General features: G+C 37.0%; 10 protein-coding genes across 16 annotated transcripts; 2 read left to right on the top strand and 8 right to left on the bottom strand.

Moving 5' to 3' along the window:
* The first annotated feature begins 22,101 nt into the window (after window positions 1-22,101).
* Window positions 22,102-23,657, top strand: LOC145745036 (uncharacterized). Its single transcript, XM_082563021.1, has 3 exons — window positions 22,102-22,223; window positions 23,095-23,222; window positions 23,426-23,657. Exons 1-3 carry the CDS (start codon window positions 22,125-22,127, stop codon window positions 23,550-23,552), a joined length of 354 nt encoding a protein of 117 aa, XP_082419147.1. The 5' UTR covers window positions 22,102-22,124; the 3' UTR covers window positions 23,553-23,657.
* LOC145745035 (sorcin-like) lies at window positions 23,436-26,046 on the bottom strand. The gene is made up of 6 exons (XM_082563020.1): window positions 25,973-26,046; window positions 24,994-25,164; window positions 24,511-24,638; window positions 24,256-24,405; window positions 23,969-24,137; window positions 23,436-23,907 (listed from the first exon to the last, which is right to left on the bottom strand). Exons 1-6 carry the CDS (start codon window positions 25,991-25,993, stop codon window positions 23,866-23,868), a joined length of 681 nt encoding a protein of 226 aa, XP_082419146.1. The 5' UTR covers window positions 25,994-26,046; the 3' UTR covers window positions 23,436-23,865.
* Window positions 26,047-26,181: 135 nt separating this feature from the next.
* LOC145745705 (FUN14 domain-containing protein 1-like) lies at window positions 26,182-27,581 on the bottom strand. The gene is made up of 2 exons (XM_082563849.1): window positions 27,373-27,581; window positions 26,182-26,763 (listed from the first exon to the last, which is right to left on the bottom strand). Exons 1-2 carry the CDS (start codon window positions 27,534-27,536, stop codon window positions 26,493-26,495), a joined length of 435 nt encoding a protein of 144 aa, XP_082419975.1. The 5' UTR covers window positions 27,537-27,581; the 3' UTR covers window positions 26,182-26,492.
* A 301-nt stretch (window positions 27,582-27,882) lies between these two features.
* On the bottom strand, window positions 27,883-38,401 carry LOC145745407 (uncharacterized). Of its 3 annotated transcripts, none has more exons than XM_082563473.1 (24): window positions 38,341-38,401; window positions 37,941-38,077; window positions 37,561-37,880; window positions 37,317-37,425; window positions 36,546-36,662; window positions 36,389-36,488; window positions 36,178-36,319; window positions 35,889-36,051; window positions 35,520-35,829; window positions 35,242-35,440; window positions 34,793-34,958; window positions 34,564-34,641; window positions 33,381-33,584; window positions 33,192-33,323; window positions 33,026-33,132; window positions 32,688-32,877; window positions 32,511-32,627; window positions 30,995-32,436; window positions 29,909-30,926; window positions 29,707-29,850; window positions 29,515-29,647; window positions 29,284-29,454; window positions 28,456-29,225; window positions 27,883-28,347 (listed from the first exon to the last, which is right to left on the bottom strand). In XM_082563473.1, exons 2-24 carry the CDS (start codon window positions 38,067-38,069, stop codon window positions 28,141-28,143), a joined length of 6,468 nt encoding a protein of 2,155 aa, XP_082419599.1. In that variant the 5' UTR covers window positions 38,070-38,077; window positions 38,341-38,401; the 3' UTR covers window positions 27,883-28,140. The 3 variants fall into 3 exon arrangements, with proteins under 3 accessions (XP_082419599.1, XP_082419598.1, XP_082419600.1); XM_082563472.1 differs by lacking the exon at window positions 38,341-38,401 and adding an exon at window positions 38,134-38,231; XM_082563474.1 differs by lacking the exon at window positions 38,341-38,401 and adding an exon at window positions 38,134-38,231 and having other exon boundaries at window positions 28,173-28,347; window positions 28,482-29,225.
* Window positions 38,402-39,050: 649 nt separating this feature from the next.
* On the top strand, window positions 39,051-44,202 carry LOC145745841 (uncharacterized). 2 transcript variants are annotated; one of them, XM_082564011.1, is made up of 18 exons: window positions 39,051-39,395; window positions 39,507-39,569; window positions 39,727-39,782; window positions 39,845-39,901; window positions 40,136-40,224; window positions 40,443-40,636; window positions 40,728-40,893; window positions 41,657-41,731; window positions 41,796-41,866; window positions 41,931-42,049; window positions 42,116-42,156; window positions 42,279-42,518; window positions 42,727-42,853; window positions 42,926-42,981; window positions 43,121-43,273; window positions 43,440-43,516; window positions 43,579-43,710; window positions 43,806-44,202. In XM_082564011.1, the coding sequence occupies exons 1-18, from the start codon at window positions 39,336-39,338 to the stop codon at window positions 43,914-43,916; spliced, it is 1,887 nt and encodes a 628-aa protein (XP_082420137.1). In that variant the 5' UTR covers window positions 39,051-39,335; the 3' UTR covers window positions 43,917-44,202. The 2 variants fall into 2 exon arrangements, with proteins under 2 accessions (XP_082420137.1, XP_082420138.1); XM_082564012.1 differs by lacking the exon at window positions 43,121-43,273.
* Window positions 43,908-53,975, bottom strand: LOC145745843 (polypyrimidine tract-binding protein 3-like). The gene is made up of 16 exons (XM_082564013.1): window positions 52,777-53,975; window positions 52,657-52,716; window positions 52,353-52,490; window positions 52,008-52,166; window positions 51,786-51,951; window positions 51,651-51,709; window positions 51,384-51,555; window positions 51,226-51,327; window positions 51,039-51,163; window positions 50,769-50,802; window positions 50,557-50,649; window positions 50,379-50,494; window positions 50,219-50,319; window positions 50,066-50,140; window positions 44,837-44,900; window positions 43,908-44,770 (listed from the first exon to the last, which is right to left on the bottom strand). Exons 1-16 carry the CDS (start codon window positions 52,942-52,944, stop codon window positions 44,702-44,704), a joined length of 1,701 nt encoding a protein of 566 aa, XP_082420139.1. The 5' UTR covers window positions 52,945-53,975; the 3' UTR covers window positions 43,908-44,701.
* Window positions 53,976-61,245: 7,270 nt separating this feature from the next.
* On the bottom strand, window positions 61,246-110,394 carry LOC145745090 (uncharacterized). Of its 4 annotated transcripts, none has more exons than XM_082563082.1 (165): window positions 110,300-110,394; window positions 110,122-110,175; window positions 109,891-110,010; window positions 109,569-109,629; window positions 107,064-107,200; window positions 106,870-106,981; window positions 106,701-106,789; window positions 106,443-106,611; window positions 105,851-106,336; window positions 105,621-105,746; window positions 105,366-105,488; window positions 105,170-105,280; window positions 104,854-104,867; window positions 104,703-104,761; window positions 104,544-104,641; window positions 104,443-104,475; window positions 104,234-104,367; window positions 104,048-104,148; window positions 103,838-103,990; window positions 102,349-102,485; window positions 102,107-102,276; window positions 101,848-102,014; window positions 101,514-101,721; window positions 101,143-101,410; window positions 100,837-101,066; window positions 100,574-100,767; window positions 100,319-100,499; window positions 100,038-100,236; window positions 99,804-99,958; window positions 99,500-99,715; window positions 99,260-99,422; window positions 99,015-99,163; window positions 98,715-98,942; window positions 98,546-98,639; window positions 98,376-98,408; window positions 97,754-97,884; window positions 97,458-97,610; window positions 97,283-97,381; window positions 97,013-97,187; window positions 96,796-96,932; window positions 96,535-96,693; window positions 95,905-96,060; window positions 95,683-95,835; window positions 95,276-95,431; window positions 95,064-95,216; window positions 94,778-94,966; window positions 94,502-94,657; window positions 94,283-94,435; window positions 93,949-94,104; window positions 93,712-93,867; window positions 93,478-93,633; window positions 93,187-93,339; window positions 92,948-93,109; window positions 92,699-92,854; window positions 91,648-91,803; window positions 91,409-91,564; window positions 91,154-91,309; window positions 90,416-90,571; window positions 90,135-90,290; window positions 89,796-89,951; window positions 89,569-89,724; window positions 89,332-89,487; window positions 89,080-89,235; window positions 88,696-88,854; window positions 88,469-88,624; window positions 88,236-88,391; window positions 87,895-88,050; window positions 87,667-87,813; window positions 87,380-87,538; window positions 87,147-87,302; window positions 86,912-87,067; window positions 86,637-86,795; window positions 86,399-86,545; window positions 86,131-86,283; window positions 85,897-86,049; window positions 85,667-85,822; window positions 85,424-85,579; window positions 85,200-85,355; window positions 84,836-84,991; window positions 84,617-84,772; window positions 84,403-84,552; window positions 84,177-84,326; window positions 83,945-84,100; window positions 83,700-83,849; window positions 83,461-83,616; window positions 83,240-83,386; window positions 82,971-83,126; window positions 82,753-82,905; window positions 82,453-82,608; window positions 82,231-82,386; window positions 81,847-82,158; window positions 81,537-81,680; window positions 81,260-81,415; window positions 81,007-81,162; window positions 80,773-80,913; window positions 80,515-80,670; window positions 80,298-80,438; window positions 80,038-80,193; window positions 79,799-79,945; window positions 79,570-79,725; window positions 79,325-79,480; window positions 79,100-79,258; window positions 78,868-79,023; window positions 78,535-78,690; window positions 78,307-78,462; window positions 77,935-78,090; window positions 77,397-77,552; window positions 77,124-77,279; window positions 76,901-77,056; window positions 76,678-76,833; window positions 76,420-76,575; window positions 76,188-76,343; window positions 75,960-76,115; window positions 75,735-75,890; window positions 75,493-75,648; window positions 75,213-75,368; window positions 74,989-75,144; window positions 74,751-74,894; window positions 74,482-74,634; window positions 74,232-74,387; window positions 73,995-74,150; window positions 73,738-73,896; window positions 73,394-73,549; window positions 73,155-73,310; window positions 72,923-73,078; window positions 72,707-72,862; window positions 72,458-72,613; window positions 72,163-72,306; window positions 71,540-71,695; window positions 71,091-71,246; window positions 70,863-71,018; window positions 70,633-70,788; window positions 70,408-70,563; window positions 70,175-70,330; window positions 69,948-70,103; window positions 69,678-69,833; window positions 69,408-69,554; window positions 69,178-69,333; window positions 68,777-69,082; window positions 68,189-68,344; window positions 67,910-68,065; window positions 67,684-67,845; window positions 67,362-67,517; window positions 67,121-67,276; window positions 66,903-67,058; window positions 66,675-66,833; window positions 66,439-66,585; window positions 66,211-66,366; window positions 65,990-66,145; window positions 65,760-65,915; window positions 65,519-65,674; window positions 65,241-65,396; window positions 64,968-65,123; window positions 64,714-64,872; window positions 64,488-64,643; window positions 64,222-64,377; window positions 63,862-64,027; window positions 63,535-63,729; window positions 63,219-63,355; window positions 62,921-63,137; window positions 62,333-62,541; window positions 62,105-62,263; window positions 61,908-61,989; window positions 61,681-61,815; window positions 61,246-61,574 (listed from the first exon to the last, which is right to left on the bottom strand). In XM_082563082.1, the coding sequence occupies exons 5-165, from the start codon at window positions 107,184-107,186 to the stop codon at window positions 61,342-61,344; spliced, it is 25,260 nt and encodes an 8,419-aa protein (XP_082419208.1). In that variant the 5' UTR covers window positions 107,187-107,200; window positions 109,569-109,629; window positions 109,891-110,010; window positions 110,122-110,175; window positions 110,300-110,394; the 3' UTR covers window positions 61,246-61,341. The 4 variants fall into 4 exon arrangements, with proteins under 4 accessions (XP_082419208.1, XP_082419207.1, XP_082419210.1 ...); XM_082563081.1 differs by having other exon boundaries at window positions 109,891-110,007; XM_082563084.1 differs by lacking the exon at window positions 98,376-98,408 and having other exon boundaries at window positions 109,891-110,007.
* A 1,251-nt stretch (window positions 110,395-111,645) lies between these two features.
* Window positions 111,646-116,106, bottom strand: LOC145745094 (protein KRI1 homolog). Its single transcript, XM_082563088.1, has 14 exons — window positions 115,939-116,106; window positions 115,700-115,875; window positions 115,524-115,594; window positions 115,294-115,423; window positions 115,054-115,184; window positions 114,571-114,703; window positions 114,334-114,480; window positions 114,098-114,214; window positions 113,780-113,891; window positions 113,336-113,394; window positions 113,152-113,269; window positions 112,939-113,069; window positions 112,264-112,427; window positions 111,646-112,174 (listed from the first exon to the last, which is right to left on the bottom strand). The coding sequence occupies exons 1-14, from the start codon at window positions 116,012-116,014 to the stop codon at window positions 111,928-111,930; spliced, it is 1,812 nt and encodes a 603-aa protein (XP_082419214.1). The 5' UTR covers window positions 116,015-116,106; the 3' UTR covers window positions 111,646-111,927.
* LOC145745092 (elongator complex protein 1-like) lies at window positions 116,033-120,144 on the bottom strand. The gene is made up of 2 exons (XM_082563086.1): window positions 116,851-120,144; window positions 116,033-116,706 (listed from the first exon to the last, which is right to left on the bottom strand). Exons 1-2 carry the CDS (start codon window positions 120,142-120,144, stop codon window positions 116,170-116,172), a joined length of 3,831 nt encoding a protein of 1,276 aa, XP_082419212.1. The 3' UTR covers window positions 116,033-116,169.
* A 159-nt stretch (window positions 120,145-120,303) lies between these two features.
* Window positions 120,304-120,972, bottom strand: LOC145745097 (tubulin-specific chaperone A-like). The gene has a single exon (XM_082563092.1). It carries the CDS (start codon window positions 120,937-120,939, stop codon window positions 120,616-120,618), a length of 324 nt encoding a protein of 107 aa, XP_082419218.1. The 5' UTR covers window positions 120,940-120,972; the 3' UTR covers window positions 120,304-120,615.
* Between the last annotated feature and the right edge of the window lie 833 nt (window positions 120,973-121,805).

The following is a 121,805-nucleotide window of genomic DNA, read 5'->3' as shown; positions in this document are numbered from 1 at the left end:
CTAACCCTAACCCTAACCCTAACCCTAACCCTAACCCTAACCCTAACCTAACCCTAACCCTAACCCTAACCCTAACCCTAACCCTAACCCTAACCCTAACCTAACCCTAACCCTAACCCTAACCCTAACCCTAACCCTAACCCTAACCCTAACCCTAACCCTAACCCTAACCCTAACCCTAACCCTAACCCTAACCCTAACCCTAACCCTAACCCTAACCCTAACCCTAACCCTAACCTAACCCTAACCTACCCTAACCCTAACCCTAACCCTAACCCTAACCCTAACCCTAACCCTAACCCTAACCCTAACCCTAACCCTAACCCTAACCCTAACCCTAACCCTAACCCTAACCCTAACCCTAACCCTAACCCTAACCCTAACCCTAACCCTAACCCTAACCCTAACCCTAACCCTAACCCTAACCCTAACCCTAACCCTAACCCTAACCTAACCCTAACCCTAACCCTAACCCTAACCCTAACCCTAACCCTAACCCTAACCCTAACCCTAACCCTAACCCTAACCCTAACCCTAACCCTAACCCTAACCCTAACCCTAACCCTAACCCTAACCCTAACCCTAACCCTAACCCTAACCCTAACCCTAACCCTAACCCTAACCCTAACCCTAACCCTAACCCTAACCCTAACCCTAACCCTAACCCTAACCCTAACCCTAACCCTAACCCTAACCCTAACCCTAACCCTAACCCTAACCCTAACCCTAACCCTAACCCTAACCCTAACCCTAACCCTAACCCTAACCCTAACCCTAACCCTAACCCTAACCCTAACCCTAACCCTAACCCTAACCCTAACCCTAACCCTAACCCTAACCCTAACCCTAACCCTAACCCTAACCCTAACCCTAACCCTAACCCTAACCCTAACCCTAACCCTAACCCTAACCCTAACCCTAACCCTAACCCTAACCCTAACCCTAACCCTAACCCTAACCCTAACCCTAACCCTAACCCTAACCCTAACCCTAACCCTAACCCTAACCCTAACCCTAACCCTAACCCTAACCCTAACCCTAACCCTAACCCTAACCCTAACCCTAACCCTAACCCTAACCCTAACCCTAACCCTAACCCTAACCCTAACCCTAACCCTAACCCTAACCCTAACCCTAACCCTAACCCTAACCCTAACCCTAACCCTAACCCTAACCCTAACCCTAACCCTAACCCTAACCCTAACCCTAACCCTAACCCTAACCCTAACCCTAACCCTAACCCTAACCCTAACCCTAACCCTAACCCTAACCCTAACCCTAACCCTAACCCTAACCCTAACCCTAACCCTAACCCTAACCCTAACCCTAACCCTAACCCTAACCCTAACCCTAACCCTAACCCTAACCCTAACCCTAACCCTAACCCTAACCCTAACCCTAACCCTAACCCTAACCCTAACCCTAACCCTAACCCTAACCCTAACCCTAACCCTAACCCTAACCCTAACCCTAACCCTAACCCTAACCCTAACCCTAACCCTAACCCTAACCCTAACCCTAACCCTAACCCTAACCCTAACCCTAACCCTAACCCTAACCCTAACCCTAACCCTAACCCTAACCCTAACCCTAACCCTAACCCTAACCCTAACCCTAACCCTAACCCTAACCCTAACCCTAACCCTAACCCTAACCCTAACCCTAACCCTAACCCTAACCCTAACCCTAACCCTAACCCTAACCCTAACCCTAACCCTAACCCTAACCCTAACCCTAACCCTAACCCTAACCCTAACCCTAACCCTAACCCTAACCCTAACCCTAACCCTAACCCTAACCCTAACCCTAACCCTAACCCTAACCCTAACCCTAACCCTAACCCTAACCCTAACCCTAACCCTAACCCTAACCCTAACCCTAACCCTAACCCTAACCCTAACCCTAACCCTAACCCTAACCCTAACCCTAACCCTAACCCTAACCCTAACCCTAACCCTAACCCTAACCCTAACCCTAACCCTAACCCTAACCCTAACCCTAACCCTAACCCTAACCCTAACCCTAACCCTAACCCTAACCCTAACCCTAACCCTAACCCTAACCCTAACCCTAACCCTAACCCTAACCCTAACCCTAACCCTAACCCTAACCCTAACCCTAACCCTAACCCTAACCCTAACCCTAACCCTAACCCTAACCCTAACCCTAACCCTAACCCTAACCCTAACCCTAACCCTAACCCTAACCCTAACCCTAACCCTAACCCTAACCCTAACCCTAACCCTAACCCTAACCCTAACCCTAACCCTAACCCTAACCCTAACCCTAACCCTAACCCTAACCCTAACCCTAACCCTAACCCTAACCCTAACCCTAACCCTAACCCTAACCCTAACCCTAACCCTAACCCTAACCCTAACCCTAACCCTAACCCTAACCCTAACCCTAACCCTAACCCTAACCCTAACCCTAACCCTAACCCTAACCCTAACCCTAACCCTAACCCTAACCCTAACCCTAACCCTAACCCTAACCCTAACCCTAACCCTAACCCTAACCCTAACCCTAACCCTAACCCTAACCCTAACCCTAACCCTAACCCTAACCCTAACCCTAACCCTAACCCTAACCCTAACCCTAACCCTAACCCTAACCCTAACCCTAACCCTAACCCTAACCCTAACCCTAACCCTAACCCTAACCCTAACCCTAACCCTAACCCTAACCCTAACCCTAACCCTAACCCTAACCCTAACCCTAACCCTAACCCTAACCCTAACCCTAACCCTAACCCTAACCCTAACCCTAACCCTAACCCTAACCCTAACCCTAACCCTAACCCTAACCCTAACCCTAACCCTAACCCTAACCCTAACCCTAACCCTAACCCTAACCCTAACCCTAACCCTAACCCTAACCCTAACCCTAACCCTAACCCTAACCCTAACCCTAACCCTAACCCTAACCCTAACCCTAACCCTAACCCTAACCCTAACCCTAACCCTAACCCTAACCCTAACCCTAACCCTAACCCTAACCCTAACCCTAACCCTAACCCTAACCCTAACCCTAACCCTAACCCTAACCCTAACCCTAACCCTAACCCTAACCCTAACCCTAACCCTAACCCTAACCCTAACCCTAACCCTAACCCTAACCCTAACCCTAACCCTAACCCTAACCCTAACCCTAACCCTAACCCTAACCCTAACCCTAACCCTAACCCTAACCCTAACCCTAACCCTAACCCTAACCCTAACCCTAACCCTAACCCTAACCCTAACCCTAACCCTAACCCTAACCCTAACCCTAACCCTAACCCTAACCCTAACCCTAACCCTAACCCTAACCCTAACCCTAACCCTAACCCTAACCCTAACCCTAACCCTAACCCTAACCCTAACCCTAACCCTAACCCTAACCCTAACCCTAACCCTAACCCTAACCCTAACCCTAACCCTAACCCTAACCCTAACCCTAACCCTAACCCTAACCCTAACCCTAACCCTAACCCTAACCCTAACCCTAACCCTAACCCTAACCCTAACCCTAACCCTAACCCTAACCCTAACCCTAACCCTAACCCTAACCCTAACCCTAACCCTAACCCTAACCCTAACCCTAACCCTAACCCTAACCCTAACCCTAACCCTAACCCTAACCCTAACCCTAACCCTAACCCTAACCCTAACCCTAACCCTAACCCTAACCCTAACCCTAACCCTAACCCTAACCCTAACCCTAACCCTAACCCTAACCCTAACCCTAACCCTAACCCTAACCCTAACCCTAACCCTAACCCTAACCCTAACCCTAACCCTAACCCTAACCCTAACCCTAACCCTAACCCTAACCCTAACCCTAACCCTAACCCTAACCCTAACCCTAACCCTAACCCTAACCCTAACCCTAACCCTAACCCTAACCCTAACCCTAACCCTAACCCTAACCCTAACCCTAACCCTAACCCTAACCCTAACCCTAACCCTAACCCTAACCCTAACCCTAACCCTAACCCTAACCCTAACCCTAACCCTAACCCTAACCCTAACCCTAACCCTAACCCTAACCCTAACCCTAACCCTAACCCTAACCCTAACCCTAACCCTAACCCTAACCCTAACCCTAACCCTAACCCTAACCCTAACCCTAACCCTAACCCTAACCCTAACCCTAACCCTAACCCTAACCCTAACCCTAACCCTAACCCTAACCCTAACCCTAACCCTAACCCTAACCCTAACCCTAACCCTAACCCTAACCCTAACCCTAACCCTAACCCTAACCCTAACCCTAACCCTAACCCTAACCCTAACCCTAACCCTAACCCTAACCCTAACCCTAACCCTAACCCTAACCCTAACCCTAACCCTAACCCTAACCCTAACCCTAACCGCTTTCTCCCCTAACCCTAACCCTAACCCTAACCCTAACCCTAACCCTAACCCTAACCCTAACCCTAACCCTAACATTGCCACGCCATTTTGAACGCAAGTTACCCACTCTAACCCTAGATTTACTAACCCTAACCCTGACATTGCCACGCCATTTTGAACACAAGTTACCCACTCTAACGCTAGATTTACTAACCCTAACCCTGACATTGCCACGCCATTTTGAACACAAGTTACCCACTCTAACCCTAGATTTACTAACCCTAACATTGCCACGCCATTTTGAATACAAGTTACCCACTCTAACCCTAGATTGACAGCTTAAAGACACTTTCCTTTAAGACCAAGTTAACTACTTTTACACGACTTAAGGCCACCTTACTTTAAAGGAAAGTTTTCTAGACGCCCTTTTAAAGAACGACAAGTTACCCAGTGAATGACGGCTTAAGGCCAGGTCAAATTGAAGAAAACTAACCCGTTAATTGATGGCTTAAAGCCAGACCATTTTGAATGCAAGTTACCTACTGATTAACGGCTTAAGGCCAGGCCACTTTAAAGACAAATAACTCATTAATTGACGGATTAAGGCCGCGCCATATTAGAGGCAAGTTACTCACTAATTTAAGCTTAAGGCCAGGCCACTTTAAAGACAAGTTACCTAGTGATTGACGGCTTAAAGCCAGGCCAATTCGAAGAAAACTAACCCGTTAATTGGCTTACAGCCAGTCCACTTTAAATACAACTAACCCATTAACTGACGGCTTAAGACCACGCCATTTTGAATACAAGTTACCCACTCATTGACGGCTTAAGGCCAGGCCACTTTGAAGACAACTAACCCATTAATTGACGGCTTAAGGCCACGCCCCTTTAAAGGCAAGTTACCCCCTGATTGACGGCTTAAGGCCAGGCCAGGCCAGGCCAGGCCAGGCCACTTTGAAGACAACTAACCCGTTTATTGACGGCATAAGGCCAGGCCACTTTGGGGACAAATACCAATGGCCCCGTTGAGTTTGATTCACTTAACACGCAATGGCGGGTAGTCCACCTACCCACCGATAACAATGTTATATTATATGCGACACAACACAAAAAAATACATCAATAACAAGTATAAATTTGCTTCGCGGTATTCCGCATTTTTTGCGCCTGCACGTGGGCGCAACGACACCAGTCGCACATAGACAAAACACGCAAGCCAAGCGCCGGCGGCGAAACGACCGACTCCGGTTTCGCAGGAAACTACTCCCGCTTTGGTTAGGCGGAAATGACTCAATTCGTCCAATTTTTCTTACTTCACCCGTTCTCGACCATCACCCGCGCCAAAAATACGCCAACGTCTCAATCGTAGTATTCATCCGCAAATCACTGCTTCCGTTTACCTCTTTCCCAACAGATAAACACCTCGTAAACATAAAAAAGGCGTAAGAATATTAAATTTTTTTTTTGACACTTTTAACATCAACTGTCGAGCCATAAATCCAAAAATACAAATGTAACAACTACGAATCAATATAGCTATCTATTTTTATAATTTTTGAGCCATTTTATTTACACAAACTGTTACCATGAACAGTATAAACTTTAATAGAATAAATATTAATCAAATTTAACGTACCTTGATATTTTTACGGCTTTCCGCAATTTCTTTCACAAAATTTCCTCATAAACTCTTAATAAAAACAACACTAATTAATTGGCTGAAGCTAACATTTAATTAAGCATTAGTTTTAAGTTAAAAATCAATAAATTTAACAAAATAACGTTTGAAAACTAATAAACAAACACTAAACTATATTTAAACATTTAATATACTAAAACACTTTAGTTAACCACTACATTTATTTAACACTGCGATCACTGCTTAAAATTAGCATAAGTTTACTAAATATAAGTTCAAATAACTTGAAATAACGCCAAAAAATCAACTTATCTTAAAAAAGTTGCTTTCTTGTCGGACTTGTCCAAAAAATGATCAAAACCGCCATTGAACAGCTCACGTGAGCTTTCTGCCGAATTTAATTGGATAAAAGCCTCCTACTAACCCTAACCCTAACATTGCCACGCCATTTTGAACGCAAGTTACCCACTCTAACCCTAGATTTACTAACCCTAACCCTGACATTGCCACGCCATTTTGAACACAAGTTACCCACTCTAACGCTAGATTTACTAACCCTAACCCTGACATTGCCACGCCATTTTGAACACAAGTTACCCACTCTAACCCTAGATTTACTAACCCTAACATTGCCACGCCATTTTGAATACAAGTTACCCACTCTAACCCTAGATTGACAGCTTAAAGACACTTTCCTTTAAGACCAAGTTAACTACTTTTACACGACTTAAGGCCACCTTACTTTAAAGGAAAGTTTTCTAGACGCCCTTTTAAAGAACGACAAGTTACCCAGTGAATGACGGCTTAAGGCCAGGTCAAATTGAAGAAAACTAACCCGTTAATTGATGGCTTAAAGCCAGACCATTTTGAATGCAAGTTACCTACTGATTAACGGCTTAAGGCCAGGCCACTTTAAAGACAAATAACTCATTAATTGACGGATTAAGGCCGCGCCATATTAGAGGCAAGTTACTCACTAATTTAAGCTTAAGGCCAGGCCACTTTAAAGACAAGTTACCTAGTGATTGACGGCTTAAAGCCAGGCCAATTCGAAGAAAACTAACCCGTTAATTGGCTTACAGCCAGTCCACTTTAAATACAACTAACCCATTAACTGACGGCTTAAGACCACGCCATTTTGAATACAAGTTACCCACTCATTGACGGCTTAAGGCCAGGCCACTTTGAAGACAACTAACCCATTAATTGACGGCTTAAGGCCACGCCCCTTTAAAGGCAAGTTACCCCCTGATTGACGGCTTAAGGCCAGGCCAGGCCAGGCCAGGCCACTTTGAAGACAACTAACCCGTTTATTGACGGCATAAGGCCAGGCCACTTTGGGGACAAATACCAATGGCCCCGTTGAGTTTGATTCACTTAACACGCAATGGCGAGTAGTCCACCTACCCACCGATAACAATGTTATATTATATGCGACACAACACAAAAAAATACATCAATAACAAGTATAAATTTGCTTCGCGGTATTCCGCATTTTTTGCGCCTGCACGTGGGCGCAACGACACCAGTCGCACATAGACAAAACACGCAAGCCAAGCGCCGGCGGCGAAACGACCGACTCCGGTTTCGCAGGAAACTACTCCCGCTTTGGTTAGGCGGAAATGACTCAATTCGTCCAATTTTTCTTACTTCACCCGTTCTCGACCATCACCCGCGCCAAAAATACGCCAACGTCTCAATCGTAGTATTCATCCGCAAATCACTGCTTCCGTTTACCTCTTTCCCAACAGATAAACACCTCGTAAACATAAAAAAGGCGTAAGAATATTAAATTTTTTTTTTGACACTTTTAACATCAACTGTCGAGCCATAAATCCAAAAATACAAATGTAACAACTACGAATCAATATAGCTATCTATTTTTATAATTTTTGAGCCATTTTATTTACACAAACTGTTACCATGAACAGTATAAACTTTAATAGAATAAATATTAATCAAATTTAACGTACCTTGATATTTTTACGGCTTTCCGCAATTTCTTTCACAAAATTTCCTCATAAACTCTTAATAAAAACAACACTAATTAATTGGCTGAAGCTAACATTTAATTAAGCATTAGTTTTAAGTTAAAAATCAATAAATTTAACAAAATAACGTTTGAAAACTAATAAACAAACACTAAACTATATTTAAACATTTAATATACTAAAACACTTTAGTTAACCACTACATTTATTTAACACTGCGATCACTGCTTAAAATTAGCATAAGTTTACTAAATATAAGTTCAAATAACTTGAAATAACGCCAAAAAATCAACTTATCTTAAAAAAGTTGCTTTCTTGTCGGACTTGTCCAAAAAATGATCAAAACCGCCATTGAACAGCTCACGTGAGCTTTCTGCCGAATTTAATTGGATAAAAGCCTCCTACAGTTCGTGCCGTAAAAGAGAATAAAAGAAACACAAAGCGAGCGATCACGCCACCTCACTCCCGCCTATAACGCCTGCGAAAAGAGAAAGAAAGAGAGAATCGATTACAAGGTCAATTTAAATCGTCCGCATATTATGAGAGATGTATAAAACGAGAGAGCGAAAACAACTTGTGCGGAACGAAGGCAAATCCAAAACGGCGCTTCTCCATTATATAGACTTAAATCAAATAAATTCGCAGTTTTAAGCAATAATTAACCCGAATTTTTATTCAAATTAGCACAAACACAAACCAAAATATGATAATGTCATAAATCCATTGCTTGTTTATAAGTTGTATTGATTTAATCAATAAATTGCGACGTACACTTGACTGAAACATAAATTCTTCTTTATTTTTGACCACTATATAGAAGGGAAGTTTAACTTGGCCATACAAAAAAGGGAAATGCAAATGGCCGTTTTTAATTATAACTAACAAGAACTGCCCGATTGTAAATCAATTTAATTCGCACTTTCAGGCAAAAAGTAATCCAAACTTTGATTGAAATTAGCACAAACACAAACCAAAAAATAATAATGTCATAAAACCATTGCTTATTTATAAGTTGTATTAATTTAATCATTAAATTATTTAAATTAGGACAAAAACTAACTAAAGAACAATAATGTCTTGAAATTATTACTTGCAGTTATCCAAATCGCTTATTAAAGCGTGGTTATGAAATTAAAATGTGGACGCTCATTGAATTAAGTGATTTTAACCCTTATTTGAGTTATGAAAAGCAGACAAAAACTATAACAAATCTAATGAATAATGCGCCATGAAATACCGCGAACTTGGTATTTATTTGTTATTCTACGTCGCAAATTTTAATAACCAAAACTTTTACCGTTTGCCTGATTAACGTAAACGTATTTATTTACCAAACTGTGATGACTCAGCAAATACGACATGGCCATACTTTTGTAATGCATTTAATGAATTTTAAGCCAATTAAATTCGCACTTTATTGCAAATATTAATCCAAATTAGTAAACTGTAACTAGCCAGCAAAAAAAATAACTACTGAATAACAAAAGTTAAAATGGCAACGACTAAAGCATTTATAGTATTAGTTTTTAGAATAACTATATAATTTAAAAGACTACAGAAAAATAAAACATGTGAAATATTATTTCTTAAAATAATGACAAAAGATGTATTTTGAACAAACTAGTAATCTAGTTTCTGTTACCTTTAATATTGCCCAGATGAAATAAAGTAATAGGGTGTAGTTGTGTCTTTTGTAGTATGTAAGAAGCTTGGATCACTTCTACATAATACTCTGTGCATCATCACATTCAGGATAACTGCTACATCAGCACATTAAGCAATAAAAAGTATTTTTTAAACCTAAATTAATAAACAATATTAGTAATTAAACCGCCAGCATGGTACAGAGGTCAGAACACATGCTAAACTACATGAGGTTCAGGGTCGTTCTCAGGCCCCCAATGCTGTAGTGCCCTTGAGTAGGGCGTAATAAACTTCTGCTGAGCCAATACTTAATCAGCATAATAATTATGGGGCAAATATAATATCTCAAAATGCCCAAGGCACCTCGATACCGGATAGGGCTAACAGTTGTTACTCTATGTTTACGTAATGTCATCGACTTTTCCACGCCGAGGATAAAGATAAAAAACACAAGACCTTTGGTAATAGATTAAATTGAAAAGTGTTCCATGTGACAAACAAACAATTTGACTGAATTATTATATTCAACATAATGTGAAACCCAAAATCCATTGTTTTTGTAAAGATTTTAATTTTTCAGGGTTCTTCTGCAAATAGTTCTACAAAATATAAATATTACATTAAAAAACAGCTCTTAGCTTAATCAATGTGTTTACACTAATATGACATCAACATTTTTTATATTTATTTATGATGGCATTTATGCAAATTAATCACGTTTTAAATTTAAATAAATTTAAAATTAGACAAAATATTGAACAGATGGCTAGTTGAAATACTACACACCACTACAATAAAATTAACAGACACCAAAACATGAAAAAATTGCAAAACTTTAAAAAAATTACCCAAAATATTAAAAATAGTTGGTTGGTAGACCTACCCCTTGTCATAGTTGACATTAGGCTAAGTCGTCGCCTCATCTTGACATCACAGATCATCGTTTGGCCTTAACTTACAACCAGGGTTGTTAAGCCATACCGCAATAATAGACTCTGTATTTTGGAATGGTCAAATTCATCAGGGATCTGTAACAACAAGATTAAACAATTACAACACTTTAGCCACAAAATAACACAAAACCAAGGTTAAAGTAGAACAAAAATAAGATCCACTTAGATTAAAATGCCAAAGTTAAGTACAAACTAAAACATAAACAACAAATTGTCCTGGAAAAATACAAATCAAATGTTATTTAATGACAAAAAAATTTTTGTAAATTTGACAACAAAATTTCTAATATAAAATAAAAGTTAAACATGTTTTAATAATAATAACAAGCTCAGTATTCAAAAAAGTTTACACTAAATAATTTACCTCAATGTAAAAAACAACATAAAAACCAACAGACAAGAATACCAAAACAAAAATATATTTTAATCAAATATTGAATGAAAGAAATTTTGGTTAGACAATAATTTAAGGGGATTCACCTTGGGGATTTCCCTTAAAGTGTTAATTATATTGTCAAGTAATAATTCTGTATTAAACAACCACAAATTATACTAACATACACCTAGGGGGGCCAATATACCCCCAGTGGGCACCTATAACTTCTTAAAGTGGGTACAAAAAGCATAATAAAAACCAAAGTTGTTTATATAGCAATTCCTGTTTAAAACTAAAACTATTATAAACAGGTTTCTAAAGTGATATTAAAAGTAAAACTTACTTATATCTAGTGAATAAATCCTGTCTTTAACTTTGTTCTTTACTTAATCTAAAGACCACTGACCCATGCAGGCAACTTGTTTCAGTCCTTCTAAATCAAAGCCATGACTCTTGTCAATCTCATACCCTGACCCAATGTCCGAAGATTGTCCATTCAACATGACGTACTAAAAGAAAAAATCAGACACAAAAATTAGTACCCTACATGATTAAGAGGTTTTATTAAATGACCTTAACATGAATTAAAACGATTTAACTAAAATTAGAAATGTTTAACACAGATTAATAGCTTGTAGGTTTAAGACAATAAGTTCTAAATGCTTTCAACAAATTAATTTGGTTTTACCATTTCTTTTTACTTTAGGGCGACAATTTTAATCCTATTTTATAAACTTTACTTACTTCGGTTAAAATAAGCCATGTTACACCATGGCCCCATGTTAATATTGTCTCAGATTCCACAATGCATAAGGTGCATGTTTTGCAGCCAATAATCGAGCATATTGGGATGATTAGAACCACATACTTGGCAGGTTTGCCTTGTAATTGTATATCAAAGATTATCTACAAAAAAGAAAATTGTTGTTTAAGTGGAATATAAATATCTTTTAAAGAATTAGAAATAAAAACTTAGCTTAGTAACAATTAATTTTATTAGTTTTTTTTTTTTTTCTGGCCAGACAAAAGGCTGAGGTAAAGATCGGCAGCTTTACCTTAGTCTTAGGAAAAATAAACCATGTAAAATATTATTTCCTAAAATAATGTCAAAAGATGTATTTTAAAAAAAATAGTAATCTAGTTTTTGTTACCTTTAATATTGCCCAGATGAAATAAAGTAATAAAGTGTAGTTGTGTCTTTTGTGGTATGTAAGAAGCTAGGATCACTTATACATAATACTTCGTGCATCATTACATTCAGGATAACTGCTACATCAGCACATTAAGCATTAAAAAGTATTTTTCGAATCTAAATTAATAAACAATATTAGTAATTAAACCGCCAGCATGGTGCAGGGGTCAAAACACATGTTAAACTACATGAGGTCCTGGGTTGTCCTCATGCCCCAATGGTGTAGTGCCCTTGAGTAGGGCGTAATAAACTTCTGCTGAGTCAACACTTAATCGGCATCATTATTATGGGGCAAATATAATATCTCGAAATGCCCAGGGCACCTCAAGACCGGATAGGGCTAACAGTTGTTAATCTATGTTTATATAGTGGCTCCGACTTTTCCACGCCAAGGATAAGGATAAAAAACACAAGTCCTTTGGTAATAGATTAAATTGAAAATTGTTCCATGTGACAAACAAACAATTTGACTAAATTATTATATTCAACATGATGTGAAACCCAAAATCCATTGTTCTTGTAATGATTTAAATTTTTTTTACAAAAAAATGACAAAATTAATAAATAATGGCATTATTAAAAATATTACCCAAGATTATTAATTTCCACACTTTTCCTTGATCCTTAAAAACCCACACTCTGACCAAATGGAGTAGGAAGATTAACAATCATTAGATTCCCTTAATGTAGGGAAACCCGATAAAGTCACAAGTTTATTGTTTAACATGATGGCCATGTCACTGGGTTGCTTAGCAACAGATTCAACAAAATGGGATTGGGTCATTTCACCTGATGTCACAATTTTTCTTGATCCACCGCTGCTTCTGGTGTTAGACAATGAGCTATGCTTATTGGTTCTGTTCTTGTTTCTTTGTCGTGCAAGGAAAACATTTGTCACCGAAGAAAAATGAATAAGGCGACTCTAAACATAAATTAGAATGATTTTAACTGAAGTAAGGAATGTTTAACACAAGTGGGTAAATTAATTACTCTGTAAAACGAACTGGGTTTTAGAGACTATAGTAAAAATGTCAACACAGGCCAGACATAAGGCTGAACCAAAGAAGCCCAGTTTTAAGGTCTTATTACATCACACAAGTGATGATGATCAATGGTGGACCTTTCCCACAACTATTCTAATTTTTTCCTTAAAGCCTGTGTTTAATTATCATGCCATTTGTAGTGCCTAATACATTTAACGGGCTAGTTTAACAATTGGTTAAGATACCTAGCAAAAAGTAATTTAGAAACTTGGTTTATTAGGACTTATTTTAATAAAATTTCTCAAGAGATGTGAGATAGTGCTGTACAGTTATTTTTTTGATTATGCAATAAGGTTGTGATCTGATTAAGAAAAAAAGATCACAACCGATTTCAATCATAAAAACAATAACAGTCACATCAATGAAACATACATCATGATAACTGTATATACCAAAGTTTGAAATTGAAAAATATTTGAAAAATTACCTGAGATAATCAATTTCCATAATTTTCTCTAAATCAAAGCCATGACCCTGTCAATCCCGCACTCTGACTCAGTAAGGGAAGATTGACAATCACTAGACTCACTTAATTTACAAAAACTTGATGGAGTCACAAGTTTATTGTTTAACATGATTGCCATGTCAATGGGTTGCTTAGCACCAAATTCGACCAAATGGCATGGGGTCATTTCAGCTGATGATGTCACAATCTTACTTGACCCACTGCTGCTTCTGGTGTTGGACAATGTGCTATTCTTTTTGTTCTTGTTTCTTTGTGGTGCAATGGAAACATTCACCGAAGAAAAATGAATAAGGCGACTCTAAACATAAATTAAAATGATTTTAACTGAAGTAAGGAATGTTTAACACAAGTCAGTAAACTAATTACTCTGTAAAACGGACTGGATTTTAGAGACCATAGTAATAAAGTCAACACAGGCCAGACATAAGGCTGAGGCAAAGAAGCCCAGTTTTAAGGTCACATAACATCACACAAATTATGATGATCAATGGTGGACCTTCCCCACAACTATTCCAATTTTTTCCTTAAAGCCTGTGTATAATTATCATTCCATTTGTGGTGCCTTAATACATTTCAAGGGCTAGTTAAAATTGTTGCAAAAACCTAACAAAAAATAACTTAATTACCTAGTCTTGTTTAGCTTTTCAGTGTCAGACACCAAGCGTGTTTTCGAGTTCTATTCCTGGTTCTTCAAAGAGCATACATTCGTTACCGAAGATAATTGGAAACTGTTTTTAAAATGGAAAGCTTTTATATAACAAATATAAACAAGAATTAAGTAGAATTTTAAACCAGTGTGTAGATTTAAAACACCTTTCATTAATTTAAGTTTAATTATAAACTAACTTACGAATAAAAATATATTTTTACAAACTTACCAATATCACCCTTAAAACTCCAAATGTCACAAGGCTCACCATATCTTTTGACTACAACTTCAGTGTTTCCATAAAAATATGTTGACTTGACAACTTCGGGTTCACTCAAGCAAATCAAAAATTAATGAATTTTAAACAAAGTCACGACTCGTCTAGTTTGGTGAGTCAGCGGTACTAGGTGACGAGCTGAATTGTTGCTGTTGTTGATATCATCCACAAAAACTATATTCTGAAAACATAAAGTAGTGATGTTTAACACGCAAGAATAGCTTGTTTAAGCTGGTTGTCATTATTGGGTTCTTAAGATGATATATAATAGTTTTAAGATAAAGTAAAAATGTTTAACATAAATAAGTAGATTGTATATTAAGGGAGTTGTCTCTATTGGGTTCTTAACCCCAAATAAAATAGTTTAAGATAAGGAAAAAATGCCTAACATGCATTAGTAGCTAGTTTAAGGAATTGTAGTTACTGGGTTCTTTAAGGAATTGTCATTATTGGTAAAATGGTTTTAACATAACGTAGAAATGCCTAACATGCATTAGTAGCTTGTACATTTAAGAGGTTGTCATTATTGGCCCTTAAACATGAAAAAAATTGGTTTAAGAAAAACACAACTCACCGGGTAGTAAGGATGGAAGACTATTGTTTGAACCTTATACAATGCCGCCACTTTTCTTTAAGAATTACAAGACAAATATTTTCCTAGGCATCAACATTGGTGTGAGAACATGGGGTTAAAAACTTGACTGTAATCGCCTCATAGGGGTAAGTGTCTGAAAACTCCAAAGTTAAAAGATGTTCTAAGCAATGACAAACCTGTAATAAGAAAAAGAAAACAAGATGATGATCATGTTACCTCAACATACAAAATTGTGTAAGCTACTTGTCCCACACAGTGCTGAAGTACATTTATAGTTGTTTGAGCATTATTCCTTACTATATACAATAATTATCCCAAAAATTTACAGATAACTTTTTACAATTGTTATTTCAAATAATTACACTATATAACTTTCAGTTTTTTTATCGATAGTTCTCCAAAATATAAATATTACATGAAAAAACAGCTCTTAGCTTAATCAATGTGGGTTACACTAATATGACATCAACATTTTTTATATTTACTTATGATGGCATTTATGCAAATTAATCACGTTTTAATTTTGAATAAATTTAAAATTGGACAAAATATTGAACAGATGGCTAGTTGAAGTACTACACACCACTACAATGAAATTAAAAGACACCAAAACATAAAAAAATTGCAAAATATTAAAAATATTACCCGAGATTATTAATTTCCACACCTTTCTCTAAATCAAAGCCATGACCCTTTCAATCCCACACTCTGACTCAATGGAGTAGGAAGATTAACAATCATTAGACTCCCTTAATGTAGGAAATCCAATTGAGTCACAAGTTTATTGTTTAACATGATGGCCATGTGACTGGGTTGCTTAGCAACATATTCGACGAAATGGGATTGGGTCATTTCACCTGATGTCACAATTTTACTTGACCCACTGCTGCTTCTGGTGTTGGACAATGTGCTATTCTTTTTGTTCTTGTTTCTTTGTGGTGCGATGGAAACATTCACCGAAGAAAAATGAATAAGGCGACTCTAAACATAAATTAAAATGATTTTAACTGAAATAAGGAATATTTAACACAAGTCAGTAAATTAAGTTCTCTGTAAAACAGACTGGATTTTAGAGACTATAGTTATAAAGTCAACAGAGGCCAGACATAAGGCTGAGGCAAAGAAGCCCAGTTTGAAGGTCACATAACATCACACAAGTTATGATGATCAATGGTGGACCTTCCCCACAACTATTCCAATTTTTTCCTTACAGGCTGTGTATAATTATCATGTCATTTGTGGTGCCTAATACATTTTAAGGGCTAGTTAAAATTGTTGCAAAAACCTAACAAAAAATAACTTAATTACCTAGTCTTGATTAGCTTTTTAGTGTCAGAAAGCACGTTTTTGAGTTCTATTCCTGCTTCTACAAGGTGCATACATTCGTCACTAAAAATAATTGGAAACTGTTTAAAATGGAATGCTATTAACAAATACAAACAAGAATTAAGTAGAATTTTAAACCAGTGTGTAGATTTTTTTTTCTTGTTTAAGCTGGTTGTCATTATTGGGTTCTAAAGATGATATATAATAGTTTTAAGATAAAGTAAAAATGTTTAACATAAATAAATAAATTCTATATTAGGGGTTGTCACTATTGGGTTCTTAACCCCAAATAAAAAGGTTTTAAGATAAAGTAGAAATGCTTAACATGCATTAGTAGCTTGTACGTTTAAAAGGTTGTCATTATTGGGCCTTAAACATAAATAAAAATGGTTTAAGAAAAACACAACTCACCGGGTAGAACGGATGGATTGTAAAGACTATTGTTTAAACCTTGTACAATGCCGCCACTTTTCTTTAAGAATTACAAGACAAATATTTTCCTAGGCATCAACATTGGTGTGAGAACATGGGGTTGAAAACTTGACTGTTATCGCCTCATAGGGGTAAGTGTCTGAAAACTCCAAAGTTAAACGATGTTCTAAGCAATGGTAAACCTGTAATAAGAAAAAGATAACAAGATGACGATCAAGTTACCTCAACATACAAAATTGTGTAAGCTACTTGTCCCACACAGTGCTGAAGTACATTTATAGTTGTTTGTGCATTATTCCTTACTATATACAATAATTATCCCAAAGATTTACAGATAACTTTATACAATTATATTTTCAAATAATTACAGTATATAACTTTCAATCTTTTTATCGTTCCAATTTTTATAAAACAAATTATTACTGCCTGAAAATGCCGATTTCCCCTCCTCTGGGTTTATCTGATCTAATTTTTGAGATTTTGGTAAAAACAAGTTTTCATTATAATTAAATCTTAACATTAACTTCATTAATTCTTGCTAAAGTACGTTAAAATAAAAAAACAACTGAAAAATCGAAGTTTTAATTGAATTTAAATAAGTCGATAAATTTACCTTTTATTTAAATTGTTCGTTAATACAGGAAAACTTTTTCTGCAGTGATTAAAATATGAAAACCTTAGTGTTTAAAAAATAATCCTCGGCCGAAACAAATGACAGCTTTTCTAATAATACCATCTGACAAAATATTTTTGTTTCTAAAGGAAATAACAAACAAAATAAGACAAATAGTTTAAGCCGCTGTCAACTAACTGTCGGTTAAACACAAAAAAGCACAATCTGCTAATTAATAGGCATAGCCAGCTAACTAAAATTTTACAATCGTTAATTTAAGAATGTAATCCTGGGAGCTCTATTAGCGTCAGTCGCCAAGTTTATAAAATGCGGAATAGGCAAAATTTTTATAATCTCACCTTAATCTTCTTTTGCACATTTCGCCCTTTTTACTTTCGTCTAGTACTACTCGTTAAACAGGCGGACGACGCTAATAAAGCTCCAAAATTTCAATTTAACTGTTTGAATACCAACCACAAACGAACAATGTCAATAAATATAACGAAGTCTAACAAAAACCTTCTTTTCATTGCTCAAGTTTGATTATTTCTTACAATAAATGCTTCTTTAGACAATCAAAAAAAAGTCAATCAATTCTAAAACTCCGGTGCTACATGAAATAGGTAAAAAATGGGATTAAACGTTTTTTTAAAGTTTTTTGGTAAAAAAAACATGGCCTCTTAATCAAAACAATTCAAATTACGAACCAGATGCAGTAAACACTTTTTCTATTCCAACACAGAAAAAGGGTTCACCTTCAAACTATTTTCGAATTTACGATCTGTTTTAGTTTATCCTCAGTTAATAAATTATTAAAAATATAGCACTAATTCAAACTACTTTACCTGATCTATAAATAAATATTTTACCCATGTTAAAACAAACAATATAACCATAATAAAGAGCTTTAATAATGTTACTACTAGCAGTAAACACTTTTTCTATTCCAACACAGAAAAAGTGTTCACCTTCAAACTATTTTCGAATTTACGATCTGTTTTAGTTTATCCTCAGTTAATATATATTTAGAAATATAGCATTAATTTAAACTACTTTACCTGATCTATGAATAAATACTTTACCCATGTTAAAATAAACAATATAACCATATTAAGAAGCTTTAATAATGTTACTACTAGCAGTAAACACTTTTTTCTATTTCAACACCGAAAAAGTGTTCACCTTCAAACTATTTTCAAATTTACGGTCTGTTTTAGTTTATCCTCAGTTAATATATATTTAGAAATATAGCATTAATTTAAACTACTTTACCTGATCTATGAATAAATACTTTACTCATTTTAAAAAAAAACAATATAACCAAAATAAAGAGCTTTAATAATGTTACTACTAGCAGTAAACACCTTTTTCTATTTCAACACCGAAAAAGTGTTCACCTTAAACTATTTTCGAATTTACGATCTGTTTTAGTTTATCCTCAGATAATATATATTTAGAAATATAGCATTAATTTAAACTATTTTACCTGATCTACGAATAAATATTTTACTCATGTTAAAACAAGCAATATAGCCATAATAAAGAGCTTTAATAATGTTAAATAAAAGCTCCGCCTATTTCTGACTTATCAACGCTACGCGAATTTTAATTGGCTAATTATTTGCTCCTATTTTAGCCAAGATCACAGTTGAAAACAGGCTATGAAGAATAAGGGCAGCGCATTTAAATCAATATTAATTTATCCTCGATTGTTTTAGCAGTTTATAAGCACTAAAGGCCCCTGTCACCACCATACGCCCATTAATAATGCTATGGCCCTTGATAAATAACTTCGGCCTACACACTTCATGGTTTTCTTAAACACCCAGTTTTTTTTAAAAAGCAGGGGTTACTAATTATTTTTATGGAAACCATACACCTAGTACAAACATAGCATACTTACTTTAAACAACCCAGTCACTCATAAACACCCAAGGCTTATATACACATAATGAACAGCTTTAATAAGACCAAATCTCTTTTAAATAACCCGGACCTTTTGAAGCACCCCTGGTCTTTTATTTCTAAGCCAACCAACTTGCTGGAGTCTTATGCTTGGAACAAACCTTTTGCAACTACACCGACTGTATTTCAGTAAAACCTTACACTAAGTCACCAAATGCAAGTAGATAAATTTAGAAAATCTGTATTGAAAAATCAAAAAAAATAATAAAAATTGTAACAATAAATATAAGCAAAGATTTCAATAGATTCAACCACATAAAATATAAATAAATACGACACTGACAAACAAAATTACATTATTGGATGCTTTAAATTATCGTCATTATACAAAACATAATAAAAAAGTTTAATTTAACTAATTTGTTCATTTTACGAGAGCATTTAGACCCCACTTTTGCTTACCAAACCCAGTACAAATAATCTTCACTTACATTAATATGCTTTCTGGAATATTTTGACCATATAACATTAAAACCAGGGTAAAAATTAGGTTTTTCTTTTAGCAGAGTAAACAGTAAGTGCCAACCGCTATGCAGTGCCTACCGCTCTGCAGTGCCAACCGCTCTGCAGTGCCAACCGCTCTGCAGTGCCAACCGCTCTGCAGTGCCAACCGCTCTGCAGTGCCAACCGCTACATATTCCTTAAAACAAATTAAACACAATTTTAAAAAAAACCAGACAAAAAATTTGATTAATAATCAGTAAAGTGATATCAAAGAACAAATATTTAACCGTATTGATCTTTCTATAGTTGGTAAATTACTACAAATTATGGAGCTTGGTAGATGATACAAATATAGGCTTATATATTTGTGTATTTAAGTCTATTTATAGGTTTGTTAAGTTAATAAAACTACTGCTTGTGGTAAGCAGGTAAAATGGTATTGGAAAATACGACTATTGACTATTTACTACAGACTCTTTATACAACCTTACATACTTAACTTGTCATAAAATCTATTATTTAATTTAATTAATTGCTTACCAGGTAAGGATGAAAAACACATCAAAGTTATAACCCCAAATTCTTAAATTTTCTAAAAAAGTCACCTGTGTGATTTTTTTATAATTTAAACTTTTCTACCACTATATCCAACAATTGGTTGCATCTTTAAAGCTGACATGATCACATGAGAGTTGTCGTCTAACTCATGAATGTTGCCTAACTTGAACCTTCCAACAAGTCCAACCATAGGTTTTCTATACTGAAAAATAAAAACCGCATCACTTTTTAATCATATTAAATAGTAGATAAGCTTGTAAAGTCTTGTGTTTGAGTCCCACAATTCCCCATATTAAGTCAAAACATTTTACCTTTAATCCTATTCTTTATGTGCTAAAAAAATGCATTAAACCTGAAAAGTTGGGTAGAGATATCCAGAATGGAGTGTAGACCTTGTTTCGGGGTACGATGACTCCTCCGGTGTGAGAGGAAGTCACCTATTAAGTGGTGGTTCTGAAGATAGCTCCAAAAGTGGAGGAAAGTTCGTTCAACTATCCACTGATCAACCACATTATATTTCGTAATCTCTCAAAATTACTTTGGTTAAATGATTGGTAACAGCATTTTTCTAATAGAGTGGTCTAAAAGGTTTAATCTATGAAGTTAGTATCGACCATAGACTGATAGAGTATACCTAGCAGAGACATTTTTGTTCACCGTCCCATTCTCAATTAATTGTAAATTTATTTTGCTAGCTTAAGACTACTCACAAAAATTTCAATTTTGTTTAATTTAACTCAAACCCCAAACAGAATTGGACAACTTTTCGCCAGCTTGTACAGTCTGACAGTCAGACTGTAGACTTCAGACTGACAGTTATCTGGTTATAAAGAATTAAAGTGAAAGTCATTTCTGTAGTTTATTCTTTCTAGCCGCAATCTTAACTAATATAATAACTTTTTGTATCGTCCAAATGGTAAAAAAAACATAATGTCTACACAAACAATATAATATCTACAAAAAAAGTTTTCAATTTAAAAATTTTTACAAAATCAATAAAACAAAAAAAACACAGATGTTATTTTAAAACGCGGAAAAATTAGCGAAAAAAAGCGGATCGTTCCGGCGAAAAAGAGTAGATTTTTTTTCTTCACCTTTTAATTTTTAGTAAAACGGTTTGTTATATTGCTAAGCAAAGCATTTGAGTACGGCACTATAAACGGTATAAACTCCTGCTAAGCCAGCACTTAATCAGCGGCTTAATTATCGGGCAATTATAATCCATATTATCCCAAACTGCTGAAGGCAACTCGAGACTGGGTCGGAATAACAGTTGTTACTCTATGTTTAAGCGTAAGCGCGTTTGACTTTCCCACATCAAGGATAAGGATATAAACAAAAAACATCTAGCACAAAATTCTGTAAATATATTCTGTAAATAACTCAAGCATAATAAGGTAAATAGACCTATGATTAAAAGTGACGCAATTAAAATAACTAACCACCACTTTAAAACAAACTATTTAAAACTAAAGAATTTGTAAAAACGCAAAACAAGTTACAACTTTAGTAAGTTGTTAACTTATAAAAGAAAACCCCTAAGTTTTTTAATTCTCCACCGGTAAAGGCGCACCTGAGAACGATTTATAAAGCAACAAATTACTGTTTAGTCATTACATCAAATATGGCGTCTAGTTGTGGAGCTTACCATGAAGAAAGTTTACGAAGACAGCGAATTATTGACAAAAAAAGAGCGGCTAAAGAGCGATTAAAAGAAGCAGAGGTTAGTGTTTTAAACATATAATGAAATTACAAGTTTTGGTGCGCATAAGGCTTTAAGTTATAAAACTGCGCATAAAATACCCTTAAGTACATTTTGTTTATTTATTATTCCCGAACTAACTAACAATTAACCATTCAAAGGTGGGCACAGTTAACCAAAAAAGTAACTTTGTTAAACAGTGGTTCGTTACTCAAAACATTAACTTCGTTTACTTTAATTAATGAAATCAAATGCAATGTAACGGAAGTTATCGATAACCGCTAACGCTAAAACTTTGTTATCTCAGTTGATATTTTTACTACACGAACGTAAGCTTAAAAGAAGTTTTCAAAGCTGGCAAAATACCCAAATAGTAGCGGCCAAATAGTAGTTTCATACATCGTTCAAAAATGCGACGTTTAAACCAATTGAAGGACCCCAGTAAACAAACATAGTCCCTATATTACCATGGATTTACTTGTAAAACCAGAATTAACAGACTTAATTTAACGAAAGTACAATTTAACGACCTTTAACAGATCCGATTATAATTTTTAAAATTAAAAGTTAAATCACAAAAACATTAACTAAGTTAATTAACGTTTAACGTATTAACGGTTTTGTGCCAACCTTTGCAATTAACGTGACGTAAAAAATTGGGGTTTTCTGTTTAAATTTGTGAAGGGGGAACGCGAGAGTATAAAAGGGGTACGCAGGAATGCCTAGGTTTAAACCATATTAAAAACACCCAAAGATTAGAGAGGGCGCTTCAAGGACGACTCGAGTTACTTAATTGACATCGTTTTACTGTGGTCTGTAACCGAACACTTTCGTCACAATAACCCCTTGTCACTATTTTGACCTAATAATAACCCTTTGTGTTGTAATAAAGGAGGAACAAGCACGAAGATTGGTCGAAAAAGCGAAACAAGACGAACAAAATTTAATCGACAGACAAAATAGAAAGATGCAAGAGCTACAAAACCACCTCAATGACGTCAAGGGTGACGTCACAAACAGGTATTTTTTTTTTTAAAATGGCCAACAATAATTAGTTAAATTGCTTTTGAGTATTACCATGAAACTTGTTTTTAATTTGTTGTAAATTACCTCTTTTAAATTTCAAAAAAAAGAATAAAAAACAAGAAATTAAATTGAAGAAAATTTAAATACATTATGTTACCTGAAAATTTAAATAAACATTTTGGGTCATTTATTTTCAGCCAATCACTGCATTCCATTAAAGGCGTTCCAACAAATATTTACAATCAAATTCAAAGAAAAGGAAAAGTTCTTCGTGACCACAATCTTATTATAGGCCATCCCAATGCATTGTGGGAGGCACGTTAAATATTCATTTAAATAATTGCCTGACTTTGTTTTTAGTGAAAAATTGATTACTCTTTATTTTTATTATCGTAAATAAAATAACTTTATAAACAATGCAGATTAAAATTGCAACTTGATGTAATTAAACAAGTAAAAAGTACAAAGGAACGACAAATAAATTTTTAATAAAATTACGTTTAACATAATAGTGATAAAGTAAAATTCATAAAACACTAAATGCATAAAATATTAATTAAACATTATTTGGACAATTTAAAATTAAAGAACTACTTCAAAACAGAAAAGAATTTAAATTAAACAGAATAAAATCTACTTACACAATATTCAATGTGTTGTCCAACACCATGTCCAAAAACTAAAAAATACAAATGGATATAAAACTTTTAATTAACAAAAAATTAAACAGTTTAACTGACTTGTTCATAGGAAAGGTGTACAATTCCGCTTCCACTGCTATCTTTTTCCCGAAACTTGTCTGTCAAAATATGCAAGGTCACACAAACTTGAATGAAATCATCAAAATCAATCGAATTTATTGAAGTTTTGTCAAAAACTCGGACAACTAAACGACAGAAATCCAAAGATCTAGATAAATATACATGATTAAGGCAAAAAATACACCATTTAATTTACTAACAATGAAGCAATAAAATATGCTGGCAGCCTCACGAAAAGCACAAAATATTAAGTTTTGGTCACTCACAATCTGTATCCAAAAGTGTTAAAAGCTCTGTGCAGTTCCCCACAGTCTATATTTCCAGAATGATCTGTGTCAAATGAGTCAAAACACTGCCTCCACTGCTGAATATAATTCCATAATGACCCGAATTCTTGTAAGTTTATTGAACCATCCCTTTATTAAATAAATAAGAATTTGTTTTTTATGCAAAAACAGTTTTCAATGAATTTTTTTTTATATGTAAAGTAACTTAATATTAAATCAGAAAAGTTAACTTACTTATCTTTGTCAAACATTCCTATCATGAGTCTGCAGGTTTCATGGTTAAATTGTTTCATTTTATTGTTCATTAAAGCCTTTCGCAATTCTGCTGAACTAATTTTTCCTGACCCATCCTGATCCACTGACTAAAAATATTTTCCATTTTACAATTTATAGTCTGACACTAAGTGCCTTTAATTTGCCCTATTTTTTAGAAAGACAAAAACAGGGTGACAAAGGTTGACAGAAAAACAAAACGAAACACTTTTAAATTAAACTCACCCCAATATTTGATTAATAACCCATTTGAGGTCCTGGGTCGACCCCCACTGCTCTCATGTTGGAACACCGTTGAATAAGGCGTTACAAAAAGTATACGAAAACTGGCTTACTTTTCAGATCCGATATTTGGCCAGTTTACCAACTTTGCACACAACAGTTGCTTAAGTTTACAAGGTGTGTAAAACATGTTTATATAAAGCAATAAATATTAGAAAAAACCTGAAACCAGAAGAAAACTGTGGGATCCATTCCAGGTGGACACTGCTGGTTGTTTTGTTGACTATAGGGTTGACCATATGGTTGGTTATGTTGTTGACCATACTGTTGGTTATATGGTTGGCCATATTGGTTCACTGGTTGGCCATAAGGTTGTTGGTTACCATACGAACTCTATTAAAAAGGCATTTTAGTACTCATATCAAGTATATATGTTAAATATTTTTTTCTAAATGCAATGACACCCACAGAAATATTAATACACACACCAAAGTTAAAGTTGTTACACAATTGTACACTAAGAATGTCGCAAACCAATTTGGGTTAGTGCTAAAATACAGGATGCGGGAAAATGCGAAAAAAGACGGAATTTTTATACCCTTCCCTAATCTTCCCTTCCACTTTATAGTCGATTTTGCATCATCCCTTGACCTTTAAAGTCAATCCCGCATTATCCTTTGGTACTTTAAGAAAATACAGCATTTATCCCGCAGATAAGTACAAAAATGCCGTTTTATCCCGCACTTTGCAAATTTATGTTAACGTTTACAAATGGTAAAGCACTATTACGCATCCCATATTTTAGTATTGCCTCCAATTTGCCATACATGCCAGAGCTGTCGACCTATATGGTTTGCAAGATCATATAACAAGCTTTTTGATGGAAAGATAAAAGTTTTTGATTAAGATAAGATTTAGATAAATAAAAAAAAAAACAGAAGTATTTTTATTTTAGTTTTCTTAAAATCATCTTAAAATATGAAATTTGACTTGGCAACTATAGTATGTATGGAAATCGGTCCTTATATTGCAACATAAACTTAATGCGGGGCCACCACATAATAGTATCTCAATAATGACGCCAACCTGCCCCTGCCCTATTTTCCAGCCTGGAACCTGCCAACCTATAAATAACATTCAAAAAAACAATAAAATAAACAAACAGCAAAAGCCGTGAATTCAAGAAAAATTTAAAACTTACGTTTTGGTTTTGCCACGACATTTTACTTTTAACAAATTTTTCGCGATTCTTAAAATTGCAACACAATGACGTCACTGTGTTTACCGAAGTCACGGTCGAGTAACCTTGCACTATAGTGTTTCCAAAAAAATTTTGGTCTAAACAGAGAACAAATTTGAGATTCATAAATCTTTCAAACAACTTTTCTTTTCTTAGTTTTTTTAATTTTTATTACAATACTTAGAGTGTCAACCATATACGAGTATAAGATTGTATTCTCATCAATATATTTAAACAAAAAACATTTGCAACAATCCACTTAAGACTTTATGACCCCTACAATTACGATAAAGACTTCTTAATTAAGCAGAAATTTTATTTCAGCTCCTACTAAAATTACATCTTTAATAAGATCACAACAAACTATGTCCAAGGAATTTAAAATTGTTAGAGTATAATTTAAATACATGACAAAACAAAACTTAAAAAAAAATAATACAAAAGCTAATGCAAACCAAATTAAAAAATATTAGAAACCATTTTAAGTTGCCATGCCAACTAAAAAGCCTCCGATAAATCCAACTGAGACTGGGACATTGTTTTTGCAAAGTTCTTTTATCTTAGACAAATAAGATTGAACTTCAGGGTGATTTTTTTGAATATTATTAGCCATTTTTTCAGTGTCTTTGTTTACTTTTCTCCAGTTAACTTTAATGTAACCCGATTGATTTGCAACTTGAACAATAAGCAAACCTCCTCCCACAGCTGAAGCCATAACACGGCCAAATTTGCGAAATAGAAAACCAACAACCCTGAAAAACAAAAAACTACAATAATACCCGAGTTGTATTAATAAATTCAATTCAAATGTAACAATTAAGATCAAAAGTGGGTACAATAACACTTTTTTCACATTTATTTATCTGCGATGTGGGGAAGGTCGAATGCGCGACCTAAACATAAAGTAACTTCAATTACCTCAACCCAGTCTCGAGTTGTTTTTGGTAATTTGGGATATTATAGATTATAATTGCCTGATAATTAATTGGCTAAATAAAAGTTGACTTTAGCAGAAGTTTATATCGTTTATAGCACCTTACTCAATAGTGCTAAAGGATGAGAGCAGTGGGGATCAAACCCAGGACCTCATTTATTGAAGACAAGTGTTCTGGCCACTACACAATGCTGCCGGTTAAACCTTGGTTGTTTTAAAAAATTTAAAGTAGATATAACATCTAAAGTTAAAAGTGCATATTAAATCAATCGTAAAAGGATATTTAACTATACATTAATAAGATTTACTAAGTTAATGCATTGTCTGATTGTGTAAAGGATTACTTCCTAATAAATTTACATTTTTACTGTCCCACCTATGTTTAATATGGCAACATTTTTCAAACGTTAAATTACTTAATATTTACCATCCACTTGCACCACCAATAACAACTTGTTGAGTTGGATTGCCAAGGTCCATTATTCCGGTTAATCTTTCCAACAAAGCTCGATTGTTCACGTCCGAAACATCTAGAACCTCAAAGCTTTCGCCGTCTTGATCAGATACGGGCGGTATTGCATCACTATTCATAACTTAGTTGCTAAGTAAAAAGTAACTCTAACGATACCAGTACACACAAATATTATTATCTCTGTATAAACAAATGACAATGTCTAAAATAGCGAAAATAAGTGTTGCCAAAATACTTAAAACAGCAAAAAATACCAAAGTCGAATTCCAGGAAAATATTGGCAGTTAGAAAGCTATGCCCGATAATGACCCTAAAAAATAATATTTGTTTACAAATTGTATACCTGTCAATGGTAGAAATATGCCCAGATTTAGAAAACAAATCTAAGTAAATAAAAATGTTGCATTTCAAAACTTTCGAACCTTTTTGATTTCCATATAAATAACTTCGGTTTAACCTTATAAACTATGAGGATATTTTTATTAACAAATGACATTGATATAAATAAACATGCTTTAACATAAAACTAGACAAAATGAAATATATATTCAAAGGTAAAATGCTTTTAAATAATAAGTACCAAAGTCCTTAAAGCACCAGCAAGTTACACACCAAAAAAATTAATAAGTTTTACAGAAATACTTTAAATTTGCTTTTATAGCTTTATTAATATCTATAAATCTTTTGCAACTGAAATAAATCTTTTACACAATGTGTGCAATATTACACTGTGGTTTGCTTAGTTGATTCTGTATCTGAAGGCTCCATTTTTTTCTTTGGTTTGTAATTAAATGGTGCCACTTGTTGAACCACACGGTGGTGGGTTTGAGCACCCCGGATTACTCGGTGGGTTGTTTGAGCACTTATGGCCACTCGATGTGGCTCTGGACTTATAACTTCAACCACATTTTGTCGCTTGAAGTTTTCTTTCTGTTATAAAGTCAACACAAGTTAAATTAAGTTTTGTTACCTAATAAAAACAACATTTACAAAACAACAAAATTCATTATGACATCATAATGAGAACACAACATATACCTCGCTTAACGACCGTGCATTCTGACCTGATGTACGCTTGGATTCTGAGCAGATTGATCCTCTAGGTGGCGTTCTTCTCCACGTCCCAACCGACGAGCGGACAGACGGACTCGACCGGTCGCTTCCGTTACTACTCGAGAGTGAAAGGCTTGATACTGGGCTGCTACTGAGTCGTGACGTGGTATGTAATTTTGTGGCATGTCTTGATGGCATGGCATGAGGTTTGGTGGTCACTTTTGGTGTTGACTTTTTCGCTTTTGGTTGGTCATGCACGACCACATTTACTTGTTTTGTTTTCTTTGGCATTTTCTTTCTTCCAGAAGAAGGCGTCAAAGTTTTCCCTGGTGATGAGGTTAAAGTTTTATTATCCTCACTGGGGGAAAGTAACTTCTTGAATCCCTTCCAAGAAATTTTTCCCTTTTTCTTTCCTGATGAATGGACCGGATTTTGAAGCAAAGTGAGGCTCGGCTGGTCTTGAATAAAAGTCCGTTCTTTGATCCGACCCTCTGTGAAAATATGATCTCCACGTTCAGCCATTTGCACAACTCCATTAAAAATAATCGAGTTTATCCTCTTTAGGGGAGGATATATTTGTGTGACACTTGACCCTGAATGAGCACTTTGTGATCGAATTGGTTTGCGGGCTTCCATATTTTGTTTGTTTCTCTTTTCTGCAAGTTTTCCCATAGAGGATGATAAGGGAAGTCGGGAATTACATTTACTGCACGGACTTTTGCTTGAACCACTTTTGTTGCGCATTTGCTTCGTGCCTGCAACAACATCTCGCTTTAACAACCAATCTCACAGGTTAAACAAAACAACTTTTACCTGAAGAAGCAGTTGAACAACTTTCCTTGCCCCGGTATACCTCTTTAACTTTAACTTTTCTTCCTCCTTTGATCGGCTCTTTTAATATCTTCGGTTTGTTCTGCTGCTTCATAATTGTTTTCGCATCACCTCCAAGCACCATCGAACCCATATCGGAACTCATTGAGCCACCTATAAACACAATTTAGTCACAAAAAATATCCAACTACAAATATTAAAATAAAGTGCCACCTAGTGAATGAGAGAGATCAGGAATTCTTGAAATGGCAACTTCAGCTTGTTCACCCATTTTGACCCAGTCAATAATTCCTTCTGGGGTCACATGGTTAGGGGTAATCAGGTCAGAATTTTCCACAAGTTGAATCTGCAAAATCAATCAATAAAGTAACGCAATTAATAACAAGAGAATAAAGATAAACGTACGGGAGGAATTGGTGCGGTTTGATCCCTTCTTGCAACAGGCATCGCTGAGGAGATGCAGTCCTTCAACAAGTCGTCATCACCATCAGAATCAATGTCTAGAGAGCTGAGAGAATCTCCACTGAGGAAACCTGGAGTGTCTTCCACCTAAAGTGTCAAGTATTAACGTAACTGTACTTAAATATTGGGCCTGTTTAAAACTTACCAAATTGAAACTAATTTGGTGGTCCTTTATTGGATTTTTAAAATCTTCACCGTAATGTCGAGTTTGGGTTTCTGAATCATCTTTTATCGGCTCCTCTTGGACTACAACTTCATCTAAAAACTTTTGCTGTACAGGGTATGGAACATTATTGGATAAACATTGTTCGTTGTTCAGTGAATATTGTGGATTATTTTTACTAGAAAATTGGTTGATAGATCGTGGATTATTTGATAACAAAGATGTTAAATTATCTTCAGGTTTTTTGATCATTTGGTGAGTTTTAGGAAAACACGGCGCTATTCTAGTTTTGCTGTCAATTGTTAAGGCACTAAAAGTTGTTTGCCCGCAAATGGAGCCTTCATTATTGAATTTCCTTATTTCATCACAATCGGGCATTGATGTCACATATCCAATCTTTAGAGCAAGGTCACTCGCCGTATTCAATGTCAGATTTTGTAGTTGTTCTTCGATGTTGTTTAAGATTTTTTTACTGTCCTCGGTTCCACTTTGTTGCGTCACATCACAATCACCAGCCTTGTTTGTAAACAACAAGTTACTCGGCAACTTTCTATCTCCAATTCTTTTGTGCAAAGCAGAGAAGTCAAAGTCGGACCCAGAATCCATTGTTATGTTGCTAAGTGACGTGGACCGCGACATTTCAATCGGGGTTCCTTCGGTGTTAAATGTGGCGGGACGACTCAGCAAAAAAGCTTGGACTTTAACTGCAGAAGTTGAAGTGACTTGCAAATGTTGATCGGATTGACTTCGTTTCACCAAATTCATTTGTTTTTTGACGCTGTAACTTTCAGTTAATGTTTCCACTTCATTAATAACTTGTCTACAAGCCTGAGTGCGATTACTTTTCACCATTGAGGTATCTGTGGTTGTTTCCGATTCCAAACCTTTGAACTTTTCTTCAACCTTGGGATTATATTTAAGAAGTGAAGCCTCATTCTTATTAGAACTGTTTTTATCTTTCAATAGTTTACGGGATTTTGATGAACTTTTGCTTGAAGATCTAAAATTATAAACAATATTAAATAAGGCAGTTAATTAAGATAAATAATTAAGAAATCATAAACTTACTTCTTTTCTCCGAGTTTAACGGCAAATTCAATACATTCTGCAAGAAGGTCGTCGTCGTCACTCGATGAGCTTGAATCGCTAAGTGAATCAGCTTTTTGAACACTAGGTGTCACTTCCTTTTTAGTGAGCCTTTTTGATGCAGGAATAGATTCACCAGTCGCGGAAGACCGACTTGCATAAGAATTGGAGTTGTGACATCGCCGTGGCACATTTGTGTCACCATACTGGCAATCACCCTCCTTGATCAAACTGATTCCACTAAGGGGAGACATTGGGGAGAAAGTTCCTTCATCAACATAATGGTTAATTTCATCATTAGTGGGGAGTGAAGTAATGTAACCTGCCTGTACGATCGCTCTTTCACTGACTTCTACTTTCGTGCTCACACCAGGTTCAGTGGCAACATCTCTGTAAGGTTTGGGTTTGGTCACATCCCGGCGCACACAATTGTCAATAAAACTTGGCTTTCTATTCTTGGGGGAACAACCCCGACTTGTAGGCATCGACTGCCCCGGACTTTCAGGGAGATCCCCATCGCTTATAACCCCACTCTGCAACCTTGAACCTTGGCTACTGACATCACTACAAACCGATGAACAATCGTCGGTGTTGACTGAAGACACGGGCGAATGTCGGCTGAAAACCATCGGAGTTTCTCCATAGTACGGTGTCTTGGGTGTTGCTATACCGCTTGGCCTGTTGGACTTGCAGTATTCATAATCTGGAAAGTTTAGGGGGAATTTGTCGCCCTGTTCCGACTTATTTTCATCATTTTCTTTCACTTGGTTGTCACATGGATCACTTAACGATGAATTTCCACTAAAACATATCGGTGTATTCTCCACATCGTATTTCTTGTATACATCTACATCATTAGGTTGCACCACTTTAGAGTAGGGTTGAATAGTAGGCTGGACCACTTCATTATAAGGTTGCATCCCCAATGATGTTGAGGTAACAACCCCAGATATTTCCTCCTCATGATAAATTGCTCCAAAATTTGTTGGCATTTCAACAGCATTGAAATCAACATTATCGGCGTGTTGCTTGCGTTGTTCAGCCGTCGAATCAACAGGCACTGCCTCACTGGGGGTTTGAAGTCGAACTTTTAGTCCAGATTTGTTTGGTTTTTGTTCGTTGAATATTTTTACCCCACTCTGCCCTCCAGCGGTATCATCTTGATATTGGAGACAGTAGTTAACAGGGACTTCGTCATTATCTGCGTAATCCTCGATTTGCTCAAGTTTTCTGGCGATATCTGTTGCTTTATTAGACTCACGTACCCAAGGACTAAAAGTCATTTTTCCCCCTTTATCCACAAACTTTAACCCAGTAGTTTTGGGTAAGGTTGTTGAGGGGGTTAGTTGGGGATCTACCCAGGCTTGTGAAGTAATATTTCTTAAACTTCCTGAATACCCAGCTGGTTGGTAGTTTTTGTGATTCTACAAAAATATAAATAAATTGTTAAAATCAATTAAAGTTTATTTAAAAAAATATTTAAATAAAATTTTTTTGCCTGTGAACTTTGTCGCTGATCGATGATCACTGAAGCGTGTTGGTGTGGTGAAAAATCCTCGTTGGCTTGTGATGTCACAAACTTTATTGAAGATTCCAATTGTTTTTGTTTTCGAACCTGGTACAAAATATTAATTTACTTTTTATTTTAGTGGGAGTCTAAGTTTCGTCCACAAACCTGGAGAGTTGGCAGGCCACTGTTAGATGGATTGGAAATAATATCATTTATTTTATTTGGTCTGTTGCCCATTAAATGTTTAAGGGTTGCACTGCTTCCTTTACTTATAACCTCATGTTTAGAGTTGATCAACTTTCGCAACTTTCCAACAGCGCCAAGTTCCCACAACATTTGCTGATCCTCTGCATTCCTTAAACAAAAAGATTATGAATTAGCGGCAAATTCCATATTGAAAATAAAATAGCTTTTCATACACACATCAATACTCTGCGATTAATTATTTAAAATGTTGATTGTCCTTTTATAAATAATTTATTAGAGTAGTTCACATAATTTACCCATTGGAAAGATTCCATAACGTTCCACAGGCATTACTAACTATAGTTAAACTTGCCGATGTCAAATGTTGGATTAATATCTCGAGACAGTCGTGTTTTCGCAGAATCTAAAACATAAATAAAAGTTTACAAACACATATTTCATAAAATAACAACTTTTTGGCACCTTTCGATACTCTTGATTTTTTGCGATAATATTTGAAAGATTTCTGAGAATTCCTCCCCCACTTTCAACAACATGACTTGACTTCGATTGTGATTTGTAGGATAATGTGCACACTAGAAATGCTAGAGAGCCCTGCAAGAGAACATAAAGTTAAAGATTATGTGGCTATGATGGTCTTAAACAACTTACCTCCACATTGCAGATTGTTTCTCTGTTTTCAACGCAATGGCCCGATAAATTCCACAGAGCACTTAACATGCTCTTTAAAGTCCCCTCTTTCTTGACCTTTAATAAACTCAAGGTCAATATTCTTACAACTCCGGTTTGTTTTAGAAGTTCACGACCTTTGTTGTCAGCTTGCCATGAAAGGTTACGTAATATGCTCGCCATTGCCTGAAACAATAAAAAGGGTTTAATAAAGCTCGAAAAATTTCACATTTCATTAAATTTTAAAAATTAATAAAAATAAGGAGAAAGATTGCAGACAATTTGTAAGCTGAGGATTATCTGGCACTGATTTGTTTAAATTAATAACAATCTGGTTTCTTAACAAAGCTCAACGCAAAACCAAATTAATCTGCACCACAAAAATTTTAACCTAATCTCAAAACATCAAAAATTTGAAGATTTTCTCGCTGCAGATTTTATCTCTTAGATTAGTAAATAAAGCAGTTCTGTCGGTTTAAGTTTACACAGGAAACCACATTTAAGATTTAATTTTAATGGGGAAACTTTTAACCACTAATTAAAGTTGTTTAAATAATAATTATTACTTTAAAGTGCTATCTTACAAAGTTTTGGAATTTTGTAAGTGATGTATATAGCACGTTAGTATGGTTGACACTGAATCATAAAATAGCTTTAAAACCTTTAAAAAATGTCTGTGGTACTTACAATTTAATTTTCAAAAATACTGGAAAATAATTAACTTAAAAGACCAGGTTACCATATTTTTTCGTGTGACGTAGAAAGTACTAAGTTAACATATAGAGTGTATACAAGCTAGTACTTTCTACATCATCACAAACATGGGTTTTCTTTTCTTTTTTTAATTAAACTTTTTTTAGTTGTAACCATTAAAAAATAGGTGAAATTATTTAAAATCATTTTTGTGTTCAGTGACACCAACTTTATAAATTTTTAGGTAAAAAATTTTGCCAATATGGGACTTTAAAATTTCTAGATTTATTTTAAACATACTAAAAATGACAATTCGCCCTTTCTCCAAATTTGTTAAAAATCAATAAAATCCCCTTTAAAACTCATTAAAAATTGAGCAGAACTAATCAGTTGGTAATAACATGCAGAGACAGATGGCCAGCGTTTAATAATTTATTTGAAGCTCTGTCTGCTTAAAATCAATAATTTTTACTTGTTTGACTTCTTCTGATACACTGTTAAGGTAACTTTTAACTGCGTCCAGTAGTCCTTCTAGGTGGATCAACAATGTCTAAACAATTAAAAGTGGACCAAAATAAACAAACTTTATTTAAAAAACTAATTTTTAGTAAATTACTAAAACATTGATTTTAAACTTACACAGCTCTTTAATTAGGTTTTTTAATAAGTGCAAAAATAAATTATAATGAAGACTAAATTACCTTATTAATGGAGTCGGCGAACGTTAAATTGGTGAGGGTCAGGCCCGCGAATTTTCTTAACAGAATCAACGAATTATCTTCTTCTACATGAAATTCTCTGGCACAGTAAGCATCCAATATTAAAAACTCGGCAACACAAAACAAACCGCCAAGTTCATTAATAGCTCTAAAATAAGAAATAAAGTTAAAATTACAATAATTTTACATTTAAACTAACTAAAACTTTAACTTTTGTTATCAAGATTGACTACAAAACATTTTATAATATTATTGTAATATTATAATTCTTTAAAGTTAAAATCGCCTTTTTAACTTGGTATTTTTAAACTAGAATGAAAGAATACTCAAGCTACATAAATGAAATTTTGGATGAAAAGCTTTCTAGCATAACATTATGATTTTAAAAGTATTAAAGTTAAACTGATGGCCTCTTATTAAAAGTAACTTACTCTCTCTCGTTAGGGTAGTACGACAAATGCATGATTTCATTCAAACATTGGATCAAGTTTTCGTTGGATTTCACTTCACCGTATCCTTTCCCACTCTTGTTTAAACAAGCATAGAGCAACGAACAGTGGCCCCGAATCACTTCAAGGAGAGATAAAACTCTTAACTCTACTCCTTCAGGATTGGGATGAATGTGTGTAACTGAAACAAATATAACTTATTACCTGCTTTAATGAGCATGTGTGTAAATAGTTTTAACACAACTAATACAACAACTAACCAATATTTCTTAGAGATTTAGAGGCTCTTTCTTTTATTCCATTTTTGCTTTGTATTTGATCCTTCTCCCGGGCGACTTCTTTGCTCGACAATTTAGATTGGTTGATTTGATGGCTTGATTGTGATTGGCTGGGTTTAAGATGAGGAGGAAGAATGTTCCCATCATGAAGAAGTTGCAGGAGGAGAGGGAGGAACCCTCCTTGTTTGAGGGCAAGTGAAGATTCATAGGATAAAGATAAATTAAGAAAGATGTGGCTCATGTCATCACGATCGTTGGACCCTAACATCGAGCGAAGTTCATGCACGTCACACTAAAAGTTAAATAATTGCAACTTAACTTGTTACTAAAACTGTGGAGCTAGAAAGTTACCTTGCTGGAGTGAGTTAGGATCTTGGTGGGAAGAGAAGAAAAACTTGTCGATGACCCGCACATCTCCTTGTTGCTAAGGACATCTGATGAATGGTTGCTATGGATCTCAGAGTTATTCTTATTTGAAACTTGTGCCATGGACGTGAAATTTGTTTGACTAGTTCTGTTAAAAGTAGGTTTTAATTTATCTCTACAGCCTTATTTAATAATAATTCATTATTTTTTATATACCAACCCAAACTTGTAAAATGTTTTACTAATCTTAATTTTAATGTTAAAACCTAGTTACCTTGAGCAAGTTAAACCAGAGTGAATATCAATTGAAATTTTTATGTTGTTTGTTTCCGTTAGACTTGAGGTTGAGTTCTGAGTTTGAGTTGAAGTATTCATAAAATATATGCCCTCCTTTAAAAATGGGTGCTCAACATTCTCTGTCAATACAAAGTTATTTTACAAAATAATTTCTGTGTCAATATCATTCAAAATTATAAAGTACTCACCTATATTGTTAAACTTAAATGTTGGTTGCTCAAGTAAAATGAGGTGGTGAGTAAACTTCTTTATCTGGAAGTCAATCACTTGAATTTGGTGCAGCCATTCCTTTAAATAAAACTGGGCATAAAACCTCAACTCTGTTAATATCTAAAAATAACTCACCTGAACCCGGCTTTCCATTATTTCCGGTGTTCCAAGATCTTTTTCCATTGCTTCTGTGATGTCATAAATATGTTGCTCCACCTGGTGGCGGCTCATGTCCGATGTTGGCGAGAATTGCTGAAAAATTTAATATTTCAAAAAAAAATATTTAAAGTTATGAATACCGACAAATATTATTCACAACAACTATTAATAAACTGATTTAAATTTAATTTGGTAATAGTTTAAAGTCACACCTTTTTTTGCTAATCTGATCACTTAAGTTTTTTGCATCTTTTTTTAACTGCATCTTTTCTTAACTGCACATGTGCCACAACTTCAATACCTCCCTGTTCAATTAGCCTTTAAAACTCTGCCAAACCTAGTGTCGAAACACTGAAACAATATCATTTTTAATAAATTATCTGTAATTACTACCTTAATTAAGAACTTATTACTGCCAAGAAATTTTGTTTTTTCAGAATAGGCCCTTAGACCAATACTGCAAGGCAACACCGACCTTATCACATTCCTTCAACCATTCCAAACAAATAATTTGGGCCATCCAAAGCTACTCAACTATAACTATTTATCCAGCTACTTTAACACTCTGCGACACAAACTTTACTTACCTATGCAATCTATGTTTAAACTAGCAATGCAATACATTCACAACAACTATTAATAAACCAATTTAAATGTTTAATTTGGTAATAGTTTATATTTAAAAAATCACACCTAAAAAAAAAACTGTTACTTAAACCAAACATCAAATAAAGACAACGGACTTACCTTATCCTTGCCTATAAAGTCATCGAGTCTACTTTGAAGGTCTTTAAGCTGCCGCATAAATTTATCTTTTCTCACTTCATCCTGTTTCAACGACTTCATTATTGATGATCTACAAAGTTGTTTAGATGTTACTTAAAGTTGCCATCTTTACAAAGTAATTTTTAATTAAAGTTGCCATCTTTAAAAAGTAATTTTTAATTAAAGTTGCCATCTTTAAAAAGTAATTAAATGTGTTACAACAAACCTTTTAAATTTTAGAGTGTTAATTTGCTTGATAATTTCCAACGAGATTGTTGTTGAAGGCGATGGAATAAAATTTAAAAAAGTTTGCGGATAATTATTGGAAAAACCATTTTGCTTAAGGTTTCCATTAACCGGGCGATTATTTTGGTTGTTCGAAAGATGTAAATTATTGTTAGGGTGTTGTGGTTGGTTGCTGGAATAATGAGGTTGGTTGTTTGAGTTGTTAAATTGTTGAAATACTGGACTAAATGAGGAACTGTTGCCAGTAAAATCCATATTTCCATAAGGGTTGATACTGTTGCCCAGCTTCATGACCATTTTCTATTAAAAAGATTGATTACGAAATATTTTACCATCAGTTTAAACAAAAAATTCTTAAACCTTTAAACTGAGTGCCTCCGATTCCAGTTTGCTGATTTGCGTTGAGTTGTTGCATAATTCCTTCTTCAAAGATGAGTTTTCGAGCTTTAAGCTTTCGACTTGTTCAATCAGTCGATCATATTGAGACATCTCTTCACCTGTTTTCATCAAATTATTAAAAATTTTTAAAAACCCGTCTTTAACAATTTCCAACCTGAATCCTTCTTAGTGGTGGAATTAGTTTTTGTTGGCATGGCAAATTTACCTTTTTTACATTGTAATTAATAATAAACTAAAAAAAACAAATTTTCTGTAAAATACAGACAATAAAAGGTTAAACGAATAAGTTAAACATCACAGCAGAACCTGCAACAATATTAAAACAAAATAGACCGACATTCCACATGTTATGTCGCATAACCTTTTAAATTCTAAGCAGTAGAAACATGTAAGCACGATTACAGCAACTCTCTTTGTAAAACGAATCCATCATTTTTACAAAATTAACTTGGCAACGACACTCAGATCACAGTCTCTTATTGAAACGCTAAGCGTAAACATAAAAAAACACTTAACAAATCCATTAATAAAATGTCAGCGCGTGCAAAACGAACTGAAAGTAAAACAAAATATCGAGATTAAATAAAAGAATAATTCTCAATACTGCAATCGGTAGTGGGCGCTATATCCACATAAACTAATTTTGCGTTCTTTATTTGTTTATCCTCGCAAACATATGAAACTATAAAAACAAATTATGTAAATACTGACTTCCGCCAAGTTAATTTTTTTTTGTATTTGTAATCGCCTGGCAAAAATGATTTTAAATTTTTAAGTCAAATTTAACCCAAATTAAATCTTATCAGTAGTTCACTTTTTCAGTAATCAAAAAAGCGTTTATACAGGTAAGGTTATTTCCCCATTACGTCACTAATGTAAACAAGCTAATTAAAAAGACAACAATCAACCTTTTGTTTTGGTAATATTAAAATCTATACCAGTATACAACACACACACACACGAGTCGTTAACCAATTAATCATATTCTCGATTACGTAGGGTGTAGTATGTCATTTTTTCGGTTGTTCCACGCACCGGCTTTACTGCATGCTCGGTGAATATATCTTTAAATTAAACACAACATATTATACAGCTTTCACGGAAAACAATCTCTTAATTATTCACTTGCCAAAAAGTTAATGTTTAAATAACAACAAATCACAGCTTGGCAAACAAAGTGCTATCTCCGGGTAATAATTAGCTAAAAAGCGACGCTTTCCACACGGCAATGTACAAACCTACGAAAGGCGACAGTTTTTGTTGCTGTTTTGTCAAATTTTATACAAATTAACATTTGTAGCTTTTTTAATACACAGCATTGCTTTAAAGTAGATTTTTAGGATGCAAATGTGAAAGATGAATCAAAATCAGATTAGGAAATGGTCAGTAGATAAAACTGCAGAATGGTTAGAACAAGTAAGACATTGTAGTCGTCACAATTTCATTTTTGTTAACAAACAAACTTTAACAATTTTATGTCCGCTATTTCATTATAACTGTTAACTTAAAGTTAATGATTAATTTTAGGCTGGCTATGGGCATTTCACAGCCAAATTTATAACCAATGAAATAAATGGGGAAAAATTACTGGTGAGTGATTCATAATTTTACTAGGAAACTAATAATAATTTTTAACCGAAAATCGATAACCCCTGTACCGAAACTTGAATAATTACTTAATAAAGGCTCATATCACTTCCTGTACCAAAAGTAAGATGACTAACAATGAGTCAAATCATTATTACAGGAATTAGAAGAACTTAGACTGGGTGGGATTTTAAACTGCAAGCCTTATGAAAGAAAGTTGGTATTTACGTTTATAAATTAAGTTGTTTAAGTTTATAATTTTGTTTGATTTAAACCAGTAAAGTGTGGAAGCTTATAACAGAACTCAAATCTAACAACAACAACAACAGCAACAAGTTAGTTCTTATTTAAGTGGCTTAAAATTTTTAAATAAAGTTAATATAAACAAAGGGTGTATTATTAAACTGCATTATTCATTTTTTATCATAATTCAGTAAAATAAAACCTTTAATATTTATGTGGGTATAAATAATGTTCAATGTTGTCATATTGTTTGTGATGTCATAGTTATTGTGCAGTGTGTGTCATAAATGATAATTGTTATATTGATCGTTAAACAATATTTTAAGCAACACCATGTTTAACAAGGGAATGCCCCGAACCAACTACAATCAAAGACCCAATATGGATAGAAGGACATCCAACAATATGGAAAGGGGTAAGCTTGCAGTAAAACAAAATCTAAACCTGGCGATAATAATTTACAGAGTTTGGCGACCATACCATAACATACATAAAATCTTTATATAAATAATAATACTTATGCATGTTTTAAATCTTTTAATTGATTTTGTCATTTTTTTCCGTCGCATTCTTTGTAATATTAACTGGTGCAAGAAAACATCAAAATAAAAAAAAAAATTTATTTTATTTTAGGACCCCCACCCTTACCTACAGGTAGTTATCCCCAACATGGTACTTTCCCACAAGGTGGTTACCCACAGGGTGGTTACCAACAAGGTGGTTACCCTCAAAGTGGGCACCCCCAAGCAGGTTACCCCCAAGATTATGATGACTTTGACGATTGGTCAGATGATTCTGATACAGAAGCACCACCTCCCGTTGGCAAAGTTAGTTACAATTTAATGGTTATCTGGTCATAATCTGGTTATCAACCATAAGATGGTTGAGGTTTTATTTTAACCCAATATTAATTTGCAGAGATCTCATTCAAACTTCTCACCAACTAACCATCAAGTCACCAGGCCACCAGTAAAAACACCAATCCAACAACCAACCATGTTTAACAGACCACCACAAAATCCACCACCTTTTTCAAATAAACCAAAAGAAAGACCACAACAGCAACCACCACCTATACAAAGAGGTAATTTTGTATATTTGTTAAAAATGTTTTTAATAAAGTTTAACGCAAAGAATTAGTTAAACAGTGCTTTTGTTAAAAAAAAAACATTTATGTTAGCTCAACATTATATTCAATCTATTCAATAAATTTGTGGTTTATATAAATAAACAAACGTGTGGGCTGATAAAGACAACAATACACTATGTTTTTATAACTTTAATTCCAAAGTATTAAGTCTTAGTATAAAGCAGCATGACATGAGAATATTTAAGGTCCATAAATAAATGGTTCCCGGGAATGAGTAACGTCATTACTTCCTTGTTTAATTTTATAGTGAAAGTAAACACAATGAACAGATGCCGTTTATGAGCTAGCTGTTAGAGTGTTGTTAGCAAGTTGGTAGTTAAGTCTTTTAATATTGTGTAGTTACGAGCTTTCCTAGTATAAGGGTGTGTTTTGGTGAAATTAGAATAGATTGAGCAAAAATTATTAAAGTAAGAAAAAAAAATTTACCAGAAACTAATTAAATTTTTTACTCGTTAAAGTTAACAAAGTTTAGACAATGGATGATACTTACTTGTCTATGAATGAAGGGAGTGGTTATAACCAAAATCACAGAAATTCCTTACAACCAAACAATTTTAACCAGTTTAACCAGTTTAACCAGTTTAATCAGGTCAGGAAACCAAATTACACACCATGGGTCCCCCCTAACCAAAGACCAGGTAGAAGAGAGTCCTCTTGTTTTCTTAAGTTTATTTTCTAATAAAATTTAAATTTGCAGGTAGTAGACCAGCTCTGCCAAGGAGGGATGACAGGATCCCCAACCCAGACAATCCCCCTCTACCTGACAGGGATGGTAAGTAGGCTTGTATACCATTAAAACTAAGCTCGTGAAATCAAACAATTTGTTTTTAATAAAGATGTTCCAGATGGAGGTTGCTACATTGAATTCAACCCTGAAACTCCTCAGAACAGATGGGATCAACCACAGGTTTGTGATGTCATAATGTGTAGTGGTAGTAAATAGCAGTTATTAAGTCTTATTTTTTTGACAGACACCAAATCGGCCACCAGTAAGCCCCCCAACTGGATTACCACCGAGAAATGCTCCCATGCCACCACCAGTTATGGAAAGCCAGGAGTTTTATGAACCAGTTATTGACCAATCTTCCAGGTTAAACAAATTAAAATTAAGCGTGTAAACTAAACACTTAGTCAGCAAACTTTTTTAAATTAACAGGCCTTCATTTCATCATCATCCGCAACGACCTGCAGACAATGGTACTTCCTTATTCATTAATTATGTCATAATCACAATTTTACTCAATTTGAAATTGCATGCTATGCCAATTAATTGTTAATTATCTTTTTGCTAATTGCGTGCAATAACATCACAATCTCAGGTCACTCGCCACGACACTCACCACGTGGCAGTCGTACCAGTGGTTATAACCCTTCCTCACAAACCCAAAGAGATAGTTTACCTTTTTCTAATCGGACAAGCACAGGGTCAAACCCCTCTCGCAGGGGAAGCACCCCTTCCTCACCCCATAATCCCTCTCCCCCTCATTCTACAAGGTCATCGAGGTCGGGAAGTGGAAAAAGCAACGAGGATCACCTTCCATATCGGGCTGGTAGCAAAGGTTTGACAAATATAGGACGGCATGTTCATTAAAATAAAATTTTCAGTGGTTTTCCACTTTAATATTAATCAGCACGTCAGAAATATTCACTCTGCTTGAAAATATTTCTTTAGTAATTGTGCACATTAACTGTTCACAAAACGTTGTGATGTTTTAACAGTAACTGGTTATAAGTATTTCTTAATAAATATCAAATTAATGTTTTCAGATAGTTCAAGTTCAGGTGACTTTGATCTGAAACCAACTCCATTCAATCGACAGAATTTTGAACCCTCGCCCTCTCACATCAAAGATGAAATTAACCAACAAAAATTTGGCAACTCGAGCTGGCAGACGTAAGATTTGTTTAAATTGGTTTCAAAACGCTTCTGTTTAGGAAAATTAATAAAAGTTTGTTTTATGTTTAGAAACAATAAAAAACTTCCTCCTATTCGCCCAAAACCTGCCGAAAAGCCGAAACCAGGTTACTTTTGCATGTTTGAAATGTGTAATGAATAGTTTAATTTTTAATGTGGTGTCCTAATGGTTTAATTTACTTTGTGGTGTTGTAATAATTTGATTTTTAATGTGGTGTCTTTTTTGTTATTTTATGTTCTATGCAGAGTTTCAACCAATCGGAAGTATTATTTCCCTACCCCATTTTCCCTTTAAAAAACCCCCCCAAATACCCCTTGACCCAATCCCATGTGACCGCAAGACCCCGGGCCAAAATATCCCCAACTATCAGCCCAATGCCCAAGCAAATCGAAGCATCTGTAATTTAAATGTTTTATTAAGATATGTAAATTATGATTTAACAATGAAGCTGCAATTATTGGCCAAAGTTAAAATTGATTTTATTAAATTTTCATTAATACATAATTTAAAATCTCCGTAAGAATCATTGGAACTTGTGAAACTTATGTTTAACCTTTTTTTTAGCAAGTTTTGAAGATCGGCCGTGGTTCAAGAATGTGACAAGACAACTTGCAAGTTCTGAGATACTTGCTTTAAAACAGGTAAATATTTTTGGATAACTTGCTTGGCTTGATAAATGTATTTAAGCTGAACTTACTTTCAGGAGGGGAGCTTTATAGTGAGGCCGGGCAAGGACAGAAATCTTCCCTACTCTATAACATTATATGCAAACAAGATTTACAACCTTCAAATCAGAAAACGAGATGATTTAAAATACGCTATTGGCACTGAAAAGGTATTTAAATTTTCCGATGAATGATAATTTTGGAAATTGTGGTTAAAATGTTGACTCTAGTATTGTTAATATGAAAACTACATTTAAATTTATAGGAAAATGAGCGCACCTTTGCCTCAGTCGAAGAAATGGTCGAGTATTATATGAACTCGCCTTTAATTCTGGCAGAAGGAGCTGGATCCGTCACCCTAATTGGCCCACCTTAAATGTCTATATTCATAAACTTTTAATTTTTTATTGTAGTTGTTGTTTTTGTGATATGCAGTTCTAATTTTTTAATTGCCTTAATACTTCAATATGTAAAAAATTGTCACTTTTCTGTATCAACCACATTATAAATTTTCCATTGTAAATATATTTTGGGTGTTTAAAATAAATTTGACCCAGTACTTTAATCTGTAAAAAACTTTCTTGACAAAATGTATCTGTGTGTATAGCTTAATTATTGTTCAAAACTTTAAATTATAATAAAAAATTCAAGATGACTTTCTAGCACAACATATATTTACCACAACCAGTGTTTATTTATACCTAACTTATAGAAATGTACATTTAACTTATAGGGAATGTACATTTAACTTATAGGGAATGTACATTTAACTTATAGGGAATGTACATTTAACTTATAAGGAATGTACAATACATTTAACTTATAAGGAATGTACATTTAACTTATAGGGAATGTACATTTAACTTATAGGGAATGTACATTTAACTTATAGGGAATGTACATTTAACTCATCGGGAACAAAAAATATGACTCTAGTATAGGCTATAAAAATGTACAACATTGTAGTGCAACCAATACAAAGAAAATAAAAACACCCAACATGTTTATACACTAAGCTTACAGAAATGTAAAACCCTTCACAATGTCCACCAAGCAAAGTGCTTTCAATAATTTGGCAAAAAAAGAATAAAACTAAAATAAAAATGATTTAAATGAACTAGTGATGATGTCACAATCAACCAGTGATGACATCATAATGCTTTAAATGTGACCCTTGGAAAAGGAAACTCGTAAGTGGTTTGTGTCACTCAACTTAAAGTTGTGCAAAGTCTAAAAAATAAGTGTTTACCATTAAGAGTGCCTTGTAAAAGTGCTTACTATTCAAGGTTAACATACCACCAAACAGTTGACAGCTTCCTCAACCGATGACATTTGGATCAACGCCATTTTTCTATCCTTCCTACAAAGGAAAAAATATTTTATTGAGATTTTAAAAGTTGATTGGACCTTAGGGCAGCAGTGGGAATTAAACCCAGGACCTTAGGGCAGCAGTGGGAATTAAACCCAGGACCTTAGGGCAGCAGTGGGAATTAAACCCAGGACCTTAGGGCAGCAGTGGGAATTAAACCCAGGACCTTAGGGCAGCAGTGGGAATTAAACCCAGGACCTTAGGCCAGCAGTGGGAATTAAACATGGGACCTTAGGCCAGCAGTGGGAATTAAACCCAGGACCTTAAGGCAGCAGTGGGAATTAAACCCAGAACCTTAGGGCAGCAGTGGCAATCAAACATGGAACCTTAGGGCAGCAGTGGCAATCAAACATGGAACCTTAGGGCAGCAGTGGGAATTAAACCCAGGACCTTAGGGCAGCAGTGGGAATTAAACCCAGGACCTTAGGGCAGCACTGGGAATTAAACCCAGAACCTTAGGGCAGCAGTGGGAATTAAACCCAGGACCTTAGGCCAGCAGTGGCAATCAAACATGGAACTTAGGGCAGCAGTGGGAATTAAACATGAGACCTTAGGTCAGCAGTGGGAATTAAACCCAGGGCCTTAGGGCAGCAGTGGGAATTAAACATGAGACCTTAGGGCAGCAGTGGGAATTAAACATGGGACCTTGGGGCAGCAGTGGGAATTAAACCCAGGGCCTTAGGGCAGCAGTGGGAATTAAACATGAGACCTTAGGTCAGCAGTGGGAATTAAACCCAGGGCCTTAAGGTAGGAGTGGGAATTAAACATGGGACCTTAGGGCAGCAGTGGGAATTAAACATAGGACCTTGGGGCAGCAGTGGGAATTAAACCCAGGACCTTAGGGCAGCAGTGGGAATTAAACATGAGACCTTAGGCCAGCAGCGGAATTAAACCCAGGGCCTTAGGGCAGCAGTGGGAATTAAACATGAGACCTTAGGTCAGCAGTGGGAATTAAACCCAGGGCCTTAAGGTAGGAGTGGGAATTAAACATGGGACCTTAGGGCAGCAGTGGGAATTAAACATGGGACCTTGGGGCAGCAGTGGGAATTAAACCCAGGGCCTTAGGATAGAAGTGGGAATTAAACATGAGACCTTAGGCCAGCAGTGGGAATTAAACCCAGGACCTTAGGATAGAAGTGGGAATTAAACATGGAACTTAGGGCAGCAGTGGGAATTAAACCCAGAACCTTAGGGCAGCAGTGGGAATTAAACCCAGGGCCTTATGGTAGCAGTGGGAATTAAACATAGGACCTTAGGGCAGCAGTGGGAATTAAACATGGGACCTTAGGCCAGCAGTGGGAATTAAACCCAGGACCTTAGGCCAGCAGTGAGAATTAAACCCAGGGCCTTAAGGTAGCAGTGGGAAATAAACATGGGACCTTGGGGCAGCAGTGGGAATTAAACCCTGGACCTTAGGGCAGCAGTGGCAATCAAACATGGGACCTTGGGGCAGCAGTGGCAATCAAACATAGAAGCTTATGGCGGCAGTGGGAATTAAACTCAGGACCTTAGGGCAGCAGTGGGAATCAAACCCAGGACCTTAGGGCAGCAGTGGAAATTGAACATGGGACCCTAGGCCAGCAGTGGGAATTAAACCCAGGACCCTAGGCCAGCAGTGGGAATTAAACCCAGGGCCTTAGGCCAGCAGTGGGAATTAAACCCAGGACCTTAGGGCAGCAGTGGGAATTAAACATGGGACCTTAGGCCAGCAGTGGGAATTAAACCCAGGACCTTAGGCCAGCAGTGGGAATTAAACCCAGGGCCTTAAGGTAGCAGTGGGAAATAAACATGGGACCTTGGGGCAGCAGTGGAAATTGAACATGGGACCCTAGGCCAGCAGTGGGAATTAAACCCAGGACCTTAGGCCAGCAGTGGGAATTAAACCCAGGACCTTAGGGCAGCAGTGGGAATTAAACCCAGGGCCTTAAGGTAGCAGTGGGAAATAAACATGGGACCTTGGGGCAGCAGTGGAAATTGAACATGGGACCCTAGGCCAGCAGTGGGAATTAAACCCAGGACCTTAGGCCAGCAGTGGGAATTAAACCCAGGACCTTAGGGCAGCAGTGGGAATTAAACCCAGGGCCTTAAGGTAGCAGTGGGAAATAAACATGGGACCTTGGGGCAGCAGTGGGAATTAAACCCTGGACCTTAGGGCAGCAGTGGCAATCAAACATGGGACCTTAGGGCAGCAGTGGGAATTAAACATGGGACCCTAGGCCATCAGTGGGAATTAAACCCTGGACCTTAGGGCAGCAGTGGCAATCAAACATGAGACCTTAGGGCAGCAGTGGAAATTAAACATGGGACCTTAGGCCAGCAGTGGGAATTAAACATGGGACCTTAGGCCAGCAGTGGGAATTAAACCCAGGACCTTAGGGCAGCAGTGGGAATTAAACCCAGGGCCTTATGGTAGCAGTGGGAATTAAACATAGGACCTTAGGGCAGCAGTGGGAATTAAACATGGGACCTTAGGCCAGCAGTGGGAATTAAACCCAGGACCTTAGGCCAGCAGTGGGAATTAAACCCAGGGCCTTAAGGTAGCAGTGGGAAATAAACATGGGACCTTGGGGCAGCAGTGGGAATTAAACCCTGGACCTTAGGGCAGCAGTGGCAATCAAACATGGGACCTTGGGGCAGCAGTGGCAATCAAACATAGAAGCTTATGGCGGCAGTGGGAATTAAACTCAGGACCTTAGGGCAGCAGTGGGAATCAAACCCAGGACCTTAGGGCAGCAGTGGAAATTGAACATGGGACCCTAGGCCAGCAGTGGGAATTAAACCCAGGACCCTAGGCCAGCAGTGGGAATTAAACCCAGGGCCTTAGGCCAGCAGTGGGAATTAAACCCAGGACCTTAGGGCAGCAGTGGGAATTAAACATGGGACCTTAGGCCAGCAGTGGGAATTAAACCCAGGACCTTAGGCCAGCAGTGGGAATTAAACCCAGGGCCTTAAGGTAGCAGTGGGAAATAAACATGGGACCTTGGGGCAGCAGTGGAAATTGAACATGGGACCCTAGGCCAGCAGTGGGAATTAAACCCAGGACCTTAGGCCAGCAGTGGGAATTAAACCCAGGACCTTAGGGCAGCAGTGGGAATTAAACCCAGGGCCTTAAGGTAGCAGTGGGAAATAAACATGGGACCTTGGGGCAGCAGTGGAAATTGAACATGGGACCCTAGGCCAGCAGTGGGAATTAAACCCAGGACCTTAGGCCAGCAGTGGGAATTAAACCCAGGACCTTAGGGCAGCAGTGGGAATTAAACCCAGGGCCTTAAGGTAGCAGTGGGAAATAAACATGGGACCTTGGGGCAGCAGTGGGAATTAAACCCTGGACCTTAGGGCAGCAGTGGCAATCAAACATGGGACCTTAGGGCAGCAGTGGGAATTAAACATGGGACCCTAGGCCATCAGTGGGAATTAAACCCTGGACCTTAGGGCAGCAGTGGCAATCAAACATGAGACCTTAGGGCAGCAGTGGAAATTAAACATGGGACCTTAGGCCAGCAGTGGGAATTAAACATGGGACCTTAGGCCAGCAGTGGGAATTAAACCCAGGACCTTAGGGCAGCAGTGGGAATTAAACATGGGACCTTAGGGCAGCAGTGGGAATTAAACATGGGACCTTAGGCCAGCAGTGGGAATTAAACCCAGGACCTTAGGCCAGCAGTGGGAATTAAACATGGGACCTTGGGGCGGCAGTTGGAATTAAACCCAGGACCTTAGGGCAGCAGTGGGAATTAAACATGCGACCTTAGGGCAGCAGTGGAAAATAAACATGGGACAGGGCCTTAAGGTAGCAGTGGGAAATAAACATGGGACCTTGGGGCAGCAGTGGAAATTGAACATGGGACCCTAGGCCAGCAGTGGGAATTAAACCCAGGACCTTAGGCCAGCAGTGGGAATTAAACCCAGGACCTTAGGGCAGCAGTGGGAATTAAACCCAGGGCCTTAAGGTAGCAGTGGGAAATAAACATGGGACCTTGGGGCAGCAGTGGAAATTGAACATGGGACCCTAGGCCAGCAGTGGGAATTAAACCCAGGACCTTAGGCCAGCAGTGGGAATTAAACCCAGGACCTTAGGGCAGCAGTGGGAATTAAACCCAGGGCCTTAAGGTAGCAGTGGGAAATAAACATGGGACCTTGGGGCAGCAGTGGGAATTAAACCCTGGACCTTAGGGCAGCAGTGGCAATCAAACATGGGACCTTAGGGCAGCAGTGGGAATTAAACATGGGACCCTAGGCCATCAGTGGGAATTAAACCCTGGACCTTAGGGCAGCAGTGGCAATCAAACATGAGACCTTAGGGCAGCAGTGGAAATTAAACATGGGACCTTAGGCCAGCAGTGGGAATTAAACATGGGACCTTAGGCCAGCAGTGGGAATTAAACCCAGGACCTTAGGGCAGCAGTGGGAATTAAACATGGGACCTTAGGGCAGCAGTGGGAATTAAACATGGGACCTTAGGCCAGCAGTGGGAATTAAACCCAGGACCTTAGGCCAGCAGTGGGAATTAAACATGGGACCTTGGGGCGGCAGTTGGAATTAAACCCAGGACCTTAGGGCAGCAGTGGGAATTAAACATGAGACCTTAGGGCAGCAGTGGAAAATAAACATGGGACCTTAGGCCAGCAGTGGGAATTAAACCCAGGACCTTAGGCCAGCAGTGGGAATTAAACCCAGGACCTTAGGGCAGCAGTGGGAATTAAACCCAGGACCTTAGGCCAGCAGTGGGAATTAAACATGGGACCTTAGGCCAGCAGTGGGAATTAAACCCAGGACCTTAGGGCAGCAGTGGGAATTAAACATGGGACCTTAGGCCAGCAGTGGGAATTAAACCCAGGACCTTAGGCCAGCAGTGGAAATTAAACCCAGGACCTTAGGGCAGCAGTGGGAATTAAACATGGGACCTTAGGGCAGCAGTGGGAATTAAACATGGAACCTTAGGCCAGCAGTGGGAATTAAACCCAGGACCTTAGGCCAGCAGTGGGAATTAAACCCAGGACCTTAGGGCAGCAGTGGGAATTAAACATGGGACCTTAGGGCAGCAGTGGGAATTAAACATGGGACCTTAGGGCAGCAGTGGGAATTAAACTCAGGCCTTCAAAAATCAATTTACCAATAATTTACTTACAGAACTACTTACAGAAAGAAATACTTACAGAAAGAATTTAAAGCCTTGAACATCTCCGTGCTGGTTGAAAGTTTCTCGGATTAATTCTTCCGTAGTTTCAGACCTGTAAAGAGAAATTTATTATCAGGAAATAATATTTGTTGTTGGGTGGATATAATTTTAATGAAATCTAAAAACATACGGAATATTGGAAAGATGAAGAACTTCAGAAGGTGGAAAAATATTCTGAAAGTTTTTGGAGCCAGGTTTTTTAAATCGGTGGAGGGGAGAGTTTGTGTAATCCTGAATAAAATAAAGTTTAAACAAATCTGAAAGTAGAGAGAACACAAGTTAGATCATACCTGGGTTAGTTTTGCCATCTCCTGTCCTTCTCTTGGCATCTGCACCTGGTTGTGTTTCGACATCACGATCTGGAGAGGTCTCCCGAACAACTTTATTCCATGCAGAAATCGAATCACTTAAAATAAAAGGAAATATTATCCTACAAATTACAACTCTTTTATAAGCTTAAACTATTACCAGTTTGGGCTTGGTTAAAGTCTTGCATTTGAACGAGCGCATTATTCTTTCTTTGGAACAAAATTTTCACCCTGATGACATCACCATAGACTCCTGAAATATTTAACAAATATAAGAAAACAAATCAGGATTAAAAAAAATTGATTTTGAGTTTAAAGTTGCTACAAAAAAGTTAAAATTAAAATTGGAGCAGAAAGACAAGGGTGACATACCAAACAGAATAAAAAGAACTTGAGGAGTCACCATCTTTATTCATCAAGGTGGCACAGGTCACAAAAAGGTGGCACAGATCATAAAAAAGTGGCACAGGTCACCAAAGTGTGGCACAAGGGCACAAAAAGATGGCACAAGTGTGGAGAGCAAAGAATAAAAGTTGCCGAGAAAAAAGAAGTTTGCGTGAAATTAATTTTCCATGCAAAGTTTAAATTAAAAAATAATTTAAATTAAAATCAGTTGAAACAAAAAAGTTTTAAACTTTTTACCTCTTCATTGAGGTTGGAAACGTGGAGAACAGCATTTTGAATGCCGACAAAAGCTGCTAAATGGGCGGCAACACTGTTCGTCTGTTGGGCAATATTTCTTGGGGGGTAACCCGTAAATGACCCATCTACGAGGATAAATCAATTTAATATTTCGAATTTGTAATGAGAATAATAAATAAATACTAACTTGGTCCAGTAGGTAGCGCCAAAGAGTTTTGTTGTTGTAAAGCCGAAGCGATAACAGCTTGAGTTACTTGAGCGTGACTTGTGGGTAACGGCATCAATCCACCTAGAAGTAAAAAGGGGTAAAAACCCAATATTTGATCCAAATAACAAAACACAAACCTGACAGAACGTTCTGGATGGGATTAAACAAATTGTTCTCCCCCGATGGCAGATCATTCCTCATGTAGTCCCTGCTCTTTTCGTTGTTATATTTCACGTTGAGTGACGTTAGTTTACTGTACTCTATCCTCAATGTGCAACAGGAGTTGTAGATGTTTTGGCCATCCAATGTCTGCCAATAGTTACAACTTTTGTTTTATGAAAAGTTTAAATGCAAAACATGTTAAATAATTCACAACTGTGTAACAGGATCTGGGATTAACTCACGAGTTTAGCTGTGTTGGTTTGAATGGAATCTCCCATCTGCAGTAAGGCCTGGAACTGATCTAAAATCATCATAAAAGTTAGATTTACTTGCAACAGTTATTCTAACAAAATATTAAAGTTGGTCAAAGATGTTACCATTTTTGTTGAAGGTTATTATTTTCAAAACAACCCCAAATTTTGAGAAAATTGTGTGAAGTACATCCAGTGTTATCGGGTACAACATATTCTCAACTAGGATCCTAAGAACGTGGTTTGCCCCTCCTTCAGTTTGTTGCATGGCTTGTAATACGGACTGGGCTTTCTATGACAAACATAAAAATTAACACCAACACAACAATAATAACAACTACTCCTCACCAGTTGATTGGGCGAATTGTCCGTCTTAAGTTCCTTGTGATTGGAGAATTGGACGTAAATTATTCGTTGTCTGATAGTGGGCGGGTTAAGGTCGCTCATAGCAACCATTTGGGCAGCTTCGTCACAGCCTTCAAGTTCAATGAACGCTTGGTTTTTGCCCTAAAGTTATATTTGAAGTGTTTTATTATTTGTTGCTAGCCTAGTACGACAATTTATTCCGTTAGTCGGAAAATCTTCCTGTTATTATCATAAGGTTAACACGAGTCTATTACGTCATAAAGAATAGCGCTCAATAGAAAACAATAGTGACGTAATAACTACTGCGTAAACTTTTACGTCACTAACCTTGAGCATGAGCAAGTTGGTGACCTTTCCAAAGTTCATTCCAAGTTGAATAACCTCAGCCTCTGTGACGTCACTTGGTAGACTACGTAGGTGGACGACCTTCGACACCTGCTTTGGATCGAATTGTTCTGTGCGCATCTAAAACGTCATAAACAAGTCACAATTCCGAGTTAACTACGTCACAATTTTGAATTACCCATGTCATAATTCCAAATTACTACGTCACAACAAGACCAGCGCAAATAGTTACACGAGATTACGCGGCTACTTATTACCGAATAATATAACAGATTAGTGACGTCACCTTTTTAGCTCCATTGTCGATACTTCCCGTTAAAATGTGCGACGAATCTTCGTTGTTTCTCTGCAAAACAAAATCGCAAAAATTAACGACGCAAATTTTAACAAAAGAATTTTAACTTACCTTCGTAGCATGGGACAAAAAACCTGGATCATAAACAGCCTGCGATATTGGGGGGGTTAAAACTATAGGTTGGGGGTAAGGAGTCAGATTAGGGGTCAACGTTGGAGTTAAAGTGGGAACCATTTGGGCAACCCCCGAATTTGTTACAGGTAAAAATACGAGCGACATTTTAAAAAGTTTTCTAAAATTAAAATTTTTTTTTTTACTAAAATCTTTCAATAGACCTCAAACCTTCTGACGAAACTAAATAATCGCTGTGTGATTTAATTGATCCTTATGATGTCATAGGAGCACATATGTTGCGATTGTTACACAAATATTTGCTAGTGTGACATGTAAACAACGTTAATCAAAAACTAAAATTTTGGGCGTCGATATTCTGGCAAATCAAACAAATTCGAATCTTTAACCTCGGGCGCTCGATAATTACAACCTTCCTACATCTAACTTCATCTATAACCTCTTATTATAACCTTATCATTGTGACGTAACAACGCTATCGTTCCGCTCCGACGCTTATCAAAACCCGGGTGTTGGGGGGCGGGTCACGTGACTGGAAACAAAGTATCAATTTAGCGACGCTGTGCACGCGATATTTGTGACGAAGGGGGTTGGCCTTGTGACGTCACAATAGCATTCCTTATAAGTAGATGGTAAAAAGTAAAAAACAATTTTTTTTATAATTGCTTCGTTATCTCAACAACTCATTAAAAGTTGTTTTAATTAAAATATTTCGCCTAGGAAACCTTGCTGACGTCACTATTTCTCTAATATTACAAAACAAGAGGAAATATCATCTAAAACATTTCCGAAACTCAAGAACGACGTTTTAAACATTTGCGAACAATTATTTAACGTCCAACTAATTAGGGGTAATATAAACAGCTTGAAACGAACATAAATCAACACAAGTTAAAATCCATTTTACAATTTCTTTATCATAAGAGCCAGTTTCGCTTTAACTATTTCCCGTTAAAACTCATAATAAGCTCATGTCCTTAAATTACGTGTTACCCGTTCCGTACCAACGATCGTGAAGCGGAACGTTGCGCTTCGGAACTTTGTGACGTCACAACTATTATTAAAATCTTATCAAAATATTTTCAATTTAATTAAAATTTTCATGATAATGTGTGCACTGTTACGTAACGAGTTTTGTTAACAAACTCAACAAAAAAATCGTCACTAACTTTATTTAAGTGACGTCACAACCGAACGATTCAGTTTTTTAAACAATTTATCCAACAATGCAATACTGTCTATGCTTACAAGTTTTAACTAGCGTTTATATTTTCTAAAGCAACTTGCAGTCAAAAAGTTTTGACTAAAATATTTAAACTACTAAAGAATAGTTAAGCATACTACAAGCAAAATGTAACTCTCTAGCGACATCTTGGGGAAAGAAAAAAAATACATTTATGTCTATTAAAGGAATACAAAATTTCTATATTCAGTTGGTTATAAACAAAAACATAAAACAAATGTTATTTTTTAATTTATAAAAGTAAAATAATTTAGCTAAAACAATACCTTTATTCCACTTAAAACATCCATTTTCATTCTTTAAATTTAAAGAACATTTTAATCCAAAATATCAATTTAAAAAATTTTCAAATTGCAAATTTCTGTTAAAAAAAACAATTTTAATTAAAATATCAATTAGTTAACGATACAAACCTTTTTAAAGTATAATTTTATAGCTTTACTAGAATTTAAAAAAATCAAATACCACTTATTAGAATTTCTGAAATACATAAAAAGGCAATTAGCGTTCTTTATAAAAATGTTTTTTTTTAAATAATTCGCTTTTTTGTATTTAAGCATCTTAGCCGATTACAAAAATGGTTTGGGGCAAGCAGAGATAAATATTAGGTTTACCCGTTGTGAAGTTAGTCTAGTAGAACGTTATTTGTAAGTTTTAATTATTTTCAGATGGTCAACATCTACTACGACTGAATTGCCTAAGATCCAGTCTGGAAAGTAGGGCAGTTTTTGACAAGATCTCGTGCGTGCAAACGTAACAAAATGCGTGATCGCGCGTGCACGCGTGATTTATGTTACCGTGTTTTAGGCATCAGTATTGCGCGTGCACATTTTTTTAAGAAACCAGGCGTGCAAAACGCTAATTCCAAGCGTGCATTTTTTTTAATGAAAAAAATCTCGTGCGTGCACAGTGCCCTACTTTCCAGACTGGCCTAAGATGATCCCAAAGAAAATATATATTCGCTATATGCATGATATATCTAATATCCGCATAACATTCGTTTCTTTAAAAGTTTATTATTTTAATTTCTGTACTAACTTACTGGTCACTTTAAAAACCTACAGTTTGACAGTCAGACAGTGCAGTTGTACGATAAAAGTCGATAAAAAAGATTATTAATTGTGCATATCAAGGATTAAGGATCAAGCATAGCAGAAATTTTTAAGTCAACCCAAACATCCAATTTATGCAATTGTTGGTCCAATCATAAAACAATATTAAAGTCTGACAGAAAATCATTTTGTGAAAAGCAATATATTATACAGTTATAAATAATTTAACTGGCATACAGTCTGACCACTAACAGTCTAGGCAGACAAGTGATTATACAAAATTAATTTCTTTATATTTCGAGGCTTGTTCATTACGGTTTTCAAATTTATTTCACTTATTACCTAAACAAACTTAAACTATTAAATAACTCGATTATTTCATTTTTAATAACAAGTTTAACATTAGAGCTTAATAGGAATAAGTCAAAACGTTATGTTTTCATATGGGGGCAAAAAGATCCAAATGCGACCGAGGTTATCCTCAATATCGAGAAAACGTTGTGGCCACCAGCTACTTGCTGTTTTTGAAACTTTTTTTTTATTACATTTTTGGAATAATTAAAACTTATTTTAACTTAATTTAAAAATATTAACGTTTATTTTTGTATTTAACATATTTTTTGAAAATTACTCAATGGGAAAGTCACTTAATCCTGAGTTAAGAGTCAATCACCTCCCCAAAAATAAAATGGACATAAAACCATGAATGTTACATTACAATAAGATATCTAGGATGAAACTTAAATAACTCCTTCTCGAAAAGTTTATTTAATGGTTGCAACATAAGAGAATGGGAATAAAACACATCAGTAAAAAAACAAATCATTAATATATGATCAAATACATGGTATTGAAAAAGCAACTTTTATATTATTGAGTTGCTAATATACTGTTAATTTAAATTAAATACACCAAATAATGCAAAATATCTAATAAGGAAAACAGAAAAGATTGTACGGCACCTTTATAAGGCTGTGCACATTTTAAACACCAAGATGGAAAAAAACGCGCCACGCATGGCGGAATAACATTTAAGATGGTAGTTTAAAGTTTACAACCAAATATATTGTTGAGGATAAAACAACAACGTTTAAGTGGGCAACAATATTGGGTTTGCCATATTAGAAAATATAATTGAAAAAAGTGACATTATCGAACAGTGACATCATCGGACAGTAACATCATACAGGAGTGACATCATCGTAAAGTAGCAACATCATAGATTGGCATCATTGGAGAGCGGCATCATTGAAGAGTGGCATCATTGAAGAGTGGCATCATTGAAGAGCGGCATCATTGAAGAGTGGCATCATTGAAGAGTGACATCATTGAAGAGTGGCATCATTGAAGAGTGACATCATTGAAGAGTGGCATCATTGAAGAGTGGCATCATTGAAGAGTGGCATCATTGAAGAGTGACATCATTGAAGAGTGGCATAATTGAAGAGTGGCATCATTAAAGAGTGGCATCATTGGAGAGCGGCATCATTGAAGAGGGCTATCATTGGTGAGCGGCATCATTGAAGAGTGGCATCATTGAAGAGTGGCATCATTGAAGAGTGGCATCATTGAAGAGTGGCATCATTGAAGAGTGGCATCATTGAAGAGTGACATCATTGAAGAGTGACATCATTGAAGAGTGGCATCATTGAAGAGTGACATCATCGGACAGTGACATCATCAGACAGTGACATCATCGGACAGTGACATCATCATTATCGGACAGTGACATCATCGGACAGTGACATCATTGGACAGTGACATCATCGGACAGTGACATCATCGGACAGTGACATCATAGAAAAATGACATTTCGGAAAGCGACAGAAAACGTTTATGTGGGCAACATATTTGGTTTGCAAGATTGGAACATTAACAGTCATTAGTTAGTGACATGATGGAATAGTGACATCAACGGAGAGTGACATCAACGGAGAGTGACATCATCGGAGAGTGACATCATCGGAGAGTGACATCATCGGACAGTGACATCATCGGAATTAAAGAGTGGCATCATTGGAGAGCGGCATCATTGAAGAGGGCTATCATTGGTGAGCGGCATCATTGAAGAGTGGCATCATTGAAGAGTGGCATCATTGAAGAGTGGCATCATTGAAGAGTGGCATCATTGAAGAGTGACATCATTGAAGAGTGACATCATTGAAGAGTGGCATCATTGAAGAGTGACATCATCGGACAGTGACATCATCAAACAGTGACATCATCGGACAGTGACATCATCATCATCGGACAGTGACATCATCGGACAGTGACATCATTGGACAGTGACATCATCGGACAGTGACATCATCGGACAGTGACATCATAGAAAAATGACATTTCGGAAAGCGACAGAAAACGTTTATGTGGGCAACATATTTGGTTTGCAAGATTGGAACATTAACAGTCATTAGTTAGTGACATGATGGAATAGTGACATCAACGGAGAGTGACATCATCGGAGAGTGACATCATCGGAGAGTGACATCATCGGAGAGTGACATCATCGGAGAGTGACATCATCGGACAGTGACATCATCGGACAGTGACATCATCGGACAGTGACATCATCGGACAGTGACATCATCGAAACGTGGCAAAACAACAACGTTCATGTGGACAACCATATTGGGTTTGCCGCATTAAAACGACAGGTTTTGTCATCAAAGGGCCTTGTCATCAGAGGGCCGCGTCATCAGAGGTCCGAGTCATCATGGGGCCAAGCCATCAGAGGGCAACGTCATCAGAGGGCAACGTCATGAGATGGCCACGTCACCAGAAGAAACGAGAAGATCGGATTGCAACATTGCGTTTTTAGGATTACCTCAAAAAGGATCAGAGTTAAAAAGATTTTTTATAATTTATAAATCAATATATTATTTAGTTTAAAATTAGTCTAAATTAATTTATATATACCAATTGCATTTGTACACCTAACTATAAAACAAACCAAACATTAACTACATTACCAACAGCTTAACACTTATTAATACTAATAAACAATAGTTTATATTAAAACAAATTATTATTAACTAGTAATATTACAAAACTGGCCAAACATCCAGTTGCTGGCAGCCATTCAAAATACCGCGTGACGGTTTAAAAAGGTTGCATCAATCACTCAGCAACCCCATCTAGCGGTCGATCAAATTGTACGCAGCAACCTCAACTAGCGGTCGATTAAATGGTACGCAGTAACCCCAACTAGCGGTAATACTAAATACCCAGATACTGTTTAGTTTAATTATGTAAAAAGTAGTCTGTAATACTGACGTCATAACTATCTGACGAAAAATAACGTAAAAACTGCCTAACGCACTCTGACGTAATAACAAACCGAGGCAAACTGACGTAATGACTAAAACGACGCAAACTAATGACGTAATTACTACTGATGTAACTAAACCGACAAAGGGGGCGATGTGTTGCAACACGCGCACGAATTAAAGTTAACGTAAGACTTACGACTCGTTTAATCTAACTAGGCTGATCCTAGTATTTATATTAAATACTAGATAGGCATTATTTAAATTATTACATGTTATATATGGTAAATGACAAAATATTAGCTTTAATTATGGTCAAAATGTTTTAATTAAAAATAAAAGTTTTTTAATTAAAAAGGTATTTTAAATTAGAGTAAAAAGTTAATTTAAATTATGAAAAAAAAGTATTTTAAATTTTGACAAAAGGGTAATTTAAATTATAGCAAAAAAGTATCTTAAATTATGACAAAAAAGTATTTTATATTTTTGACAAAAAGTTAATTTAAATTATGGCAAAAAGGTATTTTTAGTTGTGGCAAAAATGATTTTAAGTTATGAAATAAGATATTAATATTAGTGGCTATAAATGGTTAAGTTACAATGACATCATTTTATTTATATTTTGATAAAATGTTATTTACAATTATTTTAAAACTTCAATATGTTAATAAAATAACATTTATTACACAATCGACAAAATTTACATTTGAAAATTTAGCTAAATCAAACTTATATTAATTTAAACAAAACAAAAAAATTAAGAAAGGTGTACAATAGACAAAAGGTATAAATCTTAATTATTTAACAAATTAAAACAATAAAAAAGAAAAACAAGTATCTCACCTGTATGTTAAAGGAATCACCTTTCTTGGTCTTTTCCTCACAGCTCATCAGTACCTAAACTAACAACTACCTTAGGGCCACATCCAAATCTTCATCTCCTCTTCAAATCACCGTAGAATCGCCCGATTAGTTCCTCCTAAATAGCCAATTAAATTAAAAAACAACGTAATAATTGGTACACTAACAGTAAAACTTTAAGTTAGTTAAGTTAACAAAACATATAAAATATTTTGTTTTAAAATAAACACAAGGAGTTTATTTTATTACACATTAACTGTAGACCATGATTAATGACAAAACTATAAAGCGATCTAGTAATTGTGGTAGATTAAATTGTCGTCTTGAATTTTTTTTGTCAATTAATAAACAATTTACCTTTCCTCCTTCCCTTTTCTTTATTTTTTACTTTCTTTCCCATGATCAGCCGCTCAATCTAAATCAGATACTCATCAGTATTTTTAATACTAATAGATAAGCCAATTTTAAAATAGTTAGCAATTACTATTTATAAATTGATAATATAAGTTTACATTAGCAATTAAATAGTGAAACGAATGCACTTATCTTATTTCTGATGAACGCGTTCTATTTCTTTATCTTTCGAAGTCATTGCCCGCCATCTTTGTGACGTCGTCTTTCTTGTTCCCACTGACGTCATTGTCCTCTATCTTTATGACGTCATAACCGGTTCTTTTAATTCCCGTGATGTCGCATACGAAAACGTCATCAAAAACTTCAAAAAAAAACAGGGGGCAGTTATCTATGTCTAATTGGGTTTAATTAAATATTTTATAGTTAACATTTTACCTCGTTGCTGGAGAACGATATGTTGCCTCTTTGCTCCCCCGTTTCTTTATTTCTTATCAGATCGTCATCATCAGAACTTTTGGCTTCACAAGGTCGTCATTAGAATTCTTAAAAAAACAAACTTTGTCTAATTAGGTATTATCTAGTTATTTAAACACTTTTAAAAATGGTGTTGTGTTCTGAATATGCGGACTGTTAAACGCCAGACATTAAAATAACGAGTGTCGACACGCGCGCGATCCTACCCCTAACCCGTTGCATATTTAAATCAACAACACCATATAAACTTTATACAAGTTTTTATAAAAAATATTTATACAACTTTACAAAAATCAATCTACTTAACCCGATTTGTTGAAGTTCGCTTCATCAAAACACCAATCTTCAAAAAATGATTAAATAAAATTTAATAAAATTAACTTACAAAAATCTGTTAAAAAAATAAACAATGTAAGTATTGCTTTACGGCTAATAAAACAAACTTATCCTTCGCTAAAGTTCTTGTCCAAATTCCAATGGAACCAAGATGGTCGACTTGTACAACCGCAAAGTCAAACTAACCGTCCCTCAACTTTAATTTGGTATTCTTGGTATCTAATTGGCTCAAAACAAAGAAGCGAAAAACGCGTGAACCAATCAAAAAATTAAACTGATCCTTAAAATCACTTAAGCGCTGAAAAGTTTTTATCAGACAACATCTTGACCAAAAAAAATGGCGTCCTCTCTCTGCAATCAATTAAAGTTTTTAGTTTGCGTTGTCGTCACTAAATTTCACACAGTTTCGATTAACCAACCCACGAGAACATTCCATGTCTGTGGTTGTTGATACTAAATTATAACAAAGACATATTCTATAACTTGTAACTTGGGTTTTATAGCAAGACATTTAACAAAGTTTTACTTCCTCTATAAACAACTTTCCTTACTGTTGTTTTATTGCTTAAGATTTATGTTATCCTTAAGAACTAAAAAGTGTTTAAATATTAACGTTTTTGTAACACAAATAAACTGTACATTACAGTTTAAGAAAGCAACTATAAGCACGTGTTACCAATTGAACTAGAATTTCTTACCAAGCGTTCGCGTCTTGGTATTTTGTGCCTGCAAAGAATTTCACCTAATATGGAAACTTGACGTCACAGACTCTATGACGCCAACCCGCGGAAAGTTAAATAATTATTTTTTGTAAATAAAATGTCTGGAGACGAAGTCAAAAAATAAAAGAGAACTTGTTATTTAATTTGTATTAGTAAAAAATGACGTTTCAATAATAATCACCATTTATTAAAAAGCACCTGCGTATTTACAACTATATTTACATTCAGAACAAAAGTTATGGCTCATCAGAAAGTGATAAAGTACTAAAACCAGCCTCACAGACAGCAAGACGAATACTGTCGATCGTCGTGTCCAAAGCGGCGAAGTCAGTGACGTCGAACACATAATCGTCTTGTGACGCAATAGCCAAAAGTTCGTCTACGTTTGCGTTCTGGATACCAATGGCCACGACTTGACTCGATCGTTTAAGATCATTTGCTGGCTCCACGACCGCGGTTTGAGACAATCCTTTAACATTTATTTAACATTAAACCTTAAATATTGATCATAAAAACTTATTGTCCAGACATCAATCCTACATCCTGGTATCCAACATTATACTTGAACAACTTACCATCAGTTATCACAATTGTAACAGCAGGAACTCCAGGACGCCTTCCAGCGGAAGCTCTAAACGCGTTATCAGCGGCAAACTGAAGAGCTTGACCGGTATTTGTTCCACTGCCCGAGTATACCACATCGTTGACGGCTGTTAAAAAAAATTAAAGCTTGGCATTTTAAATACAGATAAACAGTTTTAACCAAATAATAACTCCTATTTTAATGTTATTATTACGTCACCTTGTATGACGTCATCAGATGTACTGAAATCACCAAAGCGGAACCTTTCATCCACCACATTATTATATCGAATAAATCCGACCTAAAGTTAATTCATAAAATTGCCAATAATATCGAGTACTTGATCACAAAAAAATTAAGTTTCACGCACTGTATTTTATAGTTATTACTATTTTTAAATTAAGTCAATGAGTTACCTGAACAAAATTAGGGCCAATCCTAAAGTTTTGAATCATATTGAGGATAAACTGTCTCATTAGCTCAAAGTTCTCGTCTCCTATACTGGAAGAACTGTCCACAATAAACAAAACGTCCATCACCGGTTCTTCGGGACATTCCGTGATATTTACACGACCCTGCAAAACATTGTTGTTATTAGGAAATAAACGTGCGAGCCTAAACACAAATACATGAATATTTCCTACCTGACAAAGCATGATTTGGTCTGTGATCGTATTTACGATCAAATTAAGAGAATCAAAACTTGTCACAGTCGTTGCGAAGTCGCTGTCCGGGTCGGAGGCAATTTCAAATATCTCAGCTTTGTCGACATTTCCAATTCCGATGCCGATGATTAAAGTGTTATCCTCTTTCAGCAGCTCTGACGGAATACTGACGTCATCGTTGGAGTTTCCTGTGGGGTAAAAGTTTAGATTGTACTACGTATCATGTTAAAGTTTAAATAGATTATATTTTGTTTTTAACCACAAAGTACTAAGACCGACGACTTGAACACAGGGTAACATTTGTTGCCCCAACCCAGTCTTGAATTGTTTTTGCCAGTTTTATATATTATTAATTATAATTGCCTGATAAGTAATGCTGATCAGTTATAGCATGAAAACAACTCGGGAGCAACAGGAATCTAACCCAAGACCCACTGTAGTACTACGTCAGGCCAACGGTCTTACCACCGCTGTTTTTAGCAAATAATTAATGTTTATTTATTAATCCTTATAATTAAGCAATAATTAAATAAATGCAATTAAAATATGAGGCGGTGGTCGACTTACCGTCCGTTACTACCACAGCGATCTTTGGAACACCGCGTCTAGCGCCAACTTCCGGCAAGAACATGAAGTTTCTTGTATAGTTAATAGCAAGCCCGGTCCTGGTTCCACTCCCGTCGTAAGGAATGTTTGCAATCTCGGTAAGGACCTGATCTCGAGTTGTAAAGTCGCGCAGGTTCCACAGATGGTCGATCAGCCTGTTGTATCTGACTGCACCAATCTAAAAAAAAGTTGTGATGTTATATGGGCATAATATCGTGGTGATGCAACTAAACACTTATTTTTATTAACATTGGCTTACCAGCGCAGCGTCCTCTCCTATTCTCAGTCTCATAACAAGCTGGGTCAAAAATCCTCGAACGATTTCAAAGTTCGAAACTCCGATACTCGATGAACTGTCAATCACAAACACTACATCAACTCTGTCACTACATCTCTCTGAAAAAATTGTCAAAAAATGTTTAATAAAGTAATTTTTGTTAGCTCAAAATTTGGAAATGAAAGCATTTATTGTGTCCAAAAACGGAATTTTAAAAAAAGTAGCAAAATCTCGATTTTTATTAAAGAATATTTAAAGTTAGCACCAAGTTGGTTTAAATATTTAAATAATTGTAAACCTGAGCAAACTGGAGGCTCTGATTCCGTCCACCCGACGCTTCCATCAGTAAACTGGACGCAAGTTAACAAAGATCTTCCGACGATCTGGAAGTCTTGCTGGCATGCGAAAGTACATTGCGATCCTAAGTTCGTTCCGTCCGTACAAACAACAAATCCGTTCAGTAATCCTTCATCCTCGTAGTTAGGAGAACAGGCTAAAAGTTGTTCAATTTAAATTATTATTGCTTTAAAGTTGTAGAACTTACAAATAAATTATTTAATGACAGTAAAAATTTAGGGGCAAAAATATATTTTGTTTAAACAATCAAAGATAAATATAAACAAACTTGGGCAGGCTTGGAAGTTGCAGGGTTGGACGTCCACACTGACATCAGTGCATCCAGGATCACCAACCTCTCCGTCCAGACAAACTCGGGATCGGGATTGAAATCCTCCGCTGCATGATGCGGAACAGACTCCAAATGGACCCCAAGTGGAGAAACGAGCACAAGACTATTTCGAAAATTTAAGTAATTACAAAAAAGTTTTTTAAATTTTAATAAGGTTAATTTTTTATTGCCCAATAAAAAGTTATTAATCACAATCTTTTTAACAAAAAAAATAACTGTTGGCTTTAGTAAGATTTAAGTACACAGTTTTTAGGTAATACTTTGTTTTTTTTAACATGACAATAACGTTGTAATGACCTGTTGGTTGCAAGCTTGCGTTTGTTCAAATTCTCCTTTACATCCAACCAAACCAGGTCTTCCATTCAAACATTGTCTGCTCCGCCTCGTCCTTCCACCTCCGCAAGTTAAACTACAAGTACTCCACTGGCTCCAGGATGCCCAGATCGGGCACAACTATTAAGAGTAAGACAAGTATTTAGTAAAACGCGAAAATTAGTCGAAAAAAGTGTTAACTCCACCTACAACAGAGATGTAATATAAACAAATCTTTTTTGTTAGCAAACCTGTTCATTGCAATTTTCGGTCTCCAGCTGCGGTCCCTCACATCCTTCATCACCTGGAACCCCGTCGATACACTGCCTCGTGTGGCTCCTTATTCCCCCACCACAGGACACGTCACAATCTGTCCAAGTGCTCCAATCCATCCAACGCGGACAGTTCTAAAATGTTTCCACGAAAATGTTACAAGAAATAGTCCAGTAGCAAGTTATGCTAACAATAAAATTTTACCTGGGTGTTACAAAAGCCAAGATCGACGGATTCACCGATGCAGAACCCTTCCGAGTTGTCCTCAATGTTAAGACAGGTGCGCCTTCTAGTGTACGTTCCGCCTCCACAACTAACTCCGCATCCTCCCCAAGATCCCCATCTTCCCCAACTTGGACACAACTGTAAAACAATTTTTTAATTATTTAAGTGTTTATGATTAAACAAACTTATGCACTGAATGATATATAACTAAAGCAAATTATGCTCAAACTTACTTGTTGGTTACAATCCTGCCTCTCTCTGGTAGGTCCCTCACATCCAACCAAACCAACAACTCCGTTCAAACACTCGCGTTCGTGAGTTCGAAGCCCGCCTCCGCACGATTCACTGCACGATGTCCATGTATCCCAAGAACTCCACTCCGGGCAGTCCTGAACATTAATATTTGCATGTTAAGTAATGCTACAAAAACTTTGTATCCTTTTTACATAGTAATGAACTGATAACTTTTAAACAACAATTTTGTTTGAACAAAATAAAGTACAAACCTGAGTGTTACAATCTCCAGATTCCTGATCCGGACCCAAGCATCCGATATCTCCGGCAAATCCGTTGGCGCAAACTCTCTCTCGAGTCCTTACACTTCCACCGCATGAAACTGAACAAGAAGCCCATTCTCCCCACGGAAGCCAGAACGGACAATCCTAAAATTGTTTTGGGTCATAAATCAAATCATATGCTACACTGCCTTTATACAATATATATTTTCTAATACATATTTAAACATTAATGAACAGTTTTTGCCTCCAACTAGATCTCAACTTACCCCAGTGTTGCAATCCTGACTAACAGAAGTTGGACCTGTGCATCCTTCATCTCCAACTTCTCCGTTCAAACAAATTCTCCTTTGTGTCCTGCGTCCTCCTCCACAGGTTGATGTGCAGGCACTCCAAGACTCCCACGACTCCCAGGATGGACATAACTGAAACAAAAATAATTAAAAGTTTAAATTTATAAATTAGAAATATCACATTAAATATTAACCAACAAATATTAAGGTAACTCACCCCTCCGTTGCAAGGAGCACTTTCATTATCTAGACCTAAACAACCGCGGTCACCAGGGTTTCCGTTTTCGCAACGTCGGGATCGAGAGAAGAATCCGTTACCACACGAGGCGCTACAAGAACCAAACTCAGACCACAAAGTCCAGCTCGGGCAAACCTGATAGATTTAAAATTTTCAATTAAAACCAGTAATTTAAACCCCAGGTTCACATCAACAGCCAAAACTTTTACCTGAGAGTTACAAATGTCGCTCTCCTCAACTGCTCCTTCGCATCCTTCGAATCCGACACTTCCGTTGACGCATGAGCGAACTCTGACCCTTCTTCCACTTCCACAAGTCAGGGAGCAGAACCCGAACTCACTCCATTGGCTCCAGGTTGGACATGCCTTGAATATTAAATTAATTTAAAAATGTATAAGATAGATTAAACAACAAATAAGTTGGGACAAACCTGATTATTACACGGTTCACTTTCTCTTATGATGTCATCACACCCATCTTGTCCCACTTCGCCCCCGATGCAATTTCGGGTGTGGAACCTTAAACCTCCACCACACGAGGCAGTACAGGGACCAAAACCGCCCCATTGGGAGAGGAACGGACAAGACTAAAATTGGAAAACATTAGAATTGCGTTCTTTTAAATAATAAATTTACATTTTCCAGGTAGGAATAAAAACCTGTAAATTGCATTCCCGAGTGGATTCTGTGGGCCCTTCACAGTCATTACTTTCGTTTCCGCAAACTCTTGATCGTGATTGGCTGCCACCTGCACACGTGACACTGCACGATGACCAATCACCCCACGCCGCCCATGATGCACAAGCCTGAAGAGTTTAAACATTGATTTTAAATATAAGACGACTTAAAACATAAGACGACTTAAAACACCAGAATTTAGGTTTCCGATACTTACAACAGCATTGCAGGTCTCACTCTCCCTAACACCCCCAAGATGGCATCCAAAATCCCCTCTTACCCCATTATTACAAACCCGAACGTGGTTCCTTCGACCCCCACCGCATGTTTGGGTGCAAATCGACCAAGAAAACCAAGAACTCCAAGAAGGACATTCCTAAAATAATGGTTATAACCAAATAATAATAATAAAATATGTTTCATTATTATAGCACTTGTATGTTACCTGTGCGTTACAATCAATGATGTCAAATGGGTCCCCGTCGCACCCAGCATCCCCAATGTCCCCGTTTACACAAATTCTCGTTCGAACCGTGCTTCCCCCGCCACAGGTGACGCTGCAGCGCTCAAATGAGCTCCACTCCGACCACGAGGCACATGCCTGTAACACAATGCAACATTTAATCCTCATTCCTTTAAGACAAACGTTTTATCCCAACTTACAGGTTGTTGGCAAACTGCTTCTTCACTAAGGGGTCCGTTACAACCAATATCGCCAATTTCGCCGTTCAAACAAACTCTGGTATGAGAGAAGATTCCGGTTCCGCAGGTCTCGCTACAGGACGTCCATTGACCCCAAGTAGACCACGAGGGACAAGCCTGGTAAAATTAAAAGTTGTTTTAATCCAAACATATAGCGTTAAAAGGTGAATAAATTGATTAGATATAAAGATAACAAACTTGCCTGCTGGTTACAACTTCCACTCTCTCGCACATCACCGTCACAACCCACACTCCCGATACTTCCATAAGTACAAGCCCTGCTCCTGTAATAACTTCCACCACCACAAGGTTGGGAACAGAACGACCAAGCACCCCAGTCGTCGAATTGTGGACATTGCTAAACAAACAAAAAGGTTTAAACACGAGATTTTAAGGCACAAAAAGTAAATTACTTTTTTATTTTCAGGTGACGTTGCAAAAATGTGTAACAAGTGTGTTTTGAAATCAATAAAACTTTGACCTGGATTAGGCACTGATATTTTAAAATAAAAAATCTTCCAAACCTGTTGCATGCAAATGCCTACGTCGGTGTTCGAACCTAAGCACCCGAGTTGTCCTCGCTCCCCGTTGTTACAAACCCTTCCTCTGCTTCTTTGACCGCCGTTGCAACTCACAGAGCAGCCTCCCCAAGTGCCCCACACTGACCACGAAGGACAAAAGTTTTCCTAATAGAGATTAAATATAAACATTAGTATCAGTATGATATTAAACATAACACTTAAAACATACCAAACTTCCGCATTCCTCTTGTTCCCTGGTGCGGCCAATGCAACCGATTGAGCCAACATTGCCGTTCAAACATACCCTGGTGTGGGATCGAACCCCAAGTCCACAACTCGCGCTGCACAAACTCCAGGACGACCAAGTTTGCCACGTCGGGCAATCCTAAACACCGAAATTTAAAAAGTTTGAACAAAATAAAACTTTAATTCGTTTATATTACAAATAAAATACACTGCGTTGCATTAAAATTAAATAGTTGAACATCAATAATAATAATATTTTTACCTGTTGATTGCAAGTCTGGTTTTGTTGGGACGAATCCTGGCACCCATCTTCACCCAGGTCACCGTTCACACACTGACGACCTCGGGTTCGAATCCCGCCTTGACAGGATGCTGAACAACCACTCCAACCTCCCCATGGAGACAGGTACGGACACAACTAAAACAAGTCAAAGTTTAAAGAGTTGCTTTATATGTAAAAGTAAATACAACAGTTCAATTAGTTAGTTTAAAGTTAAGTATAAAAGTAAAAGTAAACAAAATTGGTACGCATGCAAATATTAAAAGTTAAAAGTAAAACAAATATTTATAAAATATTTTTAACAAATTATAAATTTTATAGAAAACAGACTTTTAATAAGGAAATAAAAGTTGGTTAATTTAAATATTTTGGTTAAACCTTAAAAACAATTTGTTAGTGAAGTTTAGTTGAAAATTGAATAGAAATAGGAATCTGTTAATAAATAAAAAACTGGTTAGTAGTAAATAAGATCGTAAGTTATTGTTATTAAAATAATTTAAAACAGTGTTATCGGTAATCAAAATGTTATAAAATAAATATATTTCCAGCAAAAACATCAGTAAAGCCTACTCTAATATTGCAAACATCCTCCTGGCCTGGTAGGTCCCTGCAAAGCTCAGTCAGGGCGCCAGAACAGACCCGGGACCTAAATCTTTTCCCGACACCACAGGTCTGAGTACAAATACTCCAGGGAGTCCATTCAAACTCGATCACACAGTCCGGTCCTTCACAAGATTCACTTTCATCCACGTTACCCTGGCAACCAGAGTCCCCTGGAACCCCATTCACGCACTCTCTAGAATGAGTTCTAACCCCGACCCCACATGATGCTGTACATTGGGTCCATGGGCCCCACACGCTCCATCGAGAACAAGCCTGTGTGACGTAACAAATTTAACTTGTTTACTATTTGTAATTAGATTTTTAAATAAATCCTTCCAAACCATAAAATATTTTAAACAAGTTATGACCTCGTAGAAGCAGGATTCTTCCTCAGTGGCTCCTCCTTCACAACCTTGATCTCCTGGTTCCCCATTTACACAAATCCTTTCATGAATTCGTTTTCCAAGACCACAGGTGGCGCTACAGTCGCTCCATTCTCCCCAAATCGACCAATCAGGGCAAACCTGAAGAAAATATTTTTTATTATCGATTGAGAAACGTTTTTATTAAAAAAGTTAAATTATATTTAAATCTTTACCCCAGTTGAGCAAACTTCAGTGTTCTCATATTCCCCGTCGCAAGCCCCAACAGCCCCAACGCAGACCCTTGATTGGGTTCGAACTCCTGACCCACAACTTCGACTGCATGTACCCCAATTACCCCAGGACGACCACTCCGAGCAGGTCTGTTAACAAATTACGACGAGTTACATGATTGTTATAATAAGTTGATTTTAACCACATCACTTACATGAGTATTACAAAAACCACATCACTTACGTGAGTATTACAAAAACCACATCACTTACGTGAGTATTACAAAGAGCATCTTCCGCTGTCTCCCCCTCGCATCCGAGTTGTCCAATCTCTCCGTTCAAACAAACTCTTCTTCGGGATCTTACTCCTCCGTCACAGAGGGCGCTACAACTTCCCCAAGCTCCCCATCTCGACCAGGAAGCGCATGCCTTTAAAATTTTAATTAATTAAAACTTAAAAATACTAATTATGCAAAATAATTTTGCTTCAGTTATTAAATATGTTAAAATGTTTTTACATAAACAAATAAATTTAAAACTCACTCTTCCGTTACAATATTGCTCGAACGAGGTGACCCCGGTACAACCTATGGAACCGACCTCACCGTTGGTGCAGAACCGCAACCTTGTCTGTATACCACCACCACAAGGAGCGCTACATTCATCAAATTCGCCCCACGTGCTCCAGAACGGGCATTCCTAAAAATCAATTTGTTCCAGTAAGTAATCAAAAAATCATTTGTCAGTGAAAGATTTAAAACTAAACTAACCTGGGTGCTACATTCACCCCTCTCCCGGGTCGCCCCCAAGCATCCTTCTTGACCCCCGACCCCGTTCATGCATCGTCGATCATGGTACCTCAACCCTGTTCCGCATGAACGATCACAATCGCTCCAAGCGCCCCATTGGGCCCAGAACGGACAATTCTAAAAATATTATTGGTTATTTTTTTAGATTTCCTAAAGTTTTTTTAAAGTTGTTAAAACTTAAGTCCAAAACTTACCCCAGTTATGCAAGTTTGCGTCTCAAGTACATCCCCGGTACAACCTTCCTCCCCAACATCTCCGTTGATGCAACTTCGAGTCCTGGAGGTTGTTCCTCGTCCACAACTCACACTACAACTCGACCAGGTGGACCACAGATCCCAGTACGGACATTGCTGCAAAAAGTTTTAGTTAAGCAATCTGCGTTAAAAGTAAATTATCAAAATGGACCGGATCGTAAATACCTGGCTGTTACAAATATCAACACTGTCAAATAATCCCGTGCAAGAGAAAGATCTCAATCTGCCAGAGAAGCAATCTCTTGTTCTCCGTCTTCTGCCAGAACCACAAGTAGCTGAACAAGGAGTCCAACCGACCCATTCATCAAACAACGGGCAATTCTGAGTAAGCGAAGTTATCATGATTAATTTCAAGTTTTTAATTTAAGTATTTTAACTCCTTTATTTAAACTAACCTGTTCATTGCAAACATCTGCCTGGGTGTTCGCTCCATCGCAACCTAAGTCCCCTAGAATTCCCCCAATGCAGGATCTTCCTCGGACCCTAACTCCTCCTCCACAGGAAGCATTGCATGGGTTGAACACGCCCCAAGGGGACCAAGTGGGGCAAAGCTAAACATAAATAAAATCTTGTAGACTTTTAACAATGATAAAATATTCGGAAATTAAATCTTTGAATCTTACCGAACCACCACAGAATTGTTCCTCGCTCGTGGGTCCAACGCAGCCAATTTGTCCGACTTGTCCATTCAAGCATGTTCTGTCGTGACGTCGAACGCCACCCTGGCATGACGCAGAACATGGCGTGAACGGCGACCAATCAGACCACACCGGACAACCCTGATGTTAAAATATCGGTTAAAAGCTTGTCCCATATAGTTTTTATTTTTGAGTGGATTAGATATATTACTTCTTATCAAGCTTTTTGATAAAAAGAGTTGTATCAGCATTTTAAGAAGGTAACCAGGACTTAAAATACTATAAGCACCCAATCTACGCTAAACTACTTTAAATTTAATATTAAACAGCAACTTTTTCAGCTACTTTTTTAAACCCCGTTACACTACATATTTAACCAACATTAGAAATTAGTACGAAGCTCCCATTCACCCATGTGGAGCACGTACCCATACCTCGTCGTTGCATTCCTCCTCCTCTCGGACAGCTCCTTGGCAACCGTTGTCACCCTCCTGACCGTTCACACATCTTCTCAGATGACTTCTTACCCCTAATCCACAGCTTCTTGAACATGAACCCCAAGCGCCCCAGTCTGCCCAGAACTCGCAGTTCTGTGAATATAGAAATTATAAAGTTGAGGGCTTGTAATAATTAGCATAGGTGGGCACAGTTAATTAAAAAAGTTACCCTGTAAATAGAAATTTGTTACACAATACAATAACTTTGTCAACGTTGAATATTTAAATTAAAGTAAAGTAACTAAAGTTGTCGATATTAACGTTAAAGTTTATTAAGACAAAGAAAAACACGCGGTTTTATAAATGTGTATACTTATTTTGCAATTGTTTACTGCAATCGTTTACGTAAAAAAATAAGTTAACGAACTTAATTAAACGAAGGCACAATTTAACGAAGGATAATAAGTCTGGTAATGATTTTAAAAGTTAACTAAAAAGTTTTTTTAACACAAAATTTAACTTTTTTACAACAATTTTAAAGATGCGAGGTTTCGTGCCCACATTTAATAATAAGAGCAAAATATTAACAAAATATAAATCACAAAAACATTTCAACTCACTCCTCTGATACAAGTTTCAACATCCACGCTTTCCCCCTCACATCCTCCTGGGATGGTGCAAGTCCTCGCATGGGATCGAATTCCGCGTCCGCAAGTCTCGCTACAGTCGCTCCATTGATCCCACGACGACCACAAGGGGCAAACCTGCAAAATATAAAAGTTAAGGGAATAAAAGAAATAAAAATATCAAAATAATTTTGGTTAAAATTAAGGTTAAGTATCACAAACTCTAGATATAAAGTTAACAATTTTGCAAATTAAAACAAATTAAACTCGCTTATAATGAACTTGTTACCTCAGTATTACAGATGTCAACTTCTCTTTCATCACCTTGGCAACCATCGTCACCGGGATAACCGTTCATGCATGACCTCTCCCTTCTTCTTTCACCTCCGCCACAAGGGGAGCTACACTCAGCCCATTCTCCCCATGGCAACCAGAATGGACACCGCTAAAAAATTTTAAGTAAATTTTAAGATTTATCTTTTAAATAAAATCGTTTTTTTTAAAAGTCTTTATCATAAAATCAAAATAAAATGTTTACCTGGGTGTTGCAGGCCTCAAGATCCTGGGTGTTACCTTGACAACCAGGGTCACCCACTTCTCCATTGATGCAATATCGGACCCGGCGGGTGATTCCCCCTGAGCAGGTCGAGGTGCAGCGACTGAAGCGACCCCAATCCGAGAAAATCGGGCAAATCTAATAAAAAATTAAATTATTACCTTGCTTGTATAAGTGATTCAACCTCCAAATACTTACCCTGTAGAAACAGGTTTCTTGCTCATCTGGTGATCCGATGCAACCATCATCTCCAGCTTCACCGTTGATACAAACTCGACTGTGCGACCTTGTCCCAATTCCACAACTTACACTGCACTCTGAGTAGTTACCATACGGGCTCCAGAACGGGCAGGGCTATGGAATAAAAAGGTTATTATAACAATAAGTAAAATTTATTTTAAAAGTTAAACGTAATCAAAATTAATAGTACCTGTGTAGCACAGAAGGAAACTTCGACATCAGGTCCCTCACATCCCGGTTCACCTGGTAAAGCATTGTAGCACCGACGGATCCGGGTCCTGGATCCTCCACCGCATGTTACCTGGCAACTAGACCATGTTGACCAATCACCGTAGAACGCACAATCCTAAAGTTTTGTTTAAGCAAGTTTAAACTCAAGTTCAAGTCGTTAACGAGCAGTGTTTTAAACCACACCCTAAAACAACTTACTCCTTGTTGGCAAGACTCGGTGATCAGCGAACGTCCGATACAAGCTCCAAAACCGATCTCCCCGTTCAAACATTCCCTTGTTCTAGAACGTTCCCCTCTTCCGCATTCCTCGCTGCATGGGGTCCAGTTCGACCAGAACGTCCACGACTCACAAACCTGTTACGAAAAAATAAACATCTTCTAAAAATACTTAATAGCGACAAACATATAGGAAATGCTATATTAGGATTCCTTAATTTTTTAAATTAACTGCTTTTTTAATTTACAGATCTTATTTCAAAAAAATTAACTCTTAAAACAACTGTTTATTTTTAACACAATTCTGTTAAAACTTTAAACTTGACCTGTTCATTACAAAGCCTTCTTTCTCTTAATGTCCCATCATTGCAACCAACTTGTCCGTAAATTCCATTATTGCAACTTCTTTCTCTTCTTTCATATCCTCCATTACAAGTAGCTGAACAAGCTGACCACGTGGTCCAGACTGCCCAACTTGGACATTCCTTAAAATTTAAATTTTACTTTAAAATATTTGTCTGTATAAAAACTAAATGTATTTCCTTATTGTAACCGAAAAAAAAATTATAAATTTAAAACAAACCTGAGTATTACAATCCATAAATTCATCCAGTAACCCCTGGCAACCAAGTTGTCCTTGGAAACCATTTAAGCATAGCCTTGACCTTGAACTCTGACCTCCACCACAAGATAGCGAGCAAGGTCTCCACGGTCCCCATGGTAAAAAGAATGGACATGGCTAAACATTTAACATTGTTATATTAGTTTTTTTTCTTGCAAAATTAAGATAATAAATCCCTTATATTATTACTCAACTTACCCCAGAATTGCAGAAGTCTTGTTCAGACACTGGTCCTCTACACCCTCGATCCCCTGGTTGTCCGTTGAAACACTGACGTTCGTGGGTTCGAATCCCACCACCGCATGACCGACTGCAAGCTGTGTAGTTTCCAAACTCACTCCATGTTGGACAAGGCTTAAAACAACATTTTAAAAAGTTAAAAAAGTTTTTTACAAGAAAAATTATTTATAAGTTGGTATGTGGGCAAAAATTAAACAACGTTAGTAACCTGTGGCTGACAATCCCTAGTGGCAGTTGCCGCTCCTTCACAACCCTCATCTCCGACTGAGTTGATGCAGAAACGCGATTGTGACTGACTACCGCGGTTACAACTTCTGCTGCACATCGACCAACTTCCCCATTCGCTCCAAAACGGACAACTCTGTGACATCACAATAAAAAACAATTAAAAAAGTAACTTAAACAATTGTTTAAAACGGGAGTTAATCAAAAGTATATGAAGTTGATTCCCTCTAAAAAGTATTTACTCAAACTCACATTTTCAACACAGTCTCCAGCCTCGATCTCCTCGCCCTGACAACTTTCTCCTCCGATACAAACTCTGGAGTGCAACCTTTGACCTCTACCACAAGTGACGTCACATGACGACCAAGCATCCCAGGAACTCCAGAACGGGCAAGTCTGAATTATCACAATATATTATGAATTATTGTTGGTCGTACTTACAAGTCGATTAAATATACTAAAAAATATTAAAAGGTTTTTAATCACAAACCTCTTCATTACACGAAGAATAATCAGAGCTTGCTCCCCTGCATCCCATTGCTCCACGACGACCGTCAATGCACGTCCTCGTTCTTCTGCTGATTCCTCCGTTACACGATTCCGAGCAATCACCGAACTCGCTCCATTCTGACCACGTGGGGCAATTCTGTGACGTCACAAACATTAAAGATAGGTACAATCGGTTAACGTTATTATTTACACAACACTACGCACCTGTTCGTTGCAGAAGATGGTCTCGGAGAGTGGTCCGTTGCAATCGAGTCCTCCCTCTACCTCGTTGATACAACTTCTCGTTCTAACACGAGTTCCACCACCACAAGTAGAAGTGCACATACTAAAATCGGACCACGAGGAAAAGTCCGGGCAGGTCTAAAATAATCCATTAACAAAAACTTGTTTGCAAATATTTTTAATCAAACTAACACCTAACTAAAAAGTTAAGAAGGAATATGTTTATTTAAACTAATATAAGCTGCGATTATGTTAAACTTACAGCTTCGTAGCATCCAGCAGTTTGTTGATCGGATCCAAGACAACCGAACTGACCTGGTTCCCCGTTGGTGCATTCACGGTTCCTGGTAACCACACCGAAGCCACAAACTTCCGAACATGGCGACCATGGACCCCACTGTTCCCATGATACGCATGGCTAAACATCAGGTTACACGTTCAACTGTTTTAGTCGTTATAAGTCATTAAAACTACAAAAACCATTTTAAAAAATATCAAAGTTACCGCCATGTTGCAGTTCTCTCCTTCATCAAAGTTGTCCTGGCAACCAAGATCTCCCTGGAGTCCATTGACGCAGGTTCGAGCCCGATTTCTTCTTCCTCCTCCGCACGAGTTGGAGCAATCCGACCAAGGAGTCCAATCGTCAAAGAACGGACAGTCCTGACATTTAACATTTTTAATAATACATGTGACCCATGCAAAAATCCCCGAACCTTAACTAAAACTTACCCCTTCGATGCATTGTCTTGATTCCTCGGTGTCTCCGACACAACCTGGTTCCCCTTCGGTCCCGAACAAACAGGACCGGAAGTGATCCTGGGTTCCTCGGCCACATGTGGCGCTACATGGCGACCACGGCGACCATTGTTCAAAGAACGGACATCTCTGTAAAGTTTATAAACATATTTATAAATAAAATTTAATTTAACATAAAGTATCACAAACTGTGGTACTAACCTGTGTCATACAACGGCCAGGTTCAATTGCTTGACCTCTACAGCCAAGGTCACCTGGAAGACCGTTTACACAAATCCTTGCTCGCTCCCTTCTTCCCCCGCTGCAGGATCTTGAACAAGGAGTCCATTCTCCCCATTCGTTCCACGATGGGCAAGGCTGTAATTATATTAACCTCGTTATATTAGCAAGTATAACACGGACATTCTAAGTAGCTCTATGACGTCATACTTACGTTGTTATTACAGAGCTCAAAGAGTTGATTATCGCCCTCGCATCCGACCTGGCCAGGAAGTCCGTTGATGCATCTTCTTCTGTATATTCTAACTCCTCCTCCACAAGTTGCATCACAATCACTTGTGAGTGTCCATGACGACCACGCAGGACAATTCTAAGGCAAATAACTTGAATGTAAGCTTCTGATTAACGACTTTAACACTGTATATAAACCCCATATCATATAACCTACAACGTCAAATCTACTGTAACTTACATGTGCATTGCATGAGTCACTGTCGATACTTCGACCGAAGCAGCCAACATTTCCGATTAATCCAAACAAACAGTCACGAGTTCTGCTCCTGAGGCCACCACCGCACGTCACACTGCAGTCAGTGAAGTTGCTCCAGATGCTCCAACGCGGACATTGCTAGAAACATTTGACTTAAACAACATTGCTCCAAACATGTTATCTTAAATGATCGAATAAAACTTACTTGTTCGTTGCATAATCTGCTTGCCATTGGTTGCCCTTCACATCCTGGTGTTCCCGCCAAACCATTCAAACATCGCCGCGTTTGTCGTTGTGTTCCGCCACCACACGAGGCGCTACAGTCACTCCATGATGTCCAATCGTCAAAGAAGGCACAATTCTAAATAATTAGGTTTTGTAAAAATGTTACCAATTAATAAAATAAATTGTTTCCCCCAGAAACTTACCCCTCTGACGCATGACTCCTCTTCCTCGGTTCTACCGTCACAACCCCTGTCGCCGACCTCACCGTTGTTACAACTTCTGCTTCTTGATGTTGATCCACGACCACAACTGACACTACATGGCGTCCAAGAACTCCAAGCATCAAACGACGGGCAATCCTAAAAAGTTTAAAATGTATTGACAATTATTTTAAAAATATAAATTTCAGAAAATTTGTCAATTTTTATTAAAACTTAGTTAAATAGTTGAAACTTTGCTATCTTATAAAACTTTACCTGAACCATACAATCACTATAATCAGTTGCATCCCCCTGGCATGTGACACCGGTCAGTGCCACATTTTCACAATCTCGTACCCGTGACCTGATGCCACCGCCACATGAAACGCTACAACTCTGCCATGAACCCCAGCCAGTCCACGCCGGGCATTCCTGAAAACATTAAATTTGTACCAGAATATTATGGCTGGATATTTGTCAATAAGTTTTAATATTACAATCAATATTTATTAGTCTTTAATATATATAAAGCACCTAAAAAGAACAAGTTAAGTGCTTAAAGTGGTGACTTTTAAATAACCTATTATTACTACTATTATTATTTTTACTACTATTATTATTTTTTTACTGATAGAGACATTAACTGACTTTTTACCCAACGACTGTGAAATAATATTATTTCTTAAACCGTAACTTTATATTTACAAATTACTTTAATTACTAATCGTAACAAAGTCGCAATTTACAAAATATTTCGCACCACAACCGAATTTGTTTTAAAAAAAGACAAGAAAAGTAAAAATGTATAACTCACCACTTCATTACAACTTGAGATATCGACATATGAGTCCTGGCAACCAGAAACTCCGAGCTCTCCGTTCACGCAAAACCTTGACCTTGATCTGACCCCTCCGTCGCATCTTTCGCTACATTGACCCCAGTTCGTCCAATATGCCCACGTAGGACAAAGCTGTTACGGATTTAAGTTGTTTATTAAAACTTTTAAAGTGAATATTTATTTTTGTTGTCAATATCTGTTGGTTGTTTGCCAAACTTTCAATTCTATTTAACGATATCTTAATTTTTTTTCAGAATTAAAAATGATAAAGTTGCTAATAGACCATAAATGACTGCGTGAAAATAATCCTATCCTAAAGGATTGCAGGACAAATAGTTTAGTACAAACCTGTCCATTACAGTATTCCTCCACTAAAGCAGATCCTCTGCAAGATGCTCCTCCCTCCACTTCGTTGATGCAGATGCGAGAGTGACTTCGTACTCCTCCGTTGCAAGATTGTGAGCAGGAGGACCACTCGCTCCAGGAAGACCATTCAGGACATGCCTAGGAGCGAATAGTTTTGTTTTAAATTTGGAATAACAAAAACTCTCTGATTCTATTTGTTAAACAACTTACTTGGTTATTACAAGTCAGTTCCTCTCTCACATTTCCATCACATTCACCTTCCCCAACTTCTCCATTAACGCAGTTGCGGTACCTGGTGGTGATTCCCCCGTTGCAAGGCTCACTGCAACCCGACCATTGGCTCCATTCAGAAAAGTAAGGACATAACTATATCAACAATATAGGGGTTATAACAAAAATATATTTCACCTGGTAGCAATATAAACATTTATATCTGCTTAATTTAAAATTAGTTGCAAGGTTCATTTATCTTCATTTACTTAATATTTAAAATAAAATCCCCTGTTTAAAATATTGCCAGTATTAAAATTTCGTTAAGCTTACCCCTTGTACACAAGATGTTGATTGTGATGTCACACCGTTACAACCATTGTCATCGACCTCTCCTCCGACACATTCGCGACTGTGACTTCTTGTGCCCCGGCCACAGGTCACGCTACAGCTACTCCAGCTGCTCCAACCCGACCACATAGGACAAGACTGCAAAAAATATAAAAAAATTGAAATAAAACATAAACAATGAAAAAGTTGACTTAAATTAAGTTACAAAACTCACGTTCGAGTTACAAGTCGTATCCTCCGTAGGATCACCGATGTGACACCCGATGTCGCCAGAGAAGCCGTTTTCACAAATCCTCCTTCTTACAGAGCTACCTCCACCGCAAGTCCGAGAACAATCCGAGAACGGGGTCCAATTTGACCACGCAGGGCACAACTGTATAAGGGTTAGAGTTAGTACAACTTATACAAGGGTTTATCTATGTCCCAATAAATAATTTACCCCAGGTGAACAGAGTCTCTGTTGATTGACAGGTCCTTCACATCCAACATCACCAGGGAATCCTTGGGAGCACCTCCTAGAACGAGATCTTTGTCCTCCTCCGCAAGAAGAGGAACAGGAAGTCCACTCGCTCCATAACTCCCAGAATGCACAAGACTAAAATTTTATATTCAATATAAAGTTCGAACATCAATCAAAACAAGTCGCAAGTAAATTCACCAAACCGAAAAACTTAAAGCACTTACCCCATAGTCGCACAAATCAATCTCCAGGTCGTTTCCTTGGCAACCAACTTGACCTTGAAGCCCGTTCACACAAATCCTGTTATGGGTTCGCATCCCGGAGCCACACGTCACATTACAAGAAGACCAAGTCGTCCACGGCGACCAAAACGGACAAGCCTGCAACAAATATGTAAGACCTTGTTATAAGCAGTAATTAACATTTAATAAAGCCTAAAAAATGTAAACTCACAGGTTGTCCACAAGCTCGTTGTTCGAGTGAGTTTCCAGGACATAAAGAATCTTCATCGTCGCAAGTTCGGGTTCGAACCTGGATCCCTCCATTACAAGATGCGCTACAAGTTCCCCATTCGCTCCATTCTGTCCATGTTGGGCATCGCTGGTGAAAAATTTTAAAGATTTATCAACTGTGAAATGGTGAAAGCCTTAAAGCCAATTTAAACCAACTGCAATAACATTTTTTTAGCCAACCTGTTCACTACATCTCCCAATCTCTGACACGTCGCCCTGGCAACCAACATCTCCAGGTTCCCCGTTCACACAAGTCCGAAAGTGAATTCTGTTTCCACCACCACATGAGGCGCTACAGGGGCCAAAATCATTCCACACACTCCAAGACGGACAAGCCTAAAAAATTGGAATCAGTTAAATGTTTAGTGATGGGTATAATTATTTATTGAAATAGCGCGTGGTAAGTAAACTAAATTAACAGTGATTATTTGTAGCCAAACCTCCGGGTTGCATGTTTGTTCGTAAGAAGTTGAACCAGAACAATCTCGTGTTAAACAGAATCGGGATTGACGACGAGTTCCACCACCACATGGGGCGCTACACTCACCCCAAGCTGACCAATCAGAAAACAGCGGACATAACTAAAACAAAATCATAAAATAATTAGATTACAACATTCCTAAATTTAACCAATTGAATTTTTTAACTTCTGTTTACCTCAGTGTTACAAACATTTTCCTCATTTATGTCGCCTTGGCAACCTTCGTCTCCAAGGTTACCATTCACGCATCGTCGAGTTCGAGTGTAAGTTCCCCCGCCACACCTGACTGAACACTGGCTCCATGACGACCAGAAGGTCAAGTAAGGACAGTTCTAAACGTTAAGTTATTTTAATACTTTCTTAATACTTGATTACTGAAGAGATACAAATAAAGTTTATTTAAATTATTTTTGCACTAATTGAAACTAACTTACCCCCTCAACACACTCCGACTCCTCCGACTCAGGTCCAATGCAGTCCTGGGTCGAACAAACTCTGTTCCTTGTCCTTGTTCCGATTCCACAACTTGAACTACATCCGCTCCATTCAAGCCAGGGATCGAATTGAGGGCAAGGCTGTAAGTAAAAAAAATTTGAAATGTTAACTTAAAAACGTATTTTTTTTACGAAAAAACAATTAAAAATATCACCCTAATTTAATGTTATTACCTGGAGATTGCAAGGTTCAAAGTTATCACGTGACCCCCTGCATCCAATTGCTCCTTCAACTCCTCCAACACAAAATCTTGTTCGCTCCCTTCTTCCAGTTCCGCATGAACGAGAACATTCACTCCATGGAGCCCAACCAATCCAAGACGGGCAAAGCTTAAAAGAAAATAAGTTGAAAAAAAAACTTTAGTTTCGAACTACTTTGGTTAATATTAAACTTAATTCAAGAGATAAACTCGTTGCAAATACTAACTTGAGTCATGCAACCAATCACATCCACGGAGCTTCCTTCGCATCCTTCATCTCCTACTTCTCCGTACAAACAAGTTCGATCCCTGCTCTGCTCTCCACCACCGCAAGTGGCCGAACATGAACCGTAAGGACCCCAGTGAGTCCATCGAGCACATGGCTGCAAAATAAAAATAAGATCACATAAAAAAATTTAGATTTCAGGGTTTTAATACTTTTAAAAATTTTAAAAATAGTGAAATAAAGTTAGCTATAATATTTGAAGATTGTTGACAACATACAGCTTCGCGACATGAACTTTCCATCCTGTTCTGTCCCACGCATAATCCCATAATGCTGCATCCCCGTGACCTTGACCTGACCCCTCCGTCACATGAGGCGCTGCATGCTGACCATGGAGCCCACTCGACCCATGTCGGACAATCCTGTAATATTTTGTAGCTAATGTTTAAATACAAATTTACCTAAAGTTATAACTTATAAAATTAAATTTAACTAAAATATAACTCAGAAAATTTATGTGACAAAAATTTAACTAAATTTTAATAAATTAAACTTTTATACCTGTCGTAAACATTAAACAACTTTTACCTGATCGTTACAATCTCTTCTCTCCGTATCTTCTCCATCACATCCGCCGTAACCAGGACGACCGTTCACACAACTTCTCAACCTTGATTGTGATCCTCCTCCGCAAGTATAAGAGCAACCAGACCACTGCTCCCACAACGTCCATGATGGACAAGCCTGTGCGTTGCATCCTTGTGCATCCTGATCAAGACCCGGACAACCTGGTTGCCCGGCAACGCCGTTGACGCAAACTCTTTGCCTGATCCTTGCTCCTCCTCCGCATGTGTCCGAACATTGAGCCCAGAAGTTCCAAGGACCCCAATATGGACAGCTCTGAAAAGGAACAAACACGTAAGGATATTGAACAGACATTTATACAAAAAATCAACCTCAAACCCCACTTACCTGTGGGTTGCAAAACTCCTGCGCAGTCGTGGGTCCATCGCACCCAACATCTCCTGGATCCCCGTTAATACAAACCCGGGAGTGGGTCCTTACCCCACCACCACAAGAGGCGCTACACTCACTCCAGTTACCCCAGGTAGCCCATTCAGGACATAACTGAAAAAATTAAATTATTTTTTAGAGTATTAATTAATAATTAAGAACAGATTTATTGACACTCACCACTAGGGCGCATCTTCTTGAGTCGGTGCTCTCTCCCTCACATCCCTCAACTCCTGGTTGACCGTTGACACATCTTCTGGTCATTGTTTGGGTCCCGATGTTGCACGATCGACTACATTGACTCCACGGCGACCAATCGTTCCAGAATGGGCAATTCTAATCAAAATTATTAATTAAAGCTATTTTAGAACGAATTACTTAAGTCCAATAATAAATTCGAAATAATAGATTTTATGACAAATATTAACACTACGTTTTCTGGATGTTAGATTTAGTTTAAAAGTTAATAAGTTAACTTACTCCTTGGATGCAATCTTCCTCGGAAGCTGAAAGTCCCTCGCAATCTTCCTCCGACTCACCGTTCACGCATGATCGCACACGACCACGTGACCCTCGACCGCAGCTTGAACTACAACTTGACCAAGATTGCCACTCGCTCCAGAACGTGCAAAGCTGTCAATGTTTAAGTTTAATTAATACTTTAGTTCTTCTAATAATAAACTTTAAGTCTAACTCACTCTCTCATTGCAAGGTTGTTGATCTCTGGTATCACCAAGGCAACCATCGTCACCAGGGTAACCATTTTCGCATGATCTTTCTCTTCTTCTTAATCCACCTCCACATGGGACACCACAGGGAGTCCACTCACCCCAGTCGTTCCAGAACGGACAATCCTGAGTTTAAAATTGATTTGATTTTGAAACTAGTTTGTATGTCATTTAAACTTATTTTTAGTTTTACATTTAAGAAAATAATATTTAAATTAATAACTGTTTAAATGACCAACCTGTTCGTTGCAGAAATTTGTCATAAAATTAGGACCAACGCAGTTGATGACGTCACCAACACAAGTTCGTGACCTCGTGATGACACCCGAAGCACACGAAAGACTGCACTGAGACCATTGTTGCCATGACGACCAGTAACCGCAATCCTATACAAAATTGTAATTATCTTATAGTTGATGTTTGCTATCTTTAAACACTAAATAGACAGAGTTTAAGTTACCCCAGAGTTGCAGAAATCGTCCTGGACCGAACCTCCAGTGCAACCGAGAAGACCAGGGAATCCTTGCTGACAATTTCTTCTTCTTTGTCTTAGTCCTCCACCGCATTCAGTTGAACAATCCGTCCACGTTTCCCAGTCTGTCCATGACGGGCAAACCTAACAAAAACATAAATATTAAATTATTGACAAGAAGCACTTAAATAAAAAAAAGTATTTTGAAAATCACAAAAATATTTTACCTGAGAATTACAAAGTTCCACAGCGGAAGCTTCTCCCACACAATCAAACAATCCATCGTTAACACATTCCCTCGTTCTTTCCCTGATTCCACCGCCACAGGTCTCACTACATTGGCTCCATGAAGTCCATTCCACCCAGAAGGCGCAGAACTAAATATGTAAAAGTAGCAATTAGTTGACCCTGAAAAATTTCATCTAGTAATATGAAACCAGCAAAACTTTTATCGCTCATTTTTACAACTTACCCCTCTAATACAAGACTCTGTGAAAAGGGCATCGCCTAGGCAACCGTCTTCCCCGATTACTCCGTCGATGCAACTTCGATCTCGATCTCTGGTGCCTCTTCCACAGCTCTGACTGCACTCAGTCCAACCGTTCCATTGGCTCCACGTCGGACAGTTCTAGATTAACAAACAAATTGTAACTCAAATATAATATTGATTTTAGTTGTGAAAGTTAATATAATTTCCCACTTACCTCCAGATTACAGTCGAGATATTCGGTTGAAGCCCCCTCACAGGAATAACCCCCGACTTCGTTGCAAACTCTCGTTCTACGGGATCTACCACTTCCGCATGAGGCGCTACAACTCGACCATTGACCCCATTCCAGCCAAGATGAACAATCCTAAAAACGGGTATTTAAAAAAAATTAAATAAACAAAACAACTGTGTAGTCTTAATGTAGATAAAGTTTTACAAACCTGAGTATTACATGATTCCTCACTAATTGGGAATCCTGGGCAATTTTCCACATCTCCGTTCAAACAAATTCTTATCCTCGATCGTAATCCTGAGCCACATGAGAGCGCACAAGAGCCCCAACTGTTCCATCTCGACCAAGTTGGGCAAACCTGAATCAAAATTAATTTAATATTGTGAAAATATTCCTTTATAATTAAGCTACAATATTCGTACCTGTCCGTTACAATATTCTTCCTCGTTGTTGGGTCCCAAACATCCAACATCCCCTGGATCCCCGTTAATACAAACTCGAGAGTGGGTGCGAACCCCACCACCACATGAGGCGCCACATACGCCCCAATTTGACCAATCCGACCAAGCGGGACAATTCTAAAAAAAAATTAATTTAATAATTCTTAAATTAATCAAACAAACAAATATGACGTCACAAACCTGTCTATTACATCCTTCTTCCTCTTCTCCCTCTCCAGGACAACCTTCCTCCCCTCCGACGCCATTAACGCATCGTCGCACATGACCTCTACGACCTCCACCACAGGTGGCGCTACATTCTGACCACATTGACCAATCGTCCCAGAATGCACAAACCTGAAATAAATTAAACAAACGATTTGATAAATTGGGCTTAAGATAATATTTGTCTCAAAAAAGGCTTTACAGCATCAAAAAAAACTTTTATATTATGTTTAGAAATCAGGTCAAATAAAAACCTTTTTTAAATAAATAATTTTGACCCATGATTAGTTGCATTATTTAAACATCATTAGCACAGTAAGGTTTAATCCAATCTACTTACCCCTCTGATACAGTCTTCAGAATCCGATAATAGCCCCATACATCCAGCATCACCCACATTTCCGTTTACACAAACCCTTAAGTGGGACCTTACCCCTCGCCCGCACGTTACACTGCATGCACCCCATTGGCCCCAGGGGTTAAACTCTGGGCAACTCTAAATTTAAATTTTGTAATCTCAACTCTAAATTTAAATTGTGTAATTTTATTTTTAAACTAACAAACCTGAGAGTTGCAAGAACTTCTATCTTGTCGTGCTTGGGTGCATCCCGGAACTCCAAAAACTCCAAACAAACAACCTCGAGTTCGAATCCTTTCACCGGTACCACACGAGGCGCTACAAGCGGACCATTCCGTCCAATCTTCAAAGCGAGGACAAGGCTAAAATAAATCAAGTAAATAAAACATTATTAATTTGACACAATTTAAAATAAAGTTTGATGCAGCAACAAAATAAAGTTTCCTTACCCCAGTGTTACAAGACGAGTCTTCCAGAGATTGATCCTCGCATCCCGGAACACCCGGGTCCCCGTTGACACACCTCCTGGCGCGGAACCTGGACCCTCCACCGCAGGTGACCGAACATGAATCAAATCGACTCCATGGCGACCAGAACGGGCAATCCTAAATAAATGTTGTAATTAAACAAAGTGTAAATTTCAGATTATTTATTTGACAAATGTCAACCTTTAACTTACATCCCCGTTACAAAATTCCTCCTGTGATGCTGGTCCAACACAGCTCGAGTCTTCTTCTTCATCGATGCAGATCCTGGAGTGCGATCTGACACCGAGACCACAAGTGGCGCTGCAACCACTCCAGTCATTCCATTGAGACCACATCGGACACGGCTGCGTAAAAGTTTTTTTTATTTTTAACTTTTATTAAAAAAACAAAATAAATTTTAACTTTTAAAAATTTTATTAAATTACCGAATTGTTGCAAGTTCGTGCGTTATCACCCGGTCCTTCACAATCTAGTTCGGACAACCCATAGACACAACTGCGTCTCCTTCCCTGCTCTCCACCACCACAGGCGGCGCTACAAGTTCCCCAGTTCGACCAATCGGACCAGAAAGAACATTCCTAAATTAAATTTTAATTATTGCAAAAATAGAAATTTTTCAAATTTTACTTTTACATTGCGAAAAAATATTTAATTTACTTAAAAAATACTGATTATGAAATCACAACCACTTACCCCTCTAATACAATCCTCGGTGTCGAAATTCTCCCCCTCCAAACAAGGGGAATCCCCTTCACAATCTCTTCCCCTCGATCTTAACCCACGACCACAACTAACCGAGCAGGAAGACCAGGAAGTCCAAGAAGTCCAAGTCGGACATATCTGAATAAAATTAAATTTATCCAATTAACAATAATTTAAATTCACTCTGATAAAAGTAAATTAAACAAAGTCATTGCCACAATAATCTCACCAGTTCGTTGCAGTTTTCCGAATCCCTATCTTCCCCGACACAGGTTGTAAAATAAACACCATCCGGGTTATTGCATGACCTTGACCTTGACCTAACCCCTGTGTTGCATGACCTTGAACATGAGTTCCAACTTTCCCAATCTGTCCACGTTGGGCAATCCTAAAATGTCATAAAACATGGAAATATTAAGATTTATAAAGTCATTTTGGAATCCTAATCAAAAAAACAGTATTTACATTTTTTTGAACAAGGTCTAATAATTCAATTAAACTTACTCCAGCGTTGCAGACTTCCACTGCATCCAAAACATCGTTGCATCCCAAACTTCCAACTTCTCCGTTCACACAACTTCGGCTTCTCGTCCTCACTCCCCCTCCACAAACGTCGCTACAGCGACTCCACTGTTGCCATGGAGAGAAATATGGACATGCCTGACAATTCAAAGTAGTAAAAATTTAACAAAGTTCAACGACTTTAAAAAACAAATTACTAAATTTTTTTTCGACCCACCTCTCCGTTGCAGAAACTTTGTTGGGAAGTCGGACCAATGCATCCTCGTTGACCAAGTGATCCTCCGAAACACTCTCGCTCCCGAGATCTTATTCCTCCTCCACAAGTCAGTGAACACCCGCTCCAAGGAGTCCAAGGAGCCCAGCTTGGACATTCCTAAAAAATTATTAATTTTAACCATATATCGTCGAACGATAAATCGTTTAAAAATTAACTTTAAAACTTCAACTGACCTGTCCACCACACGGCTCTGATTGGTCCTGATCTCCGAGGCAACCATCCAATCCAGCTTGGCCAAATGTGCAAGTTCGAGCTCTAGTTCTTCTACCTGGAAGGCCACAACTTAAACTACACATCGACCACTGGCTCCAATCGCTCCAAAACGGGCATTCCTTGATGTAAAACAATGAGTTAAGCTTTAAAACAAATTTTGCTGGTAAAAAAGGATTAGAATCCGCCGAAAATTTTTAAACGAAGTTTAATGCCAACAACTTTAACACGAATAAATGCTGAAACTTACTCCTCTGATACAAGAGAAAGCGTTTCTCTGCGTCCTCTCAACAGGGCATCCTTCTCCTTGGCAGTCACGTGACCTGACTCGAATACCGCGACCACATGAGACGCTACAATCAGACGATGGAGACCAAGGCGTCCACGACGGACATTCCTAAATGTGCAACAATAACATGGTTAAGTAAATTTTTAAACTTAGTGTTTTCTGAATAAACATAAAAAATGGATAACTTACCACTGGGTTGCAGGTAACAACTTCCCTATACTCCCCAATACACCCCTGAAGGCCTGGGGAACCCCCTATACATGTCCTGCTTCTTCCACTCTGACCCCCTCCACAAGTTGAAGTACACTCAGAGAAAGGAGTCCACTCAGACCACGAGGGGCAAATCTAAGAAAAATCCGGTTTTAATTTTACGATTTATAACATAAGATATTAATTAATTTTAATTAAAATAGAAAAATAACTTTGAGTAAAAAACAACATTTAATTGCAATCACTGACTCCCTTTTTAATATGTGTACATTAGCCTTTAACAAGAATATAACCAACTCCAATATAAGTTTAACACAAACCTGCTCGTTGCAACTTTCCTGACTGACACTTGAGCCTTCACAACCAACCCCGCCAACTTCTCCGTTCAAACAAACTCGTGATCGAAGCCGGTTTCCACCACCACAAGTGGCGCTACAACGTCGCCAGGGATTCCATTCACTCCAAAAAGCACAAGCCTAAAAGAATGAGATCGTTACTAACATGATAGTTGCCCGTTGTAACTAAACACGACCTACTTAACACAAAACCTCACCTGAATATTGCACGATCTGTAGTTGTAGTCGGAACCTGGACAACCTTCCGACTCCTGGTCGCCTTGGAAACAAAATCTTGTTTGATTCTGGCTTCCTCCTCCACAAGATTGTGAGCAATCCGACCAAGAACCCCATCCGGACCATGCGGGGCACACCTGCGTCACAAACAAATTTTATTTTTTTATTTATATTATTTTATTATCCGTAAAAATAATTAAACACTTACAGAATTAACACATTCTTCCCTTTCTGAAAGTCCCCCAACATCGCAGCCAGTCTCCCCGTAAGCCCCATTTACACATCTCCTAAAGTGGGTTCTTGACCCCAACCCACAAGAAACTGAACATGGGGTCCAACTTCCCCAATTTGACAACATTGGGCAATCCTGAAACAACAAATCATGTTTAAATTTGACTTATTTGGATACAATGAAATTCCAAAAATATTAATTTAAATTACAATTTGTTACATTTTTAATGTGGAAAGCTTTTATGTAAAATATTTAATTCAGTTAAAATATTTAATTCAGTATAACTATCCATTTTTTAAGATGACAAATGAATAAAACTAGTTCTAATGATTTTTAATATAACTTTTGAAGTGAACTCACTTGAATCATGCAGCGATCGGTTTGTAGGACGTCACCACGACAGCCTACGTCACCCACATCTCCATTGTTACAAGATCGAGTGTGGGTTCGCTCCCCACCGCCACACGAGGCGCTACACTCACTCCATTGACTCCAGTTGTTCCAATACGGGCAAGACTGAAAATTTAAATAGAGGAAAATATAGTTTTATTATAATTTTAATAATTAAAAACAGTAGGTTTACTAAAAAAATGAAAATAATTTAATCCCCACCTGAATGTTGCATGGCAACCGTTGAACGTAGTCTCCCATGCAGCCTGGATTGCCTTGCTCCCCGTTCAAACAATTTCTTGTCCTTGAAGTACGCCCACTACCACATGAGGCGCTACAGCTTGACCATTCACCCCAATCGCTCCAAGATGGACAGTCCTGTAAAAAATGTTTTTTAGTGAATGTAAGGAATATACAATTTAAATTTGCATCCTTCAAACGATTTAAATATTTTTATACCTGGACATTACAAAGAGAATTTTCCAAGTCGTCTCCTAAGCAAGCCTCCTCTTGATCGCCGCTGTACAAACAAACTCTTTCATGTGACCTGATTCCCTGGCCGCAAGTTAAAGAACACGAGGTCCATGATCCCCAGGGTGACCAGTTCGGACAAGGCTGCAACAAAAAACAATTTAGTAAAAAACAGCAAAATATTTCCCTCCTAGTAAAATATGTTTGAACCCAACCTGTTCGTTGCAAAACTCTTCCCTCCTTCTTAGTCCCGAACATTCTCTGAACCCAGCATCTGAGTTCACGCAGACACGGGTAAATACCCGGACCCCGCCACCACATGGGGCAGTACAGGGCGTAGTTTCGGCCCAGATGCTCCAAGACGGACAATCCTAAAAACAAATTTAAAATAAATTATAAACAACTGTTTATAAACAAACTTTAATAATTTTATTAACTTTATTTAACGAAAATTATAGCTACAATAACTCTTTAAAAAATTAAAACCAATTTAAAATTTAATTTATTTTTTTTTATTTAAAATTAAATTTAAACAAAATTAAGTATATTTATACCTGGGTATTACAACTTCCGAAATCTCGCTCCGAACCTTCACAATTATCTTCTCCGGGTTCTCCGTTGACGCAAACACGTGACCGGGAGTAGGTCCCGACTCCACACGACTCGCTGCATCCGGACCATGAAGACCAAAAGGACCAGAAAGAACAAACCTAAAATAAAAACATCACTTAATTCTTTATGCTTTTATACAAAGAGTTTAACTTAAAATAAGCAATGTTGTTATAATACATAACACGTAACTTAAAGTCACCAAAATTTAAAACTTTAAACTAACCGATCCGAAGCAGGCTTCTTGTTCGTTATCAAGTCCTCGGCATTCCTCGCTCTCTTCTCCATCTAGCGAGCAAGATCTGACCCGGAACCAGGTGCCGACCCCACACGTGACCGAGCAACCCGCCCATGATGTCCATTGCGACCAAACTGCACAGTCCTGGAAATTATTTCACAATTAAGAAAACGGAACCAGATGAAAATCTTGAAGCTTGCATAATAAAAGTTTAGCCAAGTACAAACCTGGTTATTAGTTTTGATGCCACAAACCTAATTAAACTTTAAAACAGCAATCATTTATTAATTTGACCTTAAAATGTCAAGTTCAAGGTCATCTTAAAAATTTACCCTTGAATGTCAAGTTCAAGGTCGTCTTAAAATTTTAACCTTGAATTTTAAGATCAAGGTCATCTTAAAATTTTAACATTAAATTTAACCTTGAGTGTCAAGTTCAAGGTCATCTTAAAAATTTAACCTTAAATTTTAAGGTCAAGGTCGTCTTAAAATTTTAACCTTGAATGTCAAGGTCATTTAATAAATTCAATAATAACATAATAATAAAATAACGAAAAAAATAAGAAATATAAAAAAAAATTATTTGAATTTTTTTAAATATTCAAAAAAGTTTTAACATTAAAGCCTTAACCAGGTTCAAGTTCATTTAAGAAAATTACCTTAAAACTTTAATCAAATTATTTTATGATAATTATTAAACTTTAAATAACTTTATATTTAAACCCACCTCTCCAACGCAAAGAACACTGTCCTCAGCTGACCCAATACATCCAAGATCTCCAACATAACCGTTGTTACAAACCCTCTCCCTTCTACTGTATCCGTCCCCACAACTTGCTGAACAATCCCCAAAATCTCCCCATTCACTCCAGGCGGGACATAACTAAACAAAACTTGAACTTAAAATTTTCCTAATACAACATAAATAGTAACTATATAACTTTAAACTTAGTCAAAGTGTAACCTATAAAACTTAAAATACCTGCAAGTTGCACGCAATAATGTTGACTGATTCAATCCCGCATTCATCCAATCCCTCGACGCCATTGATGCATGACCGATCACGTGACCTTATTCCTCCGTCACATGAGGCGCTACAGCCGCTCCACGATCCCCATGGCGACCAGAATGGGCATGCCTTTGTATGAAATGTTTTACTTAAATAAGATCAACTAACACTTATTATAAAATAAAATAAACGAATTATGACATCACACTTACCCTTCCATCGCAAGCATCGGACTCGCTCGAGTAACCTTCGCAGCCAATTTGACCCGCCACACCATTGTTACAACTCCTGCTTCGTGTTCTTGTTGAGTGACCACAAGTTTCGCTGCAACTGCTCCACGTCGTCCACTCATCCCAAACTGGACAAGGCTGAAAATTCAAAGTAAAATTTTACCTTGACGGTGCTAGTACGTAACAAAAGCATCATCACATCTTGATTACATCAAAACTTGATGACATCACAACTTGATGACATCACAACTTGATGACATCACAACTTGATGACATCACAACTTGATGATATCACAACTTGATGACATCACAACTTAATGACATCACAACTTGATGATATCACAACTTGATGACATCACAACTTGATGACATCACAACTTGATGACATCACAACTTGATGACATCACAACTTGATGACATCACAACTTGATGACATCACAACTTGATGACATCACAACTTAATGACATCACAACTTGATGACATCACAACTTGATGACATCACAACTTTATGATATCACAACTTGATGACATCACAACTTGATGACATCACAACTTGATGACATCACAACTTGATGACATCACAACTTGATGATATCACAACTTAATGACATCACAACTTGATGATATCACAACTTGATGACATCACAACTTGATGACATCACAACTTGATGACATCACAACTTGATGACATCACAACTTGATGACATCACAACTTGATGACATCACAACTTAATGACATCACAACTTGATGACATCACAACTTGATGACATCACAACTTTATGATATCACAACTTGATGACATCACAACTTGATGACATCACAACTTGATGACATCACAACTTAATGACATCATAACTTGATGACATCACAACTTTATGGCATTACAGCTTTATGACATCGCAACTTGATGACATCATAACTTGATGACATCACAACTTGATGATATCACAACTTGATGACATCACGACTTAATGACATCGCAACTTAATGACATCACAACTTAATGACATCACAACTTAATGACATCACACCTGAATTCTGCATGCTTCTTCGCCCAAAGTGCTCCCTATGCATCCGGGCACGCCAATGAAACCTCCGGAGCATCTTCTTCTAGATTGTCGGATGCCACCGTTGCAAGTTGCGCTACATTCTCCCCATGGCGACCATGGAGTAAAGAAAGGGCATTCCTAAACAAAATAGCAGTTAAATAATAAAAAAAGCAAAGGTATATATAATTCTGTGGCCAGTTTATTCAACTTGGATCACAACTTAGGACGAACCTGAGTATAACATTCCCTGATCGATACACGAGGTCCCTCACAACCCGTGAAGTCATCTGAAGCTAAGTTGTTCAAACATTCTCGTGTTTGTGACTGCTCTCCACCGCCGCAAGTGACTGAACATGGACTATATGGTGTCCATGACGACCATTCCGGGCATCTCTGTAAATGTTTATTACAAAGAGTTTAAAAATGTATAAATGTGCTAGCTCATAAAAACTTTCATCTAAGCTACTCACATGTCCATTACAATCTACAAACTCCTGGACGGGACCAAGCTCCTCACATCCGAGTCCGTTTGGAAGACAAGTTCTACCTCTTGATCTTCTTCCTCCTCCACATGTGACATCACAATCGTTGTATTCTCCCCATGGAGACCAAAACGGGCAGGCCTTTAAAACAATTTTGATGTTAAAACCAGCTAAATTCCTTATCTAAAGTCAACTGCATAGCAATATTTACCACTAAAAGTTTGTAAAAGTTTCCTGGAATTGATTTTTAAATATTTTATTAAAGTAAAACAAACTTACTTCGTTCTCACAAGCTGTGTTCTGTTCATTAAACCCAACACAAATCCCCAAACCACTGGGTCCTCTGATACAAACCCGATTTCGGGTCATAATTCCAGGGCCACATGGGGCGCTACAAGCTCCCCAAGTTGTCCAAGTTGCCCAGGATGGACAAAGCTGTAATTTAAAAAAATTTAAAAAAAACATTTTTTTGCAATAAAGCAGAACAGCCATTGGACAAATCATAAAACTTACCTCAAGGTCACAAGATTGAAGTTCTGTTCTATCTCCCTCGCACATATCTACTCCCCTGATCCCGTTGATACAAATTCTTCGTCTGCTCTGCTGAGCCAAGCCACAAGTCGCTCCACAACCGCCCCATGGTGTCCAAGGAGACCAGAACGCACAAGCCTGAACAAATATTTGTTGTAAACTCTACAACTCACTAACATTAAATCTTTAGTTAAGTAATTCCCGAAATATATATGTTACCCTTCCATTGCAGAATTCCTCCTGTAGAGGGAAACCAATACATCCCCCTTGTCCGATTTCACCACCGATGCAAACTCTTGACCTTGTTCTTAATCCACCATCACACGATGCACTGCAACCAGTCCATTCAGTCCACAAGTCCCAGATTGGGCAAGTCTAAACACATTTAATTTGTTAAAAATAAACTTTAATCTCGGCAAATTTAGATTCAAGAAATATTACCACACAAATGTAAAGCTAAATATTGTTATTACACGCTAACGGTAAACACCAAATTTTAGTCTATTTAGTTTATATCCAATATTTTCTTATCTTACTACAAAGCACAACTTACGTCAGTCTCGCAAGCTTCGATTGATTGACTGTCGCCTTCACAATCATTATTATCTTGTCCGTTCAAACAAAGCCTTTCCCGTGATCTTAAACCTCCACCACAAGTGACGTCACAACGCGACCAGGTTCCCCATGGCGACCAATCCGCGCAGGTCTAATAAAAAATATAAACGTCATGTTTGTTCTTTTAATATATCTTGATGTTAAACACTTTACTTACGCCCAAGTTGCATGCGATCTCTTGTCTAAACACGGGTCCACAATCATTTGCCTCTTCCTCTCCTCTAAAACATTGTCTTCTTCTTTCTCTGATACCAGGTCCGCAGGAGAAACTGCACGAACTCCAAGGTTGCCACTGTGCCCAATCGCTACATAACTGGGAAGATTTGGTTTCAGTTACTTTTAGTCATAGTTTAACAAGCGGTTTAAAACCTTTTTTAAATTTAGAAAAAAGGTTTGTTTTATTATTAACCAACGTTAAAAGCCCAAATCCTACCTGGGTGTTGCATTCATCGAATCTGGTAAATTCCCCTTCGCACCCTGGGACCCCAATCACCCCGTTGATACATCTTCTTCTTACCGTAGTGACCCCTCCGTTACAAGTTGCAGTGCAGGGTGGGTCATCGCTGGGGTTTGTTGGGTCTGGGTCGGGACTCGCCCATGTTGACCAAACTGGACACAGAGTCTAAAAATTTCAATAAATTTTGTAATACCTGAATTAAAGTTTGTTGTTTAAAAATGATTTTAAAAATTTCAATAAAATGTGATGTTTCCAAACTTACCCTTAAACTGCATCTTTCAACGTCCTCACTCGGTCCAATACATTGAACATTTTGAGTTCCAACAAAGCAAACTCGAGTTCTGGTTCTAGAACCTTCCATGCAAGTTACGCTGCACGATCCCCAGCTTCCCCAATCCGACCAAGTCTCGCACGTCTAATGTTTTACAAAAAGTTTAAATATTTGCAAACACAACTTAATTTCTCAAAACTTACATAATCGCCACAACTTCTGTCTTCTCTTGGCAACCCGCGGCATCCAGGACCTCCCACTTCGCCATCAATACAAACTCTTGACCTTGAAACTTGACCTGAACCACACGTCACAGGACACGGTGACCACGGCGTCCATTCATTCCAACGCGCACAAGGCTGCAATGTGTTTTTGACGTCACAATCCAGTAACAATGCCATAATTAAATCATCACCAGCACATAATAATCTATTATGCGAATGTTAGTTTTCGAAGGCGAAACTAGTTTTGGTTAATAAAAGAAAGTTTGTTAGTTTAAAGATTAAATTTAAGATGTTAAGGTAAAATTAGTTCAATAAGAAATCTAAAGCTGAAAAAGAAAATTTAGAAGTTGTCTGAAGCAGAGTTATTTGGAGGAGTTAGTTTGTACCTCAGTGCCACAGAGAAGACTTTGTGCCGAGTCTCCAGGACAAGTTAAAGTATCTGTCATGAACGAACAAGTCCTGGATCTACGACTTGTTCCCCCGTTGCAAGTTGATGAACAACCCGACCATGGAGACCAATCTGTCCACGTTGGACAAAACTGTAACAACAAAAATTATCATTCCTGTTCCTAATCCATGAGAATAACCAAATGGAAATCCTTAATTACCTGTTCATTACAAATGTCTAACATGCTAAAGATTCCCATGCATCCCATAATACCCTCAGGACCTCCAACACAAAACCTGGTTCTTGTTCTTGATCCGCGTCCACACTCGGCCGAGCATTCTGACCAAGATACCCACAAAGACCATGAGGGGCAGGTCTAGTGTAGCGAGATAAACTGTTAAAATCTATTTAACCCTATAAAAGGTCAACCTGTGTAAGGTCACCCTTAAAAAAAGTCCCCCCTGTACAAAGTCAACCTGTACAAAGTCAACCTGTGTAAGGTCAACCTATGTAAGGTCAACCGGTATAAGATCAACCTGTTGCGGTCAACCTGTAAAAGGTCAACCTGTGTAAGGTCAACCTGTGTAAGGTCAACTGGTATAAAGTTAACCTGTGTAAGGTCAACCTGTATAAGGTCACTCTGTATAAGGCCTTCTGTACAGTTATACAAAATGGGATATAGCCAAAATGTGGCGTACAAAGTGCTATTCTTTTCAACTTTGCTCTTCACCTAAAACAATCCGCATGATGTCATACCAGAACTACCAGTAATTCTTCTATAAAAACACCTGGAAGTGTTTCTCGATGTTCCAAACCTGTACCTGTCAACCAATAAAAGTTTGATAATTACCTGCAAGTTGCAGTCGTTGATTTGTTCCGCGTTTCCTTCACATCCAGGACCGTTTCTGCAAACTCTAGATCTTCTTTGAGTGCCTCCACCGCATGTTAAAGTACAATCCATGTACTCGCTCCACTCTGTCCATTGTGGACAATCCACCAAGTTACATTGCTATAACAACAAACTGGGGTTAATATTTGTCGGGAGAAGTAAGTTTATTTAAAATCATTTTATTTATTAGGAAGAATAAAGAACTTGAACCACTGAGCTTACCGCGGTTTCAACCGGGCTTCCGGGACAGACTCCCTCGTTTTCCCCAAATCCTCCGACACATTCCCGATTCCGGATGTTGAATCCAGCTCCGCATGTTTCCGAGCATCCGGTCCACGCGTTCCAATCGTTCCACGAGGCTGTAAAACAACAATTAAAACTTTTAATGAACTGCACGGTATACCTATAGTTGAGTTGTTATCTGCAAACACTAATTTACCTTCACCACAAGCGAACCCTGCAACCTCGTTCACAATTTCCCTCAAATTGATAAACTCGTCCACGAAAAGTGCGTTAACTGAGTCAGGTTCGGATGCGATCGCTAAGATCTCGTCCTTGTCGACTCGGTTAGTTATTGCAATGGCAACAACTAAGACATTGTTGTCTTTAAGTTCCTGAAACATCAAACAATGTTTAAGAACAATTAAGATTAAAGCTCAACAAACTTTTGTAACGTAAATGTTTAAAGACTGTTAAAACATGAACTTACAGTCACCGTTGATCCGGGGTCGTCTTGAGCTCGGCCGTCGGTCAAAACAATCGCGATATCTGGAGCATCTTCCCGATCTCCCTCGCTTGCAATAAACACCTGCAACAATAAATAAGTTTAAGCTTTACATAACTAATATATAAAATTCAAGCTTGTTTTAAACTACAACACAAACCTGGTTTGCTGCATAAGTAAGCGCAGCACCAGTTCGTGTTCCCACTCCATCGTAAGTAATTTGTTCGGTTCGATCTAGCAGGGCTTGCTGGCTTGTTGAATCAAAAAAGTTCCAAAGTGGGAAGACTTGGTTGTTGTAGCGGAACGCAGCGATCTAAAAATATACAAAAACTTTATTTCTAACTTTTAATTTAAAAACAAGCTGTTAATTGCTATTTTTAAAAACACATTTAAAATAAGTATTTGCATTGAATAATAATACCAGCATAGCCACTTATTCATATAAAATATACCCACCCTGGTAAAGTCGAGCCCAACGTTAAGTTGAACAATAATCCTTCGTAAAAATCCTCGGATAATTTCAAAATTGTCGTCACCAATGCTCGAACTTGAGTCAATGATTAAAGCGATATCAATCCTAGTGCAATCTAAATGTGTTAACATAATTTGTTTTATAACTTAGTAAAGTTTTAACAAATTCCAAGTTTTAAAAGGTAAAATTGTAACAGCACTTACGCAATTAATTAAACGTGTTAGCATATACTTGTACCTTGTTATAAAAGCATGCCAGTTATGTTAATAAACATATATTAGATCCAATTTATTACAAATACAAAGAATTTAAACATTTTGTTGTTAAAATAAAAGTTGAGTTAGTACTTGCATTAATTAACATTGCGTTAATTAAAACTGTGAGTTAGTTAATTAATATTTAAAATGGAGAGTTAGTTAGTTAGTTAAATAAATGGAGGGTTAGTTAATTCAAACTGTAAGTTAGTTGACTAAATTAAGCGTTAGTTAGTTAGAGTTGTGAGTTAGTTAATTAAATTGTGATTAATTAATTAATATTTGAACTGGAAGGTTAGTTAGTTAGAGTTGTGAGTTAGTAAACTGCCAGGTTAGTTTCATTGAAACTTACTATCTCTTATTCCGTCAGGTGGAGTAATATCATCTGTAGGAACAATTATTTTATTCCTAATCTTAAGCAAGTTTTACAAACCAAGTCTGAGCGTAAACAAATAACAAATAATTCGTTTATAATTAAAAGTAGTCGTTTCGAACTTAGTGCCTGCTAAGCACGGTACTCACCACATAACACGGTGTTGCATGCCACTGTATCGATTGTTCCTCCCACACATCCGTCATCTCCCGGGTTCCCGTTCAAACAAGTTCGGGTTCGCTCCTTAAATATTTAAGTAAACATTAAGCTCAGGTATGTTTGTGAACCTTAAACTTAAGTTAAAGGAACAAAATTTACCGAAACTCCTCCGTCGCATCGTGAGGTGCACTCGCTCCAACTTCCCCACATTGCCCACGTGGGACATGAAGACACAATACAATCCTCCTCTTCTGTGGCATCGCCCCCGCATCCAGGACCACCTATGTCACCACCGACGCAAATTCGGAACCGGGACCATCTTCCGACCCCGCACGTGGCCGAACAACTCCCGAACAATCCCCAGCGAGACCAGGAAGCACAGGGAGGCTGGAACCAAAAAATAACAAAATTAATTTTGTCATAAAAAAGTCAACTTTTTAACTAAATCTCAATACTCACCAAACCGATGCATTGTCTGTTCTCACTTGAAGGTCCCTCGCACCCAATAACCCCAAATTCACCCCCATCACAAACTCTTTCTCGACCCTGGGTCCCAGAGTTACAACTCGATGAACATGTGCCCCATGGCCCCCATGGTCCCGTGATCGCTGTAAATATTATTGCGTCATAATAACTATTCAAAATAACTCGTTATAGATAAAATTTTCTCTTTTTTACATAAGAATGACGTCACAACCACTTACGACAGTCTTGAGTGTTACAGATTGTGATGTCAAGAACTTCGCCGACGCAGCCGAGTTGGCCAACCTCTCCGTCGATACAAACTCGGTTCCTGGTGATGGTGGTTCCCCCACACGTGACAGAGCAAGCCGTCCAAAAAGTCCAATCTGAGAATCGTGGACATTCCTACAGAACAAATTAAAAAAGTCGAATTTAAACCAACATTAACTCTTGTTCATACAATATTTGAAATTAATCCAAACCTGTTCGTTACAAGACGAGGTTTCGGTCACCATTCCGGTGCACCCGACATCTCCCGGTTCCCCATTATTACAGAACCGGCTCCTGGAAAAACTGCCTCCACCACAAGAGGCGCTACACTCTTCATAATCCCCCCAAGTTGACCACGAGGGGCAGGTTTGAGTATTGCAAGGCAGAACTTCAAGTGAATCTAGAACGGGGCAATCAAGGCTTCCAACCTTTACATTAATTAGTAATTTGTTAATTAATCAATACTTTGAAGTTTTAAATTCTACGCAGCTCATATTGCTTGTTCTTATTTCTTACCTCAGAGTTAATGCAGGTTCGAGACCGGGTCGTGATTCCGACCCCGCACGAGACCGAACAATCTGAAGTTGTGCTCCATTGCGCCCACCCGCGGTTGCAAGGTTCAAGGTTGCATTCCCTGCTCCCAGTAGCACTTCCATCGCATTCAAACTCCACTACAACAAAGAATAACAATTGTGATGTTAATGCTGGCCTACGTATTCACTTTATTAAACGTATATTTTGACTGTTTACCTTGTTCGGCCCCAACGACCGCCACACAAGTTCGCTCCCTAAACTGAACACCCCCGTCACACTCTACTGAACACTCCCCAAACTCGCCCCAGTTTGTCCATGACCCACAATCCATCAAGTTACAGGTTCTGACGTCACTTTGTGGTCCTCTACAGCCATCTTGTGTTGGAACTCCGTTGTTGCAAGCTCGAGTTCGTATCTAAATAGAAAGAAATCATTACCACAAACTACAATTATGACGTCATAAAAAAGCACTACATAAAAATGACGTCACCACTTACTTGGGTACCACCACCACACACTGCGTCACAATCGCCGTATTCTGACCAATCCGCCCACAAAGGACAAACTTGAACATTGCAGCCAATCGTCTGACTCGCCGATCCTGGACAGCCTACGTCATCAGGTCGTCCGTTAATGCACTGACGCGTTCGGGTTTGGTTCCCTCCATTGCAAGATAAACTAAAAAAAATTAAATTAAACAAAATATTCCAAAAAATATTTCAATTTATTAATTCAAAATAACTTCAACTCACGAGCAAGTTGAGAATTCACTCCATTGCTCCCATGAGGCACAAAGTTCGCTCAAAACACAATCCGCAACCTGGGTTAGTTCCCCTTCGCAAGTTTCCCCATCTGAGATACACTTCCGGGTCCGCTCCCAGGTTCCTAGCCCGCAGGTGACCGAGCATGTGCCCCAAGTTGTCCAATCAGACAAAAACGCGCAATCCTAAAATTAATAAATAAATTATTGCAGAATTAGATAAATATACAAAAACAGTGTTTAGTTGAAACTTACCGGGAACGAACAAATTCCAACAACCTCCAAAGTTTCAAATGGATCGCCAATACAACCATCCAAACCAGGGCTGGAACCAATACAAGTCCTGGTTCTAGTCGATCTTCCATCTCCACAAGTAACACTGCATTCTGATACCGACCACTGAGACCAACCTGGACAGACTTGATCGTTGCAGTTTTCTAACTCTTCGCTCGGTCCATCGCAGCCTCCAGTACCAGCTTCACCACCTTTTAGATATTTATAAGTTAACATGATAAATCTTATTCAGATACTAATTTCCAGGTTTGCTTCGTTATAACTCACCGATGCATATTCTAGTTCTGATCGAAACCCCGCCCCCACATGTAAGTGTACACGGGGATAAGTCCGTCCAATCCCCGTAGAAATTACAGATCCCATTCCCTACACAAGCCTCGTTCTCGGAACCAGGGCCCGCACATTCGTCCGGGTTGTTGTTTGGGAGACATATCCGGGTTCGGGTAGAAAAGCCGTTACCACAGGAGACCCCACAATCCCCGAATGGAGTCCAAGGACTCCAGAAAGTACAGGGTTGAGTGTTGCAATTTTGGTTCTAAGTTTAAATAAATATATTTTTATTTTTTAAATAAAACAAATTTTAAAAAAAAGTTAAATAAAAAATCCAATTAAAATTGTCGTTTAAAATCTAGAATTACCTCAACCGAAACGCCAAGACATCCGGGATCTCCAATGTTTCCGCCAACACAACCACGTGACCTCGATTGGTAACCACCTCCGCACGTGACGTTGCAGGAACCAAATACCGACCAATCGGACCATACCTCGCATGGTGTTGGGTTGCAAGTGGTTGATTCTGACGTAGGTCCAACACAATCGACGGTCGCCTGTCCGTTGGCACAAGTTCTAAATAAAATAAATTAATTTAAAGTTATATTCAAAAAAAGTTTGTGATAAAAACAAGTTGTTAATAAATAAACGATTAGATTATAATACCGCCAAACAACAATTATTATGCCAAACAGTTCTGACCTTTCCCTTATTTGGGTTCCGCCCCCGCATCGCTCATTGCATTCCCCGAAATCTCCCCATTCCGTCCATTCCGCGCACAATCCGCGATTGCAACTAGCTACGTCACGGGCCAAACCCGGACATCCACCGCTGCCAGGGATTCCATTGTTACAAGTTCGATCACGGGTCTAAGTAAGATTTAAATTAAATTTTATTGTTAACCTAAACTTCAATTTCTTTTGTCCATTTATTCAACAAAATTTAACAGGAAGTGACGTACCCGTATCCCGATGCCGCAGGAAACCGAACAATCGCTAAAGTTGCTCCATTCTCCCCAGAAATCGCAATCAACAGTTCCACAGTCACGTGACATGATTGCGTCATCTACGTCATCACAGCCTACGTCACCGACGCTTCCAAAAAGACAAGTTCGAGTTCGAGATTGGCTTCCTAAATTAAATCATAAACTTTAAAAAGTTTCTGGTCAATATTAAAACGTCCTTCACTGGGATTCGAACTTACCGCCCCCGCATGAGACCGGGCAGTCTTCGTACTCGCTCCACTGACCCCAAGTGGGGCACGATGAGGACCCACATGGAACGTTTTGTTGGGTGGGACCGTCACATCCCAAAACTCCTATCTCACCGTTTAAACAAAACCTGGAAATATTTAAGATGACAAGTTATAGAAAGTATGACGTAATAGAATAACAATGCGTGACGTCATCAAAATAATACGTCAATCACAACAAAGTAATTAAAAACGCAGCACAATAAATATGATGACGTAATTCTTTTGGAATCACCTATCCCGGATCTGGGAACCACCGCCACATGTGGCTGAACATGTTCCCATGGCAACCCATGGTGACCACGTGACTATGACGCATGGCGGGAAATTGCAGGAAATGCTTTCGGCCAACGTTCCGTCACAACTTCCTTCTTCGCTGCAAACTCTATACCAAAACAATCTCCATTATGACGTCATTGTGTAAAGTTTAAAGACAACTTTTGACGTCACAGACCTGCTCCTTGTCCTAATCGCGTTCCCACACGTTGCTGTGCACGTGGTCCATTCCGACCAATCAGACAACGTCGGGCATGGCTGCACATTGCAATCCTCCCTGTTGACGTCATTACCCAAACAATCGTCACTTTCGGCGTTGTTTCCATCCAAACACGATCTACAAACATCATTTTGACGTCATAATAACCGCTAAATTCAATAGCAAAACTTGATGACGTCATAATCACCTTGTTCTTAGATAACGACCACCTCCACAAGTTCTAGAACATAAAGACGACATGCTCCACTGCGTCCATGCCGGACAACTGAAATTGACTTCCGGGCACGTTTCGGTGTCCGTCGGGGAACCGGGACATCCAGTTCCAAATAAACAAATTCTAAATTTGTGACGTAACAATACAAGGATTGTTTTGGTCGTAATACGAACGATAGTTGATTGTTATAAATGAGATTTTGATGACGAAAAACCAAGATGAAGTTGTAGTGACGTATGCGGGACGAAAATGACAGAACAAATATATTGATAATACAACCATTGTTACATAACAAACATAACTACGATGAACACTTTCATGCTAACAAACAAATGAAATGACGTAAACAATGGTAACACAACAATGCAAATATTGATTATTGATGACGTCATAGAGAAAATCATAAATATAAGTGACGTCATACAAGTAATGAGTGTTTATTACGTATGAATGACGTATGCAAAGTGAAATCAACTACAGATAAAATGAACAATCAACTACAGATGAGTAATGACAATTAACAACAAAAGAACAATGAAACAATGAAAAAATAAACAATGGTACTAACAATGAACAATGGTACTAACAATGACAAATGAACAATGGACAATGAACAATGGTACTAACAATGAACAAATGAACAATGGACAATGAACAATGGTACTAACAATGAACTTCCATGAAGTAACTACGAATGCAAAGACAAATCAAATAAAATGATTGTGACGTACCTGTCCCTTGAGCGACTTCCCCCGCCACAAGTGGCGCTACAACTGCCGAATTGACCCCAATCACTCCAGGTGGGGCATGGGTTCGTGGAACAATCCCTGACCTCAGCTCCGCGCCCCGAACATTCCCCGCCCCCAGCGGTGCAGGTTCGACTCCTGGTAAGAGAATATTGTTAAAAGGTTGTCACTCCTACTAATTAGTTGATGACGTACCTCAGCGACGAATCGCGCCCACAAGTGACCGGACATGATGACCACTGCGTCCACTCTGACCATCCTTGTTGATCGCATTCACGTTCCATGCACGCTATCGTCTGTTTCAACATTATCGTTATTATGACGTCACATTAAGTTAATATATCTTATGACTTCATAACAAAAGTCAGTGACGTCACTTACCTCGCGATCAACGCCGGGGCAGAACCGGGACCCGGTTTGTGCCCCCAAACAACCTCGGTGTCGGGTCCAGATTCCTTGGCCACACGTGGCGCTACAATCGTTCCATCCGCTCCATTGTAACCAACTTGGTTGTGCTGTGACGTCATAATTAAAAGTTAATATCACGTCACAACTTATATTGTTAGATTAGTAAAAAATTTAAAACTTACCGGTTGGAGTAAATACGTCACAAAGATCGTCTCCTAAAAACAAAAATTATTGTTACAAATTTGTGACGTCATAATCTTTAAACAATGGTAATCGAACTTACGCAACGGAACGTAACATTGAGATCGATCGAAGTCGTAACAACAGCCACTAGAGCGCGTACAAACTGTTTGTGTTACAATCCCTACTCCACATGATTGCCTAGGAACAAAACAAAAATTAATTAAACAAATTCTTAATTAAATTAATTAAAAATATTTACCTTTGATTAACAGGAATTTGACAACATTGAGCACGTGGTGGTTGAACGGTGGGCGCGGCCTGAACAAAATATTTGTTAAAAAATAGAAATATCAAATAAATTGTTAATTAAACTTAAACAGTTTTTAATTAAAACAATAAATAAATCTCACCTGCGTCGTTGAAACTAAAAAAAAAAGAAAAATTGTTAAAAATGTTCAACTCAACGCTGGGCGTGGTGTTGACACGGCCGCAAGGTATAAGCCACGTTAAACTTCTTGCAAAATATTTAATTAAAAACTTTTATGTTCTGTTAAAATATCAACTTAATAGTGCTACAAATGAAGACATTGTATAAGATTTATGAAGTAACAACTATTCACTAAACAAGTTAACAATTCAGGTGCTTTACATTCTAGTTTATACCACACCGTTTGCAAAGTAATATACAGTTATGTAGATTAAAATAACTTAAAGAGGGTCACTTACCGAACTGGCAATCGCTTCCGACATATCCTAATGCACATCTACAAGAATATCGAACATTGTCAACTCGGGTACAAACTCCATTGTTTTGGCATGGCCGGGCAGCACAAGGATCTAAAAAGTTAAAAATAATTACATAATTCAACATAACTAACACGAGGTTGCAATTTTTAGTCAAGTCAACTATATGAAAACCAACCTAATATAACAGGGTTCCCACACACGGAACCTTGGTACTGAGGTGGGCACCGGCACCGGAATTCGTTACTGTTCAACTCGATGCAGAGTCCTCCGTTCAAACATGGATTATTAGCGCACGGACCTTAACAAATATAAGTTAAATAAATTGCGGTATTAATACGAAATAAAAATCTGTTTATAAAATATTTCTGTCAATAAAAACCTTTGTTAAAATCTTAAAATTAATCCTTAAATTTAAACATCATAAACTTACGAGGTAAAAGAATCAAGACTCCACAAAGTCGACCTTGGAATCTTGGAGCACATTGGCATCTAAATCCTCCCGCTACAGTTTCGATGCAAAGTCCTCGGTTTTGGCAAGGATTATTTGCACATGGACCTTCAAAATAAATTTAAAATATAGGCTCGTTATCATAGCAAAACCAGGTTAACCTTAGTTATGTAATCCATGTTATTAGTCGAAATATTATAAGTTTAGCTTACTTGGTGCTCGCAGTGCAGCTTGGCAGATGAAATATTTTCTTCTTGTACAAATTCCATCAAACCATCTTGCCAGAACATTGGTGAACTGCCTCACAGTTGGGGTGGCACTAACGTACATACAATCATCCAATGCGGTAAGGGCATTAGGTTCTTGGTAACCAAACTGTGGTAACCCATACCAAGCCTGGAACCCCACGGTGTTGGGTAAAGGAACTACGTCACCATTTACCCAGACCCATCGCCCCTCTGTAACGACATCAGTGCCCCCGACCCAGTACCCAGCTTCCCAAATTCCGTCCCAATCTTCGGTGGTCCCAATAACACCGATATCGTTCAGGTTGCTGATGATATTGGCCTGCATGGCTCCACTTTGTATAACAAGGAGGTTCCCGTTGTAGCGGTCATTACAAGTCTGTCGAGCCTCGGCGTAAGTTGAACGAAAAGTGTGGTAGAACAACTGATAGTTGCGGAAAACGTATCTGTAAACTGTTCAATATAATTTGCTGTAAAGTCAGGTTCAAATATAAAAACAAACTTCAAATAACAATTTCTCTTAAATTTTGTTTTGTTTAAATCTTACGATCAAACTCACCGTTAGGGGGCAATGTTGTTGTGAGACCATTGACGGTGACGACGTTTCCGGGGATCACCCCGTTAGGAAAACCGACCCCGAATCCAGTAAAAGGATTTGGCAACACTTGACCCCCTGTGACCCCACCTTGACGGAATGACGTATCGAGAGCAGTGTGAAAACAAACAGGCTACAAAACATAACGTCATGATATTATTTTTTTACGTCACAAGTATAAGAAGTAGAAGAAAAGATTTTTGTATTAAAGATACAACTTACAACGTCACTGAACCCGGCTGCTTCGAGTCTATTAAAGCAACAGCCTTGCTTCATGCATTCCGTTCTGTTGTCCTGGCCCACAATTACATCTAAGAAGAAAAACAATTTGGTTAAACATCCAACTTTAAGTGAGATAAGAACAACTGTCGGAGCCGGGTTTCGAACTCACCATCTACAGTGCAGTTTCTTTTATCTTCGTTGTGAATAAGACAAGTATCAACTTGCTCCAGCCTCGCACTCACCAAACTTTCGCTCCCAAACTTGTTTTCAAAACTACTCAGCTAAAATATTTAAAGTTGAGTTAAAATCGGGTAAATTTCATGTTTAAAACACAACTAATGACGTCATAATGACGTAACAAACCGTAATTGTTCCTTCAGAAAATCCTTCCTCGATATCAAAGTTGGAATCAAAATTTATTTTCTCACAGCGAACCAATGAAAACGCAGCAACAAATACAGCAAACAATAAGCCATTGAAGGCCATTATGACGTCACTTCCTATAAAATATAAAGTTTAGTTGCAAGCAAATTCCATTTAAATGCCCGAAGCTGAAAAGTTAAATTTAACTTTAACTAAAATAATTTCGACAACATTTTAAAGGTCACGTGGTTTTGTTTGTTGGTCACGTGACCTGTCGAGGCTCGCGAGTGGCACCGCTTCAATGCGGCCTATACTTCGAATATTTACACAATAATGCTATGTTTGTGACGTCATATTAAACGTGAAGCGACAAAGTCACACACTAAGGTCGGAAACGTGATGCTGAAGATGTAGGAAGCGGCAAAATTAAAGAAAATGGAATTAACACTTAGCCTATAATTGCAGCTTGTAGTTGATATCCTTACTAGGGTGGTACTAACATTTTGCCTCGAGGCGTCGTTTAACACGTTAACCTCAAACTTTAAATAAACTTTCATTCGATTTAAACACCGCTTCATAATTTATGAAACCTGATATTTATTTATTTCCCTATTTCGGATGCGATGAAAAAACTTTAACTGCTTTAAACCCAAACAGCAATTTTGTTTATTTAGTTAGCAATTAAGTTCTATATTTATTCTAATCGCGTGAAAATAACCGACCTTTAAGGTTTGTTAATTAAAATCTTCCTTTTAAGCGCTGCAGGCATTAAACGTAAAATGTCTTTATTTAAATTTTAAATATTCGCAAAATACAAAAACAAAATTAACTTAAAAAATTATTTCTTTTATTTAGGTAAAATAAATTCTTCTGTTTCAGAAAATAAATATTTTAAAGTTTTAACTTAGTTTACCTTTTAAACGGAATTCTTTTATTAAATTTGCTTCGTCAAAAAAATCTTAAAAGTAAAAATAATTTTAACTTTCTAATTTCAAGATCTTCTTCTTCAAAATAATTCGCGACTGAATTTGAAATCGACAATCGCAAACTGACTAAAAACTCACGAATTCGACAACTTTTTCGCGATCCCCTTTTTCTCGCGCGAGGTGTGGTGTTTATGACGTCACAGAGTTAGAAATTGAAACCTTCAATTTTATTTTCAAATTATTTTAATTTTTATAAAATCGTGTTAGAATTAAATTCTAAATTTTCAGATAATATTTATTTAATTTAAAATTTTAGGAAAGTTTTAAAAAAAAAAATAATTTCCATAATGGAAAATATTTGAAAAACTTTTAATTATTTTTTTAAATTATATTTTGAGTTAATGGATTTTATTTAAATATTTTTAAATATTTTTATACCAAGAATTTGTTCAAAAAATTAAATTTTGCGGAAATATTTTTAATATTTTAATAATATTCTTTCCAAAAGTCATAAAAATTTGTGAAAATCGAATGGTCTAGTCTTTATGACGTCATAATTTAGAAGTGTTTACGAACAAAGAAAAACAAAGAAAAATCGTCGACTTCTAATTTTTTATTTTAACTCCTCAACGACATTACAACAACTTTCCCATTGTTATAACCCGCATTTTATTTAACTTCGCGCGTAAAGGGTTGCGCCAAGATCAAACAAGTTTTTTTATTGTGTTAAAATTTAGAAAGTTTGAAAAAACAAAAAACTTTAAAAACCGACTTCTATACACGCCCAATATAATTATGACGTCACGATAGAACCATCACGTGACCAATTTTATGATAGTTTTATTAAATTTAGGTCAACAATAAAAGATTTTTAGTTAAAATGTTTTTGGTCGACCGCAACCCTAATTTAAACCAATGCCGGTCGCTTTAGGGCAAAATAAAAAACACAAAATGTTGAAAAATATAATTTACTCGCGCGCCCACGCCTTAACTTCTAATTATAATCTTTTGATCTTGACTCTTAACCGACGATGGTTTGTTTAAGTAAACGGTAAGTTATGTTAAAGGGTTAAAAAGGTTACTATAACTTAAACCGGTTTCAAGTTTGACCACTTTTTGAATAAAACAAAAAAAAGTAAAAAACAAAAAAAAATTAAGTTTTAAATAATAAAATAAAACAAAAATAATATAAAAAAAATATCCAAAGTAACAGACATTAATTTAGGAACAAAAACGGCCAAACGTTTAATTTTCCTTTGCGTTTTTTTTTTAAACTTTCAACTTAAACGTTGTAGGTTATGAACCGAGTTACGTAACATTTTACACAGCGTAAACCAGTTCGCTAACGTTCGGGTAGTTTAAGCTAGGCAAACGTCGGGTAGTTTAAGCTAGGCAAACGTCGGGTAGTTTAAGCTAGGCAAACGTCGGGTAGTTTAAGCTAGGCAAACGTGCGAGTGGTTTAAGCTGTGCAAACGTGCGAGTGGTAACGGAAATGTTTTCTATAATATCGACTTGAACATAGTTGTGGGTTCATAACATGATGCCTGTTTGGTGGCACAAACAAAAATATTTAAATTACCCTTTCTTTCTTCCAACAATTATTTTCCCTTTTCCTTCGCATGTTGGTTTGAGATTCTGACCTTACAATTTTAAATTGAGAAATATTTATTTAATGCTTCATGTAGCTTTTTAACTTTTTAAAATGCATAAATGTTATGCTTTTGAATTACGTATAATTGAATGTTTTTTACGATTTAAACCTGAAATCAGTAACATCAATTAAATCTAGAACATTGAACCTTTAAAGTAGGAAAGTACGCGGCGTGTAAATCCCATGCAGACCACGACACATCACCACACTGAATTAAAAGAACAACCGCTTTATAATTGGTTAACAGTACCTGGATAATATGGTAGACTTGGTCGCGTAAATTCAAGATTTGAGTAACTCTTTAGTTGTCGCACTACGGCGCCCTTGAGTCATGGGGGTTGCTTTTTCTTTTTCAACATTTCCATTGCTTCTGCCAAACAATAAATACTTTATTTACAAATTAACGATAAGGGTAACAACAACAGTTTTAAACACTTTGAATAATAAACGCAAAAGTTTAAATACAAAAAGTTTTCCTCACCCAGAGATTTCTTCATAAAATTTAAATTTATAAATCAATACAATTGTGTTATACCTAAAAAACATTTTTGTATGTTACATAACAACCAAAAAAAGATTTAAAATTACATTTTTCTAAAAAAATAAGTTCAAAGATTCGTCAAATAATGAAACTGAAATTTTATAAATAATAAACATACCTGTTTAAACTTGTAATCTTGTTCTTTTAATCCTTGTTTCTTGTAAAAAGTTGTGGTTAAGTTTTAATTTATAATTTACTTAAAACCTAAAATCTAAAAATACAAAATATTTTAAAAGCTTTAGCACAAAAATCAAAAACTTAAAATACCATTTAGCAATAAAACTACTTTAAAATTTAAAATAAAAACAGTATTTACAACAAAAAAATCAAATTATAATCAGCCAAAAATAACTAAAAATCTGGATAGAAATATTAAAAGAAAAGTGTCTAATCTAAATAAAGGTTCTTATATTATGTTGTTCATGTAAAATTATAGCACAAGTCGACTACATTCTATAGATGTTAAAACAATATTAGGCAATATTTGATTTCGAATAAATGAATAAAACATTGTTACTACAAAATTCTAAAAAGTTACAATTTTTAATTATTTTCTTTCAGGTGCATTCTGTTTGCTGCCTCTATAGCTTGACAGTGCTACAGAAAAACCGAAAACCAACAACAAACATCCAACCCCGGCTCCAACGATTTTAAGGAGGTCATTTTTCTGCAATTTATCCATTTCTTTGTTAAACTGGTCATCTGTAATATCTGAAAAACCCAAGCTATAACGAAGTACACGCTCGGCTCGCAATACATAATGGCGACAATTGTTGCTTATAACGTTGTAAGCCCCCATCTTGATCATGGCCAGTTGTTGAACTACTTCCTTAAGTTTTTCTTTTTTAACTTTGTCCGTGTAACGTACAGCCTCAAGTTCTGTTGTTGCACCATAACAACGTTCGTTAAAACAATGGATCGATACATTATCAAGACCACGATCGAAGGTAAACCTCGCTGTGCCATCCAAGAACAACACGATCGTGGAATGCTCAATAATATTTGTTTTAGTAGCCAATCTGAATCCACATGAACTTGACCGATCTATTGCGTCATAAACATCTTTAAGTGACGCCTCTATTTCTTCCGTAAATCTTTTTGAAGATGAACTCATTTTCGAAAACTTTTAATTTAATTTTTCCCAAACTTGAGAATTAATTTTTTAAAATTTTTAATCTTAGTTCTGAGTATTTTAAATAAAAAGAACGCAAACTAAAGTAAATTAATAACAGTAAAAATTAAAACCCAATACTACATCCTAATATAAAAATTTAATCAAATTTTTGAACCATAAACTGTTATAATTTTAAAAAAATGAGAAAACGAAGTACACGGTCTTGACAAAAGCCTAAACTCTTACAATTCACACGAAGCGTTTCAACAAACAAAAACCCCAGACACAAAAGAAAGCAAACAATAAACTAGTTCAACTTTAGGGGTTATATTAGGAATTCTGTTGTGACTTTCTTTTCATATTGCTCAAATTTTTGTTTTAAAATAAACATAAAAAGGAGTTGGATGCTAGTTTAACTATAGGGGAATTCCTAAAGCTTTTGTCAAAAAGTTTAACTTTAGGAGAATTTTTCTCTTATTGTGCCCAAATATGGAATTTAAAAAACAACTCGAGTAATATTTTAACGAAACCAAAATTAAAAACAAAATTGAATTTCAAATTAAATTTATTTCCAAATCCCACGAACTTAACTTGCAGTTATAACTTAAAAACAAATCATCCGCAAATTACAGTTATCCGTATTTAATTTTTTTCACAAGTTTTTTCGGTTTGATTCCATAAGCTTCTAACCGACTTTCATTCAATTTCGACAATCTTTTAAGTTTTATCGATTTTTCGTTATTATTTGATGACATCATAGACACATTGTTTGTGATGTCATCAGAGAGCGCACGAAGTCGATCTTCGCGTTCTTTTTTCCTTCTCCGTTGTCGAGAATTTAATTTCTTTCTAACAACTTTTTGGTCTGAGCTCGTCTCACTTTAAAATTAAATTTGTGGTGAAAATTTATTTGAAATAAAAAGTGGATAAAATAAAAGTGGAAGTGCATAAAATAAATACAACCCCACCTTGTGGCTGGTTTGTTGAGATGTGCGAAATGTTTTCTTTTCTTTATCCTCGATTTACTCTTGAACTTTCGGATCCAATATTTTTCATCGATTTCGCTTCGTTGTTCAACGACATGCTTCAGTGAACACCAGGAATTTAAGGTCTGGTTGTCCGAAGCCAGGATCTGAAAATTATTTAATTATTTAATTATATAACTAATTTAAGATTTTAAAACAATTTTAAAATAACAAAAATTATTCCCCAATGTTTCTACAAGATAATAAAATTTAGTTATCAGATTTTTCTATATTTTTACTCAATGTGGAAAAGTCGACTTTATAACCCTAACACTGAGTAAAACATCAGTTACCCCAACTCAGCCTCGAGTTGTCTTTACAAGTTTAGGATATTATAGATAATAATTGCCCAATATTAATGCTGCAAACTAAGTGTTGGCTCAGCAGGAACTTATACCAGTGACAACGCCTTACTTAAAGGCGTTACAGCATGAGATCAGTGGGGATCGAACCCAGTACCCCATGTATTGAAGCCAAGTGTTCTTACCACTACACCAAGCTGCCCATAAAGTAATATTTCAAACTACCATAGGCAATCGAGACTGGGTCAGGGTAACAAATGTTACTCAGTGTTAAGGATGCTAGGTTGGCCCAAAACAGGATAAAAAATAAAGTTACCTCCTCTGTTGTGAGCCCGAAGTCATTAGCCGGAACTTTTTTGTACTTAAAACGACAGGGAATTCCCCCAACAAGATCTTCATAATCCAGTGCGTAATATTCGTCCAAAAATTCTTCAAAACTTTTTTCATCTAAAAAATATTTTACTCTGTAAATGTATTCACGTAATTAGCTGAAAGTAAAGAATATTTATCTTCCAAAATATATTTTTACCTGGATTAAATATCGGTTTCTTCTTTGCAACTGCCTCATAAAAAGCTGATTTCTTTTTCGTTTTTTTCTCAAAATTTTTAGTTTTTTTCTTTTCCTTCGGTTCAAAATCACAATCCATCTGTAAATTAATTTAATTAAAATTAATTAATTCATAATTTACATAAAAATATTTTGCATCTCTTACATTAAAATCATCTTGCTCACATTCGGGAGTTTCCCCATTGTAATACTCACTTTCATCACCTTAAATCAAGTAAATTATTTTAATTATTAATTAACAATTAGTAATCCTGTGACCAATGTTTAATTTAAAACAACAAATAAATTAACAAGTAACCATTATTAAACAATTAATTATATCAACAGCGTGGTGTGGTGGTAAGAACACTTTCTACACTACAGTTCTCATGCTGTAGTGGCCTTGAGTAAGGCACTATAAACAGTATAAATTCCTGCTAAGCCAGCACTTAATCAGCAGCATAATTACCGGGAAATTATAATCTGTAATATCCCAAACTGCCACAGGCAACTTGAGAATGGGTCGGGGTAACTTATGTTACTCTATGTTTAGGTCGCGTATTCGACTTTCTCACCTCGAGAATAAAGATATATTCAAAAAAAAAATTACCACAATTAAACTGGTCCCAATCATCTGATTCCTCCACAAAGTCATTGTCAATGTCGGAGAAAACTGGTTTTTCGATTTCTTCTTTGGAGTAAAATTCTGCATCGAATAAATCCTGAAAATAATTTAGTTTTAAAAAAGTTGTTTAAAAATAAGTCAAATTAACTTAATTTACTGTGGATAAACAAAGTTGTGGTTACATTTAACCTTTTAGTTTTGTGGATAATTCTAAGATTGTTAAAAGCTTTAATAAGCAGACAGCAAGGATCAAACACAAGACCCTAAACTCTAATTTGATTCAAAATAATCTAAAAAGTTCACCTTCATTCGTTTGTCGTATTCGTTCGAATCAAAATCTTTCTCAAGATCTTTTTCATTAAATTTGATTTCAGGGTTTCCGCTTGCTTCTTGTAATTTTGTCATTTTGTTCAAAATTTCCTGCAACAAAATGTTTGGGGAATTCAACAAATTTTATTAAGTTAAAATAAAACAGTTAATAAAAAAAAAGGCAAAACATTAAATTAATTTTAAGCCATTTAAATTTTTTTTAAATTTACTTCTCGCTTGAGTTGTTTTAATCTTTTTATTTCTTCCCCCTTTTTCTTTTTTTCCTGCTCCCTTCTCTCTCTTCGTTCCAACCTTTTTCTTTTTGTTTTGCTCTCTCTCCTTACAGAGTTACCAATTGTTCTAGGATAACTTTTAACCTTGAATTTTATTAATTAGTTAATTAGTTCAACTTAAATTTTGTTAACTTAATTAAATTCTTTTTAAATAACAAAGTTTTAAATTCTTACAAATTCAGCGTCAGGCTCTTGGAATCTGAAATTAAATTTGTGTTCGAACTTCTCTTGTTTCATCACAAACAACTCATTGTTCTCATTGTTCTCATTGTCACTTTCATCTCCATTGTTGCTATCTTCATCTTCTCTAAACATTTTTTATTATTTTATCATCACGAACTGAGGAAGAACTTAAAGCTTAAAGCAGAACAAACGCGCGACCTCATCATAAAGTAACATCAGTTACTCCGACCCAGTCTCAAGTAATCAGTTTGGAATATTATATGGATTATAATTTTTATTAAGCTGCTGATTAAGTGCTGGCTCAGCAGGAGTTTATACCGTTTATATCACCTTATTCAAGGGGGCTACAGCATGAGTGTAGTGGGCATCGAACCCAAGGCCTTATATAGTAAAACCAGGTTTTCTAACCAATACAACATGCTGCCTGTCAGCTTAAAAGATTTTTTAGATTAAAATTAAAAATTTTAAACTCACAATTCTTCTTTATATTTCTCCCCCAGTAAATAATCCCTCAAATATTTTTCATCTTTATTCAACTCCGGGTCCTTCCAATACTCATCCAATTCCTCAACTCGAATTTCAAGTAAATTTCTTTCACTCAAACTCTGGAAAATTTAAATTATTTTTTTTATGTTTGGATTTTAACTTTAAAATATTTCTATTACATAAAAGTTTATCAGAAATCATATTTGAAGGTGGAGAAACAGATTCTACCTTTTCCTTAACCTTGAGGAAATCGTCGTCAGCTTTCTCATCGTTTGTTGCTTCAATTAAATCTTTTTTAAGTTTTTCAAGTTCACCAAAATAACTTTTATGCTCATTTTGTTTCTCATTTTCATAAACTCTGAAAATAAAAAAACATTTTAAGTTAACATCTATAAAACACAATTTTTGACTAAAAAATGTTTTTGTCCAAGTTTTAAAATCTTGAATTTTTCTCTTACCCCCCTTTTTCTAAAATCACCTTTCTCTCATAATCGCGAAGTAAAAAAGGTTTTTCCTTTTTCTCTTTCTCCTACAACAAAACATTTTCAATAACTTTAAATATGCCATTAAATTCAAAATATTTTAAATAAGCATCAAAAGCTAAAGATAATGAACGTAAATTTATTAAACTCACAGATCCAGTCGAAGAATCTTGGAAAAAATTTTCATTTTTGTCATAAATTTTCGGATCCTTGTTCTTGAGCTTGGTGAGGACTTTAAAGAAGTTTTCCTCCAGTTTTGGATCCTCTTCTTCATCGGATGTTGTGTCACTAGATGTTCCTGTATCTTCTCTTCCGTATTTATCCTTTACTGGAAGGAAAAAAAGGACATTTTATAAGTTACCAATAATTTGTTATTTTGTTAAATTCTTACATCTTTGGAATTCTTCCTTTTTCCTATACTTGTCATATTTGTCGGCAAATTCTTTATTAATTGTTAATTCATTCATTTTTAATTAAAATCTAAAGGTAGGAAACTAATTAGTTTTGCACTAAAGGTAGGAACATTACATGTTATGGAAAAAAATGGCAAAAATGTGATTGAAATATTGCAACAAGTTATCCCAAATTTCCAACTATTTACTAAATAAATTTGTTTTAATATTTAAAGTTTTTTATCGTACAAATACATCCCACATTTAACTTTATCCTCAAATTTAGGTGGAATATAAATTTCAAGGTCATTAAGGGTGGTAAACTCTCGACCTCTAGCGTTAAAAGATGAAACAATATTATTCACTGTCGCTTGTGACCCTATGACATCATCACTGATGACATCACCGCTAGATGGAATTGTCCAAATCGATGGAATAAACTTGGTGAAAATGTCCCTCGTCGATTTGTACAAAGTTTGAAGGTCGACTCCGTCAATGTGAAACAGAGCAAGAGTCATGACCAAGTTGTGAACAGTGGATTTAATTGTGTTAAGACTCGTGTAAAGTTCGCCCAAAACCTTCAACAACCCCTCCTCCTCGTACCTTGAACCTTCCCGTAACGAGAATCTTTTCCGTTCCTGTTTTTTTCGACTTTTTGCTGTCCTGCCACTCCCCCTAGTGGACACACTTGATTGGCTCCCTCCAGTGTATGTGCTGCCAAAGTCCGAGGCAATGTCAGAGTCAAGGTCACCACCTTCCGTTAAACTCTAAAATTAAAATATTTTAGCTTTTAAAGCAGAAATTAGCTACTTTAGGTAAAAACAAACTTTAAAATTTGACCGAAAATATAGTTTTAAATTAATTTAATATTTTTACAATAACAACTGAAAATAGTTTTAAAATTGTCTTACCATAAGTTTTTGTTTGGCTTTAAGTTCGCGCACAATCACCAAGCGATTATAAAACTGATCGAACTTTGAGGAATATCCTTGGATGCAGGAAATCAACTCCGAGCTTCTTTCTTGCATTGCTGGAACCAAACAACTGTCAATCAAATCTGTGAGATCATGAACTTTAATAACCCTAAAAGCTTGCTCCCAGTATTGACCTTTAATTAACAAGGTCACTGCACTTTTGTAATCCTTGACCTCATGTTCAAGCAGATGTGAAGCTTCTTCTATTCTTCCTTTTGCTTCCAATGCCGCAGATAAGGTTTGAGCCAAAGTTTTAACTTCATTGTCTGAGTACTTTAAAGCCAGAGCACAATTCAAAGCATGGTGCCAGTTACAAGATGCAGAAAAACATTTCAAGGCCCTTTTATAAAACCCACTTCTGTAGAAAATAACCCCAGCCTCCTCGTAGCAGTGTTTTCCTGTTAAATGCTCCCCGTACAAGTTACTAACTTCTTTATAGTTCGCAGAATTAACATCGAACAAACTCAAAGCCTCTCGATATAAATTGTGGGTTTTAATCAACTCCACACACTCCTCAAAGTGGTTTGGACACTTTGAAATATTTCCAAGAGCCCGAGAAAACTTTTTTAAATGAACATCGATTTTATACCGCCGATAATTCTCACCATGGCTTTTCAATTCATTGAGAAAAGGAATATATTCTTTGGGGTCGTTATTTGAAACTTGGGCGACCATTAAAGCTAGTTCCAAGTCATAAGTTGCGAGTGAATCATTGTACAAAACCCTCCCATCCACCAAAACATGTAAATGTTTTAATCCCTCGTTAACTAACAAGCTTGACGATTGTTTGACCTCTCGGATATGGTTCAATGCTTCCTCGATTTGGGGTGTTGATTTTCGCACATGAGCGGTCAAAATAGAAAGAAGAAAAACATTTCGATCTTCTTTTAAAAGTTGTTGAAGCAAAATCTCACAAACTTCGTCAATTTTATTTTTTTCTACAGAAAACAAAGATTTTTTGACTTCTAAATCTTGAGAATAAAATTTACTGTACATTGTCATGGTAACGTCCTCATTAATGATGTCACAAAGGAAGATGTTAAGAAAGGTCACAGAGTTGAGTTGTTGAACAAAGGTCGCGACCTCTGAAGTGAACTTCACAGGGTCATGATCGTAAATTAAGTTTAAGTTAATTCTGTGTTTTCTCATTAAAGTAAAAGCTGTTTTGTACTGGGAATTATTCAATGCTCGTTTAACAACACTTAACACTAGAGGGCGGGGGTGAATTAACTCCAAATTTCCTCTGGGCATTTGTAGAATAACTTTTGTACCACTTGGGGTCACTGTTACAATCGTTGACCCTCGCTCCAATGACCTTGAAAGATCAACTGTGATGTCATGATTTATTGAAGTTGTGATGTCATAATCCCTCGGAATAAACAGCAATTGATGTTTGGAAGTTGTGAAGATCAGAAACTCATCGTGAAGAGCAAACGAGGAACAATCGGAGCTGACAATCTGGCTCCCAAACCTCAATTGTCGTTGTGGGGTCAATGTGAGTAACAATGGGGTATTGTTCATCTTACAAACAACCATTTGTGATGCAATAGAAGGAAGTTTAATCGTTTTTCCCTTAAAATCTAAATATTCTTCGACGGAATTAAAATCAGTTTTCAAAATGTTTCCGTTATTTAACTGAATAATTAAATTTAATTCCTCAGAATGTTGGCAACACAATCCGACAACATTTCCTCCAATTTCAATTGAATTTATTAATTCAAGCTGTTGTGAATTTATTTTAAACAAAAAAAGTTCATCTTCTTTTAAAACTGACCCGACGATCACAATTTGGTTTGGTTTGACCCACTTCAAACGCCTTAAAGTTACAAGATTTGAATCCTCGATATTTATTTTGTGAGAAAAGTTAAATTTTAAAATTTTTGTTTTGACCTTAAACCCGTTTCCTCCAGCAGCAACCAAGTTTACTTTAACCTGATCGCTAGAACCTTCAGCGTTGTCAGATAAAAAAAATAATTCCCCAGTATTTAACAAAACACAGAGTTGTTCATTTTCGGTTGGAAACTCTGGAAATGCAACACAACGAACTTGACATTTAAACTCAAGGTCGTACGCACTCATTGGTGGAGGCACAACCATGTGACCAAATGGTGTCATTTTTAATTTAGTTCCATCTATAACGGCAACGCTGGAATTTCTACCAAGATCATAATCAATACAAGGAGAAAACTTGAAGGAATTATAAATTCCACTTTTTAATAAAACATGCAACAAATATTGATCCTCGCTGTCCCATGCTACAACCAAGTTCACCTCATCCAAGTAAACCTCATATTTTAAAGCCCAGTGATAATTAGAACAAGTCCAAAGTTGTAAACTCGATTTGTTTTCAAACTCAGACAAGACGAGTAAAACTTTGGAGTTTGAGTTCCACTCGAGTTTCTTAACTTTGCGGTCAATAAATGGAAGAGTAAACTCACCATGTTGGAGCCCGTTCAACTCAAAGAAAACAACGTCGTAGCGATGAGGTTTTTGCTGAGTCGCTGCCAGTAATGTCCCCGATGGTTGCCATGTCAACGTGCTTTCCAGTCCGGCAAGTTTCTCGCTCGTGAACTGCAACTCGCAATCTCTGTTCCAAACCCGAAACTTTCTCTGTTTATCCTCAAACGAACTGACTGCAAAATATTGTCCGTCCCCCCTCCACACAACATTGATCCCTCCCTGATCCTCAACAACTTTCGTGGTTTCCTCGTGTTTAATGGAATTATATTTTCCCGCCGAACCTTGAAATTGGGTTTCTTTTTTTCCCCAACCGACATTCACAAACTCTCCTTCCCCGAATGATTCGGCGCAAATATCAAGCTCTGTGATTGGTTGAAAATCTCGGTTCATGACAACTAGGTTGCCACGACTACAAACAAGCAAAAGAATTTCTTGATCGGGACTCCAGTTCATCTTTATGACATCACAATCAAGTGCACCAACAAACTCAATACCTGCTGTCACGACGTTGACCAATAAGATCTCCCCGTTCCGCATGACCACACATAATTGTTCTTCACCGCACAAAAACTCGATGTCAACAATATCCCCCTCTAGTGGTGGCTCTTGTAAGGATAAATCAACCGAAAAAATTTCTGACTTGCTTTCGAAACCTTGAATTTTGTTTTTTAATGCAAAATATATTCTCAGGGTTTCCAAATCAAAACTGAAACTCGTTGAACTTTCAGGAATTGAAAACTCATCATGACACAGCAGTTTTAAGTTTTTCATTGTTTTTTTATTTTACATAAAGTTTTCTAAATTAAAATAAATGAAAAATTAACAAATCTAATAATAAGCAAAAATTCAACAAAAAACTAAAAAGCAAACTAAAAATATTTTACAATAACACGAAGATTATTAAGTTCTAATTAAAACTAATTTTTTTTTAATATTTGAGGGAATTTAAATAACTACAAATAACTGTATTTAAATAAGTTTTCCAAATTTTAAATAACTGTATTTAAATAAGTTTACAAAATTTTTTAAATTAAATTATTACCATGTGATACACAGCTTACATGTAAAAACACTCATTAATTGTTTAAAATAATCCGGTAAATTTGCTTCAACATTGTCAAATTAAAGCTTAACTTAAACCTACAGAAATTACAATCAGTTTGTAAATAAAATCAAATGTTTAAAAATTTAAATTAATGTTTAATAATTTGACTAAAAATCTACATCAACAAACTCTTCTTCCTAAGAAAGTCCACCAATCTCCTCCAGGATGCTCTTTGCTGAGATGTAAAGATCCTCCTTTTTACAATCCTCATTTTGCTCCAACAAAGTTGTCAGTTGTTCCACTCCGGACTTTAACCTCTTCTGACAATCAGGAATCATCATCCTTGATTCCTCCAAGACCTGCTCTCTCTTCCGGATCACATATTCATCCTCGTTGGATGCCTTCATCTTCACAAGTTGTTCCTCGATTCCTTTTGCCTCTTCTCTGTACATTTTCTCTTCTTTTGAAATCCTCTTCACTACTCCAGTTTGAATTCGAATCTTTTTTAAAACTCCTTCCATTTTGAAAACTTTTTTTTTTAAATCGACCTTAAATGTTTCTATAAAAAGTTACAACAACTTTTTAATTAGTATTATGTTCTTAAAGGCTTAAACAAACTTTAAATATAAGGTTTAAACTGGAAGTTCCCTCTGCCAACTATCAGAATCTTGTTTAAAATGTTTAACCATTCATAGGTGGGCACAGTCAATCAAAAAAGTAATTTCGTTAAATGGTAATTAGTTACACATAACATTAAAATCGTTAAAGCTATTAAGGTAAATTAAACGTAATGTTACTAAAGTTTTTGGGTTCATTTACCCCTACATAAACAGGGTGTGTAACGAAATACGGCACATGTAATTAAACAAAGAGGTTGCATAAATTAAACCCTTACCCTAACCCTAACATATTTAGTTTATCCATTAACACATCTGACTCGTAAGTTGGATTAAGTTGTACCTTTTAAAACATATTAAACCGGGCTTGCAAAACTAGTCAGCTAATAGAGATCCTTTTAGAGTTGGTTTAAAAGTTAAATTTTAACGCAAAAGTCTTGATGTTGACTTTGTAAATTTACAATTAAAAAACTTTCTGTTCTGCTGTTCGGTGCCCGTATTTGTATCTAATATATATCAACATATTAACTACAACTTACCGACAAATACCATTAAAACCTTAATCTAAATCTGACATGAAAAGTTAAAATATACAAAAGCACACCACCACCTTTCTGCCAGAGAGCTGGCAGAGAGTAGCAGAGAATTTTGCTTGGGCGGATAATTATAAAAAACAGTGATTCCAAATATTTTATAATCATACAATACAAAAAATAACGGTATAAAATAGCCCCTTCAAAGGAAAAAAATTAAAACCAAACCTAATATAG

The sequence above is a fragment of the Corella eumyota genome, chromosome 3 (assembly GCF_963082875.1).
Source record: "Corella eumyota chromosome 3, kaCorEumy4.1, whole genome shotgun sequence".
NCBI classification, from domain to species: domain Eukaryota; kingdom Metazoa; phylum Chordata; class Ascidiacea; order Phlebobranchia; family Corellidae; genus Corella; species Corella eumyota.
Note: the sequence above shows the minus strand (reverse complement) of the source record. Positions and strands in the feature narration are given on the sequence as shown.

Coding starts and splice junctions, on each gene's coding strand:
- LOC145745036 (XM_082563021.1), top strand. CDS start 22,125: ATGGCGTCTAGTTGTGGAGCTTACCATGAAGAAAGTTTACGAAGACAG. Junction 22,224..23,094: donor AGCGATTAAAAGAAGCAGAG/GTTAGTGTTTTA, acceptor GTTGTAATAAAG/GAGGAACAAGCACGAAGATT. Junction 23,223..23,425: donor AAGGGTGACGTCACAAACAG/GTATTTTTTTTT, acceptor ATTTATTTTCAG/CCAATCACTGCATTCCATTA.
- LOC145745035 (XM_082563020.1), bottom strand. CDS start 25,993: ATGTCGTGGCAAAACCAAAAC. Junction 24,639..24,993: donor CAGTTTTCTTCTGGTTTCAG/GTTTTTTCTAAT, acceptor AAATATTTTTAG/TCAGTGGATCAGGATGGGTC. Junction 24,406..24,510: donor GGAATGTTTGACAAAGATAA/GTAAGTTAACTT, acceptor TATTTAATAAAG/GGATGGTTCAATAAACTTAC.
- LOC145745705 (XM_082563849.1), bottom strand. CDS start 27,536: ATGAATAGTGATGCAATACCGCCCGTATCTGATCAAGACGGCGAAAGC. Junction 26,764..27,372: donor ATTGGTGGTGCAAGTGGATG/GTAAATATTAAG, acceptor TTTGTTTTTCAG/GGTTGTTGGTTTTCTATTTC.
- LOC145745407 (XM_082563472.1), bottom strand. CDS start 38,173: ATGCCAACAAAAACTAATTCCACCACTAAGAAGGATTCAG. Junction 34,642..34,792: donor TCGCCGACTCCATTAATAAG/GTAATTTAGTCT, acceptor TTAATTGTTTAG/ACATTGTTGATCCACCTAGA. Junction 29,851..29,908: donor ACCAAATTAGTTTCAATTTG/GTAAGTTTTAAA, acceptor TTGACACTTTAG/GTGGAAGACACTCCAGGTTT.
- LOC145745841 (XM_082564011.1), top strand. CDS start 39,336: ATGAATCAAAATCAGATTAGGAAATGGTCAGTAGATAAAACTGCAGAA. Junction 39,783..39,844: donor TGCAAGCCTTATGAAAGAAA/GTTGGTATTTAC, acceptor GATTTAAACCAG/TAAAGTGTGGAAGCTTATAA. Junction 43,274..43,439: donor CCAAGCAAATCGAAGCATCT/GTAATTTAAATG, acceptor CCTTTTTTTTAG/CAAGTTTTGAAGATCGGCCG.
- LOC145745843 (XM_082564013.1), bottom strand. CDS start 52,944: ATGTCGCTCGTATTTTTACCTGTAACAAATTCGGGGGTTGCCCAAATG. Junction 52,167..52,352: donor CCAACTTGCTCATGCTCAAG/GTTAGTGACGTA, acceptor ATATAACTTTAG/GGCAAAAACCAAGCGTTCAT. Junction 50,803..51,038: donor TTTCCAACCTCAATGAAGAG/GTAAAAAGTTTA, acceptor TGATGAATAAAG/ATGGTGACTCCTCAAGTTCT.
- LOC145745090 (XM_082563082.1), bottom strand. CDS start 107,186: ATGGCCTTCAATGGCTTATTGTTTGCTGTATTTGTTGCTGCGTTTTCA. Junction 73,311..73,393: donor CCGAGTCTTGCCAACAAGGA/GTAAGTTGTTTT, acceptor ACAAAACTTTAG/GATTGTGCGTTCTACGGTGA. Junction 72,863..72,922: donor AAGAAACCTGTTTCTACAGG/GTAAGTATTTGG, acceptor ATTTTTTATTAG/ATTTGCCCGATTTTCTCGGA.
- LOC145745094 (XM_082563088.1), bottom strand. CDS start 116,014: ATGAATGAATTAACAATTAATAAAGAATTTGCCGACAAATATGACAAG. Junction 112,428..112,938: donor TCGGGCTCACAACAGAGGAG/GTAACTTTATTT, acceptor AATAATTTTCAG/ATCCTGGCTTCGGACAACCA. Junction 112,175..112,263: donor CTCAACAAACCAGCCACAAG/GTGGGGTTGTAT, acceptor TTAATTTTAAAG/TGAGACGAGCTCAGACCAAA.
- LOC145745092 (XM_082563086.1), bottom strand. CDS start 120,144: ATGAAAAACTTAAAACTGCTGTGTCATGATGAGTTTTCAATTCCTGAA. Junction 116,707..116,850: donor AAGCCAAACAAAAACTTATG/GTAAGACAATTT, acceptor TTTTAATTTTAG/AGTTTAACGGAAGGTGGTGA.
- LOC145745097 (XM_082563092.1), bottom strand. CDS start 120,939: ATGGAAGGAGTTTTAAAAAAGATTCGAATTCAAACTGGAGTAGTGAAG.